General features: G+C 37.2%; 1 protein-coding gene across 4 annotated transcripts; it reads right to left on the bottom strand.

The window, feature by feature from the left end:
* Positions 1–549: 549 nt before the first annotated feature.
* On the bottom strand, positions 550–114940 carry LOC149216364 (protein MICRORCHIDIA 1-like). Of its 4 annotated transcripts, none has more exons than XM_089392774.1 (22): positions 114706–114940; positions 114361–114548; positions 114153–114264; positions 98998–99754; positions 98496–98570; positions 51824–51858; positions 37154–37232; positions 36945–37034; positions 36664–36739; positions 24363–24441; positions 24141–24275; positions 18797–18895; positions 16903–16998; positions 16622–16771; positions 14744–14836; positions 14507–14558; positions 14167–14278; positions 12132–12339; positions 3428–3522; positions 1990–2032; positions 1697–1797; positions 550–1467 (listed from the first exon to the last, which is right to left on the bottom strand). In XM_089392774.1, the coding sequence occupies exons 4-22, from the start codon at positions 99740–99742 to the stop codon at positions 1452–1454; spliced, it is 2379 nt and encodes a 792-aa protein (XP_089248900.1). In that variant the 5' UTR covers positions 99743–99754; positions 114153–114264; positions 114361–114548; positions 114706–114940; the 3' UTR covers positions 550–1451. The 4 variants fall into 4 exon arrangements, with proteins under 4 accessions (XP_089248900.1, XP_089248899.1, XP_089248901.1 ...); XM_089392773.1 differs by having other exon boundaries at positions 114702–114940; XM_089392775.1 differs by lacking the exons at positions 37154–37232; positions 51824–51858 and having other exon boundaries at positions 114361–114939.
* Between the last annotated feature and the right edge of the window lie 29239 nt (positions 114941–144179).

The following is a 144179-nucleotide window of genomic DNA, read 5'->3' on the forward strand; positions in this document are numbered from 1 at the left end:
ACTACTCTTTATAAGCAGGATTTCAATTAGGTTTATAAAACACGAGATTAAACAATAGATATTTACCTCCAAGAATATAAATGATCGACCATAAATGTAAGAAAAATAGCTCCTTCCATAAACCACTCAGCGAAAATGGACCACAAAAGTGGAAAACACATTCACTGTCTGTCATACAAAACACAAGCATTTCTAAAAATTCACTGTCTGTCATACAAAACACAAGCATTTCATTTTAGAGACTGAGAGTCAATCCACCAAAATAGAAAGACACTGGCCTTTATATTCAAACATCTAAAATACAAAATTATCAATCTAGAGTTGCAGGTAAACAGTGCCAGTACTAACAATACTGCTTTACAGAAAGCATTCATTGAATACCTTATAAATGTCATTACACGTATAGCACAAACCTAAATTATTTGACAAGAAGCAAACGAGATAAGTCATTCAAAGATGGAACCATTAGAATATGTGTGCGGGCATTAGGATAAGAGCTGTTCAACATTTTGTACAATCCTTAGAATTATCAGATTCAAACACCGCAACAAATGCAACCACATTTCCCAACACTTGAAAAGGTGGGAAACTTTTATATAAATTATCAATCATTACAACGGTTCAAAATTCAAAAATTCCTGCTATCTGGATAGATAGATAGCTACATCTTGTTGAAAGAAATCGTTCTGTACAAAAATGGTTTTGCAATGATCTAAACTGATCCAAAGAAGGGAGCTTCCTGTCATCCAACGGTGCCCACGATAGTGACCATGGAACAATGCTCAAAGGAACAGGTCAGTTTTACATATGAATATGGAACCAGAGACCCAAAACATTTCGTGATTAGGTCTAATCTCAGTCCCTATCTGCAACAAATATTTGATGCTCAGTGAATACCTTTCCTCCATGATTACTTTGGTTTTCATTTAATTGTCCCTATGGTAAGATCAACACTATCAATAAGATGGCTTGGGAAATAATCAAGAGGTAGAAGAAAATATAACGATATCTTACTGTGTAAAACACAACTCATCAAAAATTTTCTGTACATCTTTACAAATGGAGTATTTCTATCCATGGTTTTACCCATGGGTAATAGATACTACAAAAAATTGGATATTGTGCGGTGAAGTTGATATCTTACAGTCACAGATTGCTACCTCCTCATTGCCATTGAATGTTCTCCCTACTAGGTTTGCAACAATAACCCTATACAGATCGTTACTAACAGCTTGAGAATATGTTGTGGGAAAAAATTGCCAAGGCTTTCAATTTAATTGCACAAAAATGGACAGCATGATATACCAGACCAAGATTTCCTCCTTGCCTTAGAAATAAACTTTGTTCAATATCTGGTCCCGAGGAAAGGATTGCAGTCCAAAAAAAATTGGAGGAAATTTTAGCCATACGCTTTTGAATTGGCTTCTAGTGCTTTCCAAACGCTCTTATTATCATCCCTGTACCTTTCTGCAAAGAACAAGTACTCTGCATAAATAATTGGAGGAACCAAAACAGCGCGCAATGCAAACTGAGTTGCTCAAAGTGTTTAAAAACTTCCCTAATAGAAGATCAAATCCAGTAAATCAACAACATTGTGAAATAGCAACACTTCCATTTTGATCCCAAGATCAAGAATTAGTAAGCTATAACACACATTGCAATGGATTCATGCTGCTAAATTAAAAAGACTCCATACCTCAACATCTCCAGTCTTTGCTTCTTTTGGCCTTCAACATTTGATACAAGTTGTGCATATTTCCGTTTCCCCTCCTTCAATTCAGTCTCCAACTTTGTAATCTAATCAAGCAAAGGGTTACACATTTAAGCAACAAAGAAAACAGACAGGTTAACTCTCTAAGTGTGCTCATGGTAATATCACTATGATCAGTCAAGATTTTGATCAAATATTCCCTCCTCTGGAATTCAAACATCTTCAATGAAAACATCAAGAGCATAAAAATTGTCAAGTTTCAAATGACTCTGCCTCACCATCTGGTTTAACTCCAGTTGTCTGTGACGATATTGCTCACACCTGATCCAAACCATCAATTAAAATGTCAGCAGATGTCTCAATTAGCAAGTCATAGGTTTTTGACAAGTATTATTTTATGGGAACCTAAGACATACACAGGACTATGAATAGAACTAGACGAAGAAAAAATTAAAAAATTAAAAATTAAAAATGCAAGGAACCAGCTTTATCATAAATCTTGATAAGAGAAGAAAATATTGGATACATGCTATAAGATTGATCAAATGAAAAATAGTGAAGGATAAACAAGATCCATCATCCAATTGGTGCAAGGAGAGTCCCCATACAGACATAGAGAAGAAGAATTGACCACATAGGAATGTTATGAGTAACTAGAGCTGCAAAGTGCTGCAAAAAAATTTAACAACTAAATATTAATTGCAGAAGGGGCTAATATCACAAGCTGAGACTAGATTATTTTAAGATGGTTTACATCCAGCCGGTAATCGTATCATGATAATGAAATCCTAAATAAGAAAGACACTAAGTGAACTATAAAATGCATCCAAACATGGGCCAATAATTAAAATTTATTGTCTCATAAAAAGGCAACAAATGGCAAAAATCTAAGCAATTTTAAGTGGTTTGATTGCTACCTATCAAACTAACCATGGCCAAAGAAAAAGGAAAAATCATAAACGCATCTGTTTGCAACATCATAGAGCCCAAAACCAAGAAACTACAATACTGAAAAGATTACAAGCTTCGGAAGGTCTCAATGGCTATCATTCAAAACAAAGGCAAGTTAGCAGTATTGGTTAGTTGTCCAGCAAGCAATACACTTACTATGGAGGGCCATTCATGTGTTATCAAGCACATAATTTCCCTGTAAAAGGAATGCACTCTTTGACAAGAGTTTCATAGTTGGAGCAATAACAATGTATCTAAAGCAAATACTAAGAACAAAGCATATGGTATTGGCCTAAACTAATGGAAAAACATGACTTTTATAAAAACAAACATAAATTTTAGTCCGTGTCATGATCCTCCATAAATTGTTCTTTACAACTTTAAAGCTGCTTTAGGATGTTCAGAAGGAAAATAATGTAGATGAAAAATGAGTTCCTTAAGCATGTCAATCAGCTAGGAGTAGTTGGTATCAGAAGCATTGTGCCAAGTAGAGATTTAACAAGTCAGAACAATATGCCTCAAGCACATGCAAAAGAAGGAAATTTGCAGCCCTAAAATCCTGAAATTGACCCCTATATCCTGAGTCATCTTCAGAATGCCCAAGAAAACCTTTCTCAATCAATACGGGAAAGATATTTAGGTTAGGTAGTTAGAAGCTGAATAAGCAGATAAGCACGGGTGCATTAACTCTAAAAAAGCATAGTTGACACAAACAACAATTTTGAAAAGGGATAAGATTTCATGAATAAGTTCACTTTTAAATACCTCATGAATAGTTGTATATTCTCCTCACAGATGTTATTAACTAATTTGTTTGATGTACCCGGAACTGATTGTAGTTCCTTCCCACTAGTGACAGCCTGCAGTTAAAACAACCTGTTAGACAAGCCCGAAGATCAGAAGAGTAGATTTTTCTAAATTTATAATTCTTTTTCAATTAAGTATGTTGCATGGATTATTTGTTTCCAGTCCTGTAATAGACAAGATGCAGGTCACGAAGCCAGTTGTTTCATTAGTGCTAAAGGTTCGCATCTTTGGATATAAATTAGTCTTTACTTTTTAGCAAAGCAGTTCACCTATGAATGTATCAAGTATATCATATAGGTATTTGGTATCTACTGCCATAAAATGTGGGAAAGTGGGATTCTATAATATAAATCAAGATAGTCTAGCAATTTCTGGTAACAAACTTGGTGATTGTAAAATTACCAATGATGCATTAAGGACAAAATTAAATGCAAATAAAAACTCAGGATATTAAGGTACTTGCATGTGCATTTCAGAGAAATAGGATTGAAGTTTGTACAGATTATCTCAATCAACAAAGAAAAAATATTTCCAAAAATTCAAAGGAAATATCATGGCAATTGACATAAATGTCAGACAAAGGCTGGCAAAGAATCCCCATGCCAAATGGGTGATAACTGTCAACTACCAAAAATCTCGTGTTCACACCCAGCATAGCTAAATCTGTTGTGTACATTTTATGGAAAATATAATCAGGTAAATTTCTGTGTTCTAATCAATATGAAAATTATGCTAGTATTGCATATAAGTTTATAACTAATTATTGAAACTCTTAACTTCGACCTATGTCAGAGCATGTCTTTTCTTACAGGGATCACTACAGCAGACTAGATAATACTTGAACAGTGAATAACGTTTTTGTGATGCCTCCATAACTTTGTTCTTCAAAATTACATGGACATAATTCCATTGCCATTATCATTGCTGTGATCATATAAGCATTATTTAATTTGCATTGTTGGTACTTTATCAAATGTACCGATTGTTTGTTAATGGTGATTTGGTAGTTGAGGGAGCTTTGACTTGATAAGACTTTTTCCTCTCAGAGAATACCAAGAATATCTTTAAGGGGTGATACAAGAAAAGCTGAACAAGGAACACCTCCAGTGAGCCCGAGAACTCAATCTGAGAGTACATGGGTTCCCCCCTCCAGTGGCCCCATATAGCTAGACACCTCTTTCTTTAGGAGCCAACCAAGACCTTCTCCCACATATTCATCATCTCTCAGTTTCCTACCTCCCCTTGGTAGACCACTCCCTCCTCCCCTTTTCCCTCTCCCAAACCCCCACCCCCACCCCACCGCACCACCTTCCCTTTTAACAAAGAGCATCCCGCTCCTTATATCGCACACCTTAAGGAGTTTCTACCCCCATTTCCCACTTCAGGTCACTGGGCACAACCTTAGCCAAGTAAGAGATACTTTCCTTGATCCTCATGGAACCAACCCTTGACTCCTACCCCCACTCCACCTTTCATCAAGCCCACAAACCAACCCCTAGCTCCTGCCATATGAAAAGCTAGTTTGATGATGAATGTGAATCCCTCCACAATCAACTACATCTCACCCTCACCTTTGCAAAACATATTGTAATCTCCTTTGCTACAAACAATGAGCATTTCTCTCTCGGAGGAGAGAGTTATTGACTCACAAAAGCCTTTTGGCACACCCTTTGTCCTCAATCTCATACCATTTCACCTGACCTTGACCCCAAAACCATGTTCTCCCACACCAATTCCTTTTACAATATTCCTAGCCAGCCTCTCACTTGCATCGCTTACCCCCCCCCCCCAAACAGTTTGCCACTTTTTCTCTAAGTGGGATATTAGGAGAGCAGTTATAGCTATGGATACCAACAAAGCAGCTAGTAAAGAAGGACTGCAGGCTAGCCAAGTAAGAGATATTTTCCTTGATCCTCATGGAACCAACACTTGACTCCTACCTCACTCTACCTTTCATCAAGCCCACAAACCAACCCCTAGCTCCTGCCATATGAAAACCTAGTTTGATGATGAATGTGAATCCCTCCACAATCAACTACATCTCACCCTCACCTTTGCAAAACATATTGTAATCTCCTTCGCTACAAACAATGAGCATTTCTCTCTCGGAGGAGATAGTTATTGACTCACAAAAGCCTTTTGGCACACCCTTTGTCCTCAATCTCATACCATTTCACCTGACCTTGACCCCAAAACCATGTTCTCCCACACCAATTCCTTTTACAATATTCCTAGACAGCCGCTCACTTGCATCGCTTACCCCCCCCCAAACAGTTTGCCACTTTTTCTCTAAGTGGGATATTAGGAGAGCAGTTATAGCTATGGATACCAACAAATCAGCTAGTAAAGAAGGACTGCAGGCTGAATTCCTTAACCATTGTACCCAATCCCTCAATTCCCATATTGCTTGTTTATTTATCATGTGGTATGTTCGAGCTTCCCCCCATCCTGGCCCAAACACATTATTCATCCAATCCACAAATCAGGGAGCAATTCTATTCCAAACAACTATTGGATCAATGGCTTTCAGATGAGTTGGAGAGTCGACATCTCAAGACTAGAGGAAACGCACATTTCCGACACAACTACCAAATGTTTGATCACATATTCACACTCCAGAAAATTATTAAGGAGGCTCATCATCACTATTTGAAGGTTTGAAATTTGTTTTAAATTTCAAAGAGCATTTGACAGAGTCCCAAGGGATGCATTATTCTAGATACTGAGGCATTGGCATATCTGAGACCCTACTAGCAATCATTATGAGACTGTATGTGTTAGTTTTGGGATAGCCTTTCCACCTTCATCTAGAGCACCATCGGGGTAAAATAGGGGTGCCCCCTCTCACCGACCCTCTTGGGGATCTGTATTGAAGAGGAAGAGTCCTTCCTTCACAAGCATATTCAGGAGGGTGATGGTTGTCTTCTACATTAGGTGTTGATCTCCCTAATTCTATTCATTGATGGCTTGGTCTTGTTGGCCTCTACTCCTAACGGCTTTACAAAGACAAATTGATGCATTGGCCTATTTTTGTGACCTTCGATAGCTAATGGTCAACCTAGGTAAAACTAAGGTTTTGATCCTCAATGCATCAAAGTGCTCTCATACAAATTTACATTTCTACTATTGAGGGGTAGAAATTGAGATTACCACAACTTACACTTACCTAGGAGTACAATTCATGAGGCCTTGTTTGGGACTATAACAAGCCCTCTAGCCTTGGAATAGTAAAGTGTATGGTTCCCTAGTCCCCGTTGAGAGACAATGCTTCTAGGGACAATTTTAGGAAATCTTGACCAAACTCTATCTCACGGAGGCAATTATTAAACCTATGGTTCTCTACGGCTCCAAAATCTAAGTACCACTACAGACAGATTGGACTAGAACGGAGGGAGTACATACCTTGCTTCTCAGACACATCATCCAATGTAAGCAAACAATTCCACAATCCATTAATCAGGCAGAGTTTGGTGTTAACCCTTTCCGCTTCAAGGTCATTTTCTACCTGGTTTCTTTTCTTCACAGATTTTGATCTCTTCGAGACTCTGCCACTGAGCGAGAGAGGTACCCCTACCTTGTAATTTGACCCTCGTAAGCTCTCGCCTCAAATCCTTCCTTAAGTCGGGTGGGAGGTTGGTTCTCAAAGGTGTCTCCGCTTCTTCAAACAATTACAATATCCCTAGATTGCCTTCCCCAATTTGGATTCTCCCTTAATGCACCATGCCATCTATTGTCAACTATTGTGAACCGAGTTATCGGAGAGGATATCTACAGATTGCACATTCAAGTCACTTGGATAGTGCTTCAATCACACACCTAACGAGCCTAGGCTGAAAGATGTCTTTATGCCTAGATCACTTTAGGGAGTTGCATGATGGCATGATCATTTGCCCCCCTTACACATGCAGACATTAAATGCACTCACTCAAGATCCCTTTGGGATAATTTTGAGCCAGCGCCCATCGACTCAAGAATCAAGATAGAGAAAGATCACCATATGCCACAATCTCATACAATTTGCTAGGTGTGCCACCCTCAAGATCCGAAGACACAAATGCACCTCATTTTTCATTGTCCCCTATACTATGAGTTCAAAGGACACTATCACCGCTTTTATAGGGACTTGGTAGGCTCCTTCTCTACTTTCTTCCAGTGCCACGATGAGTGATACTTAGCCCTCTTCACAAGGGAGATTTTCAGCAACAAATCTCAAATCCTACCCATGCACCACCCAATGTGAAAAATCCTTGAAATGTAGCAATTCGAATTAATTCTTCTAAGCCATTAGAATGTATTAATTTACTGACTAATATTGAATTAATCACACTGCAATTTTTTCTCCAAATAAAATGTTGCAGAAAATAAACTGGAAGCTGAGAAAACACTAGAACACACATAAAAACGATCATTATTTTTAGACGAATGTCCCCAGAAAAACCCAATGTGGGAAAACTAGTGCAGCAGTCGAGGGCTTTTATTATTAAGCAATAGCGAAAAATTTTGAGTACAACTGGATGCTGAAATCTGGCAATCCTACAGAGAAAAATATCAGCAAAAATAGTGAGAAGTTTTCCTCACCCCACAAGCAATCTGGGCTTTGACTGCCAGCTAAAAGTAAGTCATCCAAACAACCTCTGCACAGGCTTGCGTCACCCTGAAACAATTGCTCCTCAAGTCGTCTCGTCTGCCACTAACTGAGAAACTATCTCTTTGGCTCTCTAGAACACTTTCTCGACCTCTGGAACTGAAACTCGACTTCTCTCTAGCAAAATCAAATTTCTTCTAGAAGCTTCTACGCAGCCCTTGCGTCAGCCTCATTGTGGTTTTTCTACCTCTATGAAAGATACTCTTCAAAACTGAATCTCTTCCTCCGGACTCGTTGTCCCTACCCCTCTTTGTCTTTGCTTCCCTTCTCTGCCTAAAACTCTTCCATCGACTGTTGCTTCTCTCTAGAAAATCAAACTGCCCAAGGAAATCGATCTCTAGTGTGTGTTCTCCATCTACCCATCAACCTCCTCTTATAATCTTAGTGTTCACACATTTCTCAATTAATATTGATTAATTAACCATTTTTCTTAAGTTTAGACTTAGGAAATACTTAAAAATTGGCTAATAATATGATTGAGACACTTCTAGGTGGAATTTCCAAAAACGATTTATGGGTTATGGAGAGCTCCTGTGTTTTAGCCTTCTCCACAAAGTTTCAAGACTAAAACACCTCTAATGTTACAAAATTTAACACCCAAACTAATTAACTCATACTTCCTTGTTGGTCTATCATGGCACGTAAAGTTCTAAGGTGCACCAGCCAGCAACATAGTGACACTCCAGGTTTCTTTGCAACCTCCCCTTATGGAAGATCACCCGATATTATTGAGACCTATACTGAGGTGTTGGTCTGTACAACAAGCCACACATCCTCAGAGCATTAGAGAGATCAACTCCAAACAAATCCAGAGTAGAGCATTCCTCGCCCATCAAAATACCTCCCATATCCAAAGGAGCAACCATAGATCCATTTGAAGTTTCCTTCTTTCGACCTTGGATGTTAGGAATATCCCTTGCCTGTACATCACCCCAGGTGTGGACCATGCAACAAAGCTCCTTGATGGTTCTAGATGATTTCAAGAGTGAGCCAGTGCCCAGTTGACCCACCTCTCCCTCAATCATCAAACTTGTGAGACCTTGACATCATAAACCCATAGTCTCATATCCCTCTCACTCTCTCTTGATAGGTTCACGGGTTGGGTTGTCCACCTTTCTAGCCTCGGACAAACGCCCTTATTGTTTTGTATCACCATACGTTTGTCACAGTTTTATACATATGGTCAGATCTTACATAGTTTTCTTTCTTCATATTATTTTCGGCATTTTTGAGTTGCATTGGCATTCCCACTTTGTATCCATATTGGTTGTATTCTTCAGTCCCATGGACCTACTTTTGTGGTCATTTGCTAGACATTAATAAAATTATCTTATCTTATCTAATCAGTGAATCCATGAAACCATTTCCATTTCCAGAAAAAGTTGAAATTTTTTTTACCAGTTTCTGAAACCTTTTCAGTTGCCAAAGCCCACTCAGTGATACCCAGATACTAGATGTTTGCAGCAGTCTCCAACTTTCCTGCAGTTCTTAGTAACATCTGGAGTAGTTACTGGAGCATTTCCTGAAAATGCAGCAGTTTCCAGCACATTTTTGCTTTTATTCAAACCTCTAAAAGTATTAGAAAACACAAAAAGGAACCTACACTAAACATAAAAGTGCTCACTAACCCTAAGCCATTCGAATTTAAGTGAAAACACCCTCTATTATAGCAGGGTTTCCAGGCAGTTTTCGTTTGAAAAAATTTGTTTCCAATTCCGTAAATTGTCTCTTAGTGTTTCCCCACTTATTGCAGTGACATAATACCTCAAACGTTTCCAATACTTGTGGACTGCTGTACCTTCCTTGAAACCCACTTCTATTTCCAATTCTGAGGAGATATGGTCTGTAAGTAACTCAGAAATTTTATCAAGAAGAGTATATGTATGCTACTATTAAAATGAAGAAAATGACAGAGTAATGCGCTAAGGGCCTCACATTTTAGATAAGATTAAGATCATTTTGTTAATTTCCAACAAATGAGCACGCATAGTTTAATGTGACTGTAAAGTACAACAGTGTGGGATGTGTGGATCTGTTCAAAATATAACGAGGCACTCACTGGTAATCTAAGCAAGGCTGGAGAAAGTCTCATTGAGGATGAAGTAGGATTTAATTCTCACGTGTACTAGAGGATTTCATCCCAGAAACAACATTTAAGCATGAGTAATAGATTTGTGGCAAGGATTAGCGATACAGAAAAAACTGTAGCCAAAAGAATGGTAAGAATTTAATACTGGGGATTATATTGACAATGAAATGAATAGGCAGAAAATGGGGATTAGGAACTTGAAGTTCCAAGGCTTGATTCAGAAAAGCAGGGAGCTTGAGAAACATGCACATATTAGAAGGATAGAGTAGATGATAAAATGTCAATGAAATGGTGAATTTGGGGCCACCAAAGCTAAAATCCATGACCTTTTAGGATGGGACAATGTATAATTAGGATTGGAGTAAGGAGTACAAAAAGATTGATTTAACAATGTGTCAATGTATAATTATGGAAATAAAGGCAATATCTATCAAGAGCATTATCATTAATGGCCACCAAATGCTAAAATCCATGACCTTAGGTTGTGACAATGTAATATTAGGATTTCATTATGGAATACAAGAAGATTGATATAACAACGGGTCAATGGTCAACATATAGAAATAAAGGCTACATGTACAGGATCATTACCATAATGGGATGAACTGGAAGACATCATCGCAAATGGGGTCCCTTTATTAACTTATTGTTCACAAAGAGATTGCAATATCATAAGAAATATTATCTTTCATTTTTTCTTTTGAAGCAAACAAAAGATATGGACTTAGGGGTTAGAGGGATTATTCAGAGGATAATTTCAAAGGGGTGATGGAAGGAACTAGAAAGCTTAGAAAAAATAATGGTTGGCATTCACTGGTGAAACCAAATTTTGAGGGTCCAAGGCAATTCCATGACTTGAAAAAAATTTACTATTTGGCCATGCACAGGAAAAAAGAGGCAGGGCAATTCTTTTATGGATAGCAACAGAGCTTTATGTTATGTATAAGATAATTGCTGATCTACTGTGGCTACATCATAAAGATGGGGGACAACATGTATAACATCTTGATGGAGAAGCAACAAATGAAAGATACAACAATTAGCTTTTAACATGCTCAGTCACAGAGGCAAGAAGCATGGCTGGATAAAATTCCACCGTGAGGCAAACTGATTGCATCAAGAGCCAATGTCAAGGCTATACACGAGGAGCAGCAAACAATGCACTATATTTCATTAAGTTCATCAAAAGAATTTCACGAATCAGCAGCAAGGACCCACATTGCAGTTAAGTGGAGCCAGTTTAGCCTCACTGTTTTAGGGTGTGGAGGGTTTCAAGGACATCATCGTGCTGGAGAAAGTGGAAAAGACTCTGTATCCAACATAGCTTTATTAAGACAACCACAAACTGTCCCAAATACATTAAATCTATGTCACCCTCGCACACGGGGGAGTCACAGGAAAAGGAAAGTCCACATTAGCTCCTACATTGCCCCTAGGAAGAGAGATATGGATGTGAACACGTGGCCTAATAGCAAAGTCATCAAATTGTGCTAGTGGCAATATCATGGTTCATCCTCCCTAGTTCCACTCATGTAGTTGTTGGTAACCAGGCTGCCATCATTAAAATTCCAAGCCTGGGGTGGCAGTCAATTCCCAGGCTCGCTGCTTGGGTATGTAGTTTAATGAAAGAACTTCCATTGAAAGAGGAAAGGTGCTTTCAGAAATTGATATAAATTAAACAGCAGAAAATTTTAACATTTTATTGGATGAGCGACTGTAATGTTCACTCATAACTATGTTGTGTAGGATAAGCATTAAAGACCAAAGCTGCTGTCACAAATGAATCTAATCCTTTGTTGGCAGAAATGGAACCAAACGTATCTCATGTGTCAATAACCTAATGCCTTCCATGCATCAGGAATGCATTAATTTTCATAACTTATACTGGGCTCTGAGAACATAAATGAGCCTATCATGCTAATTTATACCTGAACATTGCGAACAGGATTTGTCAAGGGGGCCATGCCCTGACTATTCGAAATTTGCTGAGGTGATACTCCTGGAACAACGCTTGGCAATCCTGGAACAACACTTGACAATGGACGAGGATTCTGAATTGAAGGTAAATCACTCTGTGGATCTTCTCTTTTTGACTTATTCTTTCCTTGATATCCAATTTTATCACAATTCTCTCTCCTGCAAAGTACAAAGGAAAAATACAAAACAAATGAGGAAAAATAGTGGCAGGAAAGATTAGAAAACAAAAACTAGAGTATACAATATAAGGCATGAGTGGATTTTCCTTTTACATCTGTAAATTTAACACAAGAAGCCCAAAATGGGACAAAATATATTTTGAATAAACATGAAGTTGAAAACTAACATAGAGCTCTTCAAACTGCCCTAAAATTTGATCAAAACAACTTAATAACCTAAGTAGGAGAATTTGCGACATTCCACTGGAGCAAAAAATAAAAAACAAAATGTGCCTTATGCAGTTCAATTTTATCACAACTGTTAATGCCAACCACCATCCAATACTAAATAAAACTACGATATAACTTATGGAGTTCAAGTTGATTAGAACTTCCCAAATGATTTCAACCCTAAACTTACAAAAGACCAGATAACCAGATAACATATGCCCTACAATGTGATTGAATAATTAAAATGCTGCATAGCTGGACATAGAAAATAAATATCATGCTAGAATCCCATACAAAATGATCTATTCGTGACCCAGAATCCAGAATCAATAACTGCCTATTTGCCAATGCTAATAGAAAATGCTCAGCAACCCTCTGAAATTCCATCCACTGGAGTTTAATCCGTGTTATCAGAACCAGACTGGAACTGGCAAAACCGGAGATGATCCTTAAGTTACCCTTTTAGATTCTATTATTTCGTCTCAATGACTGATATGGTTGAACTGCAACCAGTGACTACACTTTCTTTCTAGGAAACTTATTCTCTTTAAATCGCATAGCCTTTCATACTTCACCATTCAGCTAGATCCTAGGGATGGTCACTCTCACAATGTTACATGCTCCAAATTCATATTCGTACAACTAGATTGAAAATTTATTGGCACCATGTTCTCGGTGCAGCATCATTCAGTGTGGTACAGTGGAAAAATGCACAGAAATGACAAAGTTGAAATGTTCAAGATGGATGATAGATATTATTAAGATAGAAAGGTTTTGCAAAGAAACATGAAACAAAATATGGAATCCATGAAGATCACTGTATAGTTTGCAGTGATTAAGTGGTACAAGTCATTAGTTAATCCTAACGACACTGGTATTTTTAATATCATAATATATATGTCTTTGTCATATTAACTTATACATATTATATGGTTAAGAACAAGTGCTTCCTCATAAGAGGTCACAGGTTCAAATCCAGACGAAGTTGAGTATGTGCACATCCATAGTCTTCAGCAGTCAAATCACTGTGCAGAGGCAGGTCCTTTGTCCTACAAACAAGGGGGTTTCATACACCATTTTGGTGTCTGGCTTGGCTATGACCTTAAAATTAGATGATGAGGATGATGATGATGATTATTATAATAATTATATAACACAATACTATTATAAAATTAGATCATTATTATATTATTCACTTATGATTATATAACACAAAACTTATATAATCGGGTTTAATTGTCATAATTTATTTATATGTTACCTTATATCTCATGTATTATCCCAGAATACAATTAACAATATTATAGAATTTTATTTTTTATATTTGTGATATCTTTATTCTTCCCTGCATCCATTTCTGTATTGGTATCATGGTATTGTAGAAAATATATCCTATACAAGGATTTGCGCAAATCAGTATGGACTCTCGAGGACCAAAAATAAACAATTGGAAATCATCCATTTATGATCTCAATGGCTGAAACATTGCAAAACCCCAACAGTAATGCATTGTATATCATAGATGTCCATTCCACAAGAAAAATAAAATAGTTGAAATAATTAAATACAAAACCGTTACTTGAGAGTCGAGACGCACCAGAAATCAAGAGTCATCTGCTTGAGTCTTGACTCCAACCGTATGAGGACTGCAGTTTTTTCAAAATCCTGTTTATCATGTGCAGGTTCTATGAAGTTTGCTTCAAGAACACCTGTTAAGTATACCATTGAATCATTGAAATTCATGACAAGATGGTACAAGCTGAAGAGTAAATTCATATCCATTGCCACACTACATATTCTCCATACAATCTTTATTCAATGGAATTTTGGTACGTGCATGTGAGTGTGTGGTAGTTTTGTACTGAGAAACAGAAGATAAAAATTCCATCAGATGAATACCGTGCCAAGCATGACAGGACTTTTATCTCATTACATACCTACTACACCTCTTCCTCTACTACTATTGTCTTGCCAAACCTTCCAAAATGGCTGTACAATAAAAAAATAATAAGAAATTAGTTACGCCGCTTAATTTAAAAATTAGTACCAGAAGCTCCATAAGTATCTAAGATAGAACAATTAAGAACAATAATTTCATGAATTCCACATATCATCTATAATATTCTTACGCAAACAATTTTATTATTACAAAGTACATTGTGCCCAGAACTGACCATAATAAGCCGATTTTTATGATAGATATTGAACCCGTGAACATTAATGAGAGGAGCTTCCTTTGTAAATCCTATTGTTGTTGCAACCGATACCTGCATGAACCAAAATAGTTTCATCTTTTGAGATTTCTACAAATTCTTTAAGCATTTGTCTACAGAATTCAGGCATAATATAATTTTCCTGAAGAACAAGAATCCTTACAGGAAACAAGATAGGCCCTACAAAAGAATTTTAAGCATGTATCTACAATCTATATTTTTCTAATCATGTATCATACCATACGAGGAGCAAGAAATGTGTTGAGAAAATGTGTGGCTCCACATTCTCATCATCTATAACAAGTTGATTAAGTCACTTACTAGTTACTACACATGCAAGGGTGTGCATAAATATTATTCAAGAGTAGGATTGCAAACCACTCAATAAGGGTGGCAATGCTTTGGAATGCAAGGATGACAAGCACAAAAAGAGTAGCATCCTAAAAATCAGTGTTCCACAGACATGTCCCCTAGGGTGTGGGCACACCCCTCACATTTCCCATACTCTAGGGATCGGGGCACACCCCTCACATTTCCCATACTATAAGGATGGGGGTTTGAATGGAGAAATCCGAAACATTTCCAAACAAACCCCCCCCCCCCTGGGGGGAACAGGAGGAAATGCATGGTGAAACGTTTCCACAATGTGGGGGCTGCACTTCCCCAAGGGGATGTTTGCACACCCCCCTCAAGAGATTTTTCCAACAACCAATGAATATAGCAAAAATATAGAGGATAGAGCTTTAGGGACCATGTGACCTTGGTAATTAATGGTAATATTAAATTTTTAAAGTGAAAGGTTACTTAAATTTTCCAACTTCATCGGACTTCATTATGTGAAAGTGGAATTCCGTATCTCATTCAGAATTCAGCAGACCTGATAGTTTTCAGGATTGGCAGGATTATAGCATTTCCACTGGATTGCACAATAATGAATTTGAATGGGATAAAATTTTATTGTTGGGATTTTATCATTATTATGTTTACTTTTATCATTTTAGAGACGGGGAACCCTATGCTAGAGACCCGAACATCCCCTCATAACCCTTGAATTTTCCTAAAATTTGGGGTTGCTCCCACACATTCCACTTGTTCATCTCGCCACTCCTAATCTCCCCTGTCCTCACCTGTCCCGGAAACTTGGTGGAACATAGCTAAACATCCATTGGCTTCACAGTTGAGTTCTTATAGGCAAGCCCATGGTGAAAATGGCTACAAATTGAAATCCAAAAAACAAGCACACTGCAAGTATCAAAAAAGAGATTGTGCCCTTTCATGGCGCATAATTTATTCATGTGAAAAACTACTGTGAAGTCACTTAATCCCAATAGGAGGCATCAAGCCATAAGATGAAAACGAAGAATATGGCCCTACATAACACTGCACATATACACAATATACAATGCATTGAATGTTTAAAAATTGCCATCGTTGAAAATGATTACATAAGTCAAGAGAAAAATTCCATTCTAGCCATACAAATGAAGAATTCAACAGAAATGCATTGAGTACACCATATATTTCAACCAATGACAATGTTTTGGGGGATGGTGCCTTCTACCCTCAACCTCAAACTGCTAAAACCTACAATTACTTGGCCTCCCTTATTTGGTAAGTGAGAATGCTGAAAGTAAAAGGTACTACACTGTATTCAATGTAAATGAACGCACACTAAACTAGGCATTTGATATATGCTTATTTTGGTGCAGGATATAGTGGACTTCATCAGATGCATCACTTTTTGGCTACCTACTTTACATAAGGTACATATTCTCATCTAGCTTGGAAAGTAAGATGAAACCATTTAAAAGCAAAAAATAAATATTAACTCTTATTTACCTCTTTCATCCCAACACCAAGTTGTGGCTTGTAGATTATTACTTTGGAAAATTTTAGATCATCAGCTAAACTATGATATTCAACCGGCTTTCCCCTTAGAATGATTTGAAAATTTGGCATCTTCCTCAGATAAAGAATAGATGCATAGGCCTGTTAAGAATACATAAATGTCAGGTTAAATCAATCAAATGTTCAGTTGATAAGTATTCATCTAGTTGAGTCTCGACTTTCAAAAAATTGCATTACTGCTTAAAATTGCTACCAAAACATATCAGACTTACACGTAATGAATATAAATGACGGTGAGAAATATGTGACTGAATCAATTCAGTAGTTTGTTTTAATCCTGCCTTCAGTCCACCTCGCAATCTTACATCCTGTGAAATCCACAAAAACATACAACATTATTGGATAGAACATGGAATAAAAGAAGAAGAAATAGTGTTACTGTCACATAGACATGTAAAAATATGTATAGTAGCTGCAAACAACACAAGTTAATATTTTGTCCTTCCTGAAAACAAACGTTCAAGAATAAGAGCACCTTTATTCTATGTTGAACACATGGATGTATTAATAATTTAATATCAAGCATTGATTGCATAGTCCAATGAATAGTATACCTCTTTCCAAATATGACTATCCTGCTCTACTTCCAAAACCTCCATTCCAATAATATCAATATACAATCAAACAGAAAATCTATTTATACAACTTTATCCTTCCATCCAATACAACCCATAAATGTTTCTGAAAATAAAACCTCCTTGAACAACTCTGCTTGTGCTCCTTGACCATCCTTAACTTACTGAACACAAATCAGAAGACTAAACACCAGGAAAAAGATAATTTATCTAGCTATCCACGATTCCAAACTAATAAAATGTTGCAACCAGATTAGTCATTTGACGGTTATTTTCTCAAAATCATAACACAAACTCAAAAAATATGCTAATTATATCCCACCAACACTTGGAATGTAGGAACTTGGAAGTGTGCAAGGAATTTCCAGGCTCTTGAGATCTTGACGGGGGTTCATTGGTGGCTCCCAGCTCTGTATCTCACTATTTGATATTAGACGTTAGATTTGAGATCGTAGATCTCGAAGATTAGATCTGCTTTTTTATAGGAGCTCCATTTGCACTCCAACTTGTGTATTGAAATTTGATACTGATGTTCCAAGCAGTCCCTTTGACCTGGTTATGGTTATTCATTAACCATTAATAAAACTATCTTATCTTATGCCACTTTGCTAGAACACCAGGTTTGCATTAGGCTTGTCTGTCTCAATTTCCTTGTGTGGATAGACTAACTATACATCAGATCAATTTATGTTCTTAATTGCTCAACTCTCAGAGGACAGAATTTCAAATTTCCAGCACCACTCTATCGGTTTCTCTTTAATAAACGTTTAATAATATAGTGGCATAGATACTGTACAACACAGTTTAAGTAGCATACAGACTGCCGTGTTAATAGTTATCTATGATATATAGGATAGGACACTATTTAAATGAGAAAAGCCATTTCATGTCCATCTTACATAAAACCTCCGTTTGACAATTGACCTGCTTTTGATAAGTCACCTGTCTATTCAAGTTAGTCTTTGATTTCAGATTGCCAATCAGCTAATTTTCATATTTAACTACCTATTTTATTTGTGTAGTCAATATCAATATCTCCAACTTAAAACCCATATAAAGTTCAGATTTTTTTTCACAAACCAGACCTCCATACTAGGCTTTGTTGTATTGTTTTCTTCTATCCCATATGTTCATGATGGATTTATTGTTTGCAACAAAGGGCACATTATTATTTGATACTTCGGCCAGGGCACATGCGTGGAAATTTGTGCATTGAGCCTTTTGTCTGGATGCATACAAAATGGACGGGAATCACTTGAAATAAAGTTATCTAGAATCAATTTAGAAAGAAGAAATGTGTCTTTTCTATTCAAAAGTTCGAACTTTAGAGATATATAATTGCAATAATCTGTGCATCAGAAAGGCATTGCAGCCCAAAATATGGGACAGCAAATACTCAGTAAGATGCATCAACTTGATCAAAGCATAACTCTATGGACAAACAGTTTTGTTTCTGCAGCCAGATAGCCCATCATGTATAATGCTAACTACAAAACAGTATGAGTGATAATCAAAGGATCTTGGTCCATACCTCCTTATCTGTGTCAAAATCAAGCTCCAGGATGCCATCATCATTAAGCCAAAGGTTGTAAACAATAATTTTTGTTCCATGAGGACCAATGTCATCGAACTGCCATGCATAAGGAAAAATTAATAACCTAGCTGTTCACATTGGCAGGCAACAATATAGAAGTGGAAAAGATACAAAAAAATTGCCAGAAACAAAAAAATGGACACTAGATATATCTCTAACATTTCAAATTAATATATACACACGTGGTACATCATTTGTCCATTTCCTGCATGAAGATTGATCAATATATGAATCCCTCAAATAATGGATTATTATTTGTTATACAATGTATACTGATTTTGTTTACCTTGGGTACCTCCTTACAAGTTCATTACTCCTAGATTAGTTTAACAATATTACTTAATATTACTTTTTTGTTCCATGTATTAAAGTTATGTAATGCTTATGCATTGTAATTATAAAAGTACATATTTGTAAATTTTTGAAATGAGATATTTAATATTATTCAACAGCAATATTGTACTTCATTACAGCACCTTTTCTCAGATGAATTATATTATTTTACCAGTTGACTAATGTTTTTCTTAAATTTATTAATTGACTAATTTGGAGCATTGAAATTCATAAATGACAGTAGGAGAATACAATGGAACCAAAACAAACCCAAAATCCTCCAATAAACAAGGAGAAAACAGTGCTATGCCAGCACAAGGCTTGAAGACTGTGAAGCACGGGTACCCGAACCCAGTGGTGGGGTTCTCGTACCAGTACCTGATTCGTACACCTAAGCACTGGAAAATGGTTCAGGTTCTTCTCAAACACACCCTTCTAAACCCAGTTCAGGTATGGAGAACCCAATACTCTGAAAATTAAAAATGGGTTCTTTCTTTGTGACGGGTACTTGGTACCCTGTAAAAGGGTGTGTGGTTCCCCGAAAACAGGTACTCAGAGGATACGCCTACTTAGTCAGTCACAGTTTTTTTTGTTGGATTTTTGATAAAATATTAAAAATTGATGACATGGCTTTGTGGTCCCATGCTCCCACTAAATTGATGCAGTTAATCCAAAATGGTATGATCCCACAACAGGAAGGAGGCCTCCTTCCCAAGATAGAGAGGTGGTGAAAGGGTTTATGACTGCTATTAAAAAAAATATATGGTTCTACAAAAGAGGCTTTGAGATACAAACTCAATTTGCCCAGATTTCACATGACCTAGGTGTCTTGGTTCACGTGATTCTTTGGCTGATAGGCGCAAGAAGAAGGATCTGATTGATTGGCGATGGCTTCATGGTGTTGATGCTCCTGAGTTGTATCAATTTGCGATATGATTACTTGAACAAGTAGCTAGTTTTTCATATTGTTTATGTATTAAATTATTAATCAATTAATAATTTAAATTACATACCAAGAAGTTAACATTGCCTTCTCCTAACAATTTTTAGTATTTCCATTAATGGCTTTCCATACAATTACTTGGCCAGGTAGCTAGTTCCTCGGCTTGTGAGAGGAATTGGAGCACATATGCTTTCATCCATTCAGTGAAGAGAAACAGGTTGGGATCAAAGAAGGCTAAGAACTTAGTATACATTCATATCACACTTCATCTCATATCTCGAAAAGAACCAGGGTACAAGGAAGGGCCTTTCAACAAATGGGACCAATACATAGATGATGTTGCATGTGTGGAAGAGGAGATACAACCAGATGGTCTTATTCGGCTACCTCCAGTTGCTATGGATGAGCATAAGCCTCCAGATGAGAGTGATCCCTACCTAGAGGGTTTGTTGACTAATGAGCTTAGCGATGTTAATCATGATGACATGGATGCTAATGAGTGATGACATGGTCTGAGGAAGCCAAATCAGTTATCTTGAGACTTGTTCATTGCTCAGTTTCACATTTTTTTTAAATTTTCTATCTCATGTGTCGAAATGCCTTCAAGAAAATTTTGAATGTAGTATAACAATGGAGTCTCAGAGATATAATATATATCTATTATTATGATTCATACCTCTCTACTTGATATTAAATTTGAAATTTCAATGTGAATGTTCAATGTTTCATTTTTCTTGTTATAAATTGGAAGATTTCAAAATTGAAAACTCATAATTTGATTTTCATAATTCAAATTTCGTATATATTCTAATTTATATAATATATAATATATATCTAAACTATAATATAGTATATACCTTTAATGATCCCACGCACCCTGTTTCAAGAAATGGTGTACCCTTCCCTGTCCCTTACCCGCGCCTGTTTCAAGAAGTGATTTACCCTTCCCCATCCCTATACCTGTACCCAAACCCGCGTTTCCTAGCAACTTAGCTTGAAGATAAATTAGCCAATAGAGTGAAACCCTAGTGAGAGAAAGTAATCGTGAATAAGTACACTGAGAGAAATAAACCCATGCATATGAGAGAGAGAAAGAGGGAGAGATGCCCAAGCTTAAGAGAATGCCCAAAGATATAGGGACCCTTAGCCATGAGACACCTTATAAATAATGATGCCCAGAGGATAAAGAAAAATCAAGGAGATCACAACTGAAAAATCAAGGAGATCACAACTGATGACTTACAAATGAGACAGTTGTGGTGTATTTATACACACCTCAAGATGGTAGGGTGCCTTCGCAAGAAGGGGTTATGGGCCTAGATCTATGTTACTATATCCACCACCCCTATGTGCAAGATCCATGAATTTATGAATACGGATCTAGATCCACCCAAGATCTATCATGGAAGTGGATCCCTTGGAGAAGGAAATGAGTCCCATGGTAAATGAAAAGGATTCTAAAAATTTGAAATGGATCACAAAACCTCTAGTGCTTTTTTGACACATCGATCCCCAAAAAACTGAAGAAATTTCCAAAACCCTAAACTCCTACAGGAAAAAAACCCTAAACCCCCATTAGTTGTCAAAATTTGATATATCCTTATGTCAAGACCTACTCTTGAAGCCTGATCTATCAAAGTTCATGATCAAGGTTTGCTCTCAAGGTTGATCTATCATTATGGTCAAGGTCTTCTGTCAATGTTTGATCTATCCTTATGTGCTATGTTGTTACTCACTTCAGCCACACCATTATTTAGTCTTGCCATTTCCTTAAATAAAACCACTTTATTCACCATTGATATGAACATGTCGATGTGGCTCACAAAACTATTGTTATGACTTGCTTCATACTAATGCTGAAAAGGTCTTCAAAATTATCAATAATTGATGATGCTTATAACTTATTAAATAATTAGTTATGGTACATGGATGGTCAATACTAATATGCAGAAGAACTCTCTTTTTTGGTTATAACCTATAGTTCAACTCTCTTTTTTGGTTATAACCTATAGTTCTACTGTTGTGATTCCTAAACAGTTTTGATCCTTTACTCTATTTTTGTTATTTATTTATAAAAATATTTTTTCATTTTTTGTACTTGTTATTTCCCTATTGTATCTATATCCAAGCTTTTTAAAACTCTCACATATCCATATATGTATCCTTGTAACTTAGGACTACATCAATATGACCAGGTCTGCCTCAACCACAACCTAGTATAGTAACAAATCATTATATTAATGTTTGACGAAATACATTAATAACACATTATGAGTTGACCATACCCAAATGTAAGTATTACACCATTCTCAACACTTCCTGCTAAGTTGAACAGACAGTTAAACAAATCAGAGTAGTTTTATGGGTACCCACCTCAATAGGAGTGGCTTTATGGATACCCAACTCAATACAACATCAATCATGGCCGAAAATGAATATTACACCCATGTATTCATTCAACACCCCCCTTTAATCTAAACAAGGTGATGCAAAGAGATGGCATTAAAATCACAAGTCACGTCCCTTCTTGGCATTGCATATAAGCCAAGTAGATAGTCCCCCCCTAAACACAATATCTCCCACACCAATATAGTTCCACAAGTTCGTGAAGATGGTTTGTATTAGAGGTATAGAAGAAATATCTACTATAATATGCTAAGAATTATATATGTATAATTTATTAAAGATAAATAAATAAATAAAAATAAGTGGGAAAGACCTTGCATACTTGCAAGTAAAAACTACATCGAGGAAGGTGAAGCAGCACTAAGCTCCCCCACTAGAACAAGTGGTTATAGGCCAACAAATGTCACTAAGAGCCAATAGCTAAGAATCAAGCCTCGCGTCATAATAAATTGAGACCACACCAAAGATGGCATTAGCATTATAAGGATCATATAGATAAGATCTCCTAATATTGGCCCATGTACTTGATCAGAAAAACCTGAAGTGAAAATTAATCAAGTCACATATTGATAAAGGATTTGCCGCAATAGATCACACCCGTATGAAAGCATATGAACTTACATGCACTATACATTATTTGAGTAGTATCATTGAAAATATCCACATCGCAAATTGTTACTCATGCAAATTCTACAATTTGCTGCTGACAAACATGTGAGACTTAGCGCTATATCCTTCCTTGTGACATAAATTGCATATAGATTTCTTCCTTATCTAATTGACCCAAACATAAGTAGCCCCATTTACTTGGGCAAATATCCACTTTGAATTTATTATGTTCAAATATGACACAAATAGGTATGCAAAAATGCCACCTTGATTTAACCTTGAACAAGTGCACTAGAGAAAAATTAACCCATGCATGCGAGAGAGAGAGAGAGAAACACTTTATGAAAGAATGATGCTTGTCTGATCAACAAGATCACAAGATGATTTACAAATGAGAGAGATGTGTATTTATTTTGCTGTATTTTCAAGTCCCATTGAGCTATTTTGGTTATCAGTGGATACTAATATATTTTCTTTCTTGACTTCCTTGTCATTTAACCTACAAGATCATCACATATTAAGTGCATGAAATAATGTGATATCATACATAACGTGAGATAATATACTTTGCTTCATTCATTGTTTGCTCAAATCCAAAAATACATATTTTTCCATGATTCTAATATGGTTGGCTGCAGATCTGGTTCCACGCCAAGAGTTCCAGTAGAAAGAATGTTAAGGCTGACATCTTTAAATTAAAACTAGGTCCAGGCAAATGGAACAAGCAGACTGAATGATAATTGAGGAACGACCAGGCTACCAACAAACTGCAAAGCAAAACAACTCCTACAGAGTACAAGTAACCAGTCCTCTCCAAGGGATTTGATTCAGTCAACACAAAATGGTGAGACATTGTAATATTATATACAATACCAACAACTGGTAAAGATGATCTCTGTTCTTCAGAAATGTTTGATTACTCAATCCTCTTAGACACTGGGGCAAACATCCATCCAATCAAAAAACACCATTTGCATAGAAATCATGCACCTGCTTCATAAGCTCAGTTTCCGATGCATAGGGAGACCACTGCAATATTGTGGCCAAGTTTTTTGTCCAAGTACTTTCTGTGCTGCGAACTAACATTCTAGGTCCTTCATGATCTGATGGAAGCTCAAAATCGACCTACAACAGATATGACCATTGAAATCATTAGAACATTTCACTAGAAGATATTGATCTGATCTAAATTTTACCATTACAGAAGTATACCATTGGAACAATGATGTCATCCTGCCCAGTTTTCCTCAAGAACGTATAGGAAAGGAGCCCAATACTCTGTGTTGACGAGCTGCATATATAAAACCACATATAGATGTTATAGCAAAAAGCAAACAATTCGATACAATATTCCAACTACAATGGTAAGAAAACACAAAATGGCAAGATGTTGAAGGGATTCAAATCAAAGCTTTTAGTAGATTTTTAAAATGTATCACACATAACAGATAAGAGAGCTAAATAAGATATCTTTAAAATTTATCATGGATAAAACACACAAGCCAGCCAAATAACTGGCTCTTATATGTAAATGAAAATTTCCTGATGTAACTTGAATTCTGCTGCTTCTGATGATGTTTGTAGCTCAGATAGGTACTTCCACAGAGATCTAAATGTCTAGATGTGTGGAAGTCGTCTAACTGACTCACAGACTCAGCAATTACTTTAATTATAGAAGTAATTTCTTTTTATGAGAAAACTGAATTTAATATAATAAAATGCAAAGGTTATTTGCATTAAGGAATTAAATGAATCACAACCATTGATCTAAGTGAAGTTGAGATTCAATCTCAACCATCAATCACTTTAGAGATTAGGCTTGTTGATTTAGTCATAACTCAAACTTATAAAAAAAAGGTTGGACTAAGGGAGAAGAATGATTAGGTAGCACAAGACACAGTGAGATAGTCGCTGATTGAGTGAAGACGGACATTCATCCAAGTGTGCAGGGTACAGGAGGACAAGTGTGAGCAGGTAGTGGCAAAAGGGAGGAAACCCAGCAGCCAAAAATAGGACTGACTTTTCGCCTAGCAGAAATGCAGATACAGCAGCATCCAAGCAGATCAGACAGACATAATGTCACATGGTTCAGGTTCGACAATGATTAGGTTCAATTTGAGTTCGATCTTTTTGATGAGGTTCGTCATTAGGTTCGTATATATATATATATAGACGAACCTATATTAATTTAAAATGAATTATAGGATAAAATAGTAAGAAATCAACATCAGTAAACATAAAAATGCTATCTTGGACAGGGAACCTGCAAGGATAAATTACAAGCTTGAGTTGTGACATGAAGTTACGAGTTTTGATCTATGGACTTGGTCAATCTCTATGAGGTTTGATGAGCTTCGCCAAACCTTAAAAAAAATGAATTATAGGATAAAATAGTAAGAAATCAACATCAGTAAACATAAAAATGCTATCTTGGACAGGGAACCTGCAAGGATAAATTACAAGCTTGAGTTGTGACATGACGTTACGAGTTTTGATCTATGGACTTGGTCAATCTCTATGAGGTTTGATGAGCTTCGCCAAACCTCAATTTTTTTTAAGGTTCACCAAAATTCGAACCTCGAGGTTAAAGTTCGATGAACCTTGTGACATAGCACAGATGTACAGAAATACAAAACTGCAGTGTGGTCGTACAGACATGCAACCATACAACAGAAAGCAGTTCAGACGCACAGCCATACAGTAGAAAGCATCTTGGGCAACAGCTCATACAGCAAGGACATACAGCAGGTCAGCAGGCAGAGGCTTTTATCTAGAATATTTTGAAGGCCATACAGGTGCCCCAGTTATTTCAGAAAATACTATTGTAGCTTCTATTTTCCTAAGCAGGCCATTTTCCTAGTGAGGGAGCCCTTGTATGTTGTGAAATCATTTGAATGAGAAGCAGATTTATGTGTATATTTGTGCAAAGAAATTGCCCATTTATTTTGCTTCCACTGAATTAAATTTACCAGTTAAAATCCTAGCAGTATACTTTGTTCAGAAAGCCAAAAAATTAAATTGAAATCAACAAGGAAACTTGCTAGGAAATGATTTGTCCTGTACTAGCATTAGAAAAATTAACATGGTATTAGGGAATTTCTGAAGAGGAGGAGGCCAATTTCTGATCTGCACAGCAGAAAACCAGCACTGATTTCTTGTGGGTGCTAGAAGGGTTTAACACACGACAATTTTATTTGTTCAATTCTGGAAATGGCTGCTATCAGTCTCAGGTTTGAGGACAGGTTGGATGCACTTTCAAACTTTCTACGCTGGAAGGGAAGCAAGGGTTACCTTGCTATTGAAAGAAAATGATCTCTGAGAAATCGTTGATAAGGAGGTTCAGCCACCAATAGATGCAGCACTCTGGGCATCTTATGAAAAGAAAGATATCAAAGCTCAGAGGGTCATTGGTGGTGTTTTTAAACATGTTTTCCCAAGTCTACAATAATCTAATGAAAAAACAACCATTTAGTTTGTCAACCCCGGAGTTCATTTGAGACTTGCGAGGAACATGATGCAGGTAACATAGAAGTAGGACATCTTATTGCATGCTTTAAACTATTCTACTCATCACCTTGAAAATGATTATAAAAAGTAATAAAACTTATAATTAAGAGTCATCATTGTCCCCAATTGTTCAGTTGGTTAGTGGTACTTCAAATACCATAGCTCATGAAATACTCATTCACAACTTTAGTATATAGATCTGCATAGCAATCGTCAACTAAGGACAATGTGGCCCACTACATACTATTTCTACCACAACTTTACAACCATTTTGTAGCATATGAACCTGTACAGCCCATTCTACAGGTCATTCTGCAGCAGATCATTGAAATAAAAGAAAACACAACTGAACAGGTTACAGAACAATGATCAAACAACGTGAAAATAACACTACTGAAAGCAATCTAACTAAAGCTATTACTAGATACAGCAGATAAATGTGGCATAATGCCTTACCTGATGCAGGCCATACTCAAGGTGTGGCTTGTGCCCAAGCTCATATGGTTACCAGAACAATATTACAATGCAACCTCACATATCAATCTCTTTCTTTATGGATGATTGTTGTTAGTTCTTCAAGCTTCTCTATATTGGTTTTATTTGATGGATAAGGATTAATGGTGAAATGCTCAAATCTTGTACAAGCCTTTGAAATCACTACACTTAAGAGGTAAGTTACCACTTTGATGGATGATGCTCTAGGGTTTTTCTCCTTTCTTCTTCCTTGGTTTGTTTGGTGATTATTTGGTGCCATGCTTTGCGTTTCCTTGGGGATACCTAGCTAAAGTATCAAGTAAAATTAGTCAAGCCATAGTCGATCTTGTGGGTGAAGTTTTTCCATCAAGGCTCCCTTCTTGTAGAACTTGATATTCATTATTGATCTTGACTGGCTGAAGGTTTACTCTTCCTCTTGGTTCTCTAATTCTTAAGGCCTAATCCATGAAAGAAATAGGACAATTCTTTGAAGAGTTTCTTATTCATCTCATAAGCCATTTGATTCACCTTCACTCCTTTGCCCTAGTTAGATTTGGCACTCATCTTTACTTCCTTCCATCACTTATTTCGAAACAGTAAAAATACAAGAACTCCAATTTACTAAGGCAGCTCTCCACTCCACCTTGTATCTCATTGTTTGGTCTTTGATAATCCCATTAGGGATAACCCTCTTGAGCCAAAGAAGACCCGACCTAAAGTGAAAAGGATAGGTTATTCAGGTGACAGCAGTCATCATCCTAACAGTTTCCCTTGAATTGTACGTTGTGGATTAGAGATTTCATCATGAAGTACAATTTGAGTGGTGACAAGGTGCACTCTAATAAAGTGTCATACCATGTAAATAAAATTCTCGTTAAAAACCCCACTATGATAACAACAAAACACAAATGTAGTACCCTCTTACCCAACTCACCCCCCACCTCTAATTCAAACTTGGAAAATATCATGTTAATGAGGGTACTGACATCATCAAACACATTACCCCCTAAATGATGTCTAACAAATGTTACATGAATATGTTATATCACCTAGCAAAATCCCACAAAGGTAACATGAATCATCCCACCATTGCAACATCTCAAGAGAAAGTCATATAACCAAGTGCCAACCCATCCAATAATGAATTGTGCTCCCATCGCACATCCAACAAATGAGGACAATGTAGAACACCCCATATTAAGGACACCAACATTATACACTAACTCACTAGGCAAGATCAGCAACATCATGAAACATCTATCTCCTGATGCCAAGGGATTATTACAACAAAAATCATCATCCAACCTAAGAAAACATTGGATCACCATCACATCATATTAGTACACCCCCTTACCACCCCACCACCCCTCTAATTCAAACATAAGAAATATCATGTCAATGAGGGCACTGACATTATTAAACACATTCCACCCTAGGTGATGTCTAGCAAATGTTACATGAATAGGTTATATCACTTAGGAAAATCCCACAAAGGCAACATGAATCATCCCACCATTGCAACATCTTAAGCAAAACTAGTATAACTGTGATATTCTACTTAGCAAATTTTTGCTAAGTAATATATTTTGCACAATATGGCATATTTGACTTAGGGAAAGTGGCTTGAGAGCACCCACTTAAATTTTGTGGAAAAGGGGGAGTTTGAACTTAGGAAAAACGAGGCAAATCAAAAGGTAGGTGGAATGTGGGGGCCACTCTAAGAGGGAATTCGCACCCCTTAGAGAAATTCACACTTGTGGGTGGGAAGAGAAGAAAGGGGGACGAGTTGTGGAGCCCACATGGAGTGAGGAGAGGCTCAAGGATAAATAGGAGGAGAAGACCTCATTTTAGGACTTTTTGACAATTTGAGAATCAAACTCTTGTATGCTTGTGTTGCTTATCCAAGTCTACTCGTGTTGTTTAGAATACGAGATTTTCAGGCAGGAATCTCACCTCTCCTTCGGTGAACATCGAGTGCCACTCAAGGGAAATCATATTTGTGCCATTCGCAGAGTTGTTCCGGAGCATATTACTGGAGTATTCGCCCCCTTTGACAGGTAGACTAGCCGCAGAAGAGGAAGGACGAATTGTTTGTGGATGCAACTCTTGTGCATGCATGTTGCTGAGCTTTTGAGGGAAAAATCTTTCATATATTTGTTAGACATTTGGGTGGTTTGCAAGTCAGATTCAATGGAAATTTTGCAAGGGGAAGTTATGCCCTTTTAGGGCTTGCACAGGCCTCTCTAGCAACTTGCGCAGAAGTGGGAGTGAGGATTGATTGTGGGGTTGATCGAAGCTTCAAGGGGAGGAGACTTGAAGGGAAATTGGTGGGAGTTTTCCTAGAGGAATTGTGGTGAATCTTATGCCATTTTTCTAGCAGTGCGTGTGGCTAGGCCACCTAGGCAATTCGCACTAATTGGTGGTTATTTCCAAAGATGGGTTGTTAGAGGATTCCTTGTTGGGTTTTTTGTGGGTTTTGGGTGAGGAGCTTGAGGTTAAATTGGCTGAATTTTCTGGGCAGTTTAGGGGGCTAAATCAGAAGTTCTTTCTTCAGCAGTTGCAACACCTTTGCTGGGTTGGGCACAGTTTTTGGAGCAAAGATATTTTCAGCACTTAGACATCTTATTTTCCCCTGGGTTCCTGCCTTGCTTGTTGTAGCAAGCCCGGGTTCATCCACTCCATTTATATTTATACTCCCACTTGTTAAATTAATAAAATGACTCAGCTTGGCGCATTTAATGGTGTTAAAGGTTGGTGTTTATGCATGTTCTAGAGTTGTGTGTTGCATGTGTGTATTTGTTTTGTTTATCATTGTTATTTCCTATTAGGAATATTACAATAACCAAGTGCTAACCCATCCAATCATCAAGTGTGTCCCCCATCACACATCCAACACATGAAGACCATGTAGAACACCCCATATTATTCACACCAACATTATACATCAACACACTAATTCACTAGGCAATATCAACAACATCATGGAACATCTACCTCCTACCATGGTCATCTAACCCCTTGGGAAGCAGTGTTGAAATATGTAACTAGGTTTAGTCTTCATAATGTCTTATGTAATCTTGATTTTAAGTATTTGATGTAAAGAAAATTTATTATTATCTTGTAGCATGCTCAAGATCATGTTATTTACAGATCAAGCACCCATTGTGTGCTTCTAGGGCTTTATCATAAAGTCTAGGTGTCAAAGGGTCATTGTTATATGTAATAAACCCTATTGGGCACTTTATATCATGTAAGAAGAATTTATGTAAGTCAAAAAGTGTCATAGTCTCCCTCCAAGACCAAATCGGCCTCATGATGACAGTTCGAGCTCCAAGGAAAGGGTATATAAAAGTGTGTATTCGACCTCTTTAGAAGATATCCAATATCATCCAAGGAGATCGATAACAAAGACAAGAAAGAGATCACAAAGGTGAGTGAAGAGGAGAAGAAGAGAAAGCGAACTTTTTAGGACTGTTTTGGGTCACATTATCTCACAAGTGCGATGAACTGGGGAATCATCTTGTTGCAATAAGACCAAATTGCAAACCAGCCAAGAGGAGTCGAAGTTTGGGGTCAAAGAGATCAAGTTTGCAAGTCGAGTTACAAAGGAAGAAGGAACACACTAAGTGAAGGAGAAAGGAGTCTTAATCTACCAAATTTCACACACACGTGCGAGCTAGGGTTTCTGCAGTTAGGCCGAAAATTGTAGTCATAAGATGCAGGTCCGAAATTGAGGTCGAAGAAGAAGTTACATCAGTTTTGAAGCAAGTTTGACTTGGGTTGACATTGTGAGAAGCGAGTTCATCAAGAAGTTGACTTGGTCTTGGAGGGGTCTTTGCCAAGGGTCTTAGGTCTTGGAATTCATCATTTGAAGATTCTATAAAAAGAGAAGAATACTTGTGGGTTTTCCTCTCAAAGGGAGAGGTTTTGGCCCTAGCTAGCAACCTATATTTTGTATCCTCTTGTCTCATTGATCTTCATAGTTTGGTAGTTGTTTGATGATAAGAACACAATAATAATCAAGTGAAAGGAGAAGCTAATTACAAGTACATAAAGTAAAAGAACATCAGTCTGCTCTAGATTTCTCAATAGCCATAATCATCAGCCTTACCCAAAATAAGCATATATACCACATTGTAATAAGATAGCATGCTCCACAACCATCAAAGATGCAATAAAGAGATCATCACCAAGGCCAACACATCTGAGAATACTATGAAGCCAACAAGCACAATCATCCAATCAAGGACAAGTGTAACTTCCCCAACCAAAGACATCAATCAAATGATTTGATGCCATGAAGAGAAGGAGATATGTGAAACTGCATCCCCCCAAGTCGATCTAATGCTCTAAGAGTACCAACAATAAATTTCCATCGAAGTGATGAAAATCACAATGTGGAACCCAATACAACATGAGGTGTACCAGGGTACTTGAGGAGGTACCCTAGTGGGACAATGGATGTAAAGTGGCCATAGGCTCACTTGGTAGTTAGTGGGGAATAAATAAGCCCACTAGGTTTAAAGAAAATGAATATAATAATGAGAATGAGATTGCATAGATGCCTAGGAATACTAATAAGAAAGTATATATACACATTAGAATCACTATATTGAGATATGTGAGATGTTGATTATTGTATGCTAGAAGACATGGCTTGTAGTGTAATTCCTTATGGAGGCCACATTACATTCATCATACCCTTTGGGTACCTCCCTAGGTACATTACACTAAAAGTATTCATAGTACAATCACATGGTCTTTGAATGTTGAAAACAAAAAATTAAATGAAAAAAAATTGCCATAGTTATGCTACAAACCCTAAGATTTGGGAAGTACTTTATTTTTAGGGTTCACACACTATCACAAGTGTTTAAACTTGTAGTAAACTTCAATGTGGTAAATGTAGATGAATGTCCATACATGGCCATCAAAACAACATTTTACAGAGAGCATTTCATCAATATAAACCTATCGTTCCTCTGAAACAACGTCTCTTGAGTAAGAAACAAACGCTGGATTAATCTATATATCAATTGCAAGTTGATAATTAAAGGTGATGTATCCCATCCCTTGTACATAATTGAATAATTTGGCTCTAATAGTCACTAAGGTATGCTCAAATGACAAAGATTGGAATGTCTCCAAGGCATTCATGAATATCATACCATGATATGTAAAGGGCATTCATGAATATCATACCATGATATGTAAAGGGTTAAACAATAGGTTGTTGATGTGTGTAACATCAGAAGGTCTTCTACAATTGCTTGGTGTCTTAGCATGTGGAAGACATTATTTGCCTCTTCTAGTGATTTATGTCTTCTTTCCTCAGTTTAACTTAGGAAAAGTACAATAATTAAAGTCAATTAATTATTGAGGACTATTCGGTTATTTTCTAAGGACAAATAATTTAATTATTTTAAGTGACTTGGAAATAATCTCAATCGTTGATCTTCAAGATGTTTCTTGAAGGAAGATTCAAGATGTTTCTAAAGGGTAGATTGGGGTTAGAGATTTCGACTCAATGAAGATTATAAATTAAGGCTAACGATGGAGGTAAAGACAACGAAGAGCACAAGTGTGTGAATGAGTCATCACGAAAGAGAGCAATTTTCTTTGTCGTGCAAGTGGCCCCGTGACTAGTACACAAAGGAGTGGGCTTGAGCAAATCCAAGAGTGGTCAAGTTGGAGAAGATTGTAGGGCTAAGATTGGAGGAGTTTGTCTAAAGGAGGCCGAGTTGTTGGAGTTTTGGGGTTTTTCCAGTGCGCATTAGTGGCAGGGCACAGATCGAGTTGTTAAAGGGCGCAAATCTGTTTGTTGGAGGTTGATTTCTTTAGAGCTATGTCATCTAGAGGCAAAATTCCTTGAGGTCGATTTTCCTAGGCCAAATTCACTATGAGGGAGCCAAGTTGCAAATTCTAGATTGTATTTCTCCTTATATCTTTTGGGTTGAAAAACCTAGATTTTCCAGAAATGAAATCACAGAGAATTGTTTGAGGGTAAATTATTTTTTTTCAATGTCTGATTGATCTCTCTGGTTTATTTTTACTGCATATTTTAATGCTAGAAGTTAAAGATACCAGTGATTTTATTTCTCAATGATTCAATTATTATTTGGATAAATAAATAATAAACTAGGGATAATTAAATTGTCGTGAGAAAACGAGTATTAGAAATTTCACATAGACTACATTAGATGTGTGGATGGAGGCTTGGAGCTGACATAGGGACACCTAGTGTTGAAAAATGTGTAACCAAGTTCAATCTTCATAAATATGAAATGTACTTTTGATTCTTGTATATTGTAAAATGAATGAAAATTTATTATTATTATTTTGGATTATGGGTTTCATGCTCAAGGTCTTTTGTTTTAGAGGTCAAGCACCCATTGAGTGCTTCTAGGGTTTGTCCTAGGTCAAGAAGACAAAATAGTCATTTTCATATGTTGAAGACCCCATCGGGCACATTGTAACTTGTAAAAAGAACTATTTTTGTATTTAAAAGTGTCAAAATATCCTCCAAGACCAAGTCAGCCTGCTAGCTGAAAGTCGGCCTATTTTGAGGAAGTTCGTGCACCTTGGAAGCCTATATATAGGAGGGAACTCAAACTCCTAGAGACACAATTCGTTCTCTCATCAAGCAAGCGGAGGAGAAGCAGAAAGAGGCTAGAGAAGGAAGGAGGACGAAGATCAAGTGTTTGGGCTATTTTCTCTCCCTCTCTTCACACGTGCGAAGGGAGGAAACTAGGGTTTGTGTTGTTGGGTTAGGGTTTTGTTGCTGCAAGATCAAACTTGGAAAAAGTGCAGAAAGATGGTCTAAGGAAGGCTCATTACGTCAAACTCAAGCCCTAGAAGAATAATAAAGTCAAGTGAAGGTCCAAAGAAGACTTGGAAGCCCTAAATAAGCTCACACGTATGGAAGCATTTGTTGCTAGGAGGGTCGAAAATTGCAGGCCTACAGTACAAGCCGAAATTTTGTTGCTAGGGGTCGAGGTGCTGCTAGAAGAGATTTTTACTAGGTTTGATTTGAACAAAGGAAGCACATCATCAAGGAGATTGGACTTGGTCTTGGAAGGGTATTGGTCTTGGTCTACAGGTCTTGGAATTCGTCAATTGAAGGATCTATAAGAAGAGAAGATTTGTGGGTTTTCCTCTCCAATGGAGAGGTTTTGACCTTGGCTTGCAGCCTATATCCAATGTTCTTATGTATTGTTGATCTTCTTGTTTTTGGTAGTTGTTTGATGACTAAAAAGTAAGAAGACATCACAAGCAGTTATCAACTATAAGAGAAATCATTCTAACTGTTTCCCTATAGATTTCTCAACACCTAGGTTCTGACAATGTTCATATAGCGGGAGCGGACCATGTGGAGTACATGGCTTAGGAGGTTCATTTAAATAATTTGAGGCTTGTAGGAGCATTGGACACAACCGATGGAGCACCCTTGCATTACAACCTTCCTTTAGGATGACATCACCTTAGAGTTTAACATGTGTATTCTTCGAGTGTAGTACTCTCACATATGTGACCCTACATGTGGATTTGTAGGTTGCCCATACAAGCATAGACCCAATATCTATTATTGGTCAGCCATGCCTCTCATATACATATTGAGGAAGGAGAAAGCCCTTTCAAAACATCATCATTATACACCTTTATAATTGTCTTCTTGGAGTGAGATGCTAGGGTTCATGAGAAAACCCTAGGATAGTTATGAAAGGGAAAGAAAAAAAAATTGTTGGGAGCTTACTCTTATGAGATCCTAGGTTTTACTCTTGCAAAGAAGATGTTGGAGACGTTGATCTTATTCTCATTATAGCTCATCTTGTGTTAGAGATGTGACGAGGAGGAACGAACTTGTCTTCCTCTCTCTTCTACTTCATCTTTTGTACTTTACCTCTTAACTTGGAATAACTACAGTTTCTTCCAGTTTCTTGGAGCATCTTGAATACTAGGATTAGGGTTTCAACCCTTGGAAACTTCAAAATTATCGTTTTCAGATGAAACCCTAAATTGTACTTGTGGAAGTGAAGAGGAAGAGGAAACATCTTGCTTTGGAGGACATGCTTGTGTGACGCTAGTCTATTGGAGCTCCTTAGAGTGGGCTAGTTCTCATTGTTTTCGCTAGCTACGGTTTTGGAGAGCCAAATGATAGTAGTATCCTTGGAATAAGGCTATGGCATGTACATGAACTTCACCTTAATTCATATTAATGAAGTTTCCAGCCATCCCATACTTGTGTCATTGTTGACTTAATTTTGAACCATCTATTTCTCGGTGATTCTGTAATTTCTAGCACTTGTATGTCTTATTGTTTGACATAATTTAACGCTGTATTGGTAATTGATTGAACATTATTGAATAAGCTAATGCAAATTTTCTGTTGAACTTATAGCTGTCATAAATATTTTTCAGATTTGTTATATGCATGATAAGATTTCCCTAGAGGGTTCAAACTTATTGGCACGATTTTGATATCTTATCTCTTGAAAGCTGAATTGCCCTATGGATTAGGCTTGTTAAGAGTTCAAATATCATCTGTTGTTGCTGCTGTCTTGTTTATATTTCACAATAGCCCTAAGGCTGAAACTTCGTAGGATTTAGATCCAAGAAACCTATAGTTAAGAGGTGAAATCACTATTTTTGCATTAAAGGCTTTATTTTCAGAAATTTCTACAACCTTCCAAGTTCCTATCAACTAAGAGTGAAATGACTTGCGCTTGACCATGGACCTTTGCACACACCAGTTCATTCATTCCCTCTATAGAGTTGTGCAAGTTGTGTTGTGTTCTCTAATGGTAGCCCTTGAGGATGCAAATATTCTGATATATGTTTTACTCACATGATTAGCCTTACAAAGGATTTTTTATAGTAAAGCTTGATGTTGTGTTTTCCATCATACCATTCTTTTGAGATAAATTTTTAAAATTGCTACAATTATTTCAACAAAAAAGTTAAGAGGAGAGAAAGAAATAACAACGTACTAGTTGGGGGTCAATAAATCAGCAAAAATTTAAAAAGTAACCAATAAAGAAGGAAATCAAAAAAAAATATTAGAATGGAACTAAGAATAAATTTTGTTAGCAGTGGGGGAAATTAGAAATTAGAAAATCTACATCATGCCTTCCTATTCTTGCCACACTGCTAACAACAATAACATAGTCTCTTTGCTTTCAAAGTAGGTTGCTTATGGCTTATTGTTGTAGTGAGTTAATCAGTAAGCAAACTCAGCTTTTCTAGTGAGTTTATTTCTTTTCCAGTGACACAAAGTTCCGACTTGATCTACTAACTTTTTTAAATTCCGATAATCTGGGTTACTTTAAAGTGGGATAAAACCCTTAAGGGCAAAGTTCCATGGTCAAAGTTCCCACCAATCAAATGAAATTATAACTTCTGGCAAAATCCCTACTGTATTAGGTGAAGAATTTCCACAGAAAAGAGGTTGAGTTTGTCCATTAATTAACTTACTCTATTAATTGCCACATTACTGTAACACTTCAAATTTAATTGAACATAGGACAACCAATACCTGCCAGAAGAACTTCGGGTGAAAACAATAGCATCTGCTCCTAGCCTCATCGTGCTTGTTTTGAAACCATTACCATCTGTGTCAAAATTAATAGATCAGTCATCTAGATTTAGTCCATGTCAAACCACGCAATAAGAGCATAGGCTTAATAGATTTGTCAGTATCGCTTACAAATACATTCAACAAAGAACTTTTGTGGATCACTGTCAACAGCTAGACTTTGAACAAAATTAACAAATTCCCACTGCATTCCCTTATAAAATAAGACCTCTGTAACTTACATTGTCCAATGGTAGTATTTGTGTTCTTCATGGAGTATCCCAAGCTCATGCACCGCCGGATGCATTCAGGATCCATACCCCCTCCATCATCTGCAGAAGAAAACCCAAGCAGAAAAAATATCGGCTAGTCACTGAATTGGTTCATACATGAGCATCCAAATAATACCAACAGGAATCGTATAATAGCAAGCTAGGTATTTTCTTCATACCCTGAAAAAGTAAAGCATGGCTGTAATCTCGTGGGTTAAAAATTTGGTCTGCTTTAACATAAGTTGCACCATTTTGGATCTGACCATCATAGTACCATGTCAGAAAAAGGAAACTTTTTCCACATCCAGTATAAAATACAAACGTTCAAACTTCAGATATTGTCTATTGTTTTACATATAAAATGATACATTAGAGCTATCAGTTAACAAGTTTCTTGTAAGACTAACTCTTCCAGAAATTAATTCTATAAGATACAAAAGATGTAAAAGGGCACAAAGATACTAGAGATACACTGCTCAACAATAAACTATCCCCAAACAAGTGTCAATTAATAGTTGGTTCAATTACTCATCCAATGAATCACAACAACTGTTGTCTGGAATATTTATCTAAAAAATCACAAAACTGTTAGCTGGAAAGTATTCTGCATCCAGGAAAAGAAATTTAGAAGACACAAAACAGAAGTACATGCAGTCACTACCATTGATACAGAAAACTTCAATAGTTTGGCCTTCAAAAGGAAGTATCTTAGACCTAGATTAGTCCTGGCAACGTGCGTGCAACAGTCTTTCTACCTAAAAAGGTGGATTAAATTCCCATCTTTCATGTACTCATTTCAGTTCATGTCCCTGTATTCTTTACTCACCACCTAGCCCTCTAGTGTGATTCACCTACTTTTGTGGCCATTGCTTGGAAATTAATAAAATTATCTTATCTGGCACGAAAATTGTTTGTGCTGGGCATGAAGAAAGAAATGGCCCCAAAGAAGGTCAGGATGTTTGTCCTGAAGGTATAACACACAGTAAAATACCTGACTCTAATAGTGAACTTCCCATGTTTGAATCTAGTCATGATGTTTTTATTTCTAAAAATGCAACACACTCATAACAGATAGACTTATACGAATGGCTTGGTTACTTTCCTGGCCAAGTCATCCCAAGAGCTATATCTGCAGCTGTCCAAAACAATGTAGGAGCCTCTTGACTAGAGGGAAACTGGTTAAAAAGGATTTTTTTCCCTGTTTCAATTTGCATTCTGTTGAAGTCCTCAACCAGGGAAATTAGCTTTGTGCAGAAATTTGGTGGTCTTTCCACATAGGATAAGTTCTCAACCGACAAATCAACTAACGTTCATCGACCTGTCTAAATAAAGTTCACTGGTCTCCATTTGCTCTACAGAGATTTGTAGGCTGTTTAAGTGCCAGGTTAGCAATATAAAAGGAACCTACACCCACTTAATATCAAAGGTTTCTTTGTAGATGTTGGAGCAGAGACAGGCATTATCGCCATTTGGAGACTCATGAGACCACATTTTGAACCCAAGATGCAATTTGGGGCCCACAATGGAATGTTGACAAAGAACTAAGGGCCAACCCTTAGGAGATGATTTTAGAGGTCTTCTACACATCATTTGGCACCCTAAGCCCTCAGCGCATGCCCAAGAAGGGCCCCTGCATGAATGATGTCATGCATAATCATCCCTACAGCTCACACGTGTGGGCAATCTTTTATGTTTTATCTTGGCTAGTAGGTTGTTTTGTGACCTAACTTGATCATTGTGACATAATTTAATTTTTTGGGAGCTTTTAGGCTAAAATAGGCATTCGAACTCCTCATGTAAATAGAGGAGAGATTCAATTGTATCAAATGATCACATACACTTGAAATTTCGGCCTCTTGTGTAATTCGGCCTTCTTGTCTGTGGAGTAAATCAGATCTATGAAAGCATTTTGATATTTGAAGCAAATTGTTCGTCTTTGAAGCTATTGTCTTGGATCAATGGATGTAATTTCATGGCATGTTATCTCGTAAGTGAGCTTATTATTGAATAAGTATTTTCTTTATGTCTAATATATGGAATGTTATGAATCTAGGGTCTACTATGGTGCCCTAAATTGTTGAAAATCTGTTGAATGGTATTTGGATGTAATTATTTGCATGCATTACTCATGAATAACATGTGAATGAATATTCCAGTGGTGAATTTTGATTAGCTCTCCCATAAATATCGTTGATCCATTGCATAGGTAATTGTTAGGGTTTCGGTGGTAGGGCACCAAGAATTCTTCCTCCTTAGCAAATTTGGGTCACCCAATCAAATCATAGACTCCATTCTCCCAAGGAACAAGGCACTGGCCTCCTTGCTGGTGATCAAACTCACTTTATTTGTCTTTCTCTAAAACTAAATTTGGCCCTTTTAAGGCCAAGCTCTCAAACTAGGGCTTGGTGCAAATTCCTAGGTAAGGTGAAATTTTGGCGTTGAAGAGTCTAAATGACAAGAGGATTGTGGTCACCACAAAATCACTCCCTTTTGGTAGGCATTCACTTCAATTTCATCCATAAATTTCTTTGCCCTACTTGTTTGCCCTAGAGTAAACCTTAGTTTGGTGTTGCTTCAACATAGGGGCTTATTTGAGGGTTTCATGTGCCTTTGTGTTGTTGAAAATCATTGTTGAAAGCCCTTTCTCATCACCCTAACCTTGGGACATCCCAACTTTCAACCTTCTAACCAAACCCTAGGTCTCATGTGCACAAATTTGACCTCTCCAATGTAGGTTTTAACCCTGTACAAAAATTACCTACATACGAATTCTTAAACAAAGAAAATAAACAATGCGAGAGCATAACCCATAAAACACATATGCACAGAGATTTTTCCCTGGATCCCAAAACCGGGACTACCAGCTTGATTTTTCATTATGTTCCTTTCAATTTTACAATACATATTTATACATGCCGAAGCATCCAATACCATGGACCGAAATCCATCGCGTCCAATACCATGGACCAAAAACCATCGCGTCCAAAAAACATGTGCGAAAATCATGCACAAAACCATAGGTGGGTCCGCCCAACCTAACATATGGTCCAAAACCAAAATTTTCCGGGACGCTGCCCCGGACCCCATAAAGTGGGGTTACGAGTGCCCTTCAAACCCCCTATTAACTACGTGGAAAGAATATAACACAACCCAACAATCTCCCACTTGTTGTTTTCTTTCCACAGGGGGCCACAGGAGAGCTTAGTCATTTTTCAGCCCCGAGATTCCCATTGCTTCTCTACACCAAGAGAACTTCTCAGAGCTCACAGATTTTGTCAATTCATCTGCAGTATTCTTCAAAGTGTCCACCTTTACCAACAACACCTTTCTGTCTTCTATCATATCCCTCACAAAGTGTTACTGAACATCAATGTGCTTTGTCTTTGAATGATAAGCAAGGTTCTTTGCCAAGAAAATTGCACTTTGGTTGTCACAGTCTATTCTTATAGCTCGCTGTACTAACCCCATACTTGAACACAATCTCTGCAAACAAACTGCTTCCTTGCTTGCATGAGTGGTTGCCATGTATTCTGCCTCTGTAGTTGATAGTGCCACTACAGATTGTTTCTTACTCATCCAACTGACTGCACCTCCAAATAGGTTAAACACATACTCACTTGTAGATCTTCTCTGATCCAGATCTCCAGCCCAGTCTGCATCAACAAAGCCATGAATATCCAACACTTTGTCCAATCCTGCTCTTCCTTGGTAGCACAAACCATAATCACTAGTGCCACGCAAATACCTGAAAACCCGCTTCACTGTTGTCCAGTGCTCCTTCCCAGGTTTTGACATAAACCTGCTCAATACTCCCACTGCATGTGCAATGTCTGGTCTAGTACAGACCATTGCATACATCAGGCTACCCACTGCACTTGCATATGGAACACGGGACATGTCCTCTTCCTCTTCTTGTGTCTTGGGACACTGTTCAGCAGATAACCTCACACCTACAGGAATAGGAACCTTCACCAGTTTACTATCCTGCATATTAAACCTCTGGAGTATTGTCTCGACATACTTCCTCTGGTTTAACCAAAGCTTCCTCTTTGACCGATCTCTTTTAATTTCCATGCCCAAAACATAGTTTGCAGTAGCAAGATCTTTCATGTCAGATTTGGAGGACAATTGGGTCTTCAAATCCTGGATAATTTCTTTGTCATTTCCAACCAGCAACATATCATCCACATACAAGACCAGATAAATAATACGGTCACCAATTAATTTAAAATACACACAATGATCTGCTTTGCTTCTGGTGAAGCCAAGTCCCCGTATAAATGTATCAAATTTCTGATACCACATCCTTGGTGACTGTTTTAACCCATACAGAGACTTCTTTAACTTGCATAACAGTTCTTTCTTACCCTTCACCGCAAAGCCTTCAGGTTGCTTCATGTAGATTTCCTCTTCCAAATCCACGTGAAGAAATGTTGTTTTCACATCCATCTGTTCTACCCCAAAATCAAAAACAGCAGCAACAGATAAAAGTAATCTAATATAAGTTACCTTGGCAACAGGAGAAAAAATATCACCAAAATCAATTCCCGGCACCTGGGAATAACCTTTTGCTACCAACCGAGCTTTGTATTTCTCCACCTTTCCTTCTGCATTTGTCTTCTTCTTGAACACCCATTTGCTGCCAATGGGTTTCCTTCCAGCCGGCAACTCCACTAGATCCCAAGCCTCATTTTTGTGCAAAGATGCCATTTCATCGACCATGGCCTCTTTCCAGAGTTTTCCATCCTCTGAATCCACTGCTTCCTTCACAGTTCTGGGATCATTATCAGTAATAGACAAAGCAAAATTTGAACTGAAAGCAGATGGACTATACCTTTCTGGCTGCCTTCTTTCTCGAACTGATCTTCTCACAGTCGGAGTTTGTGGCTCTTCATCTTTTGATTCCTCCTCTGCTGCAGAGTCTGATTCTTCCTCCTTTGGCTCAAACTCTATCTTCTCAGGTTCCTTTGGTTGGACTTCATGTTGAATAACATCTTTTACCTCTCTGAACAACACATCTCCGCTGTACACAACCTTCCGTGTGACTGGGTTCCAAAGCTTATAACCCTTTAACCCATCCTTATACCCAATAAAGATGCACTTTTCAGATTTACTATCCAACTTGGTTCGTTTCTCCTTTGGAACATGTACATATGCATCACGATTCACATCCAAATACCCTTAGATGTGAAAGAGAGGGTTTCTTACCAGTCCATACTTCTTGTGGAGTCTTATCCTCCAACGCTGATGAAGGTGATCTGTTGATCAGGTAACATGCAGTATCCACCGCCTCTGCCCAGAATTCCTGTCCTAACCCAGCACCACTGAGCATGCTTCTTGCCCTTTCCATCAACGTCTTGTTCATTCTTTTTGCGACTCCATTTTGCTGAGGTGTATATGGAGTAGTCTTCTGTCGTGCTATACCACACTTCTTACAAAATTCTTCAGATTCCTTGCTGCAAAATTCTCCACCATTATCTGTCCTCAGCACCTTTATCTTCTTCTCTGTCTGATTTTCCACCAGAGCCTTAAATTCTTTAAACCTGTCAAAGACTTCAGATTTCTTCTTAAGAAAATATATCCATGTATTCCTTGAGAAGTCATCTATGAATGATACATAGTACACAGACTTACCCAGTGATGGAACCTTCACAGGTCCAAACACATCACTGTGCACAAGCTCTAATATATGTTTCGTCCTCTTACCACCAGAGGGGAAACTCACCCGATTCTGCTTCGCATATACACAATTTTCACAGAAATCAGCATCCAGAGAGCTATTATTCATACCTTCTACCATACCTTTACCATGAAGTATTCGAAGGCCCTTCTCTCCAATATGTCCAAGCCTTTGATGCCACAACATGGTCTTCTCTCCACAAACCACTAGATTCTCTACTCCATTTTCACGAACCATAGAACTATTGCACCCATCAACAACAGTGCTACCTTGCAGCTTGTACAGAGTTCCAATCCGAACTCCCCGCATTAATATCAGTGCTCCTCGAACCATCTTGCAGGTATCTTTCTCGAACACCGTCTTTACACCTGCATCATCCAACTTGCTTACAGAAATCAGATTTCTGGCGAATGCAGGAATATGTAGAACACCCGGAAGTGTTCTAACCCTTCCACCTTGCAACTTCAACTTTACTTTTCCCCGACCAATGATTCTAGCCTTCCTATCATCTCCAAAGAAGACATCACCACCATCGTATTTCTCATACTCGCAGAACCACTCTCTATGGGGAGTGAAGTGAAAGGATGCACCTGAGTCAATCAACCATGCCTCATGATCTACATGTGTACTTGAAGAAGCCAAGTACACATCCCCACCTTCATCTGAGGTGGTTTTCGCCTCTGCAGAAGGAGCATCATCAGATCCCTTTCCTTTATCAAGAGCTTTAGATTTACAATCCCTTCTGAAGTGCCCTTCCTTTCCGCATTTCCAGCACACCACTTTGTAGGTTTTCCTGGAGATTTAGATCTCCCTCTAGATTTAGATCTCCCACTCGATGACTTATTTTTGTTTCTGTTCTGGGACCGTCCTCGTACAGACAAGGCATCACCATTCTGGTTGTCCATATTTTTCCGTCTCATCTCCTCCGTCAGCAAGGCTGAGACTATTTCATCAAACTGCAAAGCAGTTGCATTGCTACCTATTGCAATAACCAGACTATCCCACGAATCTGGTAGAGAACACAACAGACTGATGCACTTATCTTCATCTGAAATTTTAATATCAACAGATAATAACTGACTTACCACAGTATTAAACGCATTCATATGCTCTGTCACCGAGTCTCCATCTTTCATCCTCAGATTATACAGCTTTTTCCGCAGGAACAGTTTATTCACCAGAGACTTAGATTGGTACAAAGTCCCTAACTTGACCCACAAAGCCTTTGTCGTAGCTTCCCCTGATACATTCAGCAATACTGAATCTGAGACACACAATCGTATTGTGCTCTTTGCCTTCCGATCCAACTTCTTCCATTCTTCATCGGTCACTCCCGATGGTTTAGTACCCGGATCTACCGCGATCCACTGATCTTTATCCACCAACAGATCCTCCATCTTGAGTTTCCACAACTCAAAATTCTGACCATTGAACTTCTCAATCTCTATCTTTCCACTGCTCGCCATCTTCTTTCACCACCAGAATCGATCTCGCAGATCTCCCACTGAACAGGGTCTACCACAGGCCCGAGCGAAACCCCTCAGCAACAAAGGCGTCCCCTTGAAGCCAAAACAGCTCTGATACCAAATGTAGGTTTTAACCCTGTACAGAAATTACCTGCATACGAATTCTTAAACAAAGAAAATAAACAATGCGAGAGCATAACCCATCAAACACATATGCACAGAGATTTTTCCCTGGATCCCAAAACCGGGACTACCAGCTTGATGTTTCATTATGTTCCTTTCAATGTTACAATACATATTTATACATGCCGAAGCATCCAATACCATGGACCGAAAACCATCGCGTCCAATACCATGGACCGAAAACCATCACGTTCAAAAAACATGTGCGAAAATCATGCACAAAACCATAGGTGGGTCCACCCAACCTAACATATGGTCCAAAACCAAAATTTTCCGAGGCGCTGCCCCGGACCCCATAAAGTGGGGTTACGAGTGCCCTTCAAACCCCCTATTAACTACGTGGAAAGAATATAACACAACCCAACATCCAAGGAAAGTAAATTACCCTAACTCTCTTGAACCTTGTACTCAAGTCGAGCCTTTCCTTTGGAAGCCTCTTGGTCATCCTGTACCATATACCTAGAATACCTATTAGGTGACCTATTCACATACTGAGATTCCTCGCATCAGTAAAAATCCATAAAGAGCAAGGGGTTTTGGCTATGGTGACAGTGGGACATCACCCTATTGTTGTCTCTAAGTCTAGTATTAGCCTTGCAAGGTATTCCTCTCCAACGCCTAGTAGATTTTGCATTTTTGACATCATTGTCAAGGATGAAACGAGTCAGTCTCCTTGTAGTTTGAAGCCTTAGCTTTACCCTTCAAAGTGGGAGAATATCTAACGACAAGACAAATCCCCTTTTGGCAACTCTTGAGTCAATTCATACTACATCCCCTAGTAGCTCTTCTGAAGATATTCCTAGAACCATAGCTCCATGAACAAGAGGTGTTGCTAGAACGGTTATGGAGGTGGGTGCTTCTCCTATCAGACTAGCCACACCTCTGGTTAGGAAACTTTTTTCTTGATCCCGCCCCCCATGGCCAACGTGAATAGGTTGTGGATCCTCGCTACCTTTAACCATCGACTTTACTAGGCACCAAGAGGCACCTCATCCCTTACCTAACAGATATCACGAATGGTTACCTAGGATGAATGGAAATGAAACAACCATTATTAAGAGACATACACAATTTCTATTGGGCAATTGGTCCTAGGTATATTGATCTCATGTGGTTATGATGTTGTCCGCCCTCTCTTTTGATGGAGAAGCTAGGGATTGGTACTTTAGCATGCCCCAAGGGAGTGTCACTGAATGAGACACTTTCCATGAGGCTTCCAAGAAAAGGTGGGCAACAAAGCAAGTTGGAGGTATACTAGACAAATTCCTTGCTGCTATGAAAACCAAAAAGGAAACTATTATGGATTTTATTCAGAGATTTGACAACCTCAGGAAAGTCCTTGATAGGTTCAAACCCTTTGATGCCATCATCCTTGATAGGTTCATAAAGGGTCGTCATGGGCACCTATGTCCTCAAAGATAAGAACCCTCAGACCTTGATTGATACAAAGAAAATTGCCATTGAAGTTGAAAAAAACCTTAATGTCGCTCACATAGACATGTTCAACTACCCTAGGGTCAAGGTCGAATCCAAACCTAAGCCTAAATCCCAAGATGACCCTGTTATACAAGCCTTTGCTCAAAAGCTTGATAGATTCACTACTAAAATCACACAAGGGCATAAGGCCCTCATGAATAGGATGACAGTGGTTGAAAGTTCTTGGTCAAACTTTCCTCGAAGAAACCAATTGAATAAGGACAAACCTTTCACTAGGAAAGCCACCAAGGAAGACCATACCACACAACAAAATGTCCCAAACACCCTTGCCCCAACCAACATGGTGGCGGAACATGGAGAGTCATCCTGGTATCTTCCTTCCAAGGATCCCGATGGAATGATCCTTTTGATGAAGAAGAGGAGGAAGATCTGGAGCACTTGAATGTAGTAGATGAGAGTTAAGATCCATGTATTCAACATCCTTCTTGGGAACACTTACCCCCCATTCTAAGCCTAGCAAAAACCAACCCAACATTGATCACGTTGAACATGTGCTAGTTGTGGAGAGTAGTGGGAGATTCAAGGGCCTTCAATATTCTAGGAAAAATAGGGATCAACCCCAAGCAAGTTCTAATGTTGAAAATCCACCTCAAAGAAAGGATACTTCCCATGGACAAATACAAAGCAAACCAAAAATAAAACCCAAGAAACATGAGGTTGAGCTTAATGTTGATATGGAGAATGCCTTGAACAAAGTGATTGTGCTTGTTCCACTTAAAGAAATGGTTAAACTTCCTCCCAAAAAGAGGAAAACTAAGAAGGCCTTGTGTCTTGATGATAAACCGAATGACCCAACCGTCATACTACAAAATATGCATATTGATAAGAAGAATAGGGGTCAGGATCCATTCTTAGTATCCTTTGTAATTAATAATTTGATATTGCACATTTCCATGCCTGATTTAAGGGAATCAACAAATGTCATGGCATTGAAGGTGTTGCATCAATTGGAAATGGAAATTACTAGTCCATATAAGAATGTGCATCTGATTCTATGTTTATTCTTCTTTATGATCTCATCAAAGATGTGAATGTCTCTCAGGCAGCTAACAAGGGACATTAATGTATTGATGGATATTTTTGTCATTAATGTCCCTGATGGTTGGGGGATGCTTTTGTCAAGGAAAAGGTCTGCTTCAATTAGTGGACAATTACAAATGGATTTATCATATACCACAATCCAGACGCCTAATGGGACCCCCTTTGTCCTCTATTGGAAGCCCTAGTTGCCCAAGCATGTTGAAGATCTTGAATCATTCCCTTTACCACCCTCCAACACCAAGAGAATCACTTCCAAAAAGGTTATGAACCATAACCCTCATCATGAGACCCCAAAGTCAGCCCAACCTCTCGCTTCTTAAGAGGGTTGCCAAATTAAAGGATCAAACACGAGGAAAACAATTCCTAAGAAGCAATGGATCCAAAAACCATAGAGGGAATACCAAGTAGGTGATCTCCATTTGATTGGTAGGGACCTCATTCCAATCAAGATCCGTGGAAAAGTGGGTGCAGGTTACTTCTATATTGCTAAACTTGATGGTGAACTTTTACCCTCCACAGTGAAAGGGAGCCACCTCACCCTCTTTAATAGCAAATGACATTCACATGTTATACATGGTAGTGTAGCTGCATCGCATATTGTGTGAGCATCGCTAATAACATTCACATTATGTTTCATGTAGATTAGCCTGCATGTAGAATAGATTTTATTTTCTGTACGGATTTATATTATTGTATAAAACATATAGGTGATACCCTACACGCAGTGCAATGCTCCCAAACAAGTTTTTTGCAATGTACAAGTTATAGGTTTGCAGTCCCAACAATTGTTGGAGTTCTCGTGAACTTCCCGTTCGAGTACATGGATCATGCGCTCTATAGTGATTTCATGTCCTAGTTGGAGCCAGATGTTACCCACCAAAAAGTGGGTGACCCCATAGGTGAAATTATTTCTCCCATCATCTCTTCCAGTCGGTCAAATACCAGCCCTTGCAACCACCACTAGTTAATGATGACGTGCCATTCATATCTCCACCACTTGCATCAACCATATGTCTTCTCACCCACCTCGTAGGAGCACATGAACGAAGGTGGGCTTCCAATCAAAAGGAAATTTATTTATTTTGTAATCAGGGTCTTATGCTTGTTTCTATTTAGACTTTTGGCATGGATTATGGGGTGACTTGGAAGGAGGAGGGGTTTTGACTATGATCTTGTTCCCTCACCTTAAATGGGGGGGGGGGGTTAATCTTTGACCTAGTCTAGTGGGACCTCCTCTAATGGTCCAATGGGTATAGGAGGGGCACTACATCGAGCTAATGTGTCCCATCTATCCTCATTCCATACTTACCACCTTCCATCTTACATTACAAGCCCTATATTCCACCTGCATTATTCAGGTTCAATTAACCATTATTTCTCTAGGATTTGGCACCCATACAGTATACCTGGGTAGGGCCCAGAACTTGGACCTAGGAGGTTCATGCAGCTAAAAGAAAAGAAAAAAGCATGTAATGGCCACAAGAAAAATAAAGAAATAATATCAAAATGCAAAAGATGGCCATCACTTGATCCCCGACCACCATATTTCTCCTAAACATCATAAAAAAAAAACCCTTGCATGTCTCAACCCCTGATGGCCAATGAGTTGCCTCATCATTAAGGGAGTAATAACTATTATACATCATACATAGCAAGCTCTAACCCTTTGAGCTATGAACAGTAATACAATAAAAAATCAAGAAAAAGGAAAAGGCAGGCAGGAGTGATGGAAAAAAAAGGTCGGGTTGGTAACTCATGCATCCATGATTGCTCCCTCCTCACATCTATACACTTAGGGTCTGGATCCCCACCATATTCGTCCTTTTGACAATGGCACATGGCCATGAAGTCTTCTCCCCTCTATTATCATCATTATTCACATAACACCTATTGCTTGAAGGGTGGACTAAGGAAATGTCACTTCCCCTTAGGGGCTGGAAACACCTAATAGGGTTGTCCTTTAACCACTCCACCCTAAGGAAGGAACACAATTGCGAGTTCAAAGCATTCACTTCAATTTCATCCATAAATTTCTTTGCCCTAGTTGTTTTCCCTTGGGTAAACCCTAGTTTGGTGTTGCTTCAACTTAGGAGCTTATTTCAGGGTTTCATGTGCCTTTGTGTTGTTGAAAATCATTGTTGGAAATCCTTTCTCATCACCTTGACCTTCAGCAATCCCAACTCTCAACCTACTAATCAAACCCTAATTCTCATATGCACAAATTTGTCCTCTGCAAGGAAAGTGAATTACCCTAACTCTTTCGAACATTGTAAATAAGTCGAGCCTTTCACTTGGAAGCCTCTTGGTCATCCTATACCATATAACTAAAATACCTATCAAGTGACCTATTCACATACCAAGACTCCTCCCATCAGTGAAAATCCATAAAGAGCAAGCAGTTTTAGCCATCGTGACAATGGGCCATCACCCTATTGTTGTCTCTAGTTCTAGTATTAGCCTTGTAGGGTATCACTCTCCAAGGCCTACTAGATTTTGCAACAGCGCGCATCATGATATAAGGTTGTTCTGAAGCATAAACTCTTCTAATCAACAATGCAAGGTTGACCTCTTACCCCAACAATATAATGTCCTCCTAGTAGATTCCTTGGTTTATTTAATAGTCAAAATCAAATATGAAATTTTGTTTATAACAAAACACTCTTTCAAACATTGTAATTAAGTCGAGCCTTTCACTTGGAAGCCTCTTGGTCATCCTATACCATATACCTAAAATACCTATCAAGTGACCTATTCGCATACCAGGACTCCTCCCATCAATGAAAATCCAAAAAGTGAAAGCAGTTTTAGCTATCATGACAATGGGCCATCGCCCTATTATTGTCTCTAGGTCGAGTATTAGCCTTGTAGAGTATCCCTCTCCAAGGTCAAATAGATTTTGCAACAGCGTGCATCATGATATAAGGTTGTTCTAAAGCATAAACTCTTCTAATCAACAATGCAAGGTTGACCTCTTACCCCAAGAGTGTAATGTCCTCCTAGTAGATTCCTTGGTTTATTTAATAGTCAAAATCAAATATGAGATTTCGTTTATAACAAAAAAATTGTCAACGACCACCTTTCTTACCCCTACTTCATATGTTTCAGACCTTTTCTCTAATTTTGTCATTTTCCACCAATGGCCGAAATCCGCAATTGGAGAAAAGCCGTCCAAATCCACAATACATTAGGAAGAAAATAATTGCTATCACTAAAGAGCCAATTAGTGTCCTCCTCGACTACCAACTTATAAGTGGGCTTGGATTGAACTGAACCATAATTTTTAAATTCTGGGGCATCTTCTTTCAATTCATGGCTTGCCCCGCTCAGTTTTAGAAGTTTCTCATGGACAAACTAGGAAAGAAAATCTTATATTAAGTAAACAAATAAATATTTTGGTTGGATAATGTCCACAATCTAGTCTACAGTTCATACACCTAGACATGTTTATTATTCTTTATGTTGGGTACCCTTCACCTAATCTTATAACAAGTTGGTTCAAATTCCAAGAAGGTTTTGTTGCACCAATACAAATAACAAGACTTTTTATCATCAAGTCAAATACCGTGTGTTATACTCGCTATAAGCAGTTCTATGGACCAAAATGCATTATTCCTACAATGAAAGGAGACAAACTATTTTAAATCAGAGGTAATATTTTCAAGTGCCCTCCTCATGGCAACAAGATTCAAAAGGGCTTGGAACTATCTAATCTATTAGCTGCCCCAGCTCCAATCAAGGTCAAATTAATTTTTTCTTCCAATGCATTTGCAAAGCTTCAGACATTTGTAAGCCATTCCTAAAATGGAAAGGACAGCAAGTCAAGACCAATATTCCATTTAATGATTACACTTATTAACAGGGTCCAATTCTGGCCAAGGACAAGAAACCTTTGGCAGACCTTCTTTGGTTCAATGCCCTAGGACATTTTCAGAAGAGAAATAAGAGTATCAAGGTTTTTACTCCTTCCAAAGTGGTCCTGTATAGAGGTAGAAGATTTAAAAAGGGAGGTCTTGGACAACATTGAGGAATTGATGGCATACACCCTCACCTTCAAGAATGGGATCATGCTCCAATTCTATCCTAGGACAAGAAACCTTTAAGAGAGGTTCTATGGTCTAATGCACCGAGACATTTTCCCAAGAGAATTATGAGTGTCAAGGAATTTTCTGACATCCAAAGTGGTGTTGGATAGAACATCAGGCTAAATTTAACGTAGAAAATTTGAACAGGTGTCTCAGATCACATTAAGGAATTGATTACCTACACCCTCATCTTCAAAAATAGGATTGCTCGTAGTATCAAGTGGGTGGAAGGAATTGGGATGAAATTTTTCCACGCCTTCACCAAAAACACCCCCCCAATGCACATAGATGGTGAGGTAAATTGGATGTTGTTGAGGTGAAGTTGAATCCAGACTGTCTGCTTCACTAAATATGTTAAAGAAAAGTAGTACCCCTTGAAAACACCTAAGCAGCTTAATAAGTCTTTGGGGTAAATGCGCTATGCATAGTCACCACCTTTTCCATGAAGACCCATGATGAAGCCTACTCAACTACAGCATCACCATCCAAAGGTTTGGCCATATCAGCAAAACACATTAGAATCTGCTACATCATTTAAACGAGACTCAATTATCAATTTTGCTTTCTTCATCTCGTAAACCAAGTCAACATATCAAAAGCTGATGGATAAGATACATGTCCCTTGGACAAGCCACTATTGGTTTCCTCTTATCTATCACTCATGTTGATACCCGTGACTCAATTTGCATATCTGATGCAGTTATTATGGATACATGGGATTCTACATTTATTAATAATGCCATCTTAATAGTAATACTTTATTTCAATAGTTTTAATGTGTTTGATGGCTACAGTAGCTAGTGGCCCACTGGTCACAAGCCCCTTTTTCTTATAAATAGATTTATACTCGTGCAATTTTATAAAATTTTGAAAACTACTTTCACCAAAAAACAATATTACCTCATCAACTGCATTATCAAGAAGCTCTGCAATCGCTGCACAAAATAAACAATAAACTTTGGCATCAGTGTGTATATCACCAATTACCTACACAAGGAAAGCAAACTGCAAAGGAGCATTTGCCTCTTACAAATTCATTCAGTAATACCATTCGTTATCCAAAGTGTCTGATGAACAATTATAGCCACCACTCATGAATGATTGCAGAAAATAGGGAAACAATGCAAAAGCAACCAACAGACACCTCCCACAATAATCTTCAAAAACAACGAAATAACAATAGCTTTTGCAAACTAATATTATCGATCACTCTTCCCACCTAATACAAAAGGAATCAAATAGCATATCATAGGAAATAACAGCATGCATTACTCACAAGAAAATTGTTTAGGAAAGGGATTATAATGAGTATCACCATGCTATAGATGAATGTAATCCAAATAGAAAAATAAAATTAGAGGGAGAATAACTAAAATTCATATTGAAAATACTAAAGAACTCATTTTTAATATCATTCTAAACTTCATTTTGAGGATAACAAGTTGAGGTCTAACTGCCAAAATATCATTTAGTTTGAATTCCTTAAGCCTCAAGGAATATGACAAAGATCCATCCCTAACTTATCATTCACTTCAAATCATCATGGAAGAGAGTGTAAATGGCACTAACAAGTGTTATGCAGTCCAACCACATGGATTAGTTCAGCCCACAGTAAGATTTGTTTACAACCTGTTAGCACCTATACTGCAGGAGGGTGTACATGTGTTCCTTGGTCACATGAGTCAGATTTTTGCAGGTTCGCATTTTGATCCTAGCCTTCTTAGGCTGGGATGTCGGTAGAGGCAGATTATAGCATGGGGTGAGAAGTGGTTTATCTGGTTCAGTTCTTTCTTCATAGTCGCATATCTTTGTTGGAAACTGTCTTGTTTATGGTTTCCTTCAATACTTTGATTAACGGTTATGAGGCACCCTCCTGTGTTATGGTGGATGAGGCTCATGGTCAACCTATCCTAACACTCATACATTCGGTGGTCTATTTTCAATGACTTTTAAGTTATGGCTGGGTTTACTAATGAGACTATCATGCAAATTGCAACACTTTTATCAAGACTGCTCCTTGACATCCCAAACTATACCATAGTAAATTGAAGTATTATGAAGTTATGAACCTAAGTTGCACTGAAACGGATACGGGAACGGATACGGATACGGGGTTTGAAACGGATACGACAATTTTTCAAAATATGAGGATACGATACGGCAAGGAAACGGCATGCATATATATATATATTTCATATTACCATTCATCTTTTAGAATCTAGAATCTAGAATCTATATCTAAAAATGCATAGTCATCGTCATGAATTCAACATAAACAAATCATCATCATCAATTCAGCATAAAAATTGTCATCATCATTAGTGATTATTATAACATTCAACATATTATCATCATCATTAATAATGTAATCAGAAATGCAACAACCTTTGTGCTTTCGGGTCCAACTCCTTCAAAGAACGTGTCATGCATGGCAGATGATATCTATCTTCCTTGCATGACAATTAAAAGGCCCATGGGATCATTGGGATATTCCATCAAGACCTATCTGAACATTTCAATCTTCTCAATGTTAGCTTGGTCTTGTGACTATATGCAGGCACAAGATTGGCTAGAGAAGATTTGTTATATTGGAGGGATTTATGAAATCAAAAGCAAAATCAATGACAATTAGGAAAACCTTAACCAAAATGAAAATTAATCGCTCAAATAAATCTCTTTACGAAGACATTCATCAAACCCCTTTATTTGCATTTTTGAACATCTATCTTTTTCTTAGTAAGAATTTTTGATAAATATATGGAGTGTTGTTGTTTCTAAAGATTTAGAAAAGATTTTATGAGACTCTGTTTATAGTGAGTTTATTTGCAAATCTGATTTCTTCATTTTTATTATTTATTTATGGCTATGCAAATTTTCAAGCTTTTTAACATTTTAAGGGTGGATTCTGATCACAATTTTCATGGATCCGTTTTACCGGAAACGGATCCAAAAAAATTTAAATCCCTTGGAAACGTATCCAATTTCAAATCTAAAGTTTCCGATTTTCTGAAACGGCACAAAAACGTTTTTACAGTGTTTCGGACAAGAATCGTATCCGTTTATGTATCGGAAACGGGGATCCGCGTTTCTGGGAAATTCTTCAGGAGTTTCCGGTAACTTAGTTATGAACCCCTTTACCTTCATGTAAAGTTCACTGTGTATACACTTCCCATTTGCATATGCCATAAAGGGGGGGGAATATAATATTATAATAAAATCACAGGGTCTTTTATGTAAAATTCAAAAGCATAAAGTGTACCATTGGGGGGTACTTTAATGAAAAGTTATACGAAGGCATGCTTTATCCCACATGCATAAAAAGGGCACATATGTTGAGGGAGTATTACTATATTATTATGTGTCAAGGTATTTTTCATATGAAGCCGTGGGCTTTCATTGACCACCTTCACACATGTTCAAAGGTCTTGTTAGCACCAAATCTAGCAGCATAATGCAAATCCTCACTAGGCACTCTCAGTCTAGGGCAACAAGGAGATCAGCCACCATTGTCACCTCAGTGGCTTCTCCCCTGTTGTTTTGTGGTTTTAAATTATCCCACTAAGGGAGGCTTCCCCACCAATGCTTAGAGGTTAGATGACTAGGGATCCTAAGCCAAATGGCTCTCTAGGGAGTTTGTAAACTATACACCCTAGAAAGGTCTACAACAAAGAAGGGTTCCAAGTGAGAAAGTGATGATGGATTGGAGACTACCAACAAATCCTAAGAGGCCAGGATGAGGTCTATAGATATTCAAGTTAGTCTTCCCACTAGCCAACCATCAATTGACATTATAAGTTAGCGTTCCAAGAGAATGCAGATTTAAAACAAGCAATACTTTACAACAGCAATGAAAACAGCCTATTCAATATGATCAACAAGGGGCTCTCAAGGGTCTTGAAGGGCATAAACAAGGGATATGTCAACAATATGTTTTTTATTGCTGAAAATGCACAAAACAGCAAATAAGACCTACACGTCAGCCCTAAAAATGGGGATGAAAAAAGCATGAAATGATAGATTTTGCCTTGTTAACATTAATAGATGCAAAACCAAACTTTAGGACAATAACATACAAGTGCAATTTAGCTATATAATGCAGAATTAACCAAACCCAAACCCAAATTTACAAGAAAATTGAGTTGATTGACACACAATCACCAGTGCCTTCAATAAATCGGGCAATGAGGTCAATAGGACAAGGTCAAAAGGCAGAGGACCTTGGGAGAGAGAGTTTGTTTCACCTCCAAACCCTTGTAACTTTTTATTTTAGGAGATTTAAGGTTGAAGGATGCAATCCAGTTCCTTTGATGGATACTTGATGACAAATTTTGCATAATAAGAAACAAGAGTTCATAAATGATACTGCAATTTTTAATTTAATATGGCACAAGATAAATGCTAATTTCAGCAATTACTTCAAAAAGGAAGGAAAATAGCATTAAACTTACACCATTCATGCAAGCATCACTTCATCAATCCAAAGAAAGTCACTCCATGAAAAACATATCCTCCCCAAGACAATTTGTTACCCTAGTTTGCCATTGTGTGACAATGAATCCTCTAATTCGACTCCCCATTACTTATATGAGGGTAACCAAGTTGTATTAGCATAATTTGCAAGTAAAATCCATAAAACATGACTAACAATTTACAAACCAACCCAAAAATAGCTATTCATAATGATAAAACATCATAAATGACTCTTTTCTCCACATATGCAAGAAAGGTAGTTCTCCAACATGACATCACCCTCATAAACTAAGCATCCACATCAACGAAGGTGCCAAGAAAGCTCCAAGAGTGCTTCTCACTCCAAGACATCTCATCAATGTGAAAGGGTGCATCTCAAAGCCACAACTCCTCAACTCATACTTCATAAAAAAGCGATACATCATCACTCAAGTGCTTGTATGGGTTACATGGAAAGGCTAGGGCATGACATCATCATCAAGAAGGTGTCCACAAGCCATCCCAAAGTATCAATTGATCATCATCCTAATCAAGCCTTTGGAACAAGGCAATGCCCATCAAGAAGGTGCATGGCTAGCCTAGGGGCATCTTGGGTCCTCTATGGCACATAATCAATCCTATAAATGTCATGACTACTCCGCTCAATGTTTCAACATTCAAAGGAGTAGAAGGTGCTACACATCCAAGTGAGGGCTCCTCAAGGGTCAACACTCATCTTTGAAGGGGAAACATTGTGGCTGCAAGGTCATAAGAGCTCTCATTTTGGGCTAGACATGTCAAGCCATCCCTCCAAGGATATCCAATGAATCCATGAGAAACAACCCAAGACATACCCTCAAGATCAAGTGAGATCATTAGGTAAAGAAACCATAAGAAGTATCATAGTGGATCGTATTTAATGTTAGGGGCACCAAAATGCTTCCCACAAGCCTTGCCTTCAAATGTTTTTCTTGTCGATGATTTGTAAGCAAGTAACCACACCTATGTTTGGGAATGTCGTGCAATAGCCCTATTACGTGCTTCCAATCCTGAGGGAAAGGATAGTTCCTAAGAAGACGCATCAATCCTAGGAATGGGGAAGACGTCAATACAAAGGTACCAACTGAATGAGTCTCAGCCTCTTGAATGTCATGATGTAAAGAGGAAGCAATCGTGGGGGGCCGAGTGATCCTTTTCCTCAACCTATTTTTACCACCCTTTTCATGTGGCTTTTACTTCAATAAATAAAAAAAAAAAAAAAAAAAAAATCATTCTTACATAACTTCGGTAACTAGCTTGCTTATTACTTTCCAATATCCATTAAGGATATAGCAATTTATTGTTCATCAAGGTAAGGACATTTATAAGTTCCTTTTATTTAGATAGAGGATAATATGCTAGGAACTGGGTGATGGCTAATGAGGGGGTAGAGCTCAAGCTAGGCTTTTGTCCACGCACTTTAAATTGTCCTAGCAATCTTTTGCATTTTACATTTTCTTTCATTTGTGGCTATATATGTGTTTATCTTTCTTTCAATTGCATCAACCTCTTAAGAGCAAAGTTTCCAAGCCATTACTCAAAGATGAGAGGGTGCCAATATCAATGACAAATGACAATCAACCTGAAGAATGGATGTGGATACAAGGGACTAATAGAAAGTGATAAGTATGGATAACCTTGGGCACACTCTATCAATCAATGCCTCTTATTTGTGCCCCTATTAGACAGTGGAAAGAAAAAGGCCTCAAAAAAGGTCACATTGGACTAGGGGCAAAGAGATAACATCCTAGGTGAAGCACAAAAACAATGGTACAAGCAAAAGCAATCAATCATCTAGCTCAACCTATGATTCATATTAGAGTGTTGTTAGCATTAAATGAAAGCACATGAATACGAAAATGGTTAGTGTACCTTATATTAAATGACCCACCTTCATCCAAAATGTATGTTATATGGAAGAAAGCATTGACCGGACATATGTGGAGAGCTTTGTTGAAGGAAATGTAACTAGGTTCGGTCTTCATAAATGTACTTTCAATATTTGTATTTAATCAAGAAAAGAAATATTATTTTTATAATATATGTCAATGAGTTTCTCGCTCATTGAAATAGGTCTAACACTATTTAAATTGCTACAGGTGAGTCAATAGTGAAAAGAAAAAGGTTGAAGACCTTAAGGGCATGTTACACCTTGTATAAATATGTACTAAAGTCAAAGAGAGAACCTCCAAGGAAAGTAAAGTCTCCTCCTATGATAAAGAAGTTCCTTCAAGCATGCAACTCCACTAAAGAACCATCCAAAGCCTACTCTTCAAGTCGGCCTACTAGCAATTGATCAAGTCGGCCTAAAAGGAGGGACAATCCTCTATTTATAGAGGTTGTCCACTCCTCTATAACGCATTCATTCAAGCTCTGAAATTAGCGAAGAGACGAACCGATAAAAGAAGTGAAAGGGAAGTCTATAGGGTCTCTAAGGGCAACAAGGAAGAAGGATATAGAACCGAAGTTAAGGAGATCATTTCTTGAGTAGCTACAGCCACACATGCGAGGTTAAGGAAGGTTGTCTGCGATTATGACAGCAATCACTAACAACTCACCATATCTCATTGTTTAGGGCTCAATCCTAGCCTACAAGACCACTCTCTCAAGTGAAGGATCAAGGAGGAAAAGCGAAGGTAAGAGGGCTATTCTCAGGCCCATTACAATCCCACGTGTGAGGGAAAAGGAGGATGCCTTTACTGTCATAACAGCCCTCCCATTACAGTGATCCAAGTTAGTTGATTGGTGAAGAGAATAAGGAAACCATCATAGGAAAAGGGTCTCATCAAAGTTCTCTTCTCTAGAGCAAGTGCAACAAGGTTTACTAACAAGTTGAAAGAAAAACGAAGTGCTGGAAGGAGAAGGACGAAGTGTCGGGGAACAAAGTGTCGGAAGAAGGAAGTGTCGGGGAACAAAGTGCAAAATGGAGAAAGGGCTTGACTTGTGTTTGGAGGATCTCTTTGTCAAGGGTCTAGGGTTTGGTATTGATCAATAGAAGCTTCAATAAGAGAAATTCGCGAAAGGGTTTTCCTCTAAAGAGAAGAGAGGTTTTGGCCCTGGTAAATAGCCAACATCTTGTGTTCTTGTTTTTATGTTTTGGTAGCAGTTTGATGAAGTACACACATATGCACTAATAAGAAGAAGAAGAAGAATAAGCTAATAAGGAAGAGTAAAAATACTCCTCAAATTGTTATCAAAGTAACGAAGAATCACACTACATTACTTTGCCCTAGATTATTCAACATGGTATCAGAGTGAGGTTAACACATCAAGGAAAGGGAAACTCAAGAACACTCATCAAGGAGAAGCACCTTCAAAGTTGAAGCATCGAGCCTAGAAGTCTCAATCACTTCAAGGACAAGAAGGATCTACAATCCATCATTCATCAAGGAAGTCTACATAGCAAGAAGAAGAGCCTTAAATAAAGGCACCTACAAAGAAGAACAGATTGAAACAAGAACCACATCAAGCTCCAACTCATCAAGCAAGTCCACTTGAAGAAGGCAACTTCAAGTACATCAAGATCCTAGAAAGGCAAGCCATTAAGTCTTCAAGGAGGAAGCAAATCCATTACATCTCAAAATCTATCAAGTAAGTACATGTCCCCTTCTGAATATACATCAATGTCTTTTTGCAAGGAAAGCAATAAATTGGTAGGTACCAATAACTTTCTTGCATGGAAGAAGAGGATTGATCTACTTCTCAAGGAAAATGAACTCCTAGAACATGTCAAAGGGAATATCATTATCCCCCAAGTACAATAAGGATGAGACAACAGCTCAAAGGATTTTGATAGAATCAATCAAAGACTCTCTCATTCCCTATGTCTCCAGATTTGAGACATCGAAAGAAATTTATGACAAGCTAGTAGAGCTATTCTCGGTATCCACAACCGGAGAAGTAATATCTCTGAGGAATGAATTGTACAAGATGAAGATAACAAATGAAGGAATAGCTCCCTACTTCATGAAAATCTCTTAAATGAGAGATCAACTTCAAGAGCTTGGGGAAGTCATGTTTGATAGAGAAATGACAATTGTAGTACTCAATGCTATACCTGAGGATTGGGGCAACTTCAAATCAAGCATATATGCCAAGAAGGAAGCAACCACTCTCAGTGAAATGTGGTCTCTATGTAGGACAGAGGAAACCAGACTTAAGGCAAAAGAAGATGTGGGATCAAAGGAGCAAGCATTTGCTACCATGGTCAAAAGAAAGGGTAAATTTGGCAAGTTTGGTCGACGAAGAACCCAAACAAAGACATGTCCAAAATCCAATTTTTTGCATGCAAGAATATGGACACTACAAAAGGAATTGTCCTAAGCTTAAGAAGGGCAACAACAACAACAAGAAGAGGGAAGAAACTCACAAAACTCAAGCGATGAAAGAAGGAAAGAATCAAAAGAAGGAAGATCCTATGAATCTCCACGATGACTAGGTCAAACTCTTTACCTTTAGACTTCTTTCAAAGTTTTGAGTAGGACAGGAACATGTACGAATAAATTAAAATTGCATGGTTAGAAACATCCTCTAGAATCTAGCATCATGATGTTCTAGATACTCATGAAGATGTAGCATTTATGATAAGAACAAAAATACATGAGTAGAAATATCTTCTATAATATAGGAGCATGGCAGATATAGCTCAAGATATTCATGTAGAAGAAGCATACCTAGTATAGGGTCTCATCCATGATAAAAAGAAAAATTGATCATGATTAAAAATCTTAGAAGACCTCCATCATAAAAAGAAAAGAAAAATTTGCAAGACAAAGGTCTTTAAGATCCTATCATGGAATCTTCAATAGAAGGTTCATGAACCTAAGCAGATGTCCCATTAGGAATCCCATTCATGGGATTCAAGAAAAGGATGATATGCAGGCAAAGCTAAGATGAAAAAGAGCCACACCAAAAGATGATCAAAGGAGAATCGAGATGAGGTATATATGCATCAAAGTTTAGTCATGTTATCACTTATATATTATTGAGTCATGGGATAGTTCTATAACATGATCAAGCATGAAAGAATCTCTCTCACCAAGAACATGCTCAAAGGCATGTAGCACAATGCAATGAAGGTCAACAAAAGAATATGCTCACATAAGGAGTATATGATTGCTGACTAAAAAATAAGAAGAAACACTGACAAGTCCAAAAAGTAAGCGATGAAGGAATGCTCTCACAAGAAGCATTAGATGGTTGACCTATCTATTTGATAAGAAGCAAATGAAGAAAAACAATCACTATCTAACAAGATACTATGAAGATACCTCCCGAAAGAAGGCAAGACAACTCTGATAAAGCAAGAAAGGACCCTTGGCACCTATGAAGGCCTTAGAGATATAATGGGTGCAGATAATTGATTCTACTCTACAAAGATGTCGTGATGAAGAAGCCATCAAACAAAAGAAAAACCAATGTTGAAGCAATATCAGGATGAAGTCATGATGGGCTACTAGGTCAACGAAGCATCCATGAGAACAATATTCCGAAGCATGGACAAGATGACAAAAGAGTAGCCAAGATAACAAGGAAACCTGATGAATGACAAGAAATCCACTTTCCACGAAGGAAGCATGACATGACAAACCAGGGAGGAAAGTGATCGATGGATGGTGCCCTACCTAGAAGAAGTCTGAACAAAGACTTCATGACATCAAAGAAAGGAAGAAGATCAAGCAGCTGAAGGACACCTGAAGAAGAAGTTGTTGATGAATGAAAGAGTCCCTAGTTAAGAGGGAGCTCTGACAGGTCCTTGATCAAGAGGGAGTTTTAACTTTTGACCCCTGATTACAAAGGAGTGACAATTGTGTTTTCCATTTCATGGGTAATGCACTAGACCAGGAGTAACAGTCGTAAGTCTAGAAGGCCATGAATGGGAATGTAGACACAAGATAGACACAACATTCTTGTCTTCACTTGGGAAGAAAGAATGGGAGGATTAGGTAATCATCTGGCATCTGATACTCTTTGAGGATGTGTAGAGCATCCAAGACGAGAGTAGGCAAGAGGACCGGTATTCTTTGAGGGCCGGGAACCCAAGATAAGAATAGTCCTAGAAGGTCATACTCGGAGAACAACCAGGTCAGTATGTACCTTGAGAGACAATGATGAAGGTGTCTATAAATCATTGGTCTCGCAAACATTGTAGCTCATGGTCTTGTAGAGAGATGGAGTTGTTAGTAAAGGCCTTGCACTATGACAATGTTGATGGATATGATGCTATAACAAATGGATTGCTAATCTAGTTTCTCTTATGTGAATTCTTCAAGATTGATAATAGCCAAACACCTTGTAATGTTGTATGAATACCTCCCTAGTTAAGAGAAAGTGTTGAAGGAAATGTAACTAGGTTCGGTATTCATAAATGTACTTTTGATATTTGTATTTAATCAAGAAAAGAAATATTAATTTTATAATATATGTCAATGAGTTTTTTGCTCATTGAAATAGGTCTAGCACTATTTAAAGTGTTATAGGCGAGTCAAATAGTCAAAAGAAAAAGGTTGAAGACCTTAAGGGCATGTTACACCTTGTATAAATATGTACTAAAGTCAAAGAGAGAACCTCCAAGCAAAGTCAAGTCTCCTCCTATGCTAAAGAAGCTCCTTCAAGCATGCAACTCCACTAAAGAACCATCCGAATTCTACTCTTCAAGTCAGCCTACAAGCAGTCAATCAAGTCGGCCTACAAGTCAGCGTAAAAGGAGGGACAGTTCTCTATTTATAGAGGTTGTCCACTCCTCTATAACGCATTCATTCAATCTCTGAAATTAGCGAAGAGACAAGCTAAGAAAAGAAGTGAAAGGGAAGTCTATAGGGTCTCCAAGGGCAGCGAGGAAGAAGGGTATAGAACCGAAGTTAAGGAGATCATTTCTGGAGCAGCTACAACCACACGTGCGAGGTTAAGGAAGGTTGCCTGCAGTTATGACAACAGTCACTAACAGCTCACCATATCTCATTGTTTAGGGCTCAATCCAAGCCTACAAGACCACTCTCTCAAGTGAAGGATCAAGGAGGAAAAGCGAAGGTAAGAGGGTTGTTCTAAGGCCCATTAGAGTCACACATGCGGGGTATAAGGAGGCTGCCTCTACTGTCATAACAGCAATCCCATTACAGTCAACCAAGTTAGTTGATTGGTGAAGAGACGAAGGAAACCATTATAGAAAAAGGGTCTCATCAAATTTCTCTTCTCTAGAGCAAGTGCAACAAGGTTTACTAACAAGTTGAAAGAAAAATGAAGTGTTGGAAGGAGGAGGACGAAGTGTCAGGGAACAAAGTAATAGAAGAAGGAAGTGTTGGGGAACAAGGTGCAGAAAGGAGAAAGGGCTTGACTTGTGCTTGGAGAATCTCTTTGCCAGGGGTCTAGGGTTTGATATTGATCACTAGAAGCTTCAATAAGAGAAATTCACGAAAGGGTTTTCCTCTCAAGAGAAGATACGTTTTGGCCTTAGCAAAGAACCAACATCTTGTGTTCTTGTTTTAATGTTTTGGTGGCAGTTTGATGAAGTACACACATATGCACTAATAAGAAGAAGAACAAGAATAAGCTAATAAAGAAAAGTAAAAATACTCCTCAAATTGTTATCAAGTAACAAAGAATCACACTACACTACTTTTCCCTAGATTATTCAACAAGCTCTAAGGCATAGCTATCTATGGATCATCATAGGTTGATTGGTTGCCAGGCTGATCAATTAAAAGAAAAAATTCTCCTATGGCTTACCTGCTTGGGTAGGTAAAAGGTCAAACTCACCTTGCAGCCATCCTCCCATTTATTGCAATGGTGGGTCAACAACATTAGTTTCTAACTTTATCATATAACAAGGGAGTGTGAAGCCCTATGATATGGCTCAACCTAAGTTTCAATTGCCTATATTTGGTTGGAAGAGGGATCAAACCACAATCTATAGCTTAAAGGAATGGCATATGTTGGGCATGGTACTTGGACTGAACAACAATGGGATTGCCTATACTTGCTAACAATAATAGTATCTCATCATAGCCCACGAACATAGATTGAAAGGGGATTACATTATGAAGACAATGCACACGGATATATATGTATACATGTATAACTTACTAGCTGGAATATTATGCGGAATCTTTATCCACTGACATGATCTTTGAGGGGCCACCCACTTCATGAAACCATGGCATTCTCTATTGTAATAAGTTGACATCCTCATCATATTGAGTTTCCATTCTTGTATCTTCAAGCAATCAATTAAGAGAGCCACTCTCCAAATCAACGTATTCACATAGCACATGGAGGACATGGAACATTAGTGGGTTGCTTACACATTGTTTTACAAGTCAACCGAGTTCTCATTTGCCCACAAAGTAAGGATGATTTGAATTGTTTTCACAAATTCGTTGAGTTGAAGATTAATAGCTAGTGAGTCATAGCAGAACCTAAGCTATGATAAATATGTAATGGCCAACAAATAAAACATGAAAATTATTTACATCAATTAATACCACTAATAATCAACATAAAATCAGATATTCCAGCTGGTTAGTAGATGACTTATGAAACCATGAGAGATGAGGACTTACTTGTAAAACGAGGATTTATCTTACTAGACAAGTTTAGAGACGTTGGAGTATTTGGATACCCCTAACAACAAGAAACATCTTGGGGATGACTCTCCGCCCAATCGTAGCCTCAGTTGCACTAAGTCTTTCTACAATTGGCCACCCCCAAGCCCTCAATCAACTCCCTTAGTTAGTGAATCCTCCTCTCCTATAATTCTTCTCTAGAAAGAATAATGCCTCACATCCTCCTTTTCATCCATTAAATAGAACATTTTGTTCCAAGAATGGAAAGAAAATCTTCATTCACATAATCCATGTGTCATCATGCCAATTTCTATTTTATCTTCTTTTTCCCATTCTGCAAGCACTTGTGTTTATTACTTCTTTAATCTAATGTCACCATACCTTCTATCCTTGACATTATCATGATAAATTTACCTCATTGGTTGATTGATAATATTCCCTTACTAATATGTATCGTCCTTATCTAGACATGATAGTGATCTTTATTATGGAAATACTTTTTTGATTCCACAACTATTTGCTACAGGGTCATTTATTCATGGGATAACTCAACAGTGCTAAGTTATTTCATCTTGATTTTTCATAAATCCAAATCTTCAATCATGTTCTATGATAAGTTGTTGCTTTATGTTTACTTCTTCTACTTGTTTGTGAAATTCCCACTCACTCATCTTAAGTATCAATCTATTACACATTTCAATTCATCCCATCCTTCCAAGTTGGTTCTAATTATGAAGAATTTAATAAGATGTCATCATTAGACTCTACTACAATGATTTTTATATGCCTACTAATGGTTGAAAATCAATGCTTTAGAAACCCTCATTTTTTTCTTAAAAACCTTGCTTCTCTACACTTATATTTTCATCTTCCCACTTTACTAATACGTTACATCCTTCTAGGTGTAAATAGGTATTTTTTTTGATACAAACACTTTATCCTAGTTTTGACTTAATTTGATGTGTAAAGTCATCACCATGCTCTCAAATTGATCAATATTTTCCTCACATATTGATTAAATAATGAGTTGCATATGTTAGGTAAACACATAAAGTGATGCTTAACAATTTCATGGATGATGATCTCGTGGGAGCCCATACTTGCGAGGAAGAATATGTAACACCTTATTGTTTAGGGACAAATTCAATCAACTACTTATATCAATCAGTCCATAAGTGGGTGTGGGACTTCAATGCTTGGGGATGTAACTAGTAAGAACTATAGAGGGAATTGGGTCAGCCTTTCGAGATGCCTAGGGTACGTGAGTACCATTTTGGATGCCTAACTCGGGGCAGATGAGGTTTGAGCCATAGGGCTCTGGTATAGACAAATGGGGATTTAACCCTACTTTCGAAAGTTGGGAAAGAGCACCTGAGAGTACCAGCACTTTCCCTGGTGTTGTGATGTAATTTTCGATGCTTGTTGTGGTCACTTGGGTGGCCTTGTACGAGTTCAATGGAGGTTGTTGAATACGAGAGATGAAATAAATAAATAACTTATAAGTTGAATGATTAAACTTAACTTCGAGACAAAGTTCCTTAAATAGGGGGAGTATGCAATGCCTTGTATTAATAAATCAATAAATAATGATGATGATAATCATAACAATAAAATAATAAACTATAAAAGTGAGAAGATAATTATAGTAAATAAATAAAATTATAAATAATAATGAAAAGATAATAATAGTAAATAAATATTAAAGAGAAGATAATAATAGTAAATGAATAAAATAATGAATAAGGAAGTGAAGATTTGAATAAATAAATAAAAATAAAGTATAAAAATAGTAAGAATAAGTGAATTAATTAAAAAAAAGTAAAACATAATAAAATAAGAAAGAGCCAAATTAAGGAAAAGGCTGAGTTGAGGAAAATTTAAGACAAAAAAATAGAAATTGGCATGATGACACATGGACTATGTACATGAAAATTCTCTTTCCATTTTTGGAACTAATTGTTCTATTTAATGGATGAAAAGGAGGATGTGAGGCATTAGTCTTTCTAGAGGGGAAATCTAAGAGAGAAGGATGCATTGGATAAGAGAGTTTATTGACGGCTTGAGGGTGACCAGTATTGAGAAATCAATACTTATAGGAGTTAGGGTTTGATTCCTCTTTCTTGATAGTTACTTGTGAATTATGTTGACTTCTTTTACTTCTTTAATATTTTATCTTTCATCAAGCAATTACCAAATAATATGTATATGAAGACCACAAGAACAAGAGACACAAGATATAGGCGCTCAATCAGGGCAAAACCCCTTCAAGTAGAAAACCCAGTCCAACTCTTCCACTAGTAGATTCAAATCAAGATAAGACCTCTTAGACCTAGACAAAGACCTCCTCCAACAACCAAGTCAGCCCTTCCTTTCAATAGTTGATCCCGGTCAAAGTCTCCAAGTAACAGCTTCCTAATAGTAGCATCAATCCAGAATTTCGGTCCCCAACAGCAGAACTTTGACCCCCAGCAACATAATTTCGGACCGGTAGTAGACCCAGAATTTTGGCCCCAGAAACTTCGCACATCCAAGAGATTGATAGCCAGAAACTCGAATTACATCTCCCCAGCTTCTTTCGTCCTTCTCCAACTACTTCGTACTCTTTTCTACCTCTCTTCCTTGAAGATCGAACTTGTTATGTGAATTGCCCCAAATAGGTCAAATCGCCTCTTTATATATAGCCTTTTTGTTGGGTCGAATTGCCCTAATGTAGGCCGACTTCATAGGGACGAGGCCAGCTTGGTGTGGAGGTGACAAATGACCTTTTTGACTCAAAAATAATTCTTTTTACATGATACAAAAGCCCAAGAGGGGTCTAATAAAAATGATAATGACTCGAGACAAAACCTAGAAGCCTTCAATGGAGGCTTTGACTTAGAAAACATTGACCCAAGCATGAAACCTATGCTTTAATAAGTCATTTTATTTAATAATAAAATTTCTTTTGACAAGTAAAATTTTGAAGATCGACACTAGTTACATTCTTCAACACTCCCTCTTAACTAGGGATGTATTCATAATTACATACATATAAGAGTACATGGAAGATCTCAAAATGAAATGAACTATGAAGAGTTCTAGCATACTCAGTGCTATAGATTAGATACTTGGCTAGTGTACTCTAATCGAGTGGGACCAAGGTGGACACAAGCTTTAGCCACTCTAGGTACTATCAGGCGTTTAAGCTCTACCACCAACCTAGGGATCTAGATGTGTATCCAAGGTCAGAGCTCCACGACCAATGCCACCCTCCCTATCTAGACATCAACACACAAGCCAACCAAACGTCCTCTCAAGCATATCTTGCATAAGATGCTTCATCTATCCCTCAACTAAATCTATAACATCAACCAACCCAAGCATGCTTCTAAAATATTCAAACTTCTTATTCGAAAGAGATTTCGTCAACACATCAGCTACATGTTCATCTATCAGAATATATTGTAGTTTCATGACCCCATCTTGCACCAACCTCCTAATGTAGTGGTACTTGTTGTTGATATGCTTCGTCCTTGCATGGAATATGGGGTCTTCAGACATCTTGATGTTGATTTGATTATCACAATTTATCACTGTAGGATCCAGAGGCTTTCCAAACAAATCTAACAAGAGCTTTCTTAACCAAACAACTTCCTTTCCTACTTCACATGCAGCAACATATTCTGCTTCAACACTACTTAACGCAACAAGATCTTGTTTTCTACTCATCCGTGAAATCATTGCAAATCCAAACTAAAACATGCATCGGTAGTGCATTTTCCATCAGTATAACTGCCACCCCAATCGAAATCAATAAAACCTGTTAACTTGACTTCCTTTCCATCATACTTTAGAGTCTAGACAATGATGTATTGTGCCATGTAGTTATCTCAAGATATGCTTGGCAGCTATCCAACGGTCATGACCAGGCTCCAATTGAAATTGACGAACATTTACAGTAAAACATATATCATGTCTTGTATTTACCAAGTACATCAAAGAACCCGCCAACTTACGATAGCTAGTAGGGTCGACGAGACTAGAGTCACAACTTCTCAACTTCTTGAGATTAGTGATCATGGGAGTAGTCATACGCTTGGAATCCATCATACCGAATTTTTGTAACATCTTGATTATGTATTTCCCTTGACCCAAATTTACCTCACCAGGTTTCTGTGAGACTTCCAAGCCCAAGTAATAGTGCATGAGCCCCAAATCTTTCATTTCGAATTCAGCGGCCAACGTTTTCTTGCATTCTAGTATTTTGTGCTCCACAACTGTAATAAAGAAATCATCCACATACAATAGTATAATGACTGGTTCAATATTCACCACTTTGAAGTAGAGGTTTGCATCAGCAAAACTTTCCACAAACCCAATTCTTAAAGGATATGCATCCATCCTTGCATGATATGCCCTAGGGGCTTGCTTCAAGCCATATGGGCTTACTGGAGTCTGCAAACATGTATATCTATGTTATTTATTTCAAAGCCTTTCGGTTGTTCAATGTATACTTCTTCATCAATGGTTCCATTTAGAAATTTGTTTTGACATCCAGTTGATGGATATTCCATCCCTTAGAAGTAGCTCGCAAAACCAAAGTTCTTATAGCAGTATACCTGGCAGTATGAGCAAAGGTTTCTTCATAGTCTAGTCCTTCCTTTTGAGAGAAACCCCTTTGCAACAATTCTAGCTTTGTATTTCTCTATGCTTCCATCAACATGTCTGATTTTGTAAATCCATTTGAAGGTGACAATCGATTTGTCACTTGGTCTAGGAACAATTTCCCAAACCCCATTCTTCATGATGGATTGATATTCTTCTTGCCTCACCTTCTTCCCTTCTTCTTGATGAGCAGCTTCTTCAAATGTAGTTGGTTCTGCTTCTATTAATTTTTCATGTATGTTGCATATCCTAAATATCTCTTTGGTCTTTTGCTTTCTCTAAAAGTTCCTTTAGTAGCTCCATTGCCTTCGACATCTTCAAGTGTAGCTTTTAACCAATTCGGCCTCTTCTTTGTTTCATGAATGATTATAGGCTAAATAGGCTCACTTGGTTGTTTCTATAAATTCCACCTACATATGGCTTAATTAGATTATTAACCTATTTTTTTTATGTTTCCTAAGTCTAAACTTAGGAAAACTGGTTAATTAATTAGAATTACTTTAGTCAAGGTGAGAATCCTCTAGAAACTCACATGGATTGACTCCAATATGATCTTGGACCTTGATTAAGTTTTAATCTTGGTTGTTGGTGCTCCAACAAAATATTATAAGAAGTCGATGGGCACTTGGAGAAGACATTTCAAAAGTCGATGGGCACTTGGAGAAGACATTTCAGAAGTTCAATTTCCTTGGCAGTTCGATTTCCAGAGAGCAGCAACAGTGGGCAGAAAGCCAGAGACCGAAGCAGAGAAAGTGAGGGGCATGGGCAATGAGGCTAGCGGAAGATTTCTAGATCCAACAACTGCATTGACAAACAAGCTAGAGTTTCTCTAGGAGACTACGCAGACCTAGTGCAGAAGCCTCAGAGGGCAGATGTTTTCAAGTTCCAGATGTCGGGCAGAGGTTCCAGAGTGTCGGAGAGACGTTTTCCCAGCAAGCAACAAGCAGGACAACTTGATTAGCAAATGATTCGGGCAGAAGTTGTAGCAAGCAACTTCAGGTTGACGTAAGGCCTACACAAACATTGTTGGACGTCTTGCTTTTCAAAGGCCATCCAATGCCAAAATTGACAGGAGTGGGGGTAATTTCCCTCATTATTTTTGCCAATATTTTCTCTCCGAGATAGCCAAGATTTGGCATCCAAATTATTGTACTCAGATTTCACTGTTGCATAGTAATAAAACCCTAAGTTGTTGCACTGGTTTTCCCAAGTTGGGTTTTTCCGAGGACATTTGTCCAAAAATAATTGTGCAAATTTTATGTGCGCTAGAATTTATGTTTCCAACATTATTTTCTTCCACAGTTTATTTGTGAAAATCACAGTGTGAATTATTTGATATTTGAGGTAGGAGACATCAGATAAATTATTAAATAAAATAACAAAAAAATAATGGCAACTGATATTTTTCTTGGATTCCTCTCAACGAGAGGTGTAGGATTGATCTAACGATCATCTGATTCCAACATGTATTCATGGAGATATGAATTTATTTGTATTCTTGACAATTTGTCAAGGTCGGCCAGCAATCAAAATAGTGTTTTACACCCCTAGCTTATCCTCAACATGGCATATAAAAGGAGGAGACCTTGTGGCATAAACTCACCATCTCATCTCACATTCTTTTCTCCCTCTCCTACGCATTAGATGAGCATCTCTCTCTCATACGTGTGGCTGAAAGGAGGACGCAGATTCTGGTTAGGGCAGCGTTGACTTAGGTTGACCAAGCTGCAAGTGGGAAGATTAGACAGTGTTGACCATCGTGGAGACTTCTTTGACTGCGGATTGGGTTGGGCAACCTCTCCTAGGCAGGCCGCATTTCTGAACAGCATTTTGGACCTCTGTTTGACCATACTTTGACCAGCGTTGACTATCAAAGGCTGACCGCAGGTTTGACCAGAATTGACTAAGGTTTGACTAGATATTTCAGACTATCTTTGCGCTGCATTTTCTTGCTGTTGGAGGCTGAGTTGACTGAGCGTTGACCGGGATTGACTTGAGGTCAAATCTAACCTGTTTGACCAGCTTTGACTTTGTTGGTTAGGCTTTTTCTGCAGTTGTCATAAAATTACAGATTTGTATAATTGTACTCAAGAAAAATTTTAAGGATGGAAAATTTTCTTAAAGTTTAAAAACATTAGTGAATCTCACTAATCCCTAAAATATGCAAACTATAAAGTGTTTATTGATATATTTGTAAAATTATTCAAATTTATAATGATTTTATATATAGTCTCTATATAATTTTGGCAATTTTTAAGGTAAAATAATTTTATATTCTAAAATTTGGGCGAATCATCTTTTATAAAAAAAAAATTGGCGAATCTTTTTTGTGGAAAAATCATGGAAAATTAGCCCATTAGGCGAACATTAGCCCCTAAAATTTTCCATGATTGTACTATCTCTCTCTCTCTGTTGAATTATTGAAGAACATACGAAGAATTGATCAAGGGTTTCCCCGCATTGGGGTTTGTCCCTGGCTGGTGCCACATCTTGTGTCCTCTTGTCTTGGCTTGTCTTCTACTATTTATATTTATGTTCTATCTGCATTTTACTATCATGTTGATGTGATTGCTATTCCGGAAATTGATATTGGAATAATAAGAAAATTTAATTAAATTGCTCTTAAGCATAGAACATACCATAAATTAACAGATAGGGTTGATCTCCATGTGAGGTGTTGTTGTTAGTTTTTGTAGCATCGGATGTGTTCTAATCACGAAACTTGGTGGAGGGGCTAGAATACATGAGATCTCCATAACCCAAAATTGTTTCTAGAAATTCCACCTAGAGATGGCTTAATTAGATTATTAACCTATTTTTTTATGTTTCCTAAGTCTAAGCTTAGGAAAACTAGTTAATTAATTATAATTAATTTAGTCAAGGTGAGAATCCTCTAGAAACTCAGATGGATTGACTCCAATATGATCTTGGACCTTGATTAAGTTTTAATCTTGGTTGTTGGTGCTCCAACAAAAGATTATAAGAAGTCGATGGGCACTTGGAGAAGACATTTCAGAAGTTCGAATTCCTAGGCAGTTCGATTTCCAGAGAGCAGCAGCAATGGGCAGAAAGGCAGAGACTGGAGTAAAAGAAAGTGAGGAGCATGGACAATGAGGTTGGAGGAAGATTTCTAGATCCAACAAGTGCATTTACAAACAAGCTAGATTTTCTCTAGGAGGCTGCGCAAACCTAGCACAGAAGCCTCAGAGGGCAGTTCGATTTGCTGAAGAGGGCATACGTTTTCAGTTCCAGATGTCGAGCAAAGGTTCCAAAGTGTCGGAGAGACGTTTTAGCAGCAGTGGGCAGAAAGCCAGAGACTGGAGTAAAAGAAAGTGAGGAGCATGGACAATGAGGTTGGAGGAAGATTTCTAGATCCAACAAGTGCATTTACAAACAAGCTAGATTTTCTCCAGGAGGCTGCGCAGACCTAGCACAGAAGCCTCAGAGGGCAGTTCAATTTGCTGAAGAGGGCATATGTTTTCAGTTCCAGATGTCGGGCAAAGGTTCCAAAGTGTCGGAGAGACGTTTTCCCAACTAGCAGCAAGCAGGACAACTTAATTAGCAAATGATTCAGGCAGCAGTTCCAGCAAGCAACTTCAAGTTGACGTAGGGCCTGCGCAGACACTGTTGGACATCTTGCTTTTCAAAGGCAATCTAGTGCCGAAATTGACAGGAGTGGGGGTAATTTCCCACAAATTAATTTTGCCAATACTTTCTCTCCAGGATAGCCAAAATTTGGCATCCAGATTATTATACTCAGATTTCACTGTTGCATAATAATAAAACCCTCAACTGCTGCACCGGTTTTCCCAAGTTGGGTTTTTCCAGGGACATTTGTCCAAAAATAACTATGCAAATTTTATGTGTGTGTGCTAGAATTTATGTTTCCAACGTTATTTTCTTCCGCAGTTTATTTGTGAAAATCACAGTGTGAATCATTTGATAACTGTGGTAGCAGACAACAGATAAATTGTTAAATAAGATAACAATCAAAAAAATAATTTCCAGTTGTTGTGATAGATAATATTTTCACATGGTATGAAAGCGTGAATGATCAACCGAAAAGCTCAAAAGTGGACAAGGAATTTCACTGTTCAAAGGGAGCAACAGGCCGAAATTCTACGAGGTTCGCAGTACCCAAATAGGCAATTTGAATAGTTGGGTAGGGATTCAACTTTCAGTTGCAGGCTTGTAGAAAACTCAAAGTTGCCCGGGATAGTGATTACAGCAGTCAGAGGGAGCAGCAGTAGCTCAGATTTTCACTGAGTGGACTTTTGGTTGGATGCAGAGGGTTTCGCAGCAGCAAAATCAGAATCGGCTGGAAGAGAAATTCCACGCATACGAAGATTTCTCTCAGAGGGTTTCTAGCCAAGAAATATGATTTTCCCAATAGCAAGTGGTTGTCACAGCTAGCAAAACTACGCATTCAAGGTGGGAGTGCGAGTAGCAGAGCAGCAACAGAGCAGAGAAAGAGGGAGTCTCTAGATCAGATTTAGAGATGGCCACAACAAGGCTTAGAGACCAAGACAGATTGGAGGTAGCCTCCAACTATGACATTTAGAAGGCTAGGATGTTATTCCTTCCAAATGAATATAGTCTGAAGACCTATGCAGAGAGTGGTCGCAGTTCCCCAGGACCCTGATCAACAGAAGGAGTACAAGAAGGAAATGGCGAAAGGCCAAGAGGTTGATTCTAGATGGTGTCCAAGATCACTTAATCTCAGAGAAAGGGGTAGCCAAGGAGATGTGGGATGCTTTTTTTGAGCTATTTCAGAGTTCTTCCGAGCAGCGGAAGATGCACCCCTCAAGGAAAAGTTGAGGAACCTAGAATGCCAAAAGGCGAGAGCATAGATGACTTTCTCATTCAAATTCAAGAAGTTTCAGATGTGTTATCAGTGGTTGGGTCAGTGCCTCAACCCACAGAGATTGTGCGATTGGCACTGAATAGTGTCTCGGAGGACTAACAAGTATTTGTCCAGAGTATCTTGCGCATAGATACCTTGCCAAGGTGGGACATGATGTGATCCAATCTACATTAGGAGGAATTGAGGAGGGCTTTGTTAAAGAGTACCATCAGCGACAGCAGCAGCAAGGGCGTGAAGAGTAAGGAGGAGAATGTGTCCCTAGCATCTAAGGGTCCCAGTCAAGTGCTTCAAGTGTGGTGAATTGGTCACTGCAACACGCAATGTCCTCTCAGGAAGAAGGACAAGTAGGAGAAGCACAACTAGGCAACAGCGTTCGTAAAGATTGAAAAGTTGTCCTCCAGGCTAGAGGAGGAATTTTCCATGTTTGCAGCCATACCTCAACGGGAGAGGTGGGGCAACTTGGAGCTATAGTCCCAGAGATTGCCGAGATTAGGCTGGGTGTTAGGATATTCCGACACATAGGAAATAGTTAAGTTCAACTTGGTCTAGTATAGAGTTAGGTATAGAGTTAGGTAAAGTGTGTTTCTTTACCGTTGTACATTTTGTAACTTACAATCTGACGGTCACGATATGTAGTGATCCGACGGTTCACTCTCTCCTCGGTATTACCGACACTTGATCCGTGGCTTGACACCCGATTGGTCCATGAGTTCTATTTAAAGCGCATGGAGGGTCATTGTTCGAGTAATCCGTGCATGAGAGAAGCTTATGTAAATTTTCATTCTTTGATTAATAAATTGCCTGTAGTAGCCACGTTGGCGCAGGCCGTGGACTGTTTCCCTCTTTGAGGGTTTTAACCACGTCAAAAACACTGGTGTATTGATCTGTGATCTGGCTGTGAGCGGTGTCCTTTTGGTATTCTTTCTGAGGAACTTACCCTGTAAATTCCTACATGGTATCAGAGCTATTTGAGGGCCGCGTCCGTTGGTGATCCAAATCTGAAGCCGGTAGAACTGCATCTGACTGTCGTTTCCTAGATCTGCTGTTTCTGACTGCTTTCGGGCCGAGAGGACTGCTCTGTTGTGTTCGGAACATCTGTTCCAGTGAGGAACCCCTTTCGTTTCACGCGAAAAGGTTTCCGGTAGCCCTAGCTGCGTCATTTTTCAGATCGGGAGGTATACAGTGTTTTTGCAGTTTACTGTTATTTTCTCTCTGCTTATTTCGGTTTCGGTTTATTTAGCCCTTTTTTTTAACCGGATCTATACCTTTCATTTCTGCGTATGCTCTTTGCCCTGCGACTCTGTGCGATCTGGGCAAATCAGAAACAGAAAGGAAGGATTTTTCTCATGCGTATGCTCTTTTCCCTGCACCTTAGTGTGATCTCGGAAAATCAGAAACATTGAGAAAAATATTTAGTTTTTCGGCTAAAGCTAACTTTGAGCCGCAAGGTTCATTTTTTTAAAAAATATCTAGTTTTTTGGCTAAAGCTAACTTCGAGCCGCAAGGTTCGTTTTTCTTTGCATATTCGTGTTGGGTTTTGTGTTTTGTGTTTTGTAGAGAAAAAGAGCTTTCTCAAGGCAAGCACGCAAACCAACGCCCCCCCCTCTCTCTCTCTCTCTCTCTCTCTCTCTCTCTCAAATTTTTTGTATAGATCAATTGGTTCAAAGCTATTTTAAGAGAGTAGAGGTCTTGGGTTCAAGTCTCCATTTTGTGGGGGCGGATTTTTTCATTCCCGCACATTCGCGCACTTTGCCGGCAACTTCAACAATTTTTTTTAAAAAGCCATAATTTCTTCATCCGGAAGCCTTTTACAGAGCCGTTTTTTTTTAAACAGCCTAATTTTTCGAGATCTATCCATTGGAACACTTACTTTCAGCATCTTCAGCTTCAGTTTTTTTAAATGGAAAGTCCATGTCAAGTCATTCTTGACAGCACTAACTACTTCCAATGGATAGCCTAAATGGAAGATTTACTTAGAAGTAAAGGTCTCTACAGAATAGCCACAGACCAAGAGAAGAAACCAAAAGATGAAGACAAGGCTGCAAAATGAGAAAATAGACAAGATCAAGCACGTGGTTTGATAGGGATGTCTATTTCTCCTGATCTTAGATTCCATATTGCAGAACTTGAGACTCCTCATGAAGCATTGGAAAAAATCACTAAAGTTTTTGGGATTAAAAATGAAATTAGAGCCCATCAACTTGAAAATGAGTTGCTTACTTTGGATCCTAATAATTTTTCTTGCATTGAAGATTTCTTGTCCAAATTCAAGACCCTTAGATATCTCTTGGAAGGTGTTAAGGTTAAGAAAGAAGATAGTAACCTTATTTATTCCATCCTTACTAAGTTGGGACCAGCCTACTCTGTATTTGTTTCCACTTTCCATTCTACAAGGGAAGCTTTCATTTGTCAAGGAAAAGACTACAAGGCCCCTTCCTTTGACTCCTTTTGTGATTCCTTAATAAGAGAACAAGAAAAACTCTTACACCTTGGTCTTCTTAATCTTGGAAACTCTTCCAAGAAAGCGTTAGCCGCCCAGCAGCAACCAAATTCAAAGAATCCTAAGAAGTCATATCCTAAAAAGAATGGTCCTAAACCAAACAAGGGTCCTAAGCAAACTCAGCCTCAAAATGAAAGATCATTTCAGCAAAATGATAAGACCAATAAAAACAAATGGAAGAAGACTGATAGACATTGTAACTTTTGTAATCGAGATGGCCACTTAGAATCTAAATGCTTTAAGAAGATGGAAGCCTTGGAAGCCGCAATGAAGAAACATAACATCCATGTGGAGCATACTTCAACTTCAACTTCAGGAATGGCACTTTCTGCATGTCGTTGTCAATCATCTCAGTCTGGTTATGCATTAAATGTATCTTCTTCTCATTCTCATGAGTGGCTCATTGATTCTGGAGCCTCTTATCACATGGCCAAAAATCAAGCCATGTTTTCTTCTTTAAATGATTGTAACACCAAAAATATATATGTTGGTGATGATAGATCTCTTAATGTTGTAGGGACTGGAACTGTTCATCTAGACAATGGTCAGTTTAATGATGTATTATGTGTTCCAACCTTATCCTGCAACCTTCTATCTGTATATCAGATAACTCATTCAGGTGAAGGTAAAATTGTTGAATTTTCACCTCATGATGTTGTAATCTAGGATCTAAGAGATCCTAAACAGATTCTAGCTACTGGTATTGCTGATGATTCCACAAGGTTGTATAAGTTTCACAACTTTGGGTCATCAAATCTTCCCTCAGTATTTGTTGCTCATAATGATGAAGTGAGCAAACTTTGGCATGAGCGATTTGGTCACTTAAACTATCACTCCCTTCAGCATCTATGTAAAGAAAATATGGTGACAGGTCTTCCTATGGTATCTTGCAGAGATGGTGTTTGTTTCGGATGTGTACTCGGAAAACATCATCGGAACAGTTTTGAAAAACGTGCCTCTTGGCACGCCTCAGCCCCTTTACAGCTTGTGCACAGTGATTTATGTGGTCCACTTCCTGTTGCTTCATTCTCTGGCTGCAAGTATTTCTTAACTTTCATTGATGCTTTCTCCAGACGCACTTGGGTATACTTCTTAAAACTCAAGAGCGAAGTATTTAACACTTTTTTGGCCTTCAAAGCCTTTGTTGAAAAACAATCTGGACATCAAATTCTTAAGCTAAGAACTGATAATGGTGGAGAATATGTTAAGAACACATTCATCAACTTTTGCACCGAAAATGGAATTCAAATGCAACATACTGTTCCATACACTCCACAACAAAATGGTGTAGCTGAAAGGAAAAATCGCACCTTAAAGAAAATGGCTAATTGTATGCTGCAATCTAAAGGACTCAGTCTTAGTTTTTGGGTCGAAGCAATTAATTGTGCAAATTATATAATCAATCGCACTCCTACTAAGGTTCTAAATAATATCACTCCAGAAGAAGCTTGGAGTTCAATTAAACCAGATGTAAGTCACTTTCGTGTTTTTGGAAGTGAAGCATGGGCCCATATTCCAGATGAAAAGCATAAAGCTTTAGAACCTAAGAGTGAGAAATGTACTTTTGTTGGATATTCTGAAGATGTAAAAGGTTATAGACTTATTCCATTTAAGTCCAAAAATGTTATCATTAGAAGAGATGTAAAATTTGATGAAAATAAATCGGCCTGCGAGCCTAGTCCGGCGGATGTGCCACCTCTTCCTATCTCTTCTACTTTTGAAAACATTTCTTCTTCAGATGATGAAAGTGAGGATGACAATCCTCCCCCACCTTCTCAGGATCCTCAACTTCCAAGATGGGTCCGTGCTACTCGGGATGCAGCAGGTGATCTTGCCGGTGATCCTACAGATCAGCGACGTACACGTTCTCAGTTTGAAAGAGCCTCTTCTTTACTGGCTCAAGCTCCAGTAAATCATGATCCTGACACTTTTGCAGAAGCTTCAGGCCATCCACATTGGGAAGCAGCTATGAATGAAGATTATCATTCATTGTTGACAAATGATACATGGGATCTTGTTCCTCTACCAAAGGGACGCAAACTTGTTAGATGTAAATGGGTTTACAGAACCAAGTATGGACCAGATGGGAAAGTTGATAAACATAAAGCTCGTCTTGTTGCTAAGGGTTTTTCACAGGTTGAAGGCATTGACTACACTAAAACCTTCTCCCCTGTTGCCAAAATGAACTCTATCCGCCTTGTTCTTTCCCTTGCTGCCTCTTTAAAATGGGAAGTCCATCAGATGGATGTTAAATCTGCCTTCTTGCATGAAGAAATCTATATGGAACAACCCATTGGCTTCATCCAAACAGACTCCAACCTTGTTTGTCGACTTAAGAAATCTCTTTATGGTCTCAAGCAAGCTCCTCGGGCTTGGTATGCCAAAATGGATAGCTTTCTTTTAGAATCTGGCTTTTCTAGGTGTTATTCTGACAATACTGTCTACACCAAGAAAGTGGGCAACTCTCTTATCATCCTTGTTCTTTATGTTGATGATCTTATCCTTACTGGTAGTGATCCCAACCTTATAAACCATGTGAAGTCCAGCCTTAAAAAGAAATTTGAAATGACAGACTTAGGACACTTACACTATTTTCTCGGTCTTCAAGTCTTGCAATCCAAGGAGGGTATTTCCCTTTCCCAGTCCAAGTATGCTTGTGATATTCTTCGTCATTTTCACATGGAAGACTGTAAGCCAGCCCCTTCTCCCTTTCAGTCTGGAGTCAAACTTTCAGTCTCTTGTACTTCTCCTGAAGTTGATGCTACCTTATACCGTCAACTTGTAGGAAAACTCTTGTATTTAACCCATACTCGTCTTGATCTTTCCTTTGCTGTTGGCCTTGTTGCTCGTTTTATGCAAAACCCCCGTGAAAGTCATTGGAAAGCAGCCAAAAGAATACTTCGTTATGTTCGAGGTACAGTACAGTTTGGGATTCATTACAGTGCCAAAGCAGCTCCTCTATTAGTTGGTTTCACTGATTCTGATTGGGCTGGTGACCCTGATGATCGGAAGTCTACTGCCGGTTATGTCTTCACTCTTGGTTCAGGACCTATTACATGGGCTTGTAAGAAACAGGCTGCCATTTCTCTTTCGTCAGCAGAAGCAGAGTATCGTGGTGCCGTGGAAGCTAGTAAGGAAGCCTTGTGGCTTCGTCAGATCCTATCAGAGTTTGGCTTTGAGCAGCAGCATCCAACCACACTTTGGTGTGATAATCAAAGTGCCATTCAGCTATGCAAAGATCCAATCCAGCATCAACGCAGTAAACACATTGAACTACACATGCACTTCATCAGAAAGCTCATTCATGACCAGGTTCTTGAAGTGCAATATTGTTCAACAGATGATCAGGTTGCAGACATCTTCACAAAGGCTCTCACAGAGGCGAAGTTCACTAAACTTCGATATATGCTTGAAGTTCAGGAAGTTGTCACTAAGGGGGGATAGGCTCTAGTGCCTCCTTCCTTGTCCTATTGTGTCATATTTGTAAATCCTTCAATCTTATCCCAAGTTGTTCTTAAGGGGGGATGTTAGGATATTCCGACACATAGGAAATAGTTAAGTTCAACTTGGTCTAGTATAGAGTTAGGTAAAGTGTGTTTCTTTACCGTTGTACATTTTGTAACTTACAATCCGACAGTCACGATATGTAGTGATCCGACAGTTCACTCTCTCCTCGGTATTACCGACACTTGATCCGTGGCTTGACACCCGATTGGTCCATGAGTTCAATTTAAAGCGCATGGAGGGTCATTGTTCGAGTAATCCGTGCATGAGAGAAGCTTATGTAAATTTTCATTCTTTGATTAATAAATTGCATGTAGTAGCCACGTTGGCGCAGGCCGTGGACTGTTTCCCTCTTTGAGGGTTTTAACCACGTCAAAAATACTGGTGTATTGATCTGTGATCTGGCTGTGAGCGATGTCCTTTTGGTATTCTTTCTGAGGAACTTACCCTGTAAATTCCTACACAGGGTCCATTGGGGAGTCCACCTCATGGATCATCACCTTGCTACATGGCCCCACAGTATTCAGTAGCAGGATGGATTAGTGTCAAAGTTGCAGTGAGTGTTGATGAATCTAGGCCAATGAGGTATAGTAGGATTCTTATAGACTTGATAACAATTTGTGAAGCTCTTTTACAATTTCTCTTGTTAGCTTAATCTTCTTCTCTTCTTATTAATGCATGTGTTTACTTCATCAAACTGCTACCAAAAACATATGAACAAGAACACAAGATGTTTGCTCTCTGCCAGGGCAAAACCTCTCTCTTAGAGAGGAAAACCCTTTTGTAAATTTCTCTTATTGAAGCTTCTTATTGATCAATGCCAAACCCTAGACCTTTGACAAGAATATCCTCCAAGCACAAGTCAAGTCCTTCCTTCTTCCTGCACTTTGTTTCCCAACACTTCGTCCTCCTCCTTCCTTCTTCAACTGGAGATAGACCTTGTTTATGTGAGCTCTAAAAGAGATACTTATCTTTTATACTTTGTGAGATCCTTCACCTCTGGATACACCTTCCTTCTCTTGACCAACTGAGTTTCTTCTTGATGTGTAGTTGTAGGCTTGATGTGACAGCACAACAGCCCTAGTTTCTCGCACGTGTGGGTAGTTTCCTTGAATATTAGGCTCCTTTGACCTTTGCTTGGGAGAGCCTTTCCTGCACTCGAGTAGGAGGTCTTATAGGCCTAACTTTCTAGCCCAAACGATAAGATATATATGACTGTGATCTTGTTGCTAATGTAACCGCAAACTATCCTCTATTTCTTGCATGTGTGACTGTTTTTCACTCTAAAAATAGTCCCTTCAACTTTAGTTTAGAATTCTCCTTCTTCGTTGCACTAGAGGCTCCTTAAACTCGACTTTTCTTCACCTTTTCTTAGCTATCTTTCTTCACTGATTTCAAAGGTGTGTTGGCTTGTCATTGGAGGAGTGGACAACCTCTATATATAGAGGATTGTCCCTCCTTTAGGCCGACTTGAGGCCTACTTGAGGACAGTAGGCTGACTTCATTTTTCTTCTTCGTTTTTGCTCCTTTGAAGATGTCATTGCATGGAGAGGACTTGTCTTTGCTTGGAGGGATATTCTTTGACTCTTATACAAATATATACATGGTGTAACATGCCCTTAAGGGTCTTCAACATTTTCATTTTCTTTTGACTCTTTGACTCACCTATAGCACTTTGACATGTGCTAGACCTATTTCAATGAGAAAGAAACTCATTGATAAATATAACAAAATTAATATTTATTTTCTTGAATAAATACAGATATCAAAAGTACATTTATGAAAACCGAACCTAGTTACACTTTCTTCAACAGTCAGATTCCAAAGTGACAGTGGCAGACTAGTAGCAGTTAGGTGTTGGGGAGCACAGTGCAGAGTTGGCAGCAATGCAGAGTGGCACAATGTAGAGCTAGCAACAGCACAAATTCCTTGGTGGACAGTGCAGTGGTTAGTAGCAATCAAATGCCCAAGAGACAGATGCATATTACTAAACACAGTTGATTTAGTATTTTGAATGTTTCTCAGTGGCAGTGGTTGCACTTGCAATAGCAACAAATGAGAGGGAGGTGCAGTACAAATGCAGTGTTAGAAGTAGTATGGCAGTGTTAGCAACAGCACAGATGTAGCATTAGAGTTGCGCAGTGGTTGGTGGGCAATGGCCAGACATCAACAGCGTAATAGGAGATGATAAAAGGACAAAATGTTGTGGGATGGTGTGCAACACTAGAACATAGTCCTCACTAAGAGGAAGTGTTAGTTTTTGTAGCATCAGATGTGTTCTAGTCACGAAACTTGGTGGAGAGGCTAGAATACATGAGATCTCCATAACCCATAAATCATTTTTGGAGATTCCACCTAGAGATGGCTTAATTAGATTATTAACCTATTTTTTTAATGTTTCTAAGGCTAAACTTAAGAACACTGCATAATGAATCAAAATTAATTAAGTCAAGGTAAGAATCCTCTAGAAACTCACATGGATCGACTTTGATATGATCTTGGCCTTTGATTAAGCTTTAATCTTGGTCGTTAGTGCTTCAACGGCAAATTATAAGAATAAATCGATGGGCACTTGGAGAAAACACTTCAGAAATTTGATTTCCATGCCAATTCGATTTCCGGGGAGCAACAGCAGTTGCCGGAAAGCTAGAGATCGAAGCAAAGACAGTGAGAGGCAGGGACAGTGAGGCTAGAGGAAGATTTACAAATCCAGCGAGTGCATTTGCAGAGAGGCCGACGTTTCTCCAAGAGGTTGCACAGGCCTAGCACAAAAGCCTCAGAGGGCAGTGCGAATTGGGGAGGAGGGTAGACGTTTTCAATTCCAAAGGTCGGGCAAAGGTTCCAGAGTACCAGAGAGATGTTTTCCCGGCCAGAAGCAGGCAGGACAGCTTGATTAGCAAACACATCGAGCAACAGTTTTAGCAAACAGCTTCAGGTTGATGCAAGGCCTACGCAAACCTAGTTGAACAGCTTGCTTTTCAGAGGCAGTCCAGTGCCGAATGGCCGGAAGTGAGGTTAATTTCGCTCAGATTATTTTTGCCAGTATTTTTTCTGCAGGATAGCCAAGATTTGGCATCCAGATTATTGTACTCAAATTTCACTGTTGCATAATAATAAAACCCTCAATTGTTGCACTAGTTTTCCCAAGTTGGGTTTTTCCGAGGACTTTTATCCAAAAATAACTGTGTAAATTGTATGTGTTAAATTTTATTTGTGTGCACGCTAGATTTCCTCTGTTTCCAACATTATTTTCTTCCACAGTTTATTTGTGAAAATCACAGTCTGAATTATTTGATATTTGTCGTAGCAGACAGCAGATAAATTGTTGAATAAAATAACAATTAGAAAAATAATTTCCAATTGTTGTGAAAGATGAAAATTTTACACTTACAACTCTATATAGCCTTCCTTCACGAGCTCCAATAACTTTTTCCTTTTCAATACTTGAATCCTTTCCCCAACGCAAAACTTTACCATCTACAAAGGCAACCTATCTCCTTTATCTTCTAAACAAGAATTGGAAAGTAAGTTCTTTTTCAACCCTAGGACATAGAGTAAGTTGTTGAGGTGAGGCTTTGCTCCATTTTCCAGCTTCAGTGATGTAGATCCAAGGCCCTTGAATGCACAATTGTTGTTGTCTCCTAGCTCCACTACATGTGATGATGGTTCCCTTGATAGGGTACTAAGTTGTCCACCTTCTCCTGTCATGTCTTGAAACTCCACTATCAATGATCCATGTATTGCCGTCATCAAGAGTACGTGTAAGTGAAGTCAAGAATCCTCCACTCTTGAATCTCCTTGATAGATTGTAGATGATTCTTCCAATCCAGCTTCTTGCAATTCTTACGATATTAAATCCCATCTTCAAGTAACTTGCCATAGAGGGAGTAACCTTTTCTTCGAAGACTACTTTTCCTTTCAAGTAACAGCCAACAAAGTGATCTTTAACCTTCTTGGACCTTAGCTCTAATACCATGTTGAGAAATAAATGCTTATAGGAATTAGGATTTGATTCCTCGTTCTTGATAATTACTTGTGAATTATGTTGGCTTCTTTTACTTCTTTATTAGTTTATCTTTCATCAAGCAATTGCCAAATTATATGTATATAAAGACCAGAAGAACAAGAGACACAAGATGTAGGTGCTTAGCGAGTGTAAAACCCCTTCAAGGGGAAAACCCAGTCCAACTCTTCCACTAGTAGATTCAAATAAAGATGAGACTCTCCAAGACCTCTTAGACCCAGATAAAGACCTCCTCCCACCACCAAGTCAGCCCTTCCCCTCAATAGTTGACCTTTGTCAAAGTCTCCAAGTGACAACTTCCTAGTAGCAGCGTCAATCTAGAATTTCGGTCCCCAGTAGCAGAACTTCAACCCCCATCAACAAAATTTCATACCTGCAATAGACACAGAATTTAGGCCCCAGAAACTTCGCATTTATGAGAGATAGATTGCCCAGAAACTCAAATTAGGTATTCCCAACTTCTTTCGCCCTTCTCCAACTACTTCACACTCTTTTTTGTCTCTCTTCCTTGAAGATCGAACTTGTTGAGTGAATTGCTCCAAATAGGTCGAACTACCTCTCTATATATAGCCTTTTTGTTAGGTCAAATTGCCCTAATGTAGGTTTACTTCATGGGGACAGGACCTACTTGGTGTGGAGATGACAAATGACCTTTTCGAATCAAAAATAATTATTTTTACATCATACAAAAACCCAAGAAGGGTATAAAAAAAATATAATGACTCTAGACAAAACCTAGAAACCTTCAATGGAGGCTTTGACCTAGAAAACATTGACCCAACCATGAAACTGTGCTTTAATAGGTCATTTTCTTTAATAATAAAATTTCTTTTGACAAGCACAATTATGAAGATCGACACTAACTACATTCTTCAACAACCAGCTATAGAAGGACTTAGTGCAGTTGAGCCTGCGGTTGGGCATAGAGTCGTCCCCAAAACATTGGTTGCAAATAAGGGGGATCTGAATAGTGCAACAACTCTAATATTTCCATGAAGCTAAACCTTCGTTTTACAAGTCCTAATCTCTCGTGGTTTCGTAAATTATATACTAACTAGCTGAAATGTTTTTTTTATGTTGATTATTAATGGTATTAATTGATGAAATAATTTGCATGTTTTAATTGCGGGCAATTACATTGTCTTTTTATAACCATTAGGTCGCTTTATGGTATGTTCAATAGGAATGCCTTATTTCTTCTTGAGTCAATGTTATTAATGGAGGTTGACATAGATAATGTTGGAGGTGTGCTATACAACTCTTTTGTGATTTGAAGCTGCCCATTTAGCTTAGCCAAATTGTGCCTTTAATATACCAAGTCAATGGGATATCATAAAGTTGGGTCATTTTTTAAATATTTCCATTAAGTGATTTCATTTTAAGGATCTTTTGAAGAGTTGCATATTTTCATCATCTTCTAGAATCAAAGGGGTATTTAACTGTAAGAGGTTTAGCTAAAGAAACTATTTGAACAAAGCTCCTTCAATTTTTATGCATGGTCGGATTTGGGAGGCGTCTCTCCCTCAAAGCTTAGCTTAATGGAAAGGCTATTGGAGGTACTTAAGAGACCTAGCAATTTCTTTTGGGTGGGAATGTTCGTATGTCTTTTATCGTTGTTCCATTTGTTGCTGAAATAACTAGACATATATTTCAGAGATTGAAGTTGGTGTATTACTCACATTTTCCTTGCCTTGTTATCATTAGAACTTTCTTCATATATATATATATATATATATATATATATATATATAGATAGATATTTCCTTCTCTACTCATGGATTGAGGCATCTCATACATGGTTCTTAAAAGTTGTAACTTTGTAAGGTCCTAAAATATTGGGTATTTTCTACACATCCATCAATCCTAGCACAAATTCCACAAGGGGCACCAAGTAAAAAGAACTTTTAGCTTGTGCATTTCAACCATATTGTGTCTATTTACAATCTTTAGGGCAACCTACCACTTGAACCTTGTCATGACTCCATTCACCCAATGGATTGTCACACTAATCTCCAACCATATTATCCATCTTTTCCTATAACCTTTACCACATGTTTTAATGAAATCTACCTTCCTAAAAAACTATGGCATCCATTGGCTAACAATTCAAGCATCACTAAATAGGGAAGCTTCACTTCAACAAAAGATGAGATAACCTAAACAACAAAGGGGAGTCTGCGAGGTAACAACTGCGAAACCCGTAGTTACACCAATCTATCATATGGGTGCTTCAAACTTTTACACTTTTTAGATCATAGATTGAGAATTAACATTTTGGTGGCCATTGTCGAGGCAAAGGTCCATTTCCTAAAATCTTCAAGACCATGCTTCATATTATTTTGATGATCGTGTTATTTTGAAGATTTTCTTCTCATCTTGGCGACTCCACTTACTTGTTGATTTTGGAGGTGAGGGCAATCGGCCTAATAAGCATGATGAAGGAAGTTGATCAAGATGACCTTGATACCATAAGAAAGAGTGAAGCCTTGAAAGAATAAAGATACTCCAATATTAAAGAAGGAATTTGTTGATCTCCTTAAGTTAAGAGGGAGCTTAGATAGAAGGGAGGGTATATCTCTCGAGTTGAGAGGGAGGGCACATTATGACAGTCATAATGAGTAGTTTGAAGATACACACCTAGATCTCTAGGTTGGTGATAGAAGCTTAAAAGCCTAATGGTACCTAGAGTGGACAAAGCTTGAGTTCACCTTAGTCCCACCCGATTAGAGTACCCTAGTCAAGTATCTAATTTGTAGCACTACATGTGCTAAAACTCTTCATAGTTCATATCACTTTGAGATCTTCCACATACCTTTATATGTACGTAATTATGAATATTTCTATAATTAAGAGGGAGTGTTGAAGAATGTAACTAGTGTTGATCTTCAGAATTGTATTTGAGTCATAACGTAAAATATTTGTCAAAATAAAGAAAAAGGAAATTTTTTTATAAAAGAAATTGACTTATTAAAGCATGGATTTCATGCTTGGGTCAATGATTTATAGTTGAAAGCCTCCATTGTAAGCTTCTAGGGTTTATGTCAAGTGTCCTTGTTCATATCATAATGTAATAAACCCTTTTTGGGCTTCATTTGTCAAGAAAGAAATTTATTTTAATGTAAAATAGGTCAATTAGGCCTCCTCCACCAAGTCGGCCTCAACAAGGGAATTCGACCTCACAAGCTCACTATATATTGGAGCACCTTGACTCATTTGGAAGTTTATCTCTCACAAGTTCGAATTGCAGACGCTGGAAGCAGTAAAAGGTGTGAAATTCAATTAGGAGAAAAGTGCTAGCGAAGGAGAAGGAAGTCTTTATCTAGCTAAGGAAGTCAAAATTTTCTCTCTCTTGTCTTACACGTGTCAACGAACTGAAGTTGCAAGAGGACCAAATTGCAGTCTTCAAGCTAGGCCAAAATTTTGATGTTGTCGGGTCGAAAATCTATCCTTGATGCAATATTCAATCAGTGTTGATGTAATATTGTTGCAATTGATCTTGGAAGTTTGGAAGGAGAGTTTGAGGGTTGACTTAGTGGAGTGATGAAGGTCTTTTGGCCAGGTCTTGGTCTATCTCAATTTGATTTGATTCTATTATAAGAGTTTTTTACTGGGTTTTCCACTTCTTAGTGGTTTTAGCCCTAGCTACGTGCCTATATGTGGTGTCCCTGATCCTCATGTTTTGATTAGATGATTGCTTGATGAAAAGAAGATAAAAGAACATAAACTAAGTTAATAAGAACACAAGAATATCACAAGTAATTATCAATATAAGAAAATCTTTCTGCCTTTCCGATTTTCTAACACAAAGAGTATCAGTATCATTCTCATATGCTTATCCAATCCTCCATTCTTTCTTCATAATGAAGACAAGAATGATGTGTCTATCTCTCCCTCTCAACTAGGGAGGATCTACTCATTCCTATGAAAGGAATATACCCAAGTTCCCTCTTAACTAGGGACTTTCCCAAGCTCCCTCTTAACTAGGGACTTGTTACCAACAACAATTATCTGCTCTTCGGTGGAGATCATGGTACTATCAACTGCTTGTAGAGCTCCTCCTTTCTACATCATCATGACACGATGAACTTCGACTACTTTAACATGGAGCCTTCTTCTTTATAACTTCTTCATAAGGCTTCGACCATCTTCTACATCATTTCCCTTCAACATAACATAGTGTTGAACCAATAGTCACATCATCCTTCTCTTCATCAAGGAGTGACCACCTTGTCATTGTCTAGTTATCCTTTATACTACTACCTTTTCCAAGTTACATTTCTTTCAGGATCTTCCATCCAATCTTAGTTGTAGATGAAGTTTGAACTTCTACAACATTCATTCAGTAGCCATGTTACAACCCAACCAGACACTTTCATTCAAAAATCAAAAATGAACATCAAATCAACATTACCTCGTTATGATGGCCCTTTGTCATGACATTTGCTTCTTACAACATCAACATCCTTTCGCATATTGCATGAATCCATCTCCAAGACATACATTATCAATATTCTCCTTCTCCAACATACATGTCAAGGTCTTCATACCTTCTCCATGGAGATGTCATAGTTAATCCTTCCAAATGTTATTAGATGTTGATTGTGTGAAAATTCGAGAATCCCACCCGAATCAACTACTGCAGCAACTGATTAAACTTCTCATATCTGTTAATTACTGAAACAAATTATCTTCTACTTCCTACAGCAAATATCGAAGCTAATACAATTGTTGCCTTCACTTAATTAATTAGGTTGCTCAAACAAGAACAGAACAATAGAGAAAAATCCACACAAGTGACAAAGTATTTTTTGGACAAATGTCCCCCGAAAAACCCAATGCGGGAAAACCGGTGCAACATCTCTGAGGGTTTTATATTATTAAGCAGTAATTTTTGAATACAACTTTGGATGCCCTTCCGACAATCCAGTTACAAAGAAAATAAACTGGCAGAAAAACTTAGTGAGATTACCTCACTCTACACGGCAAATCTTGACTGTTCCAATAGTTGAACCAATTGTCCCCGACTATCTCTACGCTAGCCCTGCGTCAGCCTCAAAAGGCTCTGTGTCATCCCAACTGGGAAATATCTTGCCTTTTGGAGCAGTTTCCAACCCTCTCGGCTTAGAAATGTCAGCTCCTCTGCAAAACCCAAACTTCTATTCTAGATGACTGTGTTGTCTCTGTGTGAGCCCTTCTGGCTTAATGTAAAGCTCTGCATGGGCCCCTCTGGCCCAGCGTCAACCTTTCTGGTGTCTCTGCCTCTCTTCGCTGCTTATCCTGGGTCCTGGAGAAGATACTCCAACCCAACTATCCCTGCCCCTCACTACAACAACTCACTATCGAAAATCTCCCAGCAACTGCTTTGCTTCACAAAATCGAACTTCTGAACTCTTTGTGTGTTCTTCCAAGTGACCCTCAAGCTTCGTTAAATAATCTCCTCGTTGACATTCAACGCCCCAAATTAGAAGCTAATCAATGGCTAAGATTATTTCTGCTTGATCCTCATCTTCTTCTAGAAGTTACACCCATAGTTTATATTAATACCCTTTAATTATTTTATTTTCCTAAGTTTAGACTTAGGGTCCCATTAAAAATAATTAATTATTTTTAATAAAACTATTTCTGGTTGGAATTTCCTAAAACGCTTTATGGGTTCTTTGGAATACATGTGCCTAAGTCTCCCTGCAAAATTTGAGACTTAGAGCACATCTGATGCTGCCAAAAATCAACATTGCCTCTTAGCGAGGAATGTGCTCTAGCAATGCAACCTGTTGAAGCATCAATCTGTTCTATAACATCTCCCTCTGTGATACTGATGTCTGACATGTTGTCCACCAACTTCTACGCAAACGTTGCATCTATAATGTTGTTGACCCTGCCACTATCAACACTACATTCGTACTAAAACTCCCTCTGAATTCTGCATCCATGATGTTGTTGGCACTGCCACTACCAACTATCATTGCACTACAAATTGTTGTTTCTACTCCATCAGCGACGGAAAAACATCCCAAATTACTCAACTAACTGTGTTTTGTATGATACCATGTGAATGTTGGAGCCTGACTGCTGCTAGTCTCTGCGCTGACCCTCTGAATCTACCGCGTTGTTGCTGATCTCTACTCTGTGCCATCTGCACTGCTACCAATTCTTCTCTGCGATGCTTAATCTCTGGCGCTCCTAGCCACTACAACTATCTCTCTGACACTCCTCGGCACCATCCGACACTAATCCATCTTGCTACTTCTGATTTGGGCTCCCATAGCAAGGAATTGATCCAAGAGGTGGGCTCCTCAAGGATCCAGTCCATCTGTAGCTCTTTCGAACTACAGCTCCAAATCGGCCCACCTCCCTCCTGGAGGTATCTTGGTTGTCATGGCGAACTCCTCCTCGATCTTCGCAGGCACAGCCTTCGGATCTTGCTTCTCACCCTTGTCCTTCTTCCTGAGAGGACACTGTGTAGCATAGTGACCCATCTCACCACACCTGAAGCACTTTATCTTCGAGATGTCCTCCTTGCGTTTCTGCTGCTCCTGCTGCCCCTTCAATGCGATGGCTGCATTATCCTCCTCCTTGGGCTTCGACCCATTGTTGTTGCCTCTGTCCGTCAAGCTTGCACTTGACCAAGTCTCTCCTCAACTCCTCTTATTTGAGAGTTTCCCACATCTCATTCCAATTCGGCAAAGTCAACCTCCCCAAGATACTATGGACAAAGACTTGCCATTCATCTGAGACAAAATTGAGGCCCAATCTAACCAACTCTAAGTCTTGAGGTGTAGACCCCACAGCAGATAAATCATCACGGGTCTCCTGAATCTTCGTGAGGAATGGATCCACACACTCTCCCTTCTGCATCTAAGCAGATCTCAGCTTTTGCTCCAAGTACATCTTTTGCACTCGGAAGATCCCTGATACAACGTAGGCAATGTGTCCCACATCTCCTTAGCAGTCCCTCCGCTAGCGATGTGACAGACAGTGTTGTAGGAAACGTCCCCCCTTAGATCAAAAGCCCGAAACATGAACCGTACAGATCTGTGGGTGATCTGCCCTCCGAAACACGGATCGGGCTGAAAAATACACTTCTTGCCATTTCGAAACCATACAGCCTGATCCGTTTTTTGTACGGCGGATCGACCGTACGATCCGCGGCGTTTCCGAGGCGGATCCGTACGGATTGCGACCACTTCGTCGGGCAAGCGATCTTTTCCGCAGCGTGAGCCACAAAGGGGCGCATTTTTTTTTCTTTTTTTTCTTTGTTGGGGGTGGGGTCCACCTTGGGTTAGGGTGAGGAGTGAAGGGATTAAAGACCCCTTCATCTCTCATTTGCTCACTTTTATTTTATGAGAGCTTGGAGAAGAGAGGAGAAGAGAGGAGAAAGAGAGGAGAGCTTGGAGGAGTGAAGGAGGCAGAGCTAGGAGAAGGAGAAGGAGCTTGGAGGACTTCCATCTAAAAGAGCTAATAAGGTAAGTGCAAACCCCAAACTCCTGCATTTTTTTGACATTGTTTTTTGTATTTTTCTCCTCCCTCTCCTACTATTTCCCATTCTTTCTACTTGCTCATTTATTTGCACGTTGTCCACCACCTATATCCATATTCCAAGATGGTATTCTTTTGGTTTCTACGTATCATTCCACTTTTGGTTTTAATGATAGCAAGGGGGAGTAGGAATAGAAGGAAAGAAGAACAAGAGGATAGTGGTCCCCATATGAGTGAACCAATGTATGATGAGGAGGAAGCGTTTGAAGAGGAAGGGGACGAACCTGAAGGGAACACTAAAACACTAGAGGGGAAAGCTGCATTAACACCCTTGTGGAACTATCTGACCAAACTTGGAAGGGGGAAAGGGTGATGGAAGCTACAAATTTTTGTGCCCTCATGGTTGTCATGGAGGAAAACCATTTAGTGGTTCATATACCCGTGTGAGGAATCATCTTTGTGGGGTGATGGACAGTGATGATAAAAAGGGTGTTGTGGGGATACATATTTGCCCAAGCATTTCCGCTGAACAAAGAAGAAAATATATCCAAATACAGGAGGTTGCACAACAAAAAAGCAAGAAACAAAAAACTCATTCTGAATCAAGTGCAACCTCTAGATTTGGTAGCTCATCTCCTCATGGTACTTCTGCAAGCTCTGGAGGTAAAAGAACAATAGGGGATTTCCTCAATGTTGCTAGGAGGGATGATGTGGATGGAAAGATAGTCCGATTTCTTTGTGCCTAGTGAAGGTCTGACAAGATTTAACTGCTATGGTGTTGTGTGATTCATAGGATGAGGAGCATTGATAGAGATGGTGTTATTATAGTCAAGTACACTTATTATCAGTTAGTTTTGGTCACAAGTTAAATTAGTTTTGCAATTCACCAAGCCAATTTATTACATGATCAAGTTTACAGATTCAAATCAGCCAACAATTGGGGAGGTATATGAGCAGATGGATAGTGTGTTGGGGTAGATTAAAGACATTATTGAGCCTAGAAATATCACCTTAGCATATGTACAATTATATTCGTGGAAAGATGGGAAAAAGATGGGAAATGCTAAACATTCCATTACATGCCTTAGCATATGTTCTTACACCAAAATATTATCCATCATGGCTTTGAACACCACCGCCTAGTGGGGGGGTCAAGAGAAAACCACACCAAGATCCAGAGGTTCTAGTTGGTTATATGAAAGCGTTGGACAAATGAGTCCCTGATAAGGAGGAGTGTGACATGCTACGGAAACAATTGAGCAACTATATCCTTGGCACTGGTGCGTTTGGGACCAATCATGCAATTAGAGATCGAGGGAATTTATTTTCTCTTGAGATGTCAAACATCCATGGAGGTGCTACTCCACATCTACAATCTTTGGCAATAGGAGTGTTATTACATGTGGTAAACATTTCTTTTGTAGAGAGATGTTGGAGCACCTATAGTTTCATCCACAATATTAAAATAAATAAGTTAAATGTAAATCGGGCAAAGAGCTTAGTTTATGTTCATTAAAACTTGGGATTATTGTCCCATTACTGTGAGGAGACAAAGAATAATAAAGACCTTAAGCTTTAAAACAAAAATCCATAGGAGTCCAATTTAGAGGATGGATTGTTGCATTTACAGCAATTGGAGGATATTATTATTATACAGGATGATGATGATCGACATGATATGGCAACCCCATCTAGTGCCATGGTCCCCGTGTTCCATTCTTCAACAACAACAACATGGGATTCATCTTCAGTTCCACAACTTCCACGACCACCACATGGAGGTTCACGTAGTGGTCGTGGTGTAAGGAGAGATTAGTAGATAGATTCACAGTTCACTACATCTTTTGTCATAGTCTAGACTCTATAGATGATAGATTACATGTTAAACTTTAGTGTTATGAATTTGAACTCTTTAGTCTCCCTAGTTCAGTATGTAGTTGGTGGTGCCAAGTGGCCTATTTTGTAAACATTATTATTTGTTCACAACTCATGTTGACAATTTCTCAATAGTTAGATAAGTCATTTGAATGTTTTATCTTCTAGATGTCTATTTTCTATTATATGCTTAAATTTTTTATACTTTCTACCTTTTATTATCTGTGATATGCTTAAAAATTCAATGTATGCTTGTAATTGCTAAAATCTAGATGGTTGATGCTCAAATAATTATTCATTGATGTACAATGGATGCCATATCTATCTTGATTTAAGTACAAATATGCATGTTTTCATATCTTCTGCAACTAATTTGGTATTTTGGATGTTTTTTAATATAAATGCAATATATATATATATATGCAATATATATATATATGCAATATATATATATATATATATATAATAAACGCTTCGCTTCCAATGATATTTGGAAAATCACGCTTTCGACACTTCACTTCCAAAAAACGCCCTCGCTTTGTGCAACATTAACCTCACTATTTGGTAAGCCATGACTACATTAGTTTATTAAACTCCACCTAAGACATTTATTATGACTTCATTACATATCTAAATTATGCCTAAGTCTAATTATGACCATTAAATCTAACACCCTCCCATAATGATCATATTGCATAATGTTGCTTATCCCAAGCAAAACATTTGCATCCCACTTCAAAAATAAAGTCTTCAAAAAACAACTAAAAGAGAATTGTATGTGGTAATGTTGATGAAGAAAAAGCCATGTCACAACCCTTTTTGTTTGGCCATTTGACTCACTTAAGGACTGAGAGCCAATGTTGGGTAAATAGTCAGCCTTTCCACCATCAACATAGGACTTGGCATGTTCAATGAACTCACTTTCTGGGTAATACTTAGCCCTTCCACCATCAACATATCAAAGTTTTTTTTTGCTTCTATATCAAAGCACCACCATGTGTTGATGTAGAAGTTGTTGTCATTACTCTCGCTAAAGGTCTTCTCTTAATAAAAAACAATAGATGAAGCAAGATGAATCTATTGCGTATCTTCTCATCTCCTAAGGGTTTCCCTTATAAACATCAACTTCTCTTCACCATCCACCAATGAAAACAAACACTACTTTTCAAAACCCATGGTAATCACCTCGTTTCTCTTTCTGTCAACAATAAAACCTCCATTGATATTGAAGACAATATCTAACTGTTGGCTATGGTCTAGGGTATATATTTTTCACCAACTCACTAAAAGTATATTTTTTTGCAAACCAAGAACATAGTAGGCAATAACATCTTATCTTTCATCTAAACTTGAACAATTACCTTTCATTCAATTCTGTATTCTTTGCCACCACTCAAGATAACAAAATAAATACACCAATATTTTTTATTAGTAAAGTGTAGTGATACCCTTGGATCAATTTCCAATCCATTTTATTCACAATGACTCCTTTATCACTAGCCATAAAATCATAAAATTCTTCCTTCTTTTCATTTTCACCAACAATGGCTTATTTCTTCCCATATTGATTTTCAAAACAAGGGCCTTAGTTGTATTTTTCATCCCACAACTATTTCCTACAAAACTTGGCCTTATGCTCTATCTTGCCACATTAAAAACATTAATAGCCTTTCCAAGCTATTGTGTAGTACCTGAATCAACACTCTTGCTGCCATCTTTATGCTTGCCCTTTCTCTTCCACTGTGCTTTTAAGACTATCTTCAACTCCCTATTCACATTACTCCCAAACGGATTCTTACACTTATCCTTCTACGAATGTTTGTTCCTTTAGTTGTTCAATGTTAGATTTATATTGTCAAAAGTAAGTTCAAAGTTTCAATGAAATTTTCAAAGGATGAAATAGACTCCTCAACGTTATTATCACCCGGTCTTATTCTTTCATCTTAATATATATTGCTCTCAACTAGTTTCCTATATCCTTAATTTTCAATAAATAGTCTTAAAGCAAAGCATGTTCCATGTTTCATGCACGTTCCTTGTATGTCTCCAAATTTGGAAAGCATCAGTAATGCCTTGAACATGAACATCATAGACTCCCAATTTCCTGCATCATATTGGGGTTGAGCCTCCTCATCTGTTCTTATCAATTCCTTTCCCAACACAATTGTCTATACATCTAATATTCAAAAATCACCATTCTTTATTTCCCAAGTATTAAAACTCATACCATTAAACTTGTGTGTCCACCCGGCATAATATAGGATAATGTACCAAACAAGCCAAACAAATCTGTAAATTACCTCTTTATTGCCATGTAAGCTCATTGTTTGGCAGCCTTATTGTTGTCCCATTACACCAACAAAGTCAACTACAGCCCTACAACTGTAATAACACCAACACATTGCACACACTAGTTTGAGAAAATTCTCACACAAAAAAATATTCAACACATTGCACACACTAGTTTGAGAAAATTCTCACACAATAAAATATTGTAGACAAGACAAACTTATGTTCTATCCAAGCAGATTTAGTACATTGAAACTTTGTCAATCTTATACACTAAATTTTATAAAAAGATTTGTGTTCTGAAAATATTTCACAGCAAACTTCTCTTCCAAAATTCTTCACAGAAAACTTAAACACTATGAATTACATTCTGCAAGTTAGCTCAACTCTTTTGCACAAGTTATGTAGACACTTCTCCGTGAGTTATGTCAGCTCCTTCCTCTACACATAACTTCTTCTCTGGCATATATCGACATGTCCACGTGTCTCTCTAATTGGACATGTTACATCAGCTCTCTGTGCTAGTTATGTCAACTCTTCTCTGCAAGTTATGTTGGCTCCTTCATCTACATGTCACTTCGTCTATGGCTTGCATTGGCTTAGCTTAAGTAGGTGTCAGCCCAACACATATTGATTCTTATCAGCCCCTATATGATCACCCTTTCTGAAGATCTCGGGTTTGCAGCAATCACATCCTTGTCTGCTAGTGTGGCACTAATTCGGCTGGTAACTCACCATTAATAGATGCAACCTCTCAGTATTTCAAACAATTTTCCTGTCAAACAGGGACTGTAGTTATTCCTAATACTTCCTGTAATAGGGTCTCCTTCTATCCACCCTTTCTCATCATACATGCCCATGTTACAATCTCCACATGGTGATTCGCTCTCGATGATTTCTCAAGTTGTATTAAACTTTCTACTATTTCTTACCAAAAAAATATTGATTCATGAAATAAAACATGAAATTCCTCTCAAGAGTGTCAGCCTGATATTCCAAGATACCTCAAGGTCAGTTACATAAATAAAAAACTTCTCTGTTTCAGGTCAGATTTCCCTTCTGTTGTCTAACTCATGTGTAAGCATCCCTCAAACTGTCTCTAATCTGTACACGTCCTTAGGCCTTGACCTGATTTTTCTAGGCTTCATCGCTATTGTTCTGGTCCCATGTCAAATTTATGCTGGAAAGTTAGTACCTTAGCAGCAATGAGCAGAGCAGACATGGATGCACACAGAGAAGGCATTTGTGACAGGTGTAGGTCCATACAGCAGCAATGCAACCCTCTTCCAGCAGACCTCCATACAGCAGTTCCATACGGCACTCCTTCAGCAGAATTCCAGGCAGCAGTACACAAGAGTTCTATACAGCCGTCCTTCAACAATTACATACAGCAGTGATAAGGGCACAGAGCGTTTATGGAGGTGAGACAAACAGAGGGTAAATGCATGCACTATCCTCAGTTTAGTTCCTGCTTAGATGCCTTCTTATACTTAGCAGTTCAGTTCTACTTCTGGCTTTGCTTTGGTTATATTTGCATGCACAATTAGAGGGCACAGCTTCCTAGTTAAGCAAGGTGCTCATGCATATAGATTCCAGTCTGAATTTGGGTACAGATCTCTAGGAAGATGTATGCTTGCATGTCTCAGTTCATATTGAATGGTAGGAACACTAGGCTCATTTATCCATGCAAGGCAGGTGCTTTAGCTTTAAGGTTTAATAAATTAATACTAGCATCTAAGGTGCTCCTGTGCATGTGTCCCAATTCATTGTACGTTCTAGTCTATGAAGGAGAAGGCAGGAGTATAGGTTTTATTCATTCAGTTTTCAGAGTAGAAAGCCATGGGTAAAAGGGTAGAGTTTGAAGCTTTCAGTGTAATCCCTATTTTCAAGAGTAATAAACATCAATGTTGCAAACGTCGGCATCGGGATCAAATCGGCAAGGGTCCAGAAAACCAAAAAATCGTAAAAATCAAGAAACTAACTGTAAAAATCAGCAAACATTGGCAAAATTAAGATACCACCAAAATATTGGTAAAAATTGGCAAACATCAGCTAGGCCAAAAAATTGCAATTTATTCAAGATAAAATCGGGATGTTTGCAACACTGATAAACAGTTACAAGTTTTGAGTTTCAGATCTATGTAATTGCTGCTAATTTCTTCAGCTTGATAAATTTATTTTAGTTCCTCATAAAAATCAGATTTTTCCTAAGTAGGTAGGTTAGAAATCAGACTAGGGCTGTTCAGTGTTACCATGTGTTGAAGAATTTTAACAACATACACACACAAACTGTAGAAAGCAATATGCATATGAATAGGAAAGAGAATAAGTGCTTGATTATTAAGTGATTTAATGTCTAAATACATAGCAAGGTAGGAAAGGGTATGTTACATTACTCCTGAACAACCAATCATCTAATAAATAAATATTTAAGTATTGATTAAATCACTTTATTATGACTTTATTACATTTTTGAAGTATAGCTGGGTCTAAGTATGACCATTATATCTAAATGCTTTGTTGTACTTTTTAAATTTTTGTATTTTCACTTATTCAAGTTGGGTTGGTTCTTGAAATAAGGAACCAGCTAAACTATGAGCTTTCTAAGGCATCCTATTAAGCCAATGGGGTTGTGGTTCAGCAATGAAGACAGTGGCATGTCAAGGCACCTACCAAGGTTCAGAACTCTAATAGACAGGAATAAACAATTGCATCCGTTGCAAGTCCTGTATCATTTTCATATAAGCATACCCCTCTGTCAGTGCAGTTTAGCTTAACAGAAGTACTTTTATTCCATAATTTCCCCTTGAAGGCCATTTTACCCACACAAGAATGCCACATGGTGCCCAACCTCTTCAGGCCAGTTGTAATGCTTCTCTTTAGCTTAATGGGAGCACTTTCAAAAAACAAGGGAAAGGCATCATAATTGACTCTGTAGAATCCAAATCAGTGACTCTGTATACCTCTTACAATTTTCCAGATTTTTGGCTGCTGTTTATTTCAAAATTTTAACTTGACCATTGTTCTGCTAGAGGCCAATTGAAACTCTAGTTGCAAGTATTCGCCAAGCAGAAGACAAAATCATTCAACTGTACGCAAGACAAGTTCTGAATTACCGTAAAATAAATTCTCACAAAAAAGATGAATAACAGCATGAACTGAGTTTTGAAATGCCGATACCCACAATTACTTTCCAAAACACAAGAAAGATAAGCTGCTGACTAAAAAAGAAAGATAAGTTTCTGAACAGAAGTTCCAAGGTCCACCATATCCAACCACAAGGATACTGTAATTTATATATTATGTGCACCATCATATCATTCAAATGAGCAACATAAGATACGCACCTCCAAATGCCCATTTGTGGGAGGTTGCATTAGAATGAAGAAATTTAGGGTGTACACGAACATGGTCCATTCCACCTGGGGACAAGGAAAATTTTCAATGTAAAATTGCTTTCTTCAAGTGGAGGCTGTAGCCAAATAATCAGAACTTGATTTACAATATTACTATATTATCAGGAGACACAACCCAGCTCTTACATATCATAGATGCCATGAGAAAGAAATGTTTTTTTTGTTGGCTAACCCACAGGGGGATCTATGAGAAAACTGTTGAAAGACAGTTAAAACAACATCTAAAAACGAAACTCATTCACTGTTTTAGCCTTATGCAAACTTGCTCACAAGAATAGTCCTAAATGGGCAAAACACTTTAACCTCAATGTTGAACTGCCCTGAAAGCATCAAAAATGTGATAAAGAGATGATAATACTGGCATTAATCTAAATTCACGTCAACATATGCACAAGATATCTAAACTGCAATTTTTCCATAAACAAAAATAAACCTGTTATAGTTCTTTTTTGTGTAGATTGAACATCATAATCGCCTGCTCTCCAAAACTGGTGATTTTCTCGGGCAAGAAATCCAGACTGATTTGGCATTGAAGAGATGGCTGGACGTAAGCCTATGGTTTGATCATTTGCTATCAATGCCTGACTTGTTCTAATAATATCAGTATTATTCTGGATTTGCTGTATCAATTGGCCTGATGAACTGGGCCTTAAAGAAGATCTTAACAATTGCTGTTCTCCCTGCCTATTCATTATCCGATCATTCTCTTGCACTGCTTGGCTGGACCTAACATCTTCTCTTGCAGAAATATTTTGGTGTGTAGATACCCTTTCTTGTTGAGATAATGACGGAAGAGATGGACGCACAAACCCATTAGCTTGTCTCAATCTATCCTGTTCCAATTGCCTTTGATATTGTGTTTTATCTTGAGCAAGAGGCAGCACATCACTTTGGATTATATGCTGAATGTCAGGTTTATTATCTTGCTGCAAGTCAGGTTTGGCCTCTTGCAGATACCAGTCAAAACTATGACTAGTTGATTGCGGAAGTTCTTGACTTTGTGATGCCTGTCTACACATTAACTGTTCCAATTGTGGTTCATTTTTCAAAACTACTCCTGTGGACAAGTTCGTTTGTTTCTCTGGAGGATTTCTTTCCTGTGGTGTATCCTCGTCATCACTGCTCAGATCAATAACATTCAAAACCACGTTATTCACACTAGTGGGCATCTCTTCCATACGAGACAATCCCTGCACAAGATTTACAACAAAGCATGTTAATCCGGGCAAGAGAACTGGAGATCCTTTACATTCAATGTTCCTTGAACCCATAATCTTATTTCCCACCATTAGTACAACAAAAATTGATCTACAGAGGAAAACAAATATTTGAGGACTGATCTCCAGATTTACTGTGTGCTGGCTCATACCATCAAAACACACAATCAAAATATATATTGCTTTGATATGTATTCAGACAGTATCATTCAATTTTGTTCAAAGTAAGTATTTGCATCCAATATCCTTAAGAACAATTCACTAGCAATAGTTCAATAAAAGTACCTTAACTTGCTATAATATGACCATGTTTAATGCCTTTCAATTTTACATGATGTCATTTAATAAAGTTACATGACTGTTAAGCAAGTTCAAGCATGAAAAGAACTTACCAACTTGTAAGAAAGCAAAGAAAGAAACGAAAAAGGACTTATTCATGTACACCTTTATCTACTGAAGACTAGTTGTTAATTTTGGATGGAAAACATGCTGCAAATGAGGAAAGGCAGTATATTTCACCTACATGTGCAAGAGGTAAATAAATCTATTGCTAAACAAGCTTGAAGATATAAAAACATGCACAAACATGCATACAAAATATAACAGAGTTATAAAGAGAGAGTCAATAGCCATGTTGCACAAATTTTTGGAATGTCGAAAGGGAGAACGGGGGGGGCAAGCAGGGGACCAACAAGGGTGGGCAAGAGCACAACCCCAATCCTTTTAGGATATATATATATATATATATATATACAATTCACAAAAAACATGGAAGATTAAACAGAAATAGGTTACTGCATAAATATCAACTTTTAGAAATAAGTAAATCTGGAGTACACGGTCCAAGTGACAAGGATCAATTATAAATCAAAATATCATATTATAGCATGCTGAATGCTTAAGGTCCAAAACTTCAAACAACTAAAAGGTTATGAAATTACAACATTATAGCTTGATGCTCATGACTCATGGAGTCATAGGACATTGTACAAATTTACAGAAGTAGTAATTAGATTGTAAAGTTAAAAGCTTTGTAACCATGGAAAATTCCAAACTCACTTTGAGTTGAACATTTGGAAGCCCTAATTTTATAATCATGTGGGCCCAATAAGTTATAGAAACTTTCTTTGGCAATTTCCCTTAAACAGATGGCTGCAGCATCCCCAAATCACAAGACTCAGTCACTCAAGTGCTAATGAGAAAATATGCCCTTCAAAACCCAAATTGTGTGCTCGAAACAGATTAGTGAACCTACAACTAGCAACAGATAAAGATAAGATAATTTTATTAATGCCCAACAAATGACCACAAAAGTAGGTCAATGGGACTGAAGAAGAGTACAATCGGTATGAATACAATGTGGGGATGCAAGCACAGCCCTTAGAAAATGCTGAAAATAACATAAATAAAGAAACAAACAAGTAGTATTGCTACTATGACATGCATATAAAAGACCATGGCACAAAACAAGATAATCAATAGTCTACCAAAAAAAGAGCAAGTGAATTAGGAAGATCCAGCAATGGAGCTAAAGACAACAAGGGCTCCTAAGTCTAATGATCAATTGCAAGGGAGCTGAATTGGGTACCAGCTCAATGCCAAAGACCCCAGGAATTAGCAGTGGGTCCAGCCGTATGATCTTGCAGGGATGTAGGAACGAGGGAATCTCCTCACATCCGAGATCAAAAGAAAGAAACTTTGACAGACCCCTCGCAACTCTTGTTGAAATGGAGGGTAATAAAAGGAGTCAGGAGTAACCTGCTCTAAAATCGTCTGGAGCCAGTCCCTGTAGTGCTCTAAGGATATGTGAACTGTTGTACAGTTCAGCATCACCAAACTAGTCTCATTGGAATCCGCCAATCCCCCAAAAAGGGAGGATAAGAAGAGACACAAGATCTCATGCTTCTATTGTCTAGTGCGCACCCTAAACTTATACTCAATGCTAGTGGTTCTGATATGACAAATCCACGTAAAAATATGAGGTGATCATCCTGGTCATCACAACTTACAAGGCAAGGCAAGGTGTGCAAGAACTAAGATTTGTGTCTAAAATTCTCCTTAATGAAGATGGCTAAGCATCGCTAGTCCTGGTACCTGAAGAAGGTACAAAGGGAGCCTCTTAAATCCCAATATAGGTAGTGATAGTGTCCTTTGATGTCATGGTGTAGGGGGCACCCAATAGAGAAATAGATGTTGGATTCCATGCCCAAAATTCTACTTCGAGCATTGGATACCAAATCCAATAGACAATCAATTGGAGGACTTCCAAACAAGAGTGAGATGACTTCCAATTTCCAAATTATAAATGAAATTCTCATGTTACAGTTTCCTCATTCTTGTTTTTATTTATGTTTTATGCTTTTGGAATTGTGGGGCCCAACTTTTCATGTTTTTTCAACTTGCACAATGAGGGGTTTTTACTATAAGGTACACATAGGAGTCCCAAATCTAGTTGAGGGACAATGAAGTACTTCCTTGGAAATCCCCAATCTAATCAAGGGATATGGTGGGTGGGTACATGATAGAAATGAAATCCTAGATAGAGTTCACCCTCTTTGGAATGCCCCCAAAGAGTATCAAAGTTCTAAAGTGCATGGAATGTGTCTCAAGGGTGAGAACAAGTCTCCATGCTACATAGGTTGAAGGTATCATTCAATGTTAAAATGAGATACCAAACTTACGTCTCATGAGAGAAACTATCACATATGCAACAAATTAACATTGTGTTAAGATCAGTGTTGCAAGAACCGCCCCACCCCCTTCGACCCCAGCCTTGGAGTTGCGCTCCGAGCAATAACACTCAAGGAGTGCCCTTGGGAGCGCACTCTCAAAATCCAAGAGTATGCTTTGGACCTTTTAGACATGCTCACTGTCAATTTGGATGCATGGCGCTCCCAAGGACGCTCCCAAAGCCAAGGAGAAAGCTCCCACGGTGCTCCCTAGATGCTCCCTAATGGTAATATTAAATTCTTAAAGTAAAAGGATAAAAAGGAAAGATATATCCTTTTACTTAAATTTTTAACATTATTATTAATTGTTTCAGGATGTTTTAGAGTGGTTCCAACCTCATTGGACTTCATCTCGAGAAAATAAAATTCCATATCCCATTCAAAATTCACGAGACTTAACAGTTTTCAAGATTTCAAGATCAATGGGATTGCAACATTTCATTGGATTTCATCATGTATAAGGGTGGTATGTAATTGGCATTTAATCAAGAGCACCAATCCTATATGTACCCTAGTGTTGGTGATGTTGATTGTTGAACTCCTTTGTTGAATTCCCTAAACGATCGAAGCAGAGGCAAAGGATAGACAAGAGGAAAAGAAAGAAGGATGATACTAATGATGAGAATCCCGATATAAGCGATGGTGGAACATTGCTTGTGAAGGAGTAGTGGAACATGCGCCTCCCCACAACTACAACATTTGGCAATATGGATGCTTTTACATTTGGTGAACACTTCTTCTATAGCGAGGTGTTTAGCAATTAGCTCAATTTATTGTTTTGGACCTTTCAGTCTCCATATTTCAAGTGTGCATGGCTTAATAGTTGTAAACATAACTATTTGGTCATGTTATTATTGATAGTTGCTAGATAAGATAACCTATTTCATTCCATAAGGTAAAGTTCTATGTTTTATTATATGGCTTAAAAATTTGTATGTTTGTTTTTAACTGATAGAAAATAGATTATAGATGGTTGGATGCCATTTCTATCAACATTTATGTGTGTGTGTGCATATGTGTGTATAAAATAGATGTTCTGCTACAAAGGATTTTTGAAAAACAACACCCCCTCTCCCGAAAACACTTTTGCTTCGTGCAACCTTGGTTAAGATAATTAAATCCTAATTAACACATTGATCGTCTTAGCATCCTCTACATGTGACTATTACATTATTTCCTATGACACTATTATATAATACTAAAAACCTAAGAAGCAATTATTATCACCCTCCCACAAACAGCCACATTCGAAGCAAACACTAGTGCTATAAAATCACAAAAAATCTACATAAAGCACATCAAAGATGTTTGCAAACTACCCATGGTTTGTGTCATAATGCAACTCAGGATTCTCACTCTCAACTAGCTAATGAATGAGATGATGGTGAATATCAGCACACTGAAAAAAAACCTCCATTTTGTTGTCCATACCTCACATCCTGATGTCATTTGTATACAGCCCATTTCCCTCTCACTGCCAATCCAAAAATTAGCATTTGAACCTACCACGAAGTGAGCTATTAAACAGACTGTAATACAATTCAGTTATGCAGGACATGCTAAGTTAACAATCCCATGTCTAACAAATGACTTGTTAGTTGGATTAGAGGCAATGTTGGATGAAAATTGCACCCACCTATTGCAGATGTAGGAGTTGATTTGAACTCCAATAAGCATCTCTTTTCTACACCTACATAACAAAGTATCTACATTTTAGAAAAAACAAGACTATAGAGGTTGCCTTCGACCCATAAAGACCCTTGTCCTCAAACTCTCTTTCCTACAAGTTACAACAGTTGAGGCTTATTTTGACACAACCCATTCTTTACATTCATCCTGCAAACCAACCAACCAAATTGTATTGACATGTTGAAACCAACCTACCTAGATATATCTATGAAGAGCACATCTTTCACTCGTCGTTGCCTCCTTTTTCATAAATATCGAGTTCAAACGTTTTTACGACAACAAAAAACAAAGGGATATTTTCTTCTTGCACATATTGCATATCTCCTCTTTTGACCTTCCATTTGATCCACATCACCAAGCTATGAAAGTTCTTCCTCCTTCACAAGTAGCCTAAATGATTTTTCTTGTTTTGGTGAAAATCACCAACAAACAACAATGGTCTACACCTATCATTTAATCTACTCCATTTTTTATTCTAACACTACTATATAATTAATAGGACCAAGCCTCCTACCCGGATGCGGGTGGTATCAAGTCATATTAATGACAGGCCGCTTAACACAGGCACCTGGCCTGGCAGACGGCAAGTGGAACGTTGGCAATGTATGCGTTGCAGGTGGGCAATAGAGTTTAAGTGTAAGTGAATTCAATTCTAAGCAGTCTCGAAAAGTTGGTTTTGCAGTCCGGCGTAAATGTAGGCATGCGTGATCGGCAGAGAATTTGGTATATTGGCATGGATCGGTTCATCACGCCTGTTTCAGTCAGTGGAGCGATTCATAGCGCAAGCTGCCTCAGAACCTCTGTCTAGTGTTCCGAATTTGGCTGTTAGCATGGCTCCGTAATTTCCTCGGAGCAGTTTGCATTCCTCAGGTAATAGATCTACTCTGTTTCAATCTCTCTGCTCGTCAATTTGTGCTTCTGAGAATGCCTCGACGTCGCGGTGTTCCTCACAGAGGCAATCATACAGGGAATAGAGGCCAACCTTCTCGCCCTGTTCCTCAGAACGTCATCCCTATTGCCTCTGCTTCCCCCTCTTCTTCGCCTCTGGAACAAGCTAGGCCCATTTCGAATAGTTCATTCCAGACCGCCAGATTTACTTTCCAAAGCCGGCTTAATAGACCTGTTTTGACAGCAAGCCTTACTATTGTTCTCGCGGAGGAAGACAGTAACCAGGTAGTTCGACTACAACTATCCCCTCTCAATCTCAGGGAGACAATGTGCTTCTCGGGGATCTGAGAGGGATGGTGTTCCAGACTGATAACCAGCAAGAAGGTGGCCATGTCTCGGAGGTGCCACAACAACCCGTGGATCCGGCTCAAAGTGATATTGTGCCTTGTGGCCCGACTCAGTGGGCAGGCGGTGTTTTAAATTTGGTGACCACTCCTGAGATGGTGGCGAAACTGTTTATGACGACAGTGGGTTTGTGACCTGGGTCGCTTCTTCCAGTCAGGCGGAAGCGGAAATGCCAGATTCTTCAAAGCATGCTGATTAGAACCGTTTCCTCTCTGCTGGGTGGTCTAAGCAATTTTGGGTATGTGTTGTCAATTCTGAGGATAGTTGTCTCTGTCTGGTCCACACTCTGGCTACGAAGAGGGGCCAACGTCATTCCAGTCTCTATTTTCTGTTATAGAAATGGTTATGTTAGTTGCTTCTTAATTTTTGTGGTCAATGTAGGGCATGATGATCTCAGTCTGGGTAATCTTTTTAAGTATGTCAGTGCCCGAACCAAGAATTTTGTAGTATGTTTTGTAAATTCGGCATTAAGCCTGAACTGTAAGGTCTCTAAGTTTTTGGTAGAGGAATGGCCGCGGCCTCCTCAGAGGTACTAACCTCTTTGTATATATTTTTATTTTCTTTAATAGAATTAGTATTTACGGAGAAAAAAAATAGGACCAAGCCTCCTCAAGTGTGACACCTTTCCTTTCTCTTGTAGTACTCTGATTCATTGCGTAACTTGTTGTATGTTCTGCTCCATTCAATATTTATATGGCAATGACTTTTGCTTCCACGTACTCTTTCCCATCTTTATAACCAATATGCACATTTCAACACCTGTGGCTAATTTTAGGATTCCTCCTTGCTTATAAAAGTCAAAAAATAAATTTGTTACAAATTCCTCTCTATCATTCATCCAGAGAACCAAAATCCTTCGCCCAAATTCCTGTTCAATTGTGGCCTTAGATTTCTCTGATTCCCTTAACGTGTTTGCCTTTTCCTGGATAAATATGACAAAAAATACCTAGTGCCTACCAAAAATGTATTCATCGGTCCATATATCTCTACATTACACAAGTTCCACCATAGATTTTGCTCCCAAATTTCTTCCTATGTTAAAAACCTCCTTATGATTTTCCCTTTGCCAAAAATATTGCAAACACCCCTTCTTGTTCTTGAATAAAGGGGAAATAAACGAACATTTTTAACATTTTTAGCCTACTCAAAAGATAAAGATATTGAGAATCAAGATGCCAAATTAAACTATTACCAAAATCAACATTAGAGACCACCACTATAAAGATGTCATTGTTGCATCCTATGAAACCACTGCCACCACATATTGAAATTTGTATGGCGCCTACACTGAAGAAATAATCCTTGTACTCCTTCCATTCAATGATCATTAGCCTTCTTGAAACAAGAATTCAATATGTGGGACTTTGTTATATAATTTTGGTGACAAACAAATTTGTATTCAAACAAATATATAAAAACTATTTTTAATATAAATTTTTTACCACCTGTCAACTTTAGTTGTACATCTACATGTGCCCTGCAACCACACAGTACCTATCACCACTTAAAACAAATACCTCCATCCTAGAACTAGCTTCCATAAAGGAAAAACCGATCTTCTATATTTGTCATATGCTTTGAGACACCTAAAACAGCAAAAATCATTTTTAATATAGATTTCTTATCACTTGTCAACTTTAGTTGTACATCTCCATATGCCCTTCAACCATATAAGATGTAGCACCTAAAACAAATGCTTCTCCCCTAGACTTGGCTTCCATAAAAAAAAAACCAATCCTTCTTATTTGCCATATGCCTAAAACATTTGCTTACTTCCACTTGATATAATTTTGACCACTAAACTTTACAACAACCAAGAATGTTATATTTTACATGCTTGTTATATTTTTAAGGAAAAAAATCTAGAGAGAAAGAAATCTTACTCTAAAAGCTTGCTATAAAACCAAAACTCTAAAAGAAACTTAATTCCTTTTTTCCTTGGAATATAGTTTGTCCCACCCTCAAGCCTGTAAGGCAAGGTGAGATTGCTAGTACCTTGCCAACCCCCATCAACAATCAATTCACAAAGAACCCAACCAACAATTAACTCATGATGAGAGGGCATGTCACCAAGATTTGACATTGAGTGGAGAAGATAACAATTCTCCTCTTAACCACATGCATTAGACCCAATTTACAAAATAGAACAAACTTACCTCCTACATGCCTCCTCTCTGGCTTAGGAAAACACCTTCCAATCAACAACATATACTACCCAACACTATGTTTGTCTCCTAAAGTGCACCTCTCACCTCCAACAACTATAGTCATCTTCTAGTTAGGGTTGACCAACCCCACGGCTTACTATTAGAGTGTACTTCCCACCTTTAGCCATGACTTTTATCACCTAGCAATGCCTACCTATAGCAAAATATTTTCAGCGCTACAGATGACTTGCTAACATCATCTTCCAATAGCAAAAGAAACCCTCACAAAAATATTTCTTTATTGTCCTTACCTCTCCTCTCAAATGACAATTTTTCACCCAACTCAATAGTTGTCATCACCAACAAACACAATGTTATATTTTTCTAGAATCATTCAACTTACATTTCCCAAGTCTCTAAGCTACCTTCTTAATGCTTATAAATTGTTTCCAATATAGTCCAAGATGGTATATTTCAAGGATTTGTTGCAAATATTGACTATATATTACAGTGCATTCAACTTTCCAACGCAAATCCACAAAAAATGAAGCTTGTTTTTACCCTTGAAAAATGTCACAATATTTTGTCAAAAATATCACAAGCCAATGCACTTTATTGTACACTCAAAGAAAGTCACCAAAAGAAAGTCACCACCTTCTATTCGCTTTAGAAATGGAAAACAAGTGTTTCATTGCCAATAGCAAACATGGATCTATTATGAAGTGAGAATTGATTTCCATCTACTATTTTCCTATTCTCAAGTACGTGTCAAAATTTCAAGGTGTCTATAGTTAGTTTTTCGAGATTTAAGCAAAAGTGAGCTTCTCAAAAGTCATAATCACTAGAAGGTTGTGTTGAAAGTTATTGGGAATGAGATGAATGGAGGAATTAGCCACTTGAAAGACCATCTTGCAAGAATTTAAGAACACGGAGTGGGAATCGGTGACAAATCAATCCTTGAAATGATTCATATTTCCCATCAATCAATTAATGAAATTAAGAATGCAAGAAGAGAAAGCAACATTGAGACATGAACGTGTGGCTGGAGGAGTTGCAAGAACTTCTAGAAACATAAACATATCAATAATGGGGAAAGTAAAAGGGATTCCTTGACCTTTAACAAGGTACTCACAAGGCTCACTTTTCTTTGCTCTAAGAACCAATGCTAGGGCAGAACCTTCTACTTTATAAGCGATTAAAAAAGAAATAAGTAGATTAGGTTTTGGGTTAATGTTCTCTAGGAGAAACATTCCTTATAGCATTGCTAATAACAATTTGTTGTATCAAGGAAGTTTGATGTCATTGTTGATGTTGATCAAAGGCACATCCCCAACCTATAAGGAGTTGAGAGGACCTATTACATAGAAGGTAAAAGTTGATTACACATCTAAATTGGAGTAAATTCAAACAACCATGGGAAGCAATCACACACCTTGGAAGTTATAAAGATGGGAAAATGGGAAGAATAAGACCCTTCTTATTCCAAATTAATTGTCCCATGGGAACAATGTTTATTAAATCCATTAATGTATCAACACATGTTAAAGATGCAGTATTATTATATGGGTTGTTTGATGGGTTCATCCAAGCATGTATGACAAATAACATTGCTAATAATTCCATTGCTCATAGGGATGTTAATGGTGCAATATCTCATATTGTCTTGGATTTCCATTTGGATGAAGGAAAAAGATATGCAACTATTGTGAGAAGACAGTTAAAGGTGGGGGTATCCACAAGATTGGAGAACACTTATCACATGAAAGAGGCCATGTAGAGCCTTCTTCCAATGTCTCTGCTAAGCTCAAAATGGAGATGCAAGGTTTGCTTGAAGCCCACCAAGCAAGGAAGGAAAAGACCAAGAGATTGAAAAAGAGATGAAGAAAAGTCAAAAGGATGATATTGTTTACAATGACCCTAAACTTGAAGAGCATATTCCTAATTTTGAAGGATCCTTCAATATTCGTGTTAGAATTGGAAATGAAAATGTTTCTAGCCCTAGTTCATATTGTTTGAAGAGGGCTCGTAAGGGTCTTGACTCTTTCTTTGTACCTCACACCACCCCTAGTGCTCAACCCACCATTTATGCTAAATGAAAGAAAACAGAGAAGACAGCTACTTGCAAATGCATTGCTAAATGGATCGTGGTGGTACAATGTAAACATACCTTTCAATGCCACTAATTTTGCATATTATCAACCTATGATAGATGATATAGCTTCATGTGGTACGGACTTCAAAGGCGCCAGTTTTCATGATATTAGGAAGCCACTTTTACAAAATGACACCCAAAAAATAGATGAATAGTTCATTAGTGTTCAAGAAATAATGGGCTCAAATAGGGTGCACAATTATGTTATGGATGGACAAATAGAAGATCATGCACCATTCGCAACTTCTTAATTGCTTCCCAAAAAGTAATTGTGTTTCTCAAATCTACGGATACATATAATTCAGTGAAGGATGCATAATTATTATTTCACCTTTTAGATGAAGTGGTTGAGGAAATGAGGTGGAGACTGTTGTGCGAGTGATCACAAACAATGCCTCCAACTATGTTGCAGTTGGAAGCATATTGGAGGAAAAACACCACACCATGTTTGGACCTCATGCTTGAAGATATTAGCAAAATTGAGTCGACGAAGAAGTGTGTAGAAGAAGCAAAATCCATGGCCAAGTATATTTACAAACACTCACGGGTTTGAAATCTTACGAGGAAAAACATTGGGGATAGAAAGCTTGTTCGATAAGACATTACACAATTTGAAGCAAACTCTCTTTCGATGCAATCCTTTGTTCAGCAAAAATCCAACATGCAAAAGATATTTTCTTGTGATGAATCGAATGCATACCAATGGAATAAAATGACTAGAGGGTAACAAGTGATTGAAAAAGTATTTAAAAAAAAAAAGAGTAAGGTAGAAGAGATAGTGTTATTTAGTGAGCTTCTTGTGAGAGTGTTGCGAATGGTGGGATGGTAGTAAACTTGCCATGGGTTTTCTTTATGATCCCATGGATTGGGCCAAAGAGGCAATAAAGTCAACATATGGAGAAAAAAGACAAAGTATCTTCCTCTCTAGATAATCATTGATGAAATATGGAGCAAACAACTCCTTAGATCCTTACATTCAACTAGCTATTACTTAAACCCAAGGTATGTAATTTCAAAGTTTCTAAGTTTTATTATTCAGCTTAGCCAAACATTCAAAATCAATTAATGAATATTTTGTCTTTAAACTTTGAAAGTACCATTACATAAAATATTTTTAAGTAGATGAGGAGTTAAAAGAAAGATTGTACAAAAAAACATTGAGCACACGGTCCCTAATCCCAAGATTCAAGATGATATATATAGCAAGCTCTTGAATTTCAATGAGAGCACTAGCCCCTTTGGCATGTCTATGGCTATAAGAAGTAGAACAAGGATCCATCGGGTAAGAAATTTCAAATTTTTCAAATTATTGTTCATTGCAAAAGTTGAATGCAAGTTTTGAAGTCATTTGCTAAAACTTCTTTGCGTTCAACCTTTATTCCAGCCTATTGGTGGCAACAATTTGGTAGTCAATGCCCTAATTTCCAGTGCTTTGGGGTGTGAACGGAATTAGAGCACTTTTTAGCATATACACACCAACAAGTCGAACCATTTGAGGCAAAAAACAGTGGAATGTCATGGTTTATTACCAATACAACCTTAGGTTGAGGCGTAACCAATTGTTGAACAAGACCCCTAAATCAAGCAACATAGTCTTTGATGACTTTAATCCATCATCAAAGTGGGTTGCAAAGAGTCAGGCACACCAACATTTGACAATGAAGACCTTTCTTGGATGGACTTGGACCCACTTCCACAAGGAGAGGTATCACTATATTCAAAGCTAGGGGAATCAAGCTGAAATCCCACTATAGAGTCTACTCATTCTCATCCTAAGAATGAGAATTCTGATGATTTTGATGATAGTCTTTAGTAGTTACTATGCTTACTTTTAAACTTTAGAGGCTATTAGAACCTATTTGTTGATGTATTTTGGTTCAAAGACATTGCATTATGTGTTAAATGGTTTGGATTCATAGAGATGCACATGATGATATATATATATATATATGAATGTTTTATGTATTTTTTGGTCAGCCAATTTTTTAGTCAGATTATTTTTTCTAGTTCCAATCTGCTTCACATTTATTGAGTCAACCAATCATGTTAATATAACATCAGTTACTTCATGTTCACTAGTAAACATTTTGAGAAAGCCTATGGCTAAGGGGAAGCTTGAGATACTAAAGAAGAGAGTTTGCTTTGGTGGATAACACTTTGCGCAGAAAGAGGACATGTTAAAGACTTCAAGTTTACTTGTGTTAGTCCATGTTCAACTTAAGCTAAGATGGACCTATAGTAGATCCTCAATCCTCTCAATTCTTGTCCACAGCGGTGTGGATGTGGGTGCAGCAACAGCAGCAGTCACTTTAATGAGGATGCACAGTTATAGAGAGAGGGCTCATGGGCATGCATATGCCATCATTAGACCATTTCCAATTTCAGCTTTTTGTTGTTATTATATTGATCCAAATCTACCCCTTGCTTTAATCAAAAGGTTACAAATTTAGGAAAAGGAGCCAACCTTGGGAAGTTTTCTAAATTTCAATAAGACACATAGGTTGGGAATCATCCAGAATTTGAACAAGGCACTCTATTCCAAGAAATTGGCACACTTCTCTAAAATCTGAATTTCAGTTTGAAGCTTTTGCTTCTAAACTTAGGAGCTATATTTTGTAAAACCCTTGCCTTTTTTTATCTATAACAAAGGGAAGATTATCTATAAAAAAGGGAAGAGTTGGTGAATGTTACTCATTCAATTTTGGTTTGAGCTATTGCATTGTAATTGTTTTTTCTAAGTTAATAGGAGCAGATGTGATTAGTAGTTCAGATTTGTAATTGCTGTTAGTGCTTTCAGTTAGCCTGTGCCTGCATATCTAGTATTCATATTCTACTGTTTTGACAAGTGTCTAAGCTGTTCAGATTCCTAGTAGTTAGGGTTTTGTTTTTTCTGTTTTTTGAGTGCTAATTTGTTTACTATGTAGTGAAATTTAAACAAATACCACCTATGGCAAACAGTTCCAAAAGCATGAGCTTTTGATACATAAGCTATTATTTATGCTTTTGCTACCCCACTTGACCCTTTTATCTTTGCATGTCCAACAGGTGGCTCCATGTGCATATGTGATCTTTCACATTTCACTATCTAGCAAGGTTGCTATTGCCACCTGCAAATTTATCTTAATAACCCCCACCTAACCAGATTCCTATTAACAGTTGTGGATTTATTTTGGCAACGCTACCTTAACAAGATCCTTGTTGCCATATGTAAATAAATTCTTCTATAACTTAATGTAACATAAGTTGTGGCAATATATGTCCTGCCAACTACAGCTTAACATAAAAACCCTGTGACTAAAATGAAGTGCAATGACTTACATAAAAGTCTAATAACTAATATGAAAGCACATGTGCAGCCTGCTTTGTGCAGTTCAACCGGTGTTTGATCCAAGGCTAGAAAATTTGCTGGCCCTGTATAAATATTGGTCTTGAAAGCCAATAGGCGAATATTTGTTTTTTTTTGCAGTATGAAAATTGCCTTCAGATTTTAAATATGACAAATATAATCTAGGCAGTGTATTGTGAACCTTGAGAGTATCTTCGATTTAATTTGGCCTGTGTACTGAAATTAAAACAATGCGAAAGGTGGAGGAGCTTTTCAAATGTCCTCAGGGTTCATAACACACTGCGTAGATTATATTTGGCATATCAAACTTCATACTATAAAACAAAACAAAAAACAAATTTAAATGAAAGATATTTTCCAAAACAGATATAAATTATATTGATTTTCCCATGGCTCACAATCCTCTGGTAGTTTGAACTTACATTTCTCAAAAATGTCTATCGAGGACCCAGAAAACCTAGTAAACAAACAACGCAAAAAATGCAGAAACGCAAGCTTCAAACAAGAGACAATGCATATCGTTCGACATGTGAAATCAAATTCCTCCCATAAATAACTCCAGCATAACGCTGAACACGGGCCCTGTACATCTCTGAAGGCATGAAAATGACAAATGTACACTCACTTAAAGGCAGAAAGTTTGTGTACGGTATCATTTGAAAACTGAAACACGGCAAATGATTCATTTCAAATACATTGCCAAAGAGACTCAAAAATAAACGGAAATCTAAGTGTTCCTACTGAAACGCCACGGCATACAGACATGAAGCAAAATCCAGAATCCAAAACTTTAAATTAAATTTAAATCCACAATCCGCCAAACTATAAAATTAATTTTAATCCGCACTTCGTTAACCTTTAAATTAAATCTTAATCCACACCTTGCAAAGCCTTAACTCGATAATAATAATCACCACCGCCACAGCGTTCCAGATTAAATTCATACCCACTCTTCCCAAAGATTCAAAATAAAACTAACCATAAGAAGAACAAAAACAAGAGGAGGAGAACTCACCTCTATTGTTTTCGAAGATCAAAGGAGGAGATTGAGTCTGCAAATCAAAAATTCGGGCAAAATTGTCCTCAGCTTTGGCGGTTCTTCCTCTGCTAGAAAATATGTATTGCCCCTAGAAAATAAGAAATCTGTCTCTTCAGCCCTTAAAATTGAATGGTTTCCCTTTATTTAATTTTAAAAAAGAAATCCTTTAAGATTTACACCAAACCTGTCCTTTCCTCTGCTCTGTCCTTTAAGCTTCCTCCTCACTGAAATCTCTCCAGTATTTATTTATCAAACCTTGACCTATTCAATCAAATTTTAATTTTAAACTGGTCATCTCCTGCCCTGGCCTCCAGTACTGTACCAGCCACTCTGTGTCCTAAATGCCCTCCTTCACAATCACCTTAAAGATGCCTGTCACATCCAACAATATTAAAGGCATCACACCTTGGCCGTACTTGCATTTGCAAATAAAGAATCATCTAGGGCAAATCTGGTTATATCAGATCAGGGTTTGCATACACCCCAGATCAATGAATGCATCTATAAATAGGGTTTTGGTTTTACCTACTCTGTTTTCCCTCTCAAATTTAGTTGGGATTTCCTTCCTTCCAATTTTTGGGTTATGGGTTGTTCATTGTCTGCTCTGTTGACATTAGCCTCCTTGCCTTCTTAGCCTCCTTCCCTCTTCCTGCCTGCTTCTCTTCCTTTTACCTTTACCCCATTTTTCTCTCTCTATAAGGGCCTGGTTGGACTTGTGATATGGTTAATATTTTCCTCTCTCCTCTCTCTATTTGTTTATGTGGAGTCATCCTTATCTCTTGCTGCAAAAGGCTGCATGCTTGTACTTTCTATTAATGGCAAATACTTAATTGATTCTCTTTTCATAAAGATGACACCTGTATGTTATTAATGTGACAGTTGTATGTATGGTATGATAAGACATAAGTAAGAGAGAGAATATGTGGTAAAGAAAATAGTTATTTTATAAATAAGTGATATGTATCTAGTATTTTAAGAAAAGTAGTTGTAAAGAAAAAGTATTTTAAGGAAGTAATGTCATTGTCATAGATAAATTTTTATTCTATTTTCTATTTTTAGTAAATTTTGTTTTATTTTTAGTAAATGTATTAATTAATGTGATTCTATTAAAAAATATTAGTAAGAGTGTCATTTTAGTCAAACTTTTTGTTAATCACAAAATTATAAAAACTAAAACAACTAATATTATGATTTAAGTTATATATTAATAGTAAGGGGCTGCCTAAATATGTATTTATATGTATTTTTTTGGAGTTTTTGGTTGGTCAATTCTTATTTTTTTGTTGTTTAATATAGTTTTTTCATTGTACATAGATTCAGTTTTTTGAAAAAATTGGGACACTTAGATTGTAGAAAGTTTACAACTCAAACTTGTAATTCTAAAATTAAACTATAAAATATGCTAGAAAACTCTTCAAAACATAAAACAAGTAGACTAATACCCCTGAATGTATCAAGGCAACAACAAAAAAATCACTTTAAGACTTGTAATTGTTACAAACTTATATAAATAAAAACCAGTTAAAAGAGTAGGTAACACTTTTAACACTGGTGAATGGGAATGGTTTTCTAATATTTTAATTAAATAGTAAGGAAATAGATTATTAACTTGAACAAAACTTCTCATCTAATATTTTGATTAAATAGTAAGGAAATAGATTACTAACTTGAACAAAACTTCTCAAGCAGATAAGTTATTGTAATAAGATAGCTTGTAATACAAAACATCTTGGAGATGGCACCATTAGTGGGATAAGGCCATAAGGTATGGAAGCATAAATGGTAAACATGACAATTCAAGAGGGCCCATAAAGTATGACATTATAACCACTAATAACATAAGTTTGAGTTGAGGGGATGTGATCATATCAATTTAAGTATTTACATAATTTTAAATTAAAAATTTGATTTACAATTATATATTTGTTTATTATTTAATTTTTTTCCAAAGAAAAAATCATAATCTTTCATTATGAAGAAAAATTACATGTAATAGATGTCTGTTGGCATACTCTGTATCTCAAGATCATAAAGACCTTTGTACAATAAAAAGTTGTAACAAAATATGGCCTCGCCATTTCCAGAGTATATGTACTTTGTCTCTTTTTTGCAGCAAATAATATAAATATATACATATTGGTGTCAATGCATTTACTCAAAAGTAAAATGTCACAAAAGGCTGATATAACTTAGGGTTTTTTGTTTATTATTTAATGTTTCTTCGTTTTCCATTTTTATGTTTTCATCAAATTTTCTCTATTTTAAATTTTAAAAAAATGCAAAACTAATTTGCGTGATCCATCTTAAGTATAAATTTATTAAGTGCTAAATAAATCAATAAATGCTAACTTGAACCAAATTTTTCCAGATGCAAACATCTTTTTGCATTCAAAACTTGAAAAAAGATTTGCACCTCAAAAGATTTAGTTATTTAAGTATGGGGGATTTTCGCAGTGCATTATATTAGTTATTCTCCTCCATGAATAGATGAGGAGTTAAGATAGATTTATACTTCTTAATAATGCTAATTATATTTATATAAATTTCACATTACTAAATGTAGGAATATTCTATTTTAATTTTATTAAAACCCTCGTACAAATGGTTTACTTGGCTGAAATTTGGCAATGCAATTTCAGAAGATTAAGATTTCTTGTTATTACAGTGCTCTCCACCCGAGATGTTGTAATGTTTTGTCCTAAACATTTTGACTCGATCAAAATAAAATAAAATAAAAATAATATTATGTTAAATTAAAAATTCTATACTTAAACTTAACTTGGTGGTTTTTGAGCTCCAAGTTTATAAGAACCCATGGTATTGTCCATGGTATTCATGTGGAATATAGCCTATTTAAAGGAAGAATTAAAACAACCTATATTCATCTTAACTTCATATATACCAAGTGCAGAGAGGGATCAAATCCCTTGAGATGCAAATATCTTAAGATGTAAAAAGATTTGACTCAGTCAAAATAAAATAAAATAAATAATAATAATAATGTTATCTTAAAACCAGCCTAGATCTACCTTAACGTCAAATCTATCAACCGTGAGAGGAATCCAATCTCTCTCTAAGTGCAAACCTATTTTTTGAGTGCTAAACTTGAGGAAATAATTGCACCTCGATAGATTGCATCCCTCTAGATGGATCTACGTTGGTTATATAATATCTATATTTGTATACATGTGTCTCTTTCTTATTCCCTCTCTCTATCTCACCGCCCAACATACACATTCTTCTCCAGATTTATGAGAACCCATGGTATTGCCCATGGTATTCATGTGGAATATATACACATTCTTCTCCAGATTTATGAGAAACCGTGGTATTGCCCATGGTATTCATGTGGAATATAGCCTATTTAAAGGGGAAATTAAAACAACCTAGATTCATCTTAACTTCATATTTATCGTGTTGATAGGGATCAAATCTCTTTAGATGCAAATATCTTAAGACGTAAAAAGATTTGACTCAGTCAAAATGAAATAAAATAAATAATAATAATAATGTTATGTTAAAACCAGCATAGATCATCCACCTTAACGTCGATCTATCAAGCGTCGAGATGAATCCAATCTCTCTAAAGACAAACTTATTTTTTGAGTGCGAAACTTGAGGAAATGATTGCACCTCGAGAGATTGGATCCCTCTCGGTGCTTGATAGATCTCTCTCGGTGCTTGATAGATCTGGGGTTAAGATGGATCTAGGCTGGTCATATAATATCTATATTTGTATCTATGTGTCTCTTTCTTATTCCCTCTCTCTATCTCACCCCCAAACATATGGATCTAGGTTGGTTATATAATATCTATATTTGTATCTATGTGTCTCTTTCTTATTCCCTCTCTCTATCTCACCCCCAAACATACACATTCTCTTGATATATCCATCTATCTCTCCCTCTGTCTCTCTTCCCCTTCTCTTTCTCTTTTCCTCTTTTCTCCCTCCCTCCCTTCCCTCTTACTCTCCTCTCTCAGTCTCTCTCCATTGCTCTCTTGTCAATTCCCCTCTCTCTCTTCCTTTTCTCTCTCCCTTTCTCTCCCACCTCCTTATGTCTCTCCCCCCATCTCTCTCTCTCTCTCTCTCGTCCATTCACTATGTCACTATCTCCCTCCCTCTCCTTCTCTCTCTCCCCTCCATCTTTGTGTCTCCCTCTCTCTCTCAACCCCTTCTCTCCCCCTCTCTCTCTTCCCTCCAATTTTGTCACTATCTCCCTCCCTCTCTCCATCTCTCTCTCTCCTCCATCTTTGTCTGTCTCTCTCTCTCTCTTTCCCTTCTCTCCCCCTCTCTCTCTCTTCCCTCCAACTTTGTCACTATCTCCCTCCCTCTCTCCATCCCTCTCCCCCCTCCACCTTTGTGCCTCTAGCTCTCTCCTCCCCTCTCCCTATCTTTGTCCTCCCCTCTTCTTTGTCTTCCCCCCTCTCCTCTCTCCCTCATTCTCTCAATCTCTCCTATGTCACTCGTTCTCTCCCTCCACCTCCATCTCTCTATGTATTTGCTCTTTCCTCCCTCTCTCGCTCACCCCTCTTCTCTCTTAGATTTGATCCCATTGTATTGTGTTTAGGAAAGTATTGTAAAATATTGAACCAATATTTTGGATCAATCATGTCAACTAAAACACAATAATGAAATACTTAAAAAAATCATGCACTCTCTCTCATGTATTATAGTTAGTCACTTTGCTTGCTCTTAACTCTTATATCCTTCCTTAGGATGGATCTATACTGGTTTTTAATAATATTATTTATATTATATAAATTTCACATCTTTATATATATAAGTATTCTCATTTTCAACTTTATTAAAACCTTATTTTAATTCCTATGGGAACATTTATATAAATTTCACATCTTTATATATATAAGTATTCTCATTTTCAACTTTATTAAAACCTTATTTTAATTCCTATGGGAACATTTTTAGCAGCAGTGAGGATACAAGGTTTAGATAAATCTCAAAAGTAATTTTAATTTTTTCCTTTTAAATTCAATTAAAAAATGTTATCAAATTAGATTAAAATAAAAATATTTTTATTGTGAAATAAGTTATGGGTTTTTGGCATGTGGTATTGATAAGCCATGGTATTGGCTCATGGTATTGTAACAAAACATATTTACACGTTAATAAAATCCATGGTTAAGAATCTTGTCATATTGTTATAAATATTTTGATTGTGAAATAAGTTATGAGTTTTGGGCATGTGGTATTGATAACTCATGGTATTGACCTATGACATTATGATGAAAAGGAAAATAGGGGTATAACCAATTTCCCCTTTCATATCAATATTCGATCCTAAGGCTTGTGGGTTATGGTCCACAAAGCTTATCGGAAGCATTCATTGAGGCTTTAATCCTTTAAACCGTGGACTTACACTTTATCGGAGCCATTACACTATCGGGAGAATTTAAATATGCGTTTAAGCCTTGAAACCCCGCGGCCATACAACTATCGGAAATACACTGGAAAACCATGAAAAACCCACTCTGAACCCTTTGTTCGGACTTCAAAAACAATTCACATGGATCTATATATCCGTCGAGTTTGCTCTTCGTTCTGGCCCCTTTCGCTGCTCCAATCGCCCAACCTCCGATCTCCGATAAGCGATCAGCCCGATCTCCATTCGCCGACTTATCGTTATCGGCGTTCCACCACATTGACGCTATCGCATTGTCCCTTGACTGCTCCGATATGCGATTAGCGATTAGATTTGGACTGTCAATCTAGACTCTCGATCCAATGGTCCATGATCCATGGCATTATCGCAATCACTCTTCTCAATGGTTAGGGTCTGATAACACCTAAAAGGGTTCCGCCGATGTGATAAAATCCTGGTCGTTGATCTATAAGATCCAACGGCCCTGGTTTGCTGACACTTCGTCTCTTCGCTATTCTTCCTTGGCTTGATCTCGCTGTTTTGATGGAACCTGCGCTTTAAAGCTAGTTCCTCCGTCACACCTGCGTTCACACCACAGTTCTACATATAACAATATTTCATTGGATTGCCATTGATCCTATAGTGATTGATGGTCAATCAACACACTCACGACTGGGACTCAAGCTCTCAACGCACATATACATAACATAATTGAAAAAGGCATAATTACATAACACACAGGCGCACACGTAAACACACACATTCTATTATACACGGCATAGTTACATGCTAAATCATTTCAGCCTTAGTAACAGTGCTCCTCTCGACTACATTGTGAATACTCGGTTTTCACAGGTTTCTGTCTATCACTCTATTCCCCTCTCTTGAACACGCTGGCTCATATATATATATAAGGAACATTGGATCGGATCACTGTGAAGGATCCGATCTTTCCTCAAATTTCTCAACTGCCCCTATCTCTCTCTACACGCATACATATGTGGCAGATTACAATTAATAGGTCTCCTCGAGATTTTTATCCATTCCACCATTTAAGCTCTATTTAAACATAAATGTCCCCTATTTTGCTTGATGGCCCACATCCTCTCTTGCTCTGCTTTGGATTCCTCTTGTAATTATGAGTGCTTGGATGCTCCTGCATCAGACTCCCGTGGCACAAAAATTTATGACCTCCTGGTCATAAGCTTCTCGTTGTCCTTAGCAATTCTACCCACATCTCTGTGGAATTGCCTTTATGATCTTCTGTGAGCTGCAACCAACCTCTCCAGTGACAGTCTTCCTCTGCTACACGATACCTCACCAAGCCCTCCTCACTCGGTCTTTTGGCATCCTTCTGGTTCTCTTCTCTGGAACCAATTAAGCACACCTTGCTCTAGGTTGCTACAAATCTTCTCACCTTCCGCTGCCGCTATCTGCACGACAATAAGATCATAACTCTCTAGCTTTATCAACTATACCTCTGCTCCTTCTGTTTTCACTTCTTCCTTCTCGCAAGAAACCCTTTCCCTTCTTTTGCACGCAAAATCTTCTTCTGCTCTGATACCACTTAACAAAAAGGAAAATAGGGGTATAACCAATTTCCCCTTTCATATCAATATTCGATCCTGAGACTTGTGGATTATGACCTACAAAGCCTATCGGAAGCATTCATTGAGGCTTTAAGCCTTTAAACCATGGACTTACACTTTATCGGAGCCATTATACTATCGGGAACATTTAAATATGCGTTTAAGCCTTAAAACCCCACGGCCATACAACTATTGGAAATACATGGGAAAACCATGAAAACCCGCTCCAAACCCTTTGTTCGGACTTCAAAAACAATTCACCCAGATCTATATATCTGTCGGGTCCACTCTTCGTTCCGACTCCTTCCACTGCTCCGATCGCTCAACCTCCAATCTCCGATAAGCGATCCACCTGATTGACCCAAAATAAGGGTATGACTAATTTCCCCTTTCATTTCAATATTTGATTCTGGGACCTATGGGTTATGAGCCCATAGACCCTATCGGAAACATTCCATAGGGCTTTAAGCTTTTAAAATCGGACCATATAACATATCAAAGCCTTTACACTATCGAGAGCATTTAAATATGCGTTTAGCCTTAAAAGCCCGCGACCATACAACTATCGGAAATACATGGAACAAGGGAAATACAAAGAAAAACCCCGCCGGAACCCTTGGGCCGGATCTCAAATATTATAAGCCAACCTCTATAAATATCGGCGAGTCCGCTCCTTCGCACCATTCCGCAGTGCCACTATGATCTCTGATCTCATATAAGCGATCGGCCCGATCTCCGATCGCCGACTTATCACGATCGGCGTATTGGCGTTCCACCACATCGGCGCTATCGCACTATCTCTTCACTGCGCCGATATGCGATTAGCGATTCGATCTGGACCGTCGATCTAGACTCTCGATCTGACGGCCCACGATCCATCGCATTATTGCAATCGCACTTCTCAATGGTTATGGTCCGATAACACCCAAAAGGGTTCCGCTGATGCGATAAAATCCTGGCCGTTGATCTATAAGATCCAATGGCTCTGGTTTGCCAACACTTCGTCTCTTCATTATTCTTCCTTGGCTTGATCTCGCCGTTTTGATGGAATCTGCGTTTTAAAACTAGTTCCTCTGCCACACCTGTGTTCACACCACAGTTCTACATATAACAATATTTCATTGGATTGCCATCGATCCTACAGTGATCGATGGTCATCAACACACTCACAACTGGGATTCAAGCTCTCAACGAACATATACATAACAAAATTGAAAAAGGCATAATTACATAACACACAGGCGCACACTTAAACACACACTTTCTATTATACACGGCATAGTTACATGCTAAGGCATTTTAGCCTTAGTAACAGTTCTCCTCTCAACTACATTATGAATACTTTGTTTTCACAGGTTTATGTCTATCACTCTTTTCCCCTCTCTTGAACACGCAGGCATATATATATATATATATATATAAGGAACATTGGATCGGATCACTGTAAAGGATCCGATCTTTCCTCAAATCTCTCAACTGCACCTATCTCTCTCTACATGCATACATATGTGGCAGATTACAATTAATAGGTCTCCTCCAGGCTTTTATCCATTCCATCATTTAAGCTCTCTCCTGCATCATATTATAACAAAGCCTATTTATAATTATCAACTACAAAAGTGGGAGTCAATATCTATGGTTAAGAATCTTGTCATATTGTTATAAAATATTTTGACTGTGAAATAAGTTATGTTTTTTGGGCATGTGGTATTGGTAAGACATGGTATTGTAAAAAAGCCTATTTACAAGCTAATAATAGTGGGGGTGAATATCCATGGTTAAGAATATTTTCATACTGTTATAAAATATTTTGTTTGTGAATTAGGTTATGTTTTTTTGGGCATGTGGTGTTGATAAGCCATGGTATTGGCCCATGGTATTGTCACAAAGCATATTTGCAGGTCAATAATATCCATGGTAAAGTGGAAGTGAATATCCATGGTTAAGAATATTTTCATAGTGATATAAAATATTTTAATTGTGAAATAAGTGTTTTGTTTTGGGCATGTGGTATTGATAAGCCGTGGTATTGGCACGTGGTATTGTAACAAAGACTATTTTTTACAAGTTTATAATATCCATGGTAAAGTGGGTATGAATATCCAAGGTTAAAATCTTGTATTGTTATAAAATATTTTGGTTGTGAAATAGGTTATGATTTTTGGGCATGTGGTATTGATAATCCATGGTATTGTAACAAAGCCTATTCAAAAGTTAAATAGCAAAAACAAAATATAAAAAATTGTATTTTATTATTTTTATTACTTTAACTTTTTATTATTAATTGAGCCAACATTTAAATGTTTACAATCATCTTCGATATTAGGTTTATATTACTTTTAAATTTTTATTAGGTCTACACATCTAGAGCACCTCTTGGTGCAATAAAAATTCTATGTTTTTTTAAATATTTTTTGTTGGGTAGTTAAGGTAAACTTAAGAGAAAAATAAAGATAACCTATGTTAAAATAAAAATTCTAAATTGTTATTTTTGTTATTATTTTTTGTTGGGTAATTAAGGTAAACTTAACTTGGTGGTTTTTGAGCTCCATATTTATGAGAACCAATGGTATTCATGTCGAATATATCATATTTAAAGGGGAATTAAAACAACCTAGATTCATCTTAACTTCATATCTACGAAGCCTCACAAGAGATCAAATCTCTTGAGATGCAAATATCTTAAGATGTAAAAAGATTTGATCTGTAATCCAAAGTTAAGATGGACTTGGGCTAGTTTACAATGCACTTTTGAATGGATGAATGAACTTATCACCCTAAAAAACCATGAGACACTCCAACTTCGCAGATTAACAACTTATTATTTTTAAAAGTATCAACCAAATTTTGGGTAAAATTAAGCTAGAAAATGATCATTTCATCTATTAGTTCGACTAAAAGCATGTAATTACATACTTATTTACTTGTCATTTTCAAATCTCTTTTTAAATGCAAAATTTGAGGAAATGTTTGCACCTCTCATAGATTTGTGAATGGAATAGTGTATGAGATTCCCGTGTCTATGGAAAAAAGAATCAACTCTAGTCAGAAATTTTTCCATTGAAGTAAATCCAGATCTACCGAGTGAGAGGAGGGATCAAATTTCTCAAGATGCAAGTCAAAAGGAATCAACTCTAGTCAGATATTTTTCTATTAAAGTAAATCCAAATCTACCGAGTGAGAGGAGAGATCAAATTTCTCAAGATGCAAATCTCTTTAGAGTGTAAAATATGAGAAAATGTTTGTTGGATTATTGGTAAACCAGCCTCCATTGAGTGATTTGACTATTGAAGTAAATCCAAATCTACCAAATGGGGAGAGGGGATCAATTCTCTCAAGATGCAAGGTTTGTAGCTATCTATTATTAGTAAATCGCCTCCATGGAGGGATTCGACTTAAAAATAAATCCACGTCTACCAAGTGAGAGGAGAGGGATATCTCTCAATATGCAAATTATTTTTCGAGTGCAAAATTTGGAAAAAAAAAAGACTTTTGAGAAAAAGTTTTCATCTACCCATGATTGTTAAATATATTTTCTCTCTCCCCTTTATATATCTAAAATTAAATATGCACGTGCTTTCTATATATATAAATATTCTTATTATTAATTTGACTAAAATCTATCAAGTTGTACATACTCTATCCCTCTTTTACCCGAATTAAAAAATTATTATAAATATAAATTATACACATATATATTTAACTAAAGTTAAATATGAAGTAATTGTGATATGTGTGTGTTTATTATTTAAATTCAAATATAAAGTTATGATTATGAATATAATTTTTAATTGTTTAAATTTATTTTAATGTGTTATACATATTACTATTTTCCCAAAAAAAAGTTTGTAATTTTTATTAATAAAAAAATATAATATAAAAAATTAAATTAAAATGTTTGACTTATTAATTTTTGTTTTTATTTTTACAATTGAGTTAATATTATGTTTTGTTGTATAATTTAGACTTCTGTGGTCCATATTAATTGTAATAACATTTTCCGTAGAAATCACATAAAATAAAATCTTGCCAACACCTTTCGAACCAACCACTGCGGTTCATCTTTGGGACAAGATGAGGAATCAAATCTAGGCAATGAAATAAATAGATTATGAGAGCATCTAACTAGCCTTTAGAAAATAACAGCTAGTTTGACTAAAAAATAACTAATTAAGCTTTGACAAAGAATTAAAAAAATAATAATAATTAATAATATTTTTTATTTAAATTAAAATATAATAAATAAAATCAATAGAATAATCTCATTTTAATATTAATTAATATCAATATTATTAAATATTATTTATTATATTTTAATAAAGTTAAAATATAATAAATAAAATCAATAGAATAATCTCATTTTAATATTAATAAATTTTAATATTAATTAATATCAATATTATTTATTTAATAATATTGATATTAATATTAAAATGAGATTATTCTATTGATTTTATTTATTATATTTTAACTTTATTCAAAAATCATATTAATTATTAATTAAAAAAAAATTAATTCTTGGTCAGCTTAAGTAGTTATTTTTTAGTTAAACTAGTTGTTATTTCCTAACGACTGCTCTCAGCATTTATTTATTCCATTGCCTAGATCTGATTCGTCCTGAAGATCTTCGAAACGTAAGAGCATCTATTTATGCCATTGCGTAGATCTGATTCCTCATCTTGTCTTGAAGATGAACCACACTGATTGATTCGAAACACGTAGACGAAATTTTATTTTATGTGATTTCTAACAAAAATATTATTACAAATTATATTTTGTTATTATTTTATTTACCATTTTACTACAATATTTCATAGATTGCTATAACATTCATCTAAAACATCATTATGAAATCTTCCCCTACCTAATTATAAAGCACCTCAACTTAAAACGCCTCTAAACATAATAATTATCTTTTTTCATGATATTTTTACAAAATAAAAGATAAAAATCTTAGAAAATCAATTTAATTATTTAATTTTGAAACAATAATATTTAAAATAAAATAATATATAATATTTATTAAATACATAAATAAATAATTCTTCTCATAATAACTATTATTTTAAAAATGACAATACTAAATACAAAAATCTAAAAGAATTAATAAAGAGACGATGGAATAACTATATATTACCAAAGTATGAATATCTAATTTTAAAAGAATTAATAAGAACAATGGAATAATTATATATTATTCCAATATCAATGTGTAATTTTAAATTTAATGGTAGGTAGAATATAGAGTGACCAATAAAATAATTAATTAAAAAACAATAATTTGAAAGTTTAAAGATGAAATGCATTTTATATTCAATATTGAATATGGATTAGATATATAATTTAATGTAATTTTAATAAATAAAAATAAAAAAATACATAAGTTTAATAAGGTAGTTTATAAGGCTTAAAACAAGTTGTGATCGGTGAAATGGGTGATAAGGCATTTTTTTTAATTTGGCTATTGGTTTGAAATTTCATTGAGAGCTCTATTTGCTTATTATTGAATTTAAAATAGTTTATGAATGGGTGTATTGTTAATACATTTTTTTCTTAATAGTCATTGGTTGAAAACCTCACGAGAGTTTCATTTGTTCAATCCTAACAGAAGGTTATAGTAGTATATGTAGCATTCCCATTTAGGTTCAATTTGTGCAAATAACATGATTACTTTTTTCTCTCTTCTTTCTTTGCTTTTTGATGTACCATATTCCCTAACCAAGTTCAATTTAATATGATGAGTTTTCTTATTTCTTCTCTCTACTTTTAATGTATCACATTATGCAACCAAATTCAATTCATGCAAATAACATGATGAGCTTCTTCTCTCTACTTTTTAATGTATCACATTAATATTTTTTAATATGATATATAGTTGTAAATTTTATTATTATATATATATATATATATATATATATATATATATATATATATATGATTTTTAATATGATATATAGTTGTAAATTTTATTATTATATATATATTTGATTTACAATGTATGAATTTATAAATACGTTATCTTTTTGTAGGTTTGAAATGTGTTTTTAAGATAAATATATCATTTAAAAAGGAGTAAGTAAAGAAGTGGATTTATATTCATGATATTGATGAGAATTTTGACTATAAGCTTTATTATATAAGGTTTTAATCTAATTTATAATAATCATAATAGTTATACTTTCAAAAAAAAAAAAAAAAAACAAAATTTTACATTTTTGGTTTAAAAAGAAAAGAAAATTGATTTTAAAAGTTGAAATTGTTATCAAGTCTCTAAGTGAATGATGGTTTTGCAGGTTGTCGATATGTTTTTCACAGCATAGAATTTTCTATCTACTTCCACTGTGTTAGTTTTGGAGATTACATACATCCTATATAGCTAGTTCGTCACATGAGCAACCTTAGGGGGAGGGGAGAAACCCCATCCAATCGCAACATCGTCAAGGGAAAACATCGAATTCAGGAAGCTCGACTTGAGGTCAGAACGACTGCAGTGATGGTTCAATTCTTGGGGCCCAATGGCAGGCTCGTATACAGAGTCAATACTTACCTAAGGTAGTATTGAACCCCAAGTTCATCATACCTAATAATAGATTACAGGAATCTCGCAACTACATGAAGGACCATGTACTCATTTATAAGTTTATGGGTATATGGCCGAAATAACAAGATATTATCAGCTGGATCTAGTTGAAATGGAAACCGTAGGGAGCTATTGAACTGTGACTCAAAGTTAAAGATTTTTTTACAGTTATCTTTAAGGACCCGGGAGACCAAAAGAAGGGTTTTTTAAATGGTCATTATTTCATGAACAATGCAGGTTTGTTCATGAGATTTTGGGAGGAGTGTTACGATTCAGAGAAGGAAGAGTTCTTGGCGACTCAATTATGGGTTCGTCTCTTCTCTCTTCCTAATGATTTATGGGAACCTCATATCCTGGAGGGAATTGGTAATGCAATTGGAAAATTTGTAAAAGTCTCGGAGATAACAAAATGACAAAGACATGCTTCTTATGCCCATATTTGTGTCTATATGAACATCTCAAAGCCATTACCAGAGTTGATTTCTTTGGAGTATCATGACATTGATTGGACCCAACCCTTGGATTATGAGCATGTCCCTTTCAAGTGTCGTTGTTGCCATGAGCACGACCACCTGATTCGGGACTACGCCATTACTATTGTTGAGTAGCAGGCACTTCGAGAGCAAGAAAATAATGGGGGTTTCCAAGAGGTGACGTGACAACAAAGGAATGCAACCAGGTATACTCATGGGAAACCAGAGAAAACAAAAACTCCAGGATAAACCTCGATGGTCTCTTTGCATAAATTGAAAATAGATGAACCCAAAGCAGATACAAATGATAACCCTTTTGGCATCCTCTCTCAAGAGGAATCCTTAGAGGAATCACCAACAAACGAGCAAGGTTTCCCTAGAGACTAGTCGATGGAGGTTAAGACTACAACGACAAAGACAATAATGAAGCGTGAATCTATGGAGGAACCAAGTAGGGATTAAAACATGAAGGAGCTACTGGAAAATACGGAGTCAATTATGGAGGTGGAGGATCGTCAAGATAATTTAGATGTTGATGAAAAAACCATGTTGGATTTTTGCGCACTTGAGCAAGGATATAACCGCAATCGATCCCCTTAGAGCAACTCCATCACTTCCTGCACTTATATGGACAATGGCGAAAATATAGTCCATCCCCTGGTGGGGGATTGTCGACGACTAATGTTAGTCATAAGGGCTCATCACAACTCCACAAATCCAAAGAAAAAGCAATCAACAATCATAATAGAAAAGGGCACAAAACATCTTCTAAAGTCCTCCACGCTGTGAATGAGTTTCTATTGAACTCTGGTCAGATTAATAAGATAACGAAGTATTTTCTCCCCCCAACACCAGTTAACCCATGAAGATTGCCTCATGGAACATTAATGGATTAAATATTCAAGGCAAGTAAATATACCTAGCATTAAAGAATGTGAAGGAAAAACCAAACATAGTCTTATTGCAGGAAACTAAGGTAATCAACTTCACACTGACATCCATTCTGTCCCAGTGTTGGATGGGAGAAAGGTCATGGCTATTGATTCCTGAGTTTGATATGGGACCCTCAGTGGGCACTCTTTGATGACTGGCTGGATACTCCAAATGTTCTATTGGGGTGCTTTCACTACTTGGGATCAGGGTAAAGGATTTGGATATATGTAGTATATGGACCTTCAGCCCCAGGTAAGAAAGGGGACTTCTTAGAGGAAATTAGAACTATGAATCAATTCATTCAATGGAAATTTTGGATCCTTGGGGGGAATTTCAATCTGATTAGAAATCTAGAAGAGAAAAAGGGTGGGATAAGGAGACTAGATGCAATGTCATTATTGTTTCAGGACCTGATCCAATATCTGAAATTAGTGGAAATTGACACAATCAATGGAATCTTCACCTAGAACAACAGGTAAGGGGGAGGCGGGGGTAACTGTTAATTTTTCTTAGGTCTATATTTTCCTTTGGTTTGATAATTGTATATCTTCATTTACACATTAAATTCACCACATAACATCATAACTTTATTTAGATTTACATCATTATTCAACAACATATGCAACTATGTAGAAAGAATAATATCATCATCATTAATGCAGTGGAACATAAAGGAACATTAGAAGAAAAACATTCACACATAGAGACACTAGGATTGATCGGAGACGAGGGAAAAACCCACTATGGGGAAAACACTTTCAAATGCTTCTTCTTATTAGATTGTCATTAAATGATTCAAAAAAAGAGAATACAATGATCCATATCTTCATACATACAAATATCCAAAACAATCAACTAAATAATATCCATGAGATGAACTCAACCATCCCAATATTCAAAACCTTGATTCAAGAGCATGTAATCAATTGTCTTTGTCTGCGATCAACTATCGAAACTTGCGGTCAATGAGCAAGAACTTCGGTCAACTGAAAAATACAACTTTAGGTCCTAGTCATAAGGAGGAAGTGGGCATGCAAGCGACTGAGAATTTACAGTTGCTCCCTTGAGCCTGCAAGCCAACGAACAATCAAATATGTCCTTAGGTAAGCCTACGACTGAGAAATAAAACCCTAGAAAAATACGTGTGAGCCTCAAACCCTACAATTTCACCTTCGTGCGAACACATATCTCCGCGAACTTACCTTAGACTTGTGCGAGCCAAAAACAAGAAAGAGAATAGAAGAATGATCCATCGTGATGTCCAAATGAAGTGGAGATCACTTGTATTTATAACCTTCCAAAGGCGTCCAATTTGCTTTAGGGCTAACTTGGTCAATTATGCACATGTGGGCTTATCATTCAAAAATACACTTTCCCTTCTCCGAATTTAATGGTATTTAGGTCAATTTTGGTCCTCTCAAAAAGAGGAATTCAATGAAATAATCATCTCTATCGGATGAGTTTTCCATAGTGGAATTTGGTCCTAGTTTCCAATTTTAATAGTAACCACTAGATTGCTAGTTGATTGGATTGATTCTTTCTATCTGAGAATATGATGACCAAGGACTCATTCATTAAAGCAGCAATCCTTCTGAGTTTGGGGTCTAGTCACTAGACCATTCAGTCAAAAGTCAACCTCAAACAATCCCTTAAGAATTGACCATTTTGATTTGAGTGCTTTTGGCTCCAGTGCCAAGACTTCCTCCCTAAGGTTGAACACTGGTGGAAGGCAATTCAGATCTAGGGGAAGAATCAGATGCACTCTTTGAAAATCAAACTAAAATAATTGAAGCTCCATGTTAAACATTGGAACCGAGAGGAATTCAGGGATATTTTTCAAGATAAACGAAAACTCTAGAGACAAATGGAGGACATTCAAGCAACATTAATAAAACAAGGGTAGTCAGAAGCACTTGTTGAAGAGGAAAGCTAGCTCTTGAAGGATCTAGAAGCCCGCTAGAAGTAAGAAGACATGTATTGGAGGCAGAAATCTTGTATCTAGTGGCTTTGGGGAGGTGATAAGAACATTTTATTTTTTCACAACACCCTAGTTAATCATTGGCATCACTACCACATATACCCCTTAAACTCCCAGTAGGGCTCAAGATTGGTGGAGCATGAATATATTAAGGAGGAATTAGTATCATGTTATCAACAAATATTGATTAAGGATCAAGAAGATTAGACGAAGGTTATAAAAAAGATCATGGAACACATCCCTAAACTAATAACCCTAGAGAAGAATGAAACCCTTGTGCAGGAAATATCTTTCCAAGAGGTGGATTAAGTTATCAAGGAGATTCCCAACAACAAAGCACCAAGCTCGGATGGATTTACCATGGATTTATTTAAGGTGTGTTAGCCCTTTCTTGGGTACAAGGTGCATGCGGATTTGGAGGAATCACGTTGTATTAAGCACGTATGGTCAAGTTTGAATGCCATTTTCTTGACCCTAATACCCAAAACAACCCAGCCTAAGGATGCTAGTGGATTTTGGCCCATAACTCTTTGTAATGTGACCTATAATATCATTTACTCAATTATCATTAGAAGAGTGAAACCACTTTTGAAGCATCCCATTAATCCGGAACAATTGGGGTTCATGGAGGGTCATCAAATAATGGATGGTGTTATCACAACCCATGAGGTGGGAATTCACTATGGTGGATTTGAAAGTCGAGCATGATGATCAAATTAGATCTCTCAAAAGCATATGTCAGACTTAACTAGGATTACTTACTCAAACTGTTGGATGCATTCAGTCTTTCTCTTGATTGGGTGTGATGGATCTGATCCCTCATCTCATCCCCATTTTTTCTCTATTATCATCAATGTCTCCCCATCCCAAACATTCAAGGCCTCTTGACACCTCCATCAGGGTGGCCCTTTATCCCCCTTCCTCTTTATCTTAGCGGCAGAGGGCCTCAATAGATACATCAAATCAGATGTTACTCAAGGTATTGTCAAAGGTTTGAGGTTGTGGGGTCACGATTTCCCTTTGTCACACTCGCAATTTGTGGACGACATTATGTTGTTTGGGGAACCCTCCAATCAAGAAATTAGGGCCTTAGATTAGATCCTTGCAGACTTCATCGAAACTTCAGGTACACAAATAAATGGTGATAAATCATATATATTGTTTTTTCACACAAATAAATTAGTTCAAACGAACCTTGCTATGGGATTTTTCATTGAAGCCCTTTTGATGAAATATCTGGTATTCCCTTGGCTAGTAGCTCGTTGAGGGTTTTACTTTGCTCTAATCTTAAAGAGAAGTAATCCCAATGGTTATCTAACTAGTCTTTTAGAGCTTTGAACCTCACTAATTGGATAATTCTAGTCAAAGTTGTGCTACAGGATTTGCCTGTGTGTCAACTAATAGTATTACCAGCTCCAAAAGTAGTGTATAAATAAATAGTCTCCATATTCTAAAATTTCCTTTGGCAGGGCACTCAACAAGCTAGGAAATGAGCCCTTGTAGAGTGGGAAAAGGTTTGACTTCCAAAGGGAGGTGGGGCTTAGGCCTGAGAGATTTTGAAATTCTTAGTTGTGCCATGGGTACAAAGCTTTGGTGGCAATGGTTCCAAGGAGGACCAGAAATCTGGAAACAAATGTACAGTCTGGGGAGGGAACAAGTGAAGATTGCCATAGACGAGGAGTTTCCATAGGATATTAGATTTGGAACTTCGCAAAGGATCAAAGACAACTTATTTAGGAACATTTGTTTTGGGAGATCAGAGACAGTTGAACAACGTGGTTTTGGGAGAAATCATGGCATAAATTTCCTATGCTAGCAAATCGAGAGGAATTGTTACACATTATAGAGACCACCCTTTCGGTCTGCAGTAATGGTGGTAGCATATTTCTAGGACCCCATACGAAACCAGGACCAGAGGAGGGTCTGGAAAGATTACAACGAATGGAAATAGATAATGAGCCAACAAGAATGACACAACTTTAATGTCATCCTACACGAATGAAGGATCAAATATGCGTAGGGTGATGATCGGCTTCAATCGGGTCACTAAGCGCAAGGGATGTTATCAATTAAAGAAGCATACCAACTTCTGGCCAATCATGCAAATATTCTTAAGGAAACCTTTTGGCATAAAGTTTGGGTTGGGAAATTATGGCCAAAGGTAGCTAGCTTCATATGGTTGGTTGGTTGTCGTCATTTGTTGACCCAGGATTTGTTGCATCATAAAGGCATTGTTGGATCCCCTCGATGCCCAATCAGTCAAGAACAAGAGGAAACTTTGGAACACCTGCTCAATACTTATCCCCAAATGGAAGCTCTATGGAATAGAATCCAAAAAAATTTGGGCACCTATACTGATATCGAAACAACCTATGGGAAATCTTTGATATGTAGTGATCCAATCTCTTCGACAACCCTATAGTTAGTCAGGCCTGGCTTTTGACTCCAGGCCTCCTCCTTTGGAATGTTTGGAAGGAAAGGAATAGAATTCTGTTTAAGGACAAGAAGAGATCTGGAGATGAGATTTGGGATAGAACCAAACTACATATCTAGGAAACGATGCTCTCTAAGATTTGGGCGGAGGAGGACTAGAAGGTTGGCGGGCTTGAGGCCCAGATCCTAAGAAATCTGGAGATTGTGCAAGATTTGGTGATCTCGGGCTCGGTTAGATGGGTGGAGAAGATAAGCCACTCGTTAAAGATCTTCACTCTCCCTCCTCGCGGTTTCATCAAGCTTAATGTTGATGATGCCTCGAAAGGAAGCCCAAGCCCAACGAGATATGGAGGAATCTTTTATGATGATGCAGGCCACCCCTTGGGTATTTATGCAGGTGATTGTTGTTGCACAAACAATAATGTAGTCGAATTCTCAGTCCTTGGTCAAGGCCTAAACATTGCCTTGGCGAGGGAATATGACAAACTCCAAATGGATGGGGACTCTCTACTGGTGGTTTCAGTAGTTAAGAAACTATTGAATGAATCTCCAGTGAAAAAGGTCATTAAGAGCTGGTGATTAGAACTCCTAGCCCAGAGGATTCGGTCTTTGGTGCTCTCAATCCCATATGCTATCACTTCCCATTTGATGAGAGCATGAAAAGAAGTGATGAACCTGCTTGCAAATTGGGGTAGTCAGGTACAAGATCTTTCGATTTCTCAGAATTAGCCCCCTCCTATTACTTTTGAATGGACAGACTAATTGGAACGTATTTTCAAGACAAACTTGGAGATCTTGATGGGGGTGGGTGAGCGAGGTATATGGGACCTGGCTCCCAAAGGGCGAAAAAACGACCGATGACATGTGCTATAAGGTGGGATGGTGGGAAATCCAAGTGTCGTAGTCCAAATAGAAACATCAAGAAGATGAAGGTCTCTTTTATATTCAAGAGCTATGCTATTTCAGTATCATTTGGTTTCTTGGCATGTGAGAGAGGGCGAGTGGTTTCAATACAACTGGGTGTGCACAAACTTTTCACTTATGCATGCACGTTAGTTTGGGTAGCTCGGATTTGAGGGAAGTTGGCTATGGGTGGTATGTTTATAGTGTGGGTCTAATACGAGTGACTTTCAGGTTGATGTGGGATCTGTGAGAGTGGACTTGGGGGTGCATGCAAAGTGTGCATGAAACGATGAACGAAGCTTTTGAAATTTACAATGAGAACTCAAGTGGAAGTGCTTTTCCTTGGACGTAAATTTTGAGCCATCGATGGAAATTTGGTAAGCGGAGGATTTCCCTTCAACTTTAATTACTCCATGTTTTATGCATCTCATCAATGTTGGTTGTCTTAGTTTTGTTCCTTTCTTGGGAGGGTGCAACTCTGCATCAAAGTTTTGTTTTGGGACTCTCGAGAAGCCTAATTCAACAGCCCTCTTATATAGGAAGCTCTGCAAATGACCTGTCTTCAAGGTTTTGTGTTAATTTTATTTACAGCTGGTGAGTTGGGAATGTCTGTGGTCATTGCATTTACTGGGTGGGTGCTCTCTCTTAAGAGGATTGGAGTACCTGGAATTATGAGAGTAGTTTGGGTGCTTTTTTCTCTCTGAAGACCTGATATTTCAACTGTTTGGTGGGTATACTACACCAACAAGGTCGTGCTCGGCGAGGAGAAGGATATCGAATCCAGCCTGGGGGTGGGATAATCAAGTGGAGAAGATGGATGGTGATGTGATGGGGGGCATGGACATGGAAGGAGAAGTAGCTCATGTCCGGGTCTAGTCTTCGTGACATGTGGAGCTGCCTTCACTAGCCTCTCTAGTAAAATAGTTGCAAGACATCTCATCCAACCTCGAGATCATTCACCAGCTGAGGTACGAGGATAGGAATGAGACTATTGCATACATTAACAACATACAATACAATCACGGGGGCATTCTGAACCAAATAATTTCCTTGCGTCGAAGTCAACGTCAAACTAGTGAGCAGTTGGATGGGAATGAAGCGCAACTTGCTCATATTGATTTCCATGTTCATAAAGGTCATGGCCCTGGGTGTTGGCCATGCACCAACTTCTCCCCCTTGAAATGTTATCCACTGGTTGTTTTTTGGTTTTGCACGTGTTTTGGGCTATTTAGCTCTTATGTCTCTTGAATTCATGTAAAAATGACAATATTTTCTCTGTTTTTACATTGCTCTCTTGGCTAACAAATCCAGTCGAAGTGAAGCCGGGAGAGCAGGAGGTCTCTAGATTACATATTGTATATTTTTTAACAATTAATGAAAATATTTTGGCTAAAAAAAAAAGGTTGAAATTGCCCACTTATTAACTCACTCTTTTTAAGAAGGATATGACATAGAGAAAATGGGTCTTTAAAAATTACCTTACAAGTGCACATGTATGTCAATTAACTTATTAAAAACAAAATCCTCTCAACATTGCAGATTTCAGTATCATACTTTTTTAAAGGAGCGTGTTTATTTTGGAATAGGGCCTTCACAATTTTAATTTAATTATTTTTAATTTAATTATCAATAACTATTAGATGGATGGTAGGATTTAACCTCTACATAATATTCATGTAGATGAGCATGATATTTTGGAATATGACTTCCAAAAATTTAATTTAATTATCAACAATTATTAGGTGGATAGCATATATTTATTTCATAGCATATTCTAGAATATTCTTTGTATTTATACACAAGTCAAATATTAAGATTTATTTTCAAAGTAGTTATGTCTTTTTGTCCTTTTAATTAAATTCATTAATTATAAAAAAAAGCGTCATATGAACAAGTGTCATATGAAATGAGTTTATGGTTTTTTGAGCATGTATTATACAACAATTTTTTTGGTTTGATCCATAAGAATTTGAATCTTGAATTTCATGGTTTTGAGCATGTATTATACAACAATTTTTTTGGTTTGATCCATAAGAATTTGAATCTTGAATTTCATGGTTTGCGCAACACTTCATAACACGACAATGGCAAATTTAGTTACCTATTTATAGATTAAGAATCTCCATGATAAAATAGGGATGAATCTCCATGGTTAAGAATTTTGTTACATGTTTTTGTAATATATATATATATATATATATATATATATATATATATATATATATATATATATATATATATTGACATAAGCTTATGGAGTTCACTGATGTCCTACATTTTGAGTGGTCTCACCATCCACAATTTTATTTTAAATTGTGGTAAAAACTTTTTTAAATTGTGTTCAAATCCTTTTAATAAACATATTTTATGTTTTAACTCTCATAGTAATGGTCATTCCCTATTCTTTCTTTATAAATACCCCAACACTCTTTTCTATCCCTAATAGTGGATATCAACATGACTAAATATACACTCACAAATTATTATTAATTTTAACAACTTGGAATATAAATTTATAATATAGGTAATATTTATGATTTTTTGCACATGACGTGCATGTTAAGACGGCTGGGGCGGTTGGCTTTCGCACCCCCCAGCCGCGATCGAGTCCTGCGGCGGCCCCTTGCTGGGCGATTTCGAACGGCTCCACCGTATTCTGCTGGCTTCGGCCATTAATCTGCTGGCTTCGGCCATATTCTGCTGGCTTCGGCCGTATTGTAAAAATATATGTAGGCTTCGGCCATATGTGGATTTTCTCTCTGAAAAAAAAATATTTATGATTTTTTAATTTTCGCAACTTGAGATGTATGATGAAGGAAGAGTTTGATATTTTTTAGATTGATGCATATCTACATTTACTAGCTTTTAGTAATCCATAAAAAACATCAATACACTTACCTCATAATACATCTCACATTCCCAAGATAAAAAAAAATCATAAACATTAAATAAACCATCATAGATCCATTTTAAATCCGAGTCTATGGAGATGGATCAAATATCTTGAGATTTAAACCTCTTCTAGAGTGAAAAGATAAACCACCAATAACTTGACCAAGTCAAGTTTACCTTATTATTTTAGTTTAAAGTTAACTTTGTTTTAACAGAGAGTTATTTTTATTTGTCTTTATTTTATATTTGATCAAATAAAAATGTTTAAGGTAGGGTTATTTTTATTTTTATTAATAAATATAATTATTAATTGTATTATTTTATTGTATTTGACCAAATAAAATGTTTACTTAACATAAGAGTAGAGGACAAAGATTTACACCTTTAGAGATAAGATGTATCTTATTTTTATTTTTATTGTTATGTAATTTGACCGGGTCAAAATGTTTACATAACATAACATAATATCACATAAAGTAACATAACCTTACAACATCTCTTTCATACTGGGAGAGTCAAAATGTTTACATAACATAACATAATATCACATAACATAACATAACCTTACAACATTTCTTTCATACTGGGAGAGGGCCTCTTGGCACAATTATATCTCTATTTTAGTTTATTATTAGGTACAGAAAGAATTAATATATTACTCTCTCTCTCTCTCTCTCTCTCTCACACACACACACATATATATTAAAAAACATGTAACAATATTTTATTATTAAGTTGTCTCTGGTTCTCCATGTTTGACTTGTGGCTTGAGGATTCGTGACCCACGGGAATACCTGGGCCACGCCAGCCCTTAGCTGACTGGATTTTTTAACACGTTTCCTCCCCCTAGCACAGGGTACAACCACCTCCATGAGGTTTGATTGTGGGTCACCTGGGTGAGGAGACCCTTCCTCAACTAGTTGTGCTGGTGGGACTTGACAAGCATGTAACAAGATTCTTAACCATGAAGATCCACCCTATTTTACTATAAATATTCTTTAACTATAAAATTTAGGCTTTGTTACCATTGATCATGAGTTAAGGTCTTTTGGGCATGTGGTATTGATAAGCCATGGTATTGTAAGAAAGCCTATTTACAAGTTAAGAATCTCCAAAGTAAAGTGAGGAGGCATTTTCATGGTTAAGAATTGTGTTACATGTTTGTTTTCAAATGTATATATATTTAACTCATGTATTGATTCTTTTTATAACTAATAAAATAATAATAATAATTTAAAATAAAGATATCATTATGTCATAAACATGTTTATTTTGGAATAGGGCATCCAAAATTTTAATTTAATTTCAACTAGCACAACCATATAAATTAAATAGTTGGTCAATGTCAATAACAATTAATCCATCATAAGCATCAAAACACAAACTTCATGATACATCTCACATTGCTAAGATTAAAAAATAAATAAAAATTAACTAAATTATTATTACTTTATTATTATTATGAGTGTAGATCCATCTTAACTCTGGATCTATCAAGGGTAGAGAGAGACCAAATGTCTCCAGGTGCAAACCTTTCCTCAAGTTTTGCACTCAAAAAAGAGGTTGAAATATTGAACTTTAGGAAATGGTTGCACATCAAAAGATTTGATCCCTATGGGGGCTTGGTAGATTCCAAGTTAAAATGGGTCTACATGGTTTATATAATAGATAATTATACAACAATAAAGCATAAATTTTCAATCATAAGGACTATAAATACATGAATCAAAGTCATTGAAATAAGATTTGCTAATTTTTTTTGAAACTTTGCCTATAAAACTCTCATATAAAAATAAAACCTAAATTTTCAGTGATAGGAAACATTCACAGAAGCTTGAAAGGAAGAAGTCAATACACTTTCATAAAAGCACTCTCATAACATAAAACAACAATAAATATATGTATTTTTGGTTATATATATATATATATATATATATATATATATATGCCTAAATTTTCAAGCATAAAGACTATAAATACATAAACAAAATCATTCAAATAGGATATTGAAAACTTTGCGTATAAAACACTCTAATACAAAAATAGAGGTCTTTTTGGTCTAAGAATTTTCTTTTATTTACACAAACCCTTTGCAAAAGATTTAAAATATAATTAAAAAATAAATAAAAACAAAAAATAGATGTTGGTAAAAGATTATGGCACACTATGTGTTATTCTTACCGACATTTTGGTAAGAATAGCACAAAGTGTGCCATAAGCTTTTACCAACATCAAGTTCATGACTGTGGAAATCTTCATGCAAAAAAACAAAGATTCACTTCGTGAATCTTCTGTTTATATATATAGCTCTCATACAAAGAGATTCAAATTTGGCACAACATATTAGCAATTGGTTAATTTTGTGTGTGGAAAATTCATTAGAATTTATGCCTTTAAATAGGTTACATTAAGAAGAATACCATGAGAAAAAACCATGGATGTTGAAAACTATGTGTCAAAATGTTTAAATAAGGATAAATTGACTATTTCATTTTAATTAGATAATTTTATGTTTTTATTTTATAGGCTACAGTGGAGAAGAATATCGTGGGAAAAAACCATGGGTTGTGAAAACCATGAATCAAAATGTTTCATAAGGAAATGACTATTTTATTTTAATTAAATATTTTTTATTCTATTTTATTTTTATATTATTATTTTATTTTGACGTATTTATAAGAGTCAAATGTTTTTATTAATATTTATAATCATTAATTTGTTAATTTTATTATGTTTTTATGTAATTTGACTGATTCAAAATGTTAAAGATTACAATATCTCTTCTATACAAGGTCTAGGTTAGAGAGTTTTTATATTTTATTTTATTTTTATTTTTATGTAATTTGACCAAGTCAAAATGTTTAACAAGGACAAGACATGACATGGCATTACAACATCTCTTCTATACTGGCCTAGGCACAAAATTAGTATTATTATTATTAAAATAAAAAAAATTAATAGATGAGAGAGACATCTATACATTAAAAAAAGACAGAAAACATGTAAAAAGACTCTTGACCATGGATATTCACCCCATTTAATCATGGAAATTATTAACTTGTAAATAAGATTTGTTACAATATCATGGGCCAAGATCGTGACTTATCAATACCATATGCAAAAAAAAAACATTATTCATTTCATATGACACTTGTTCATATAACAAATTTTTTAATTCATCAATTTAATAAAAAGGTTAAAATGAATATAATTACTTTTGAGATGAATCTCAACCTTTGATTTATGACTACTACTAAGAATATTCTAGAATATGAACAAACATCATACGCAGTGAGTTATGGTTTTCAGGCATGTGGTCTTCATAAGCCATGGTATTGTAACAAGGCCTATTGGTAAATTAAGAATCTCCATGGTAAAGTGGGGCTAAATCTCAATCTTGTTCCATGTTTTTTAATGTATATATGTTTATCTTATATATCAATTATTTTTATAATTAATAATAATAACAATAATAATATTTAAAATAAAGTTATAATTTAGTTAGTCTTGTGAATTTTTTAATTTTAGTAATGTGAGATGTATCATGTAGTAAGTGTTTTGATGTTTATTTGGATTGACGTATCATGTAGTAAGTGTTAAATTAAAATCGTAGAAGGCCATATTCAAAAGAGACACTTAAATATGACTATGCTGGTTTAATTAAAATTCTAGAAGCCGTATTCAAAAGAGACACGTTTAACACTTAAATATGGCTATGTTGGTTAAATTAAAATTCTAGAAGCCATATTCAAAAGAGACATGGCTATGTTGGTTAAACTAAAATTCTAGAAGCCATATTCAAAAGAGACGTGTTTATCGGCATATAGATGGATAGTAGGGATTTAACCTTTATGGAATACCATTATGGAATATCCATGGAATATAAGATTTATTAATTATTTCCTTTTTGCTTTCATATATATATAGCTAAATGAGTTATGGTTTTTTTTGGGCATGTGGTATTAATAAACCATCTTATTATAAAAAATTATTTTACAGATTAAGAATCTCCATGGTAAGTGAGAGTGAATCTAAATAGTTAGGAATCTTATAACATGTTTTGTTAAAAGGGGTTGCCTAACTATTTTGCCTTCTCGAGTTTAGGGAATTTGATGTGAAAATATGTCTAGGAAATGTCCCAAACTTAGAATAGTTAGACTATGACTTTTTGAAATATAGATATGTTTAACTCATAGATTAATTATTTTTTATAAATAATAATAATAATATAGTAGTTTTGAAGAGTGAAATTTTGGAATTGAATCAAGGTGTCATTTTTAAGGTCTACGTCTGAGTCACCAACTAGACTCATCATCAGGACATACATGAAACCTGTGGATTCAATTATGAAATTTCACTCTTCAAATCTCAACCACATAAGTCTCCAAACAACAATAAAGTAGTTATAATTTAGTTAATTTTTATGATTTTTTTAATATTTGCAATGTAAATGTATCATGAAGTAAGAGTTTTGACACTTGTGAGCGATTACTAACCACTTTTTGAGATGTATATATGTTTAACTCATAAATTAATTATTTTATAATTATTAATAATAAAATATCGAGTTGTCTTCAGTGACACTTTTTGGAAGCTTTTCCGATGGGTTTTTCTGATCTAATTTCTCTAAAATCTGGTAGAAATTTATACAAATCACAAGCTTGATGGGTAACACCTGCACAATCGAAGTGCCCTAGCGGTTTTTAGGGTGCTAAATCCATATATACAATAATAAAACGAGTTTAAATAACACAAATCAAGATTTCACCTCAAATTTTTCCACTGGATTCCAAAAAGTCCAAAAAGTTGCACTAAAGACAACTCCTATTTGTATAGGTTAGGTATTTACATCTTATGTTTTTTTCTTCATGACCTCATGATGGGTGAAGGGTTCACCCAAAACGATAGACATTTCTACAATTTTTAACACAAATTTTCCATAAACCTTTTTATCAGTATTAATAATAAAGTTATAATTTAGTGAGTTTTTGCTAAGTCACCAGCTTCAAGGGTTAAGTCAAGTGGTCTAAAGTCAGACGCAAAGTTCTTTGATATTGTTGTTAATTGTTGCTAATCACGTGTTTGGCTCTCTTCTATTCCCCTGGGGTGAGGCCCCATAATCAAGGCTCATAGTTTACCCAATTTACCATTTAGGAAATGTGGGGAAGTGCTCTGGGGTTTCCCATCCTTTTATTTTTTTGTTAGATCATGATGGAAACCCTAAAGCCTTAAGTTTCCACCCTGTCTCTGGGGGATTTTAGTTTAAGGATTATTCCCTTCATCTGAAGCTCCCTCATTATTGTGTCATTGTTGCAAATTTGTTAAATTGTGGGGAATTTTTTTTGTAGCAGGGTTCTTCCCTCCTCCAAGGTGATGCCATTACTTTAGATCACTCAAGCTTTTCAATATTCATGAGGTCACTCTTGGGAGGTACGCTTTGTCTCCAGGTGAAAGTCGGTGACTTTGTCTCTATACTTGTAGCTAAAATTCAAGATCGAACAAGAATCTCTTCCATCTCAATGTGGCTCCTACATGGGGGTATGCAACTTCAAGAAGGGATTTTTGCTCAAATATTATGGTATAGCCAAGGACATTTTAATCCTCCTAGTCTCAAGATTGAATGGAGGAGCCAAAGGCTGGGGTGCGCCCTCTTCCTCTTAGTCATGATCCTTTAAGGATGCTCTAAATCCAAGGCTCTCACAACCGACTCCTAAATATCTCTCAAGGCCAACCTTAATTGTACAAAAAGTAGAACATATTCAAAATCTAAAGATGGAAGACCCCCAATCTGATATTTTCAGCATAGCCTATGAGTAGAATGCCATAATATGCCTTTTTAATGGGCTATGTCCATCAATATTTATACTCTATGAATGGGTACATTAAACCTGGTCCTCAAATATGGATTTATATTTTTGTTCGAAGGGATTCTATGTGGTTTATTTCAAAAGTTCGGAGGATCATTAAAGATTTTTTTATCAAGGACCTTGGTTTGCGTTCTTTCTGGGCTCTCCTTTTAGCCATGGTTTCTTGAATTCAACCCTTTATCCATGATAATTTTGGCCACTCCATTTTGGGTAAGACTTCTTAATATACCCATTCATTTGTTAAGTTTGGACATCTTAGATTTTGTAGGAAACTCTATAGGCCATTTTATTAAGATAGATACAAACAAGCTTGGGATGTGTATCGTAACCTCTACACACATTTATGTCAAATTATATCTTAGCAAAAGGCTACCTAATAGGATTCTTATCAATTGGAATGGAATAACCTTTTCGCAACTAGTGGATTACGAAAACAAGGTTTTCTAGTGTAGGTCCTGTCAACAAACTAGGTTATCTCCATAATGCTTTCCCTTCTTCTCAAAGGAATTTTCATCCCCCCATGCTAAGAAAACGAGACGAGGATGGAAAGACCCCAAAAGGCCAAAAGGATTTAAGAATTCCTCAACTCACAAGCAAGACAACATGAAACAAAAAAAAGTATTTGTAGTTAAATCTAGTCCTTCAGCCTCAGCTCAACCCCACATAACACCAGCTCATCACATAGACTCTGAGGTCCCTCCTCCTTCTCCATCTCCTCACTCTCTTTGAGATTTGTCGAATGGAGAAGAAAGATATACGACCATGATCTTGGCTTCATCCACAAGCGGGCATCAATGTCTTAATGAATCATATCACTTGGATAGTGATAAGGAAGCAACCATTCTTGAAAACCCTGCAGGAATGGAAATGCCTCGAAAAAATGCAACCATTGTCTCCACGTCATCTGCTCTCGATAACTTCTCGAGATGGATTGATCTTTGCAAGAAAAAATGAAGAAAATATCTTTGGAAAAA

The sequence above is a fragment of the Pinus tabuliformis genome, chromosome 1_1 (assembly GCF_031772625.1).
Source record: "Pinus tabuliformis cultivar Carrire ecotype Pingquan chromosome 1_1, CPIR1, whole genome shotgun sequence".
NCBI lineage: Eukaryota > Viridiplantae > Streptophyta > Pinopsida > Pinales > Pinaceae > Pinus > Pinus tabuliformis.

Bases quoted from the DNA above. Each gene is read 5' to 3' on its own strand.
- LOC149216364 (XM_089392774.1), bottom strand. From the start codon at position 99,742: ATGGAAGAGATGCCCACTAGTGTGAATAACGTGGTTTTGAATGTTATT. The intron at 24,276-24,362 runs GTATACTTCTGT...TATCTGTTGTAG, and splicing joins ATGACATCATTGTTCCAATG to GTCGATTTTGAGCTTCCATC. The intron at 3,523-12,131 runs GTATAAATTAGC...TTTTAACTGCAG, and splicing joins ATCCTGTTCGCAATGTTCAG to GCTGTCACTAGTGGGAAGGA.